This window comes from Coenobita brevimanus, chromosome 43 (genome assembly GCF_032717465.1).
Source record: "Coenobita brevimanus isolate Jiangsu-jjx chromosome 43, ASM3271746v2, whole genome shotgun sequence".
Lineage (NCBI taxonomy): Eukaryota > Metazoa > Arthropoda > Malacostraca > Decapoda > Coenobitidae > Coenobita > Coenobita brevimanus.
Window position 1 is genome coordinate 32,123,158 of NC_136996.1, and position 105,000 is coordinate 32,228,157.

Here is a 105,000-nt window from a genome sequence, read left to right on the forward strand (position 1 = left end):
GAAAAATCGTCTGGAGTTTACTGAAATTCGTTACTAAAGCTGTTCCTACTATTAGCGGGTGAATTATGGTAATTATTAATTAGGGAAGTGAGCATGGAAGTGAAAAAGTTACTACATGACAGTATTGTGATACAATCTCTAACGTATGGAAGTGAAGCTTGGACGTTGTCGGAAGGACGCAAGTCAAGAGTGAGAGCAGTGGAAATGAGTTTTTTAAGAGGAGCCTGTGGAGTCACATGGAGAGACAGGCTGACAAATGAGGATATAAAGGAGCGTTGTGGTGTGGATGTGGATGTGATAGGAAGCATTAGGAGGAACACACTGAGGTGGTTTGGCCATGTGGACAGGATGGAGTGTGAGAGACTGACGAGGAGACTGTATGTGAGTGAGGTGGAGGGGGGGAGAGGGAGGGGGAGGCCGAGGATGAGATGGAGGGATGGGGTGGAGAGGTATATGAGAGAGGGGGCTGTGAGTTGGGAGCAGGGCAGTGAAATGGCGGGATACAGGGCGACGTGGAGGCAATTTGTTTGTGGCCACCCCGTACGGGATTGAGGCGTCTGGCAATATATAGATAGATAGATTAATTTAGTAACTATTTACACTCAGGATTCCTATGACACAGCTGAATAAAATCGTCTGGGGTTAGCTAGAATATATAGCTTACTAGAGCTGCCCTGACCATGAGGGGGCTAACAGGAACAGTGTGAACTCTGGGCTAACAGGGACTGTGAACTCTCAGGCTGCGCGGGTAAAAGTAGTGCAAATCTGTTTTTATGTCTACGATAGAAGAGATGAGGTTAGCTTAGACAAAATAAAGAATAAGTAAATAAATCAATCCTCATCAGTGATGTAAGCTCACAAAACACCAAATAAATTAGGTGAGATCTCAATAAATAAATCAATGAAAGCGAATCAACAAAACGAATTAAAAAAAAGTGTAAAAAAAAAAAAAAAAATAGTCCCCGGCCTTCTTAGAATGTCATTTAACGGCACTTATACTCGGTAAGGCACACAACTACCACCCTAAAACGCTACCTACTGATTAAAAAGAGAGAGAGAGAAAAAAAAACGAAAAACCAATGGAAAGACAAAAAGAAAAAAAGAAATTAAAAAAATGAATCGTTTCCCAGGCATCATGAATACCAGCGACAATGGACCAGCCACTGAGGGTACGAAACAGGAAGTCAGTATTATTATACACAATAGTAGGCATATCTAAATTCAGAGTGCTTTCAGACGCGTTGGATATGAACCAAAATGACCATTACATTGACAGAGAGGTTTGTAGGTAAGAATCTGAAGACGACAAAAAAAAGGAGAGACTGAAATGAGGAAAAAAAAAAAAAAAGTCACTTTTCGGAGTAGCCTAGGACACCTAAAGACAAATACTAATACTCGAGAAAAAATAAACCGTCACTGCGTTGTTTTCGGAGATAGTATTCGAAGTGGCTTTGAATTCGTAACCTCCTCCTAAGCGATTTATTCCGCAAAGTATACCTGAATATCCTCTAGTACGTTACTGATACAAACCATATCGATATTAGAAAGCTATAAATAACATACAAGGTAATGTATAAAAGGTTCAAGGTAATACGCAAAATAAATCAGGAAGAGGCGCTACGAAGCATCCCTCTTCACCTAAAACACGATCCTATGACACTTCAAGATCCTGCGAGTGGTCAAAGAGGAAACGAAAGCCGATCACGCGTAGTATTTTTTTTTTTTTTTCCACCTTGATTCGGCCCAGGTTTTCGTCCTATTGCAGCTTGATCGAGGCAGGAAAAGACGAGGTTGCAAGTCTAGTGCTTCTTAATGACTAGCATCATATTCAAGTGTTAATCTATTGCTACAGCTCTGCATCCATTACGAAGAGATGGCAGTCGTAAGCCAAATTAAGGTAAAAAAAAAAAAATGCATAAACGACTTTGGTCATGTCTGCTTGAATTACCGAGGTAGGTATAGACGTAGAAAAATACAACTAAATAAATCTGTGAATACCTATATACGGAAATAAAATTATAACGCTAATTAAAAGCTGCAACAACGATAACAAAGACAGGCCCGAACTAGAGACCAAAGACCAATAAGACTTGAGCAAGGCCAATTGTCTTATTGGCCTTGCTCGAAACGGGTTGGGAGGTGGGCTGGGCAGAGGGTAGATGCACGTTCCCACCTTTCCACTTTCATTTAACATCAAATGGTTATCAATTCGGCATAATATATGAAGTGAAAATAATAGGGATAAAGAGGTTGGGTTGGATTACATCTGTAGCACATATATAAAGGCGTTTTAAGCAAAGTTGTTATCAGTATTTGAGAGAGAGAGAGAGAGAGAGAGAGAGAGAGAGAGGACAAGACCGCATCATCGCCATTTAAATCCCCGCAACAGGCCTGCGTCGACACGATCTCTCTCCTTACCTTACCACCTCTGCCGGGCTGCTTTAGACGCCTCGTTGTCCCTCCTGCATTTTTAACACTTTAGCAATGCATACACACGCAAAGTAACACCGTAATTAGCAGCACGCAGAAGGACGCCACCCGCTTGAACAGCAAAACATGATCTGCGTTCCCTTGGTCACCGCACGTCTGAACATCACCCAGTTGGCCAATCTTAATTTTTGCGCTTGAGACTCATGAGATATCCAGCCTTTGTATCTACGAAAAATGTTTTCGCGGCATTTATATCCATACTACATATTAATGTATTTATATAGGCAGTAGTTTGTGTAGGTAGAGTTTATTTCTGCGTGTTTGATTAGTGAAGACGATTTAAAGGGCTGGCGTCAGTTTGAACTAACCTTGATGTTGTCACGTGATCACCCGTGGCGCATCACCATTTAAGGAAATGTTGCATCATCTCTTTATGTCGCTGTTGTTTTCTTACACATTATTTATACATCTTTAATGCTGAGGCTGTCTAGCACCTTTTCCCTGTATATTTATTATGTATGTAACACCTAATATCCTACTGTATATTGTCATTTAAATATGGTCATAGTATGGATTTTGATACTCGAGTACCTTGCCAGACACAGAAATAAATTGTTAAGGAAGGGGTGATGGGAAGCTTGCTAAATTGACAAGAAAATGAACTTTCAGTACTTAATTTGTTACTGAAGAAGTATTCTGAAACCTATATAAACAACACGCCCCTTCAGCTCACTCGTGCTGCAAAAATATTGGGTAAATCTAGACGAATTAAGTGAAATTTTTAGGGCATATGTTGTTGGAGGGGGGGGAGGAGGCATGATCTTTAGTACTGTAGTAGTTTGGAAGGAAGAGTGGACTGTCAGTGTTTTTGCGAGTCCCTGATTATTGTAATGGTGGCAAGCGATATTGTGAGGATTGTGGAAGGATAGGATATTTGTGGGGTAGAAAGGCTGTATCATTTCTTAATTTATTCCTTATTTTTTCTGAAAAGGAAGAGGCTACAAATGGTAGAAGGTAGTATATTAGGCTTCTCAGCTTCTGATTGTTTTAGTAACTTTACAAGATTTTTTAAACTGGAGGGGTTAGATATAACCTTCATTAACCTCATCAGTACAAGAATTCTCATGCTTAATAAAACTCTAATGGCAGAAAGAACAAGTGCAGCAGTTCAAACACCCATCATTATACCCAGTGGATGTGTTCCTTGGTATGATCTGGATATGTGCAGAGAATTAATTTTGAGGAACTGAGTAGGAAAGTATGAGAAGGATGGAAGGAGGGACTATGGACAAAATGTAGGGATGAGGTGGAGAGGTACGGTATAATGTGTATAAGTAAGCGCTGTGAGGGCAGCCTGATAGAGAATACAGGGTAACATGGTAGCAATTTTGTCTGTGGCCACCCCTTCCAGGATAAAAGTATCTGGCCATAGAGATATGTGCTTTATAAACAAAAAAGGCCAGATTGCACAAAATTATATATAAAAAAAAATGGTACAAGGGTTTTCACCAAAGGAGTGACAGTGGCTCTGTGAGCTGAATCATACCAGCTCACCGCTTCAGGGTAACTAGTCACAGGAAATTACTGCCAATATTTATTCAAGTTATTTTCATGCATCCTTTGTCCAATCTACTTTTGCCCCAGCAGAAGCACAGGGACCCAGGGCTAGGCTACGCAACCTAAACACTGAAGGCAGGATACCAGTTGCTCATTTCATAGCAGCAGTGCAAAGGCAGTAAACCCAAGCACTTCATACAGTATTCCCTTATGAGCTCTATCTGAATAGATTGCCTTCACTAACTAGACCACTGAGAATCCAAGAACATTTATGAGGGCAATGTGGTTAATGCACATCAGTACACAGCATGAAGTCCCATCCTTGATCTCTGTGCATGTGTGCCAGCCTACACATATCTTTATTGGTTAAGGGATTTATGAAGCCTTTATCTAAGTTCTCCAGTTGGAAAGTTCCCTCCCAAACTTAAAATAATAAGATGGTTGCAATAATAAAATATGAAAGATGTTACTGGATAAAGTGAGTTAAATACAAACGTTTGAACCATAAGCTACTGTAAACAGAATACAGTACAGTATGTAGTACTGAACAAAGGACTGGGATTGAAACAATGTTGATCAAATTATACTTTATCAAAGTTTGCACTGGTCATTGTAGCATACCTAATAAGTATTTATAACAATATCCATACAACCTTGGAAGCATCAAACATGCCATACAATAAAAATCTTACAGGTAATTTATTGTACTTAGTTGTTAGGGGAAAAAAAATAGAGAGAAAAAAAAAAATGTCATCTTCTACGGACACATTTACTTACTGTACTTTACTAGGGTGACATGGAGCCTAATATGGTGCTCCTTTAGACTGGGTCCACTCAGAAACAAAACCTCCACATTCTTCCCTATGCCTCACTCTGGCATGGCACTGCTGCACAAGAACACTGGTTCACTGCAGGCGATGGCCCTACAGAGGTAGTTGTTTGCCTGCAGATGATGGTTCTGCTTGGCCAAACAGACCTGGCTTGCTCAACAACAACAGCTAAGGATCCCATTTGACAGTTTTCTTCAGATGAGAGGATTCCTAGTTGCCACTGGGCCAATAACTGTCTCCATTAACCTTTGGATGCTTCAAAATTCCCTCAACTGAATAAAACAGTCTGAAAATGGCCTCAATAAAATACCCAGATGCATCAACAGTTCAGAACAGGTAATCATTCAACAGACATATGAAACACCTCTACCTCACCAGAGTTAATGATGTGGATTTTTATGGCTGGAATACCATGTGGGATGCAAGAGAAAACATTAAGAGCCCATATTCTAAGTGGTATTGATGGTCTTGTATCATCTCTTCTTTAGTGATATACTGTACTTTGCACACTACACCTTAATATACTCTTGTATGCTAATGATGTTATGTTAATAAATTATATACAGTATACAGTATAAATAGCATACAGGATATGTTAGTGTGTAATATGCAAAGTAAAAAGCTATGAAAGAGGTGCTACAAATCCTCCTACACCACCTAGAATATGGCCCAGTGACTTGAATGAATGAATGGATTATGGCTCACTTCACTGGGCACACTGGTGATAATTTCTGTTATCCTTTATCACTTCTACCAATTTCAGAGGTTTGGAGGATATGCTTGAAGGGTTGGGCAAACTCACCCAATATTTTTGGTCGGAGTAAGGGTTGTAATGATGATGATGACGACGACGACGATGACGATGATGATTGATGATGATGATGATGATGATGATGATGATGGATGATGATGATGATGAATGATGATGATGATGATGATGATGATGACTGATGATGATGTTGATGATGATGATGATGATGATTGATGATGATGATGATGATGATTTTTTTTTTTTATCCCACACACTCCACTCTCATGGGAGCTAATATAAGATAAAAATATGGTATTGACGGGACAATATGATAATGATGTTAATGACATTGTACTTATACTAAAACGTCTACTCCTATCTATATAAGAACATATCAGGAACCACATATATATCCTACTCTATAGCTAACACTGTTGACGGTGCAATGTCTGGCTAACAATTTCTGGTATGCATATGTGCAGACTTGGCATTAAAAAAAAAAAAAAAAAAAAAAAAAAAAGTACAGTACAGAAAACATCCTGCACACAGTAATGTCCTCATTCATCTTGCCTGCTAGAAGGACAGTATATTTTGCAAATACAGTACAGTAATAACTGCAATAGACAATGCACTCACCAAACAATCTACAAATGAAAATTTTTTTTAAACATAATTATTATAATGCCTTCACCAAGAAGGGTCTGTCCTCAGTAGAATAAAAGCATCTAGCATTAGCCAGAATAAAATATAATGTACATCCTCAGGCCAAGGAGGTTATCAAAAACAACAACACAGCCTGAAATTTTTGAAAGGGAAGGATGGAGTAACATACTAAACAACCAATATAACAGTATTTAAAAATGCATGTCATCAATTCAGAACAATGAACTAACCTAATTTAAATATACAGTATTATATTTTACTATCCAGCATATAACTTTGTGACTTGTGACCATATTAGTAGGCCTAACACTGAATATGCAAAGATATAGGCAAGCCCTAAATTTATGACAATTAACTTTAAAATACCTGGTAATGGTTAAATTGCATTCTACTTACCACACGACTATTACCATCATGGGAGAAAGGTCATGCTTCTTTCAAAGGTCAGGTTCTTTCATTTTCTATTATGAATTTCAATAATAATGTCAAAATTTGGGGGCTTGCTGTCCCCTTCTTGATATTTAATCTAATAAAGTGGCCATAAGTCTCATCATCTCCTTCAACAGGCTGTCATCAAAATAAGCAAGGAATCTATTGCAAAAAATCACACTTTCTTCCATGGCTACAACTTATACTGTATACTGGGATTTGCTGTCAGGTCAGCTTTGTATGTAATAATAAAATGGTAATGGGCAATTATTCTGTAACTTTCAGTGTGCATTATGACAAAAAATAAATACATAGAAAAATGCAACTTATAATAATGACTTCCTTACTTAAGTCACAATACTTGCCTTCAGCTCCATTTACAATCACCAGCGAGCTCTACGTCTCCTCATTTAATTCCTTTTAAATTCAACTTCATTTACAATCACCTCAGAGCTCTGACTCTACATTTCCTGCTACTTCTTTGCTGGAAAAGTAATATCTGCTTTCAATTTCAATCACAATCATCACAGCTCTCTAAGTTTATTTTTGTTATTTTGTTACCATACTTCATCAGAATAGTCATCCAGTCTATTACTTTCCTGCTACTTTTCAACACATTTGTATAACCTGGTTTCCGCTTCATTCATGTGCCATCAGAGCACTAAATCTTTAATTCTTCACTGGAGTCATATTAATTGTTTTCAACTTCAATAATACTAGTAACCACCATGGATTTCTCAGATGCTACTTTTCCTGCCACTTTCTAATCATATTCAATTACTTGCTTTCAACACTGGAGAAATCTCAGTTTATTTCTTACTTTTTTTTTTTTTTTTTTTTTTTTTAATGCAAGAAAGAAGGAACCAAAGGCAAGGAACCCACAAACTGTTCCTTCCAAGAAAAAACAAAAACAATACAAAAGACAGCCAACTTCAAGATCCGTTCATTTCGATATGACTGGAAACACTGCGTTTGAAAGATTGGAGATCATAGGAAGTAGGAAATACGACCAGAGGGAGACAGTTCCAGGGCTGACTTGCTTTCAACACCAGAGACCTCTGTTTCTTTATTTCTTACTTGCTTTCAACTTCAATAACAATAACCATGAAGCTCTTGGTTTGTATATTTTTTACTTGCTTTCTACTTCACTTACATTCTTTATTTCTTGCTTGCATTCAACTTCAATTACTTTCTTAATTTCTTACTTGTTTTCAACTTCATTTACAATCATCATGGAGCTCTCAGTCTCTTCATTTCCAGTCACTTCCTCATCTGAGTCATAGCGTGCTCCCGTATCAGGTGGCAGTTCCTGGGTGGTCATGGCACCGGGAGCATCACCCAAGCTGGCAATGGCTTGTATATTGGCGCAGATCTCAGAGTACAGCTGATGCACTAAGCTGCTCATCTGGGTTACATCCTTCACCTCTACTGGCTTCTCATGGGGAAGCTGAGTGTACAATCGCTCAGAGGGATAGTGTTCCCAAGGTGCCAAGTGAAGTTGTAGTGGTCTCTTTGTCAGAAGGGAAAATGCAGGCTGTAATTCATAGCAATTCTTAAATAATGAGACTCGGGCAAATATATAAAGGCCCAACCTGGCTCTTGACATTGCAACAACTAGACGCCTGACATCTCGCAAGTGTCCCACCGCTCGGGTCCTCACTAACGACAGCAATATATAATCATTCTGCTGTCCCTGATACTTGTCCACTGTGCTGATCTTATGAGGACGGCCAAACAGTGGGTTTCGGGCACACCTCTGCTCAACGACATCACGTAGTAGTTCCTTCTGGCCATTATATGTAGTCAGCAATGAGATCTTTGATGCAGGATAGCCAAGCAGCCTCATATACATATACATGTGGACAACATACTCTGCCTCAGCCAAGTTTTGATAAAAGTATTTTCGTGGCTCAGATTCACCACGTCCTTCAAGATCATCTACATTTATAAGCTGGTATTCATAAAATATCCCACCATTAGCAGTTTTGAATTCAGGCCAGGATATAACATGAGGTAAATCACCCAGATTATTATACCTCCAGTTGTACAAAGCACAGATGGATGGCCGAGCTCTCCCCTGGGCATCCAGCTCAACTGTTGGAACACCAAGACGTACAAATCTGGTAAACAAACTCTGCTCACAGTTACTATATTTTTGGAAAGCCATGTTCTTGATGACAGGAGGCAGCTGGTGGTGGTCTCCAATCATAACCCAGCGTTTTAACCGATTCCTGCCATCTTCTGGATTTTGAAGCAGCAATGGTATGAATGTTTCAATTTCCAGAATTTGAGCACTTTCTTCCATTAAGATGTTATCAAACTGAAAACCAAGGTCAACAAGTTCACGACGTTTGAGTGCTGCATGTGTACAAGTCATCGCAATGATCTTTGCCTCCTTGACAAGCAGGTACCTTGTTCGATCAAGACCACTCCTCAACATTTCAAAAGCACGAAATTCTTTCAGCTGTGTAAATATATTCTCCAGGTAACGGAAACACCCCTCAGCAATTTCCATATCCTCTTCATAACTTCTTTTCTTGAACAATGGCTGAGGTGCATTACTGAAGAATACATGGAAAGGAAACATGTCACTAACTTGCTCCACATTGACAGCTTTACCAGGGGTGGCACTCACTTGACTAATGTAGCGCTCCCATCTTGCCAACACATGCTGTAAGAAGAAATATCCAGCTGTTTCACATGACGCTCCCATTTCTCCAGCCACTCCAAGTGATTCTTTGAGCCTTGTGACCTCATCAAGCAACTCAAGTCGCTTACTGAGAACATAGTTGACTCTACCATATCGGCTAAAATCTTTCTCAGTTTCTAAAGCCTCTTCACCATGACCTAAACGAAGTAAATGCCTCTCATCAACATCCAGTGCAATGACTTTCTCAAACAGCTGATTGAGAGCTTGGTTGGAGTGGGTCACAACAAGTGTGCGTTCAGCTGGATTGTTGTGGTATATGTTGGAAATGATCTGTACAGCAACATCAGTTTTTCCCGTACCTGGAGGTCCAACTACCATAGTGAGACCTGGCTGCATTCCAGAACGAATTGCTTCCACTTGAGTCGGCGTAAACTGTACCCTATTCCTCCGTGGTACTGTGTAAGGGTAGGGACCTCGACTGGGCACTACGTAGGGCTCGACAAAAATAGCCTTTGATATCTTGGCATCTCCATCGGTCGGACGCTTGGATGATTTCTGATCCTCAAAAGTCAGCTTGAAAGGTGGCTGCATATCTGCTTTTGGATTGTGGTTTATGGTGTAACCTGGAAAGCTCTTCTGTAAATGAGCAAAATCAAGGAAGGTGTCATTAAAATCCAAAGTGGTAAGAGAATTCTCACGCTGAGAATAATGAGCTGCTCCCGGGTCACCATAACCTAAAATAATATCCAAAAGCCAGTCTGGTACCACACACTTAGTATTCATTAAGTCACGGATAGTTTCCAAAACTGCCTTAAAGTTGTTCTCTTTTGGTTTCCTCCTCATCAGAACATTGAAAGTTTCATAGACATCTTCACTACCATCACCTGATTTGATGTTATCCATGTCAATCTTATATTGGTTGCAGTCAAGCCAAACACGAAATGTCCTCGTCTCCCCTTTGAGTTCTGGTTTGGGCTCGGGTCCTTCTTCAATAACTCTGCCATTTTCATCCAGCATACCCTCAATCTCACAACCACGCACATGTCTGATTCCCCATTCATCTGGGAAATACCCCTCAGGGTTGGGTACTTCCTTAGGCCCAAATATAGACAGAAGCAAACAAACATCATGCTTCCTGAGAGCCTCCCATTCACTCTTAATCTGACTCTTAACACTCAAAGTAACAGTTATATCAGCTCTAACTCTTGAGGGTTTATCTTCTCCAACATTGGGTTTTGCTACTTCACACACAGCAAAGTTAGCAATTGGCTGTGCCATGCGAGCCCACCCTCTAAAGACAATACTCCCATTTTCTGCTGACCACGGATTTAATCTCATTACAACATCTTCAATATCTTGGCGAATTTCGTACGTAGACTCTAGTCTGAAGAGGTCAAAGTTTCTCAGCAAGTAATCATGTAAGGTCAAGAACTGGAGATTGAGCTTTGGCAAAGCAAGACAGGCATCACCAGAAAAGTACTCTGAAGGAACAATATTGTCATCCCAGATTATTTGTTCTATTGGATAAAGGGGCATTCTATTTATGGCTTCCAGTTGGGAAATACGTCGCTGATATTTCCAGAGAATTATTTCTATCAAATACTCCCTGTTTTCTTCATTTTCATCTCCTTTGGGGAGTAAGTGGAGTAGCTTACACAGTGTCTGGATGTCAACATTTTCCAAATGTTCAATATACTGTCTAAGTGAAGCAGTGTCATCAACTGCAGCAACACTGGAAAAGCTGAACTGAGCTAATTCTGGAAAATTCTTAAAAGTAATAAGCTGAAGTTCTTTCACCTGATTATAGTGAATTTTCATGACATCCAAGTCAGACAATGGCTGGCCTGTATTGTCATTGATCTCAAACTGTCCAAAAACCTTGAGAATATGAAGCAATTGTGAGAATAATTTCCCTTCTTCTCGACTGGCAAGTGCAGATAACTGACACTTCACAAGGAGATTGCAGGAATGTAAAAGGGTATTGAAAAACCTTCTAGTGGGTAGCTGAGATTCCAGATCAATCATCAGTTCAAGAAACCTCTCACAGTAATGAACAACATCTGGCATGACTTCCACTTCACCTGCTGGTATTGTTGACAGTTTCTCTAAAAACTGCTGCATAAGAGAATACAAAAACTTGGTATCAAAACTGAAATTTTCCAACTCTACACCACTCAGCTTTTTCCTATGACGTGCTGTTCTTTTCAAGGCTTTGGCCCAGTTTGGAAATTCCTTGAGAACATTTTGCAACTGACCTTCTGAAAGACATTCCAGTATGTTATACGACACAGTGTGGCTAATACCATTGCGTATGAGATCAGTTTCAATGCTATTGTACAAATGGTTTAAAAACACAATCATATGAGTCTGTTCCTTCACAGAAAACTTATTGGTTGTATCCAGACAAGCCTTCATGAGATGCCTCAGGAAGACTGGGAATGGATCAGGGTGCTTTACAAAGGAATCCCAAGCTGGAACTCTCTCCCGAAACTTTTCATTAACCAATATAACCACTGACATAAGATGAGCTGGTGTGGCATTTTCAGAGTAGTTAGGCCACACATAATTTTCCAAGTACTGACTCAACTCCAGGACCACAATGCGGCGGGTGCTGAAATCTGTCGCCCTCACTTCACTCTGGTAAACATCGTCAATGACCTGGGCATCGTAGGAAAGGTGGGAGTCTCGGGTGTCCGGTGACCAGTATTGCTGAGCCAGGAATGTCACACGATCAGCACTGATCTGCTCAACAGTCAGCCCCTTCATTCTTCTGATTCTGGACTACTGGTTGCCTGGAATTAAAAACAATGTGTCTTAATGTGATACACACTGCTGCAACAACATAAAAGATTTCACACAGCCAAGAAAGTCCATGTAGTCATTTGAGGATACATGCCCATGGCAAATTATACAAACAAAACAAATAAAGTGCTTGTTGGAGATATGTAAGAAGGCATGGATGAGTGAAACTGTGCCTGCAGAGTGGAAAAAGGCTGTGACTCTACCCCTGTATAAAAATAAAGGTGAGCAAAGTGAGTGCAAGAATTATTGTGGCATAAGTTTATTGAGTGTGGTAGGGAAGGTATATGGAAGAATTATTATAGAGTGATTTAAGAGAGATATCAGAAGTCCTAGTGAGTGATGAACAGGGTGGCTTTAGAAGTGGTAGAGGATGTGTGGATCAAGTATTTGCAGTGAGACAGATAGCAAAGAAGGCTTGTGAGAAGGACCATAAGGTGTTTATGGTATTCATGGATCTGGAAAAAGCATACGACAAAGCAGGCAGAGAGGGATTGTGGAAAATTTTGCGCATGTATGGCGTAGATGGTAAGCTGCTAAGTGCTGTCAAGAGTTTTTATGATGGTAGCGAAGTATGTGTAAAGGTTAATGGGGATCTAAGTGAATGGTTCACGATCAGTGTGGGCGTGCGACAAGGTTGTGTGATGTCTCCATGGTTGTTCAAAATACATATGGACGGGGTGATGAGAGAAGTAAAAACACGAGTAATGGAGAGGGGGATGACGACAGTAATGAATAAGTACAGAGTTTTGCTGATGTCTGTGAGCGTCGTGCCTTGAGAGTAAATGTAGAGAAGAGTAAAGTAATGGTTATTGAGAGAGAAGATGACTCCCAGCGTGATGTCGCAGTGAAAGCAGAGAGACTGGAATTGGTGAAAGAGTTCAAATACTTGGATACAATGATAGAAAAGAGAGGAAAATGTGCAAAAGAAGTTGAAAGTAGAGTGGCACAAGGAAGAAAAGTAGCTGGTGCAATGAAGGCCTTGATAAGAAACAGAGGCTTGAGTGTTGCAACTGCACGAGGCTTGCATGAGGGAGTGTTAGTACCAACTTTAAAATATGGGCGTGAGACTACAGGGTGGCATGAAAATGACAAGTCAAGAGTAAGAGCAGTGGAGATGGGACTGCTGAGGAATGTATGTGGAGTACAGAGGGTGGATAGGATACGAAATAATGTGATTCGTGAAAGGTGTGGAACGAATTTGGAGGAGGAAGGAGGCGAGGTAGGCCAAGGAGAAGGTGGAGAGATATGATGGATGAGTGTTTGAGGAAGAGAGGTTTGGAAGTCAGTGAGGCTAGGGAACTGACATTAGATCGAGCTGGCGGGATGAATGTTTTGAGGAGAAGTGCAAGATCAGGGATTTTGGCACCCCTTGTGAGCATGGCAGCAACAGGACTGACTCAATCGGATACATTTATGTGAAGCTGCAGAATGTGGTGAATGTTTCTGGCATATCCGGTGGAGCCACAGGATTCTGGGGGCTTGAATGATGAGTGAATGGAAGCGTGGCCTATTGGACTGGGCAAGTTTTGTGCTGTCTGGACATTGCTACTCCTAACCCTGCCCTTGGGTGGGAAAGGAGGTCTGGATGATGATGATGATGATGATGAACAAATGAAGAATGGAGATGGAATGTGCCTTATCATCAATTATCTGGAGGTCAGACACATGGTGGTCTTGTGAATTACAGTGCTTATAAATGGTACAGTAGGGTAAATTAGGGGAACTGGTAAATCAACTGTAAAGGTATTTACTGAGCTTTAATACCTGTAAGCAATTCTTCTTCTTTTTTTTTTTTTATGCATGTGTATGTGGACTACATACCCAGCAGTAAAGAAAAGAAAGAAAAAAGTGACAGAATTAACGAGAACTTACTGTGCAGTATATTTCAGTATCACCTACATTTACCTAAGATTATTCCATATCTTCACAACAGGTGTTGCCCTTGTTCTGTAAAGTGTTTGTCCTCTGGGTCTTCTAAGCAGTTATTACAGCCATACAAATCTGAAACGTCAAGGTAATAACGAAAATTACTGATGTTCCATAATAAAATGCTAGCCTGCTTATGCTAGGAATGAATACCGATAGCATCTCGTTTAACTTTGAAGAAAATCATTTTCATACATTTTATCCCACCAAAAAATGCAGTGGGACAGGACCCAGAAACAAAGAATGTAAATGCATGTAAGTGGAAGAACTATCAATGGCATGCCTGGTGTAAACAGCCAGGCAATCAATCACACACCATTACAGCTACCTCCTCTAAATAAATGAAAGCATTCTATTTCCCTGAAAACATTCCATAGCTACAGTGTACATCTGTTATCCCACTATTTCCCTCTGCAGTACAGTACCGTACCGGTACTGTATGTATATCTTTACAGACATATCGTCATCATTATCATCAACCTTGCTTTTTTTTTTTTTCCCATCTGCAGGTGGAGTGAAGCTGGGTCCAGAAGAAAGGCAAAAGGAAAATGCGTAACACTGGGAGAACTAATAAATATTATGTCCAATGAAATGGGTTTGCATTTTTAATTTTTGCACTTTTACTGGCTTTTTCAACTCAAAACTGTAAAAATATTTAAATATACAAATTACTACCTATCTATCTATCTTTCTATTGCCAGACACCTCAATCTCATAAGAGGTGGCCACACACAAATCGCATCCATGTTGCCCTGTCCCCTGCCATTTCACTGCCCTGTTCCCAGCTCACATCCCTATCTCTCATATACCTCTCCATTCCATCCCTCCATCTCATCCTTGGCCTCCCCCTCCCCCTCCCACCACCTCAATGACACGCTTTCCTTGTCAGTCTCTCACTCTCCATCCTCTCCATATGGCCAAACCACCTCAATATATTTCTCCTAACACTTTCTATCACATCCACATCACAACGGTCCTTCACTTCCTCATTTGTCAGTCTGTCTCTCCATGTGACTCCACATGCTCCTCTCAAATGACTCATTTCCATTGCTCTCAATCTTGACTTATGTCCCCCCAACAAGATCCAAGCTCCACTTCCACAAGTTAGAGATAGTATCACAATACTGTCATGCAGTGACTTTTTTTTACTTCCATGTTCCTTGTCACTGCTTTCAAAGAACCAGAACCTTTCTTCCTTGTTGTAGCTACCCTTTCAAGCACTTCACACTCTAAACTCATCACACTGCTTTACTCATCACACTGCCCAAGTACGGTACTTACACGCATTAACATTTTCCATTTCCTCCTCATCCAACCTCACAGTAGGCAACATTCAGTGACTTCATTTCTCTCAAAGACCATAACTTTACTCTTCCCTACATTCACCTATAGATTCCATTTCTTACACATTCTCCCAAACTCATCCACCAAGCCTTGCGGCTCCCTTCGACTTCCCTTAACAACACAGTATCATCTGCAAACAACAGAACAGGGAGTTTCCATCACTGCCCTCTCTCATTAGGGCCACTTCAACATCCACTGCCCTACCTTGTACAATATCTCTTTTATAACCCCATCCATATACAGATCAAACAACTATGGAGACATGTCACATCCCTGTTTCAATCCAACCTTCAAATAGAAAAATTCACTCAGTTCACTGTCCACATGCACTGCAGACTTAGCACCCCCATACATACTGTACTCTTCACGGCATTCAGCAACTTCCCATTTAGGCTACTCCATATATTCTTCATATATACTTTCCACATTCCTCGTCTATCCACCTTGTCCTATGCTTTCTCCAAATCCACAAAGACCACATACAACTTCTTTCCCTTCTCTAGAAACTTTTCCACGAAAGACACGAAAGACATAACCACACATATCTGGTCTACACAACCTCTTCCCTTCCTAAAACCTCCCCGTTCTTCTCCAACTAATTCTTCTGTTATTTCCCTAACTCTGTCAGTAAGTATCCTACCATATAATTTATACTCTTCCTATTACACTATGAAGACAAATGTTCCTTTGATTACCACACACTTCTTTTTCCCCTTCTCCTTTGTACAGGTGACTTTTATACTATATATACTCTTTTTATTACTGTACAGGAGCAAACAAGTTTCTTCATAGCCCTTCTCTAAAAAGGAATTTGAAAACAATGAATCTTTCTTTTTTAAAGTGAAACATGAGCAGAATATGACAAAAGACATTTGCACACTCAAGAATATTAAATGAGAATGGTGGAATAGATTCAGTGCCACAATGAGACAAAACAATGAGTGGGGATCTAAGAGGATGACTAGGCACCAAAACTGACAATATCATATTTATTTTACTCTAAATGGGCCTAAAATTGCCATCTCTCCATCAAAAATACTGAGTTAAAGCAATACATTTACTCCGGAATATGCCAACTTAGTCATAAAGAATTGGTATAGAAGGAGTGTACAGCCATATCATAATCTTTTTCTGCCACTGAGTTTTGTGTAATATGCTGTAAATAATGAAAATCTGGGCCAAGTTATTTAAAAGAACCATAATAAAGTGATGCACACACGAGAGCTAAGGCAGTCTGGATATGCAGTAAGAATGTGTGAGAATAACTGGATGAAGCATTGTAAAACATGGGATAATTTTTACAGAGTCATAACACTGCATTAAAAACCGACTAATGCATGTGGATGGGATCGTACCTGCCAGGAGACCATGGAAAACATGGCTAAGACCTGAAACGGTACCTCTGAGTTAGGAACATAAATGCTATGCTGCAAAAGTCTGTGCTGCTTGAAACGCTGCTGCTAAAGGGATAACCAACTGAAGCATCCAATTAAAACTAAAAAACTATATGCAAGAACTTTCTGGTGACGTTTTTAATGGCATCTTTACTCAAATTGGATGCCCCTGATGTCTAAAGTTCCCAATGAGTAATATCAGAATTCACCTGCTACTGGATATGTTGGTAAGCTAGTCTACTTACCATATAACCACGAGCAGGAGATAATATGAATATGCAGAACTCCCTGAAAACCACAAAAATATCCACACTCCGGCAAGCACTCAACACAAACGTCCTCCAGACTTTGTTTACCACTTGTCCGTTTACAGAGAGCAATAATATGTTTTTCATAGCCACAATGCAAAAAGATTCGCACACAATATAGTACTGCTAGATTTATGAGATAGATAATGTTCTCATTTTCTGGCAAAATTTCAATAATAAAAATATTACCCAATCGTGGCAATTCACAGTCCCAGCCGGGCAGCCGCTGGGCAATTTTACATCATCCGAACACCATTTCATAAAAGAAGTGCTTACATTAGCACCTTTTGTTAGCAATTAGCACAAACTGAAAATTTGGGGGCGAATTTTACACAAAAAGTTAGTCTTACGTAGCTAAATGGGTAACCATAACTATCCCTTCATTCATCTGATCTCAGCATCGAAATCATGCAAGAAGTTGCAGACATACCCGAGATGTCGCCCACTTTGCAATGCATCTTGTAGCTATCATGCACGTGATTGCATGGGCAGATGTGGTCTAATTTGTCACCTTCTTTCCTTTCTCTCTTTCTAACACTTCAAGACACTTGCTTCCCACAATTGGTTACCGGATATACGGTTTCCTTAACTTACATCACCTATATTTTTCTATTACAACAATAAATAATTCAGTTCTTCTCTCTGGCTTTCATATCCTTTATTATATTTTTTCCCCTTTTGATTTGCCTTTGTGGGTACTTGCTTCTTCACTTTTCTGCTGTTAGAGGCTAGGTGAAATCTCTGGACTTAACTTTGATTAATACTTCTTTAAGTATGGTGGACTGTTATAAAAAGGAAATTCCAGATTCAGTTTTACTGATCTAAACCTTAAACAGAGGCTTGGTGACCACAAAGAACTTAACATTTGCTACTCTAATGCAGATGCCTCATGTCCTGGCCTGGGTCCTTGTCAGCATTATAGTTCAGCAGCATGTCTTTGGCCACAGTGTCCTAGTCCTATTCCTCCACATCCTCTGAGTGTGTGTTGTAGTAGTAGCCAAGCCCTAGGGCTCAATTGGACATAAAAAGGTGGATTGATGGATAGGCAAGTGGAGGGGGGTGTTTCCTTACTTCATAATTTAAGGCTGAAGCCAAAATGCTGCTGTCTCTTGGCCATAAGTATTCTCCTCCTTGACACACACTCCCAGTGCTTTGTTCCATTTGCAGGGATCCCTTCTGCCTTTCCATCCTGGCCAATTAGGGGTCCTCTCTGCCTGTCCATCCTGGCCAATCAGGGGTCCTCTCTGTGTGTCCATCCTGGCCAATCAGGGGTCCTCTCTGCCTGTCCATCCTGGCCAATAAGGGGTCCTCTCTGTCTGTCCATCTTAGCCAATCAGGGACCCTTTCACCAGAATTAACATACATGATCGCTTCCCTTTCCTCAAAACTAGCCACAACTTCAGTCCCTAGTATTCCTAAGAGTGCCCTCATCTCTGGTTTCCCTGTACCTTCTGGATAATTTCCAAAAAACCTGAGACTATCATCTCACCCCTGACTCAAATGATGGTAATTACCACCTATGCTGAATTTTTTGGGGTCTTCTTGGATGTCTTCCATACCAAAGCTCCTGCTGCTGCAATATCTTGAAAACCTCTCTCTCAGATTCACTACCAGACTTGATGGCTGGATGTCCTCCACAATAATGTTGCAGAACTCTTTGCTGTCTTCAAGGTCCTGCAGTTCTTCCAGTCTCAATTAGTCCCAAAAGATGGTTCTCTGCATAGATGCTTGGAGGCTCTTCATCTATTCTCTCTTAGGTCCTGATCAGCAAGATATCTGACTTAAGACATCTAAGTCCTTCTCAAGCACTTCATACAAGATGGCTGGGTATGTCACCTTCAGTGAATCCCAACACCAGGAACCAAAACTGCAAGAAACTAGTCATTTCATCAAGGCACTCAGAGTCTAGATAGATCAACACAAAAGGGTTTGTGAATAATCATTTAAAAGTCTTAGTTAGTTTAGAATTCTTCTACTCAGTTTGACAAATATAAGTGAACCATCAAAGGCAAACCCACAGTATGGTACAGAAGCATGTTAGACTAAGATGTATAAAGATTTCGTGACTGTCTCTTGCAAAGGAAAAGTACTAACTTAAATATATCTAGATTGAGTCATATCCAGGCTGAAATGATGCACTGATAATGCTGCTTGAGCCATCCTAGAAACACAAAAGAAACTGACCAGTGCAGTGGAACAGTAGCATTACTGTATACAGTACAGTATTGTATATGGACCACCCTGTATTTTTCTGTTTATTGTTGGACACTCCAGATTATTTTACACAGGTCAGGGGAGAGTTTTCACATTGATGAGTTTGATACAGCCACCATTAGGCCTTTAATTATAAGGGGTTCCCTCAGCAGCATAAAATCAACTGATGGCAGCAAGAAATGGAATGAACAGATCTTGAATTTGGCTCACCGTTATTTTGCTTTTGTTTTTTTTCTTGGAGGGAACAGTTTGCGGATTCCTGGCCTTTGGTTCCTTCTTCCTTGCATTAAAAAATTAATAAAAAAATATATATATATATACAGTATATTACATCATCACACAAACTGGAAATAAGCATACACCAGAACTTAGTGTAACTGTCTACTATGTTCATCATCCATTTTTCTGCTCCAAATTTACAGCCCTTGGCACCTCTTTTTAACATGACAGCGTTCGGACTGACTCTATCGGATAGGTATATATGAAGCTACAGCACATGGTAAAACCTTTTGGCCTATCAAATGAGGCCAGGATTCTGTGAGCTTGAACGATGAGTGAATGGAAGCGAGGCCCATTGAACTGGGCAAACTTTGGCCGTCTGGACGCTGCTATTCCTAACCCCGCCCTAGGGTGGGAAAGGAGGTCTGGATGGTGGTGATGATGATGATGATGATGATAAATTTACAGCCACATTGAAACATAATATTAATTACACAAGGTAAAACAAATTCATCTAATAAAAAATGACATTTAATGATTCACCTTACATAATAAATAGATATAATAAGTATAGGGTTAGGATGAATGTGTTAGCGGGCATCAAATACAATGAGTCGTGTTGTACGTTTCTTGTATAGGATGCGGTAGCCACAACTGCGACACCTTACAGGATCTCGGGGGCGCATCTCATTTTCAGCATGGCACTCTGGGGAAGGATTGAAATATGTACATTAACTCATTATGTTCTTTTTACTCTAACTACTTAAAATTACCATCTTGAATGCTGACCCGTAACACAAGTACAGTACAGTACAGTCTCGATTATACAAAATTCATGGGACTTTCAAAACTTCGATCAATCAATTTTTATGTATAAGAATATACAGTAATAATATACAGTACGGTACTGTACATACCTGTACTTACGAAAATACACCCCCATCATCACAGAAGTTGTACATGTAATATCACATAATGTACATATACTGTATCACATAAAATACAAGAGAACAGTACTGTATTCACCAATCACACATTTCTGGTGTTCAGAGGAGATTCCATGGTAAAATCCAGTGACAAACCAGTAACGTAATCAAGGCATTCGACCACCACCAGCCCACCAAACACCACTCAACCTTCACCATAAAAGCACTTAATGCAAGTTACATATTTCTATTTTCTGTTTCAAAGTAAGTACAACTCTTTTCCTCTTGTTTCCACCACTCTGGTTTACTTTGGGAGGAGACATCGCAATACACTTAATCCTCGTAAATTGCGTGTTCATAAATCACGGATTCGTAAATCATGGCTAGGTGGCCGTCAGACTGCCGGCAACCTTAAATCACTGTTAAGTCACGAAAATCACGGATCTAGGCACCCAAGTGGGCCTTTTCTGAGGAGAACTGTCAACTGCGGCATTCAAATTGAAAATCGCGACCCAACAACCTATCACCGCGCGTCCCTGGTGGCATATGTGCATACTAATGCCGCCATGTTGTTGTTGTTCTTGTCCCGCCAGTCCGCACACTACAGACCGTCGCCGTAGAGTACGAGAATTACCTGCCTTTTTTGTGCAACTTCCCCCCGCCTCCTACCTGCCATGGCCCCTCCTGACCCCCCAATGAAGCGCTCTAAGCAGTATGGCGTCAAGAAGCTGCCACAGTTGTTGTACAGTCAATGTTTGGAGCTCATTCGTCGTGTTCAGAGGGGAGAAGTTTTCAAAGCTGATGAAAGAGTTTGGGAAGAACAAGTGCTGAGAGGTTCTAAGTTCTTCCCAACACCACCCCACTCCTTCACTTAAGCAATTTCGTCATAGGATTAATGTGAGATCCCTTAACATGGCTTATTTCTATTTAATACATGCACTGAATATTCCTAAATTCGTATGTTTGTGTTTGATGGTGCCTAGATAGGTGTGGGTAGGGTGCTGTGGGGGCAGGATGGCCAAAGTCCAGACCCAACTTAATTTTTCACATAAGAGTTATTATTCATAAATCATGGAATTTGTAAATCACGGCAGTGGTCCAGACCCAAATTGCCGCGATTTACGAGGACTGAGTGTATATACAAGACAGGGCAGGGCACATCCAGACACAATGTAAATATGGCAGGTAGCCCGGCACTCACCTTAGCTGAAGCATCGTAAACTATCATGGATGGTGCCAAAAGAGCCTGCCAAGTTTGAAATTTCAGTAGGATCTCAGATTTCTTTGGTAAATTGAAGATTTATTAGCAAAACTTTCAGTTAATCGTAATTTCCGGTTCAAAGATTGTCATATACTCGAGACTCTACTGCACAACACTATGATAAAAGATGGTCAAAAATAAATAAACACTAAAATATGATGCCAGTCACAAAGATGCGCTATGTAAATGATGTAGGGCTAAAGCACTGCCTTTTTGTTACTAAATATTATGAAATATGCTGCAAAGTACAAAAATCTGTGCCAAATTAAGATTAAAGAACTACAGTAAATATATGAGATGAATTCCAAAATACAGTGCACTCACTAGTTTCGCGCAAATTATACGTTCGCGAATAGCAGCTTTGCGACGCAAAGGAATGTTCCTTTGCAAGAGTCTTGCGATTTTACTGGGAGTTTCATGAGCACCGGTGGCAAGTGACTGCACGACTATGCATCTCCTCAGTCACTTGTTCACAGCCACAGCCCTCATGTTTGTAACGTCACATCCTTCAACACTTTGTACTGCTGTGATCTCATGCTTACAGGACTTTCTCTCTTGATTCTCTAGTTCGCGTGTTGTGTAACATGTCTCACAATTACACAATGAGCAACCAAGGCGCTGGGAGTTCAAGGAAGGGCAAGGATACCCGGGAGTACCATAAGGGTACAGTGGTGGCGGGAAGCAGTGAGGGTGCAGGTAGTAACTAACCACCTCTCCTAGCCTCGACCTCATATTCAAATTTCATCAAGCAGTTCAGCCTATGTGTCAATGTTAGTAAAGTCTTTAGTATTACGGTTCTGTAATATAATATGTCTGATTAATTGTATGTAATTTATAGTAGGGGTATTGTGTCATTAAAGGGTAGCTAAGGGGGTATGAGGATGCTGACCCCAGAACCAATTACGCCTTATCATATGTAAAGTATACGCATAAGTTGAGTGAGTTTTAGTTTCGCAATGCGATTGCAGTACCAATTAGACATAAAATTAGTGAGTGTGCTGTACCATAATTTTTTCAAACAATTACTACAGTACCTAGGTCTATGTTATACAAAATTTTATTTGTCATTCTTTGTCTCCAGATGTCCACAGCTGTTGATGATGTTGATCAACCCCAGTCTGCCTGGCAGAGTAGACCCATCAACCACAAATAAGTAAATGTCCCAGAAGGGCTGTCCTGTGCTCTTACCCTTACTCAGGAGGTCTATCTACTGCCAGATGCCTCAATCCTGTATGGGGTGGCCACAAGCAAATCGCCTCCATGTCACCCTGTCCAAGGCCATTTCACTGCCCTGCTCCCAGCTCACACACCCCTCTCTTATATACCTCTCCACTCCATCCCTCCACCGCATTCTCAACCTCAACCTCCCTCTCCCCCTCACTCGCATACATTCTCCTCATCAGTTTCTCGCTCTCCATCCTTTCCACATGGCCAAACCACCACAATGTATTTCCCCTAATGCTTTTTATCACATCCACATCCACACCACAATGCTACTTCACTTGATTTGCTAGTCTGTCTCTCCACGTAACTCCACAAGTTCCTCTCATATAACTCAAGATGTATTACTGATACACAAAAAGGTATATTTAAAGACTAAACTAACCTCAGTTAACTGAACCTATAGATATATGATAAGCTATTACAAGAGAATGGGACGTTTTGGCTGGGGATGTACAATCAAAGATACAACTATCTTCCCAGTTATGTCTAGAGAAAACTTACACCTGGAAAAATACAATGAAAACCCAATCTCTACTAGTGCATGTTTCCAGTGGTTCTATTTTTCTGCTATATACCGGGTATTCATCAAACTTTGGGAACATAGTTGTGTCTTAGACTGAACAATGACACTGCTGTTGCACATGGCAAAGTAGATATCTACAGTAAGAGTTAGGTTAGATGAGTTTTGGTTAGGGTTTTAAAACAAATTTCCACATATCTGTAAGGACCCTTGAGAAGGGTGAACGCACAAAATCACCAAAGATATAAAGTGAACGCAATTAAACCAACAGAAAAATACTTTTCATTATGACCCACATCCATGACTTCAGATGAAACTTACTTAAACACACACACACACATATCCCATACACAAGCATATCTCATGCACATAAACACAAACCCTTACCTCCACACACATACACCATGGCCACAACCTTGGGTGCCTCTGGTTTCTCCGGTTTCTCCATCACGACCTGAACTGACACTCTGAAAAATGAAAATTGTATATGTATCAGAGTACCATACAGTACACAGAAATCTTATACAAGAGAAGGACCACCACTGAACAAACCAAGGCACAGAAATACCATGTGCAACAACTTTTATGATGCGAGAACTGTTAACAAATGGATTAGTCTGCCTAAACATGAAGTGGGCAGCCCAAGTGTTAATGCACTCAAGAATAGGTATGATTAACACATGAAAAAATCCCTGGGAAGAGGCAATCCCTATGAGCTCTAGCTCCTTAGCCTCTTAACCATCACTAAGGTAGGCTAACACTGCCAAAGAATTAGCTACGCACAATCATTCGTTCTTAGCCTATGAGTCAGCTCGAAGAGCTTGCCGTACAGAATTAACGATAATGGGATACCTCATACAAATCCATAGCACCTACCTTGCTGGGACAGTACAACACTCGTGTTCTCTCAATCTCGTGCAATTCTGCAGCTGCAGACACACTCGAAGAGGCACTGCTGAGGCAACAGTGTTGTTTTCTTGAGCAGTACGATCCTAAAAATAAAATTGTTTACTTGGCAAAACTGTTAATGTATCACTTATAGTTGCATAAAAAAATAAAATCTTATAATGTAAACTAAAATATATCCTTAACCATATTTATATTTTTTCCCTCGCTAAGCATTCAAAGAAATCGAATTGCTTTGAAGGGTAACGCAATCGCTTTCAGGTGACTCTCGCTCAATGCAAATCACTCCACGCAAACTCCCCTCATACAAACTCGTCTTACATAAGCTAGCCCCGTTACAAACTAGTCCTCATACAAATTCTCCCTCTTACTGTTAATGAACAGTGAATAAAATTCATTTTAGTGTAGGTGATCCCGTTTATGTCTGTGGGCGTAGTCAGGATTCAGTCTGAATGGTGAGAATGAATGTGTAGAGAATAAAAGAGAAATGATCATTGGCGTAGCCAGGTCTCGATGGATGGGGGAGCCAAGGTGGGGCAAAGCACTACCTTAGGAAGAGGGACACAATGGAACACAATGTACTCACATTAAATAATCGAAATGTCAAACAGGGATGTCAATAGGAAGGAGGAGGGCTGAGAGTCTGGCTGGGGGTGCTCAAACCCCTCCTCCCCTCTCTCCAGCTACACCACTGGGTACAAGGGGATAAGGAGTACCCCTCCGTATTAATAGGGGATACGGCTTACCCCCATTATTTTAATAGGAGGTATCACCTAACCCCAATATTTTCATGGGGGTACGACTCACCCCATAATTTCAACAAAGAAAAAAATATTGTTACAATTTTGTGGGATGTCAGATAGATCCTGCTCGACCCCTACCCAGGGGAGTAGTTGACTCTGTGTGTGTGTGTGTGTGTGTGTGTGTGTGTGTGTGTTAACAGAAGATACTGGATGCGACCCTGGAGACAGGTGGTGCATAGGCTACAGATGGCCGTGATTCCGTCCTGAGAGACAGACCTAGTTTAGCCGGTATATCGTCTAAGACAAGGTTATTATGAAAGAGTGTGGCCTGAAATGTTGGAGATCAGCTGCTATTTGTAATTAACACAAGTTTTATGAAAATGTAGAGACAGTTTGTGCATAGGCTCTTTGACGTGATTAGGGCTCTGCCGCGATTTACCCTGCTCATTGGGAGAAAGACCCGTTTTTGCTGTTATACGAGTCTAAAACAAGGCTGTGGAAGACAGACCTGAAAAGTTGAAAGGTAGGCTGTTCTTTGTGAATTAGGCAAGTATTGTGAAAATCTAGAGGAGATTGGGCATGGATCTAGGGGGGGGGGGATGTGGGGGCCGTACGTTCCTCCTATTTTCAGCGAACAGATGATTACTTAAGAGAACTGCGTAATTTATCAAAATATATACAGTAAATATATAAATGTTATCACAGAATCATTTCAGTACAGAGGGATTTGGTGATAATTTTGAGGAATTTGGTACTGTGCATGAGTTCCGAATACTGATAATTCGGCCATGAGTCACGCCCCCTTCTCTCCTCTTTCTAAAGTGCTGGATCTGGCCCTGTGTCTGTAAATTATGTAATACACGCCATGACGACCATCACTTATCAAACGACTGCCTCTGCTCTCTCGGTTTTCGTGCATTTTCACAATTGTTGATCGTTTCATGAAGCAGTGCCATTACAACATCCAGCATCATTTATTCGTTTTCTACTCCCGCTGCCACGCCCACACCAGCAGACTGAGCCATTCCTTCACCACTTAAAATACCACCAGGTGAGTTTCTAGTGGAGCTGTTTGTGCATGGACCATCCTGTATATTTCTTCACTGTTTGGTTTTAAAAAGTTATGAAACGCTTGTATAGTGTCCTAAATATATGGCTGGGTGCCGATTTCCGTATCACTGAGTTTCCCTGGTTTATATTGAAACTCTCTCTCTCTCTCATAGATAATTGGATATAGACAGACATAGATGTGCGTCCTACTATACATGAATCTGCATCAGTCTATCTATTTGTTTGTCTCTGAGTATCTGTCTATTCATTAGTCTATCATCTATCAATCTATCTTTTTTTTTTGTGTGTGTGTGTGTGTGTGTGTCCGACTTCGGGCATAGGCTTCACAGCTTGCTCCCAAGGCCCAGTAGCCCTCCTACATTCCATACACCTCCACATGCCACCACTTCGGCGCTAACACCCACCGTCCATATCGAATACCAGCTTGGGCTGTCTCATACAGGACTAGTTTATTGGTATTAGCGGGGGTAATTTTACGACATGTCGGCGGGTCTTCTGGTAGATCAGTAAAGTCTGATTTTAATGAAATTCAAATCCTTAAACTGTTCCCTGCCCCAGCGGGGATTTGAACCTGGGTCCGGCAGAACTGCAGGCCACCTCTCTACCGATTACATCCAGGTATCAAGAAAAGGGGATATTCCTAAACAGTATTTATTAAACAAACATAATTTACAACAAAGGCACAATTATGCATAGTAGAGTACACATGTAACAAAGCAAACAATAACAACAAACAAACAACTAATCAAACTGCTGTACTCAAACAAGATAAGTAATACACTAAACAAAAATAAAAACAAAAAACAATCCACGGATGGGCACAATAAAAACAATCAGGAACTATAAGGGAAATAAAGGAAAGAAGAGAAAAGAGAGGAGAAATAAAGATAAATGAAAGGAAGAAAAGAAAAAGATATGAGAAATAATGAAAAGAAATAAGAGGAAGAGGAGAAAAAAGAACTGAAATAAAAGAAAGAAGAGATGAAACGGAAATACTGAAACAAGAAGGATAAAATGACCTCTTAGATTTAGATTTTGTAACACGAAAATTTGTATTCTGGACAAGCAAGCAAGTTAAAAAAACAAAGGGATTTTAGGGGAACATGTATTTGAGAGAGGTGGTTGGAGTCTGAGAGAGAGAGAGAGAGAGAGAGAGAGAGAGAGAGAGAGAGAGAGAGAGAGAGAGAGAGAGAGAGAGAGAGAGGACAAGGTTAGCATAGAGAAACCTTTGTTAATTTTTTTTTAGTAAACCCGAAAAGGTAGTTGTGGAGTAAACGAAAAATCTTTTGTGAGAGGGAGAGGGGTTATTAGATTTAACAAGGAACCAAAGATGTAACATTAAAAACAGTCCTAAAGAGAGAGGCTAGGAAGGGATAGGGGAGTGGAAGAGTTGGAGGTTTTAACAAGGAATCAAGGTGCAATGTTGAAAATAGCCCTAAGAGAGAGAGAAAGGCTAGGGAGGGCTAGGAGAGGGGAGGGGTTGGAGAGATTTAACATGGTATCTGCGTGTATCGGAGAGAGAAGCCTTGGTTTTGGGATTCGTCGGTCTCCTCGGTGGAGTCGGTGTGGACGCGGATCTCAAACGGCTTGGAGTATGCTGTGGGCGGGAGGGGGAATTGCGTCAGTGGTGGGATATTCATGTATATTTACCATCTATCCTCATTCGTATCTCTGATATACATTTTGCAGGAAGAGTAAGACGTATGGGAAGAGTATACACTCTCTTTTCCTTGTTAATGCTGCACACAAAAAGTAAAAAAAGAAAAACGAAACAGAGAAACGACGAAAAACTGCCGCATCTCTATTTTGAATGTTGATCTGCAACAATAGATTAACTAGAATATGGTGCTAGTCACGAAGAAGTTTCATAAAAGGATGTTGAGTCATGGTATTGTCTTATACAGTACTGGCACTGACTTACTGGCAGTAATTCACAAAAGGACGAGAATCTCCGTTTGGTTAAAATGAATGAACTCTAGGACTTGCTCTTGCAGGACGAACACACACACATATATCTTGCCCTATATGAGCTCTCAGCTCCCTTCCGGGAGGGTAAAAAGATGACGATCACGACCATCAAGTGATCCTGACCGACCCGACCCGGTGAATTACACACACACACACATGTGCGTTCGGTGGACAGATTCTGCACTATCCTTGCCTCTCCTGGGAAAGCAAATATCGCTTACAAATCATTGATCATACATTCGTATGTGGTTTCTGGCACAGCAATTTGTTGGTACTGCCCTAAACTATATCCTCTTTACACTAACCTGGCCTAAATTTGCCCTCTCTCCATCTTGAGTGCTGAGTTGTGCCAATATGTAACACTAGAATATGATGATAGTCACGAAGCATAATAAAACGGTACTACGAAGTCTCCCATGACCCAGAACGGAAAGAATTACTCACCGCCCTAGCCTCTTCACTGTGCTGACGTCTTTTGTTACTTTTATTTTGTTATATAGTGAAAGAATGAACTATGTAATATATAATTTTTTCACTGTGATGTTTTATGTGCATTTTCAATCTATTTTAGCTACCACCAGACGATTTTATTCAGTTTGATTTGAGGCTTTTCGTACTGCAGGGGGGGGGGTATACTTTCATTAGCCCCGTCAGTTCGATGAGATGTATTTTGTTTCTCTCTCTCTCTCTCTCATAGACAAAGAAAATAATCGTGTGAAAATCTTTTCGTCTCAGATTGACCTAGATTTTCGTCTTTTTGCAGAATATTTCACCTAGTTCAGTAGGGGGAAAATACTATGGCCTTACATCCTTCCATTGCACTTCTTTGTGACTAGCATCATATTTTATTACAACTGTATTATCACAACATTCAAGAAGGACGGATGGCAATTTGAGTCCGTTAGAATAAAAAGAGTATAGAAGAAGGATTATTTGTCATTTCTTTTCCTCCTTTCTATCCCTTTTCTTATATCTTCCACCTTCTTTTTTCTTTTGTTTTTCCCTTTTTTCCGCTTTTTATTACTTTTTCGATTTTCTTTCCTAATTGTTTCTTTCTTTTTTGTTTTCCTTCATTTTTCTTTTTTTTTTGTTTTTTGTCTTTCATTTTTATACTTACTAACGAGGTCATTCAGTCTGCTGCCACAGTACCGATCCACGCCAGTCACTGATCCGTCTTTGGCCACCGTGGGGATCAACAAAAAGTCGTTCAAGCAATTCTGGTCTCCCGTCACAGGCTCTGAAGGGAAAGAGGGTAATGTTGAGGCGTAATATGCAGAAGAAATCGCTAAAGAGATGGTGATACGAAACCTCCCATATCACCTAAAATACAGTGATATATACAGACTCATTCACGAACGATTTTATTCAGCTTACGAGAAACTTACCAAACTAGAGATAAAAATATGAATGCAAAAGGTCTTTGTTGATCAGAATGAAAGTCTGCAGGTAAAGTTTAAAATGCAAAAGGTAGGGACAAGTGCCATGGGGCGCTTTCCGCTGTGCTCATTCCATAACTTGGCCTTTGAGTCTGTGGCAGGTTATTCACTCACGTATTGGAATAGACTGCATCTTCGTAGCTAGTAATACTAACCGCTCGCCTTGTAGAGCAGAAGAATATAATTATGATGAAAGAAGAAGAAAATGAAGAAAGAAAAAAAAAGAAAAGAAAACAGAAGAAAAAGATAAACATAGATTATTTTGTGTTACCACCAAAGAATTTTTATTTTTTAAGGCCACAGTTCACACTACATAAACAACCCTACCCCTGGCCATCGGAGGTAGTACCATGAGAGTGACGTGTATGACCACAAGCTTGCCAACTGTACCCTGTTTACTCTAACCTGACCCAAAATTACCCTCTCTTCATCTTAATTTTTGAGTGGCAGCAAGAGATTAACACTAGAATATGGTGCTAGTTACGAAGAAGTGCTAGTTGGGGAATATTACCCTCTCTCCATCCTGATTTTTTAAGTTGCAGCAAGAGATTTACACTAGAATACGGTGCTAATCACGAAGAAGTGCCATGGAAAGGATGCAGAGCTTGAGTATTATCTTGTTCTGCCACTGAGCTACGTGCGAAATAGGCAGGAGGGCAAAAAATCTGGGCCAAGTTAAAATAAAACAACTATAGCTACGTATGTATCAAGCTTAGACAGGACAAATTCCACTGCAAGTCAGAGTCCAAATGGAGACTTTCACATTGTAGCATATCTTTTAAAACATGTTACTTTGCCTCTCTCTCTCTCTCTTTTCAACGACTTGCAGCAATTTTTGAAACGTAATTAGCTTGTCTTTCTCTTTTTTTTTTTTTCTTTTTTTTAGCTTTCAGTCCACAAAAACTTCAAAAATATAATAGTCATCCCCCAAACGAACACTATGGAGGAAGAACCACGGCATAATTTCTGTGCATTTTCTAAGTTTGTCAATCTAGAAGTGACACCGTCTTTAGAAATGATTACTTTCCTTTATGTGTGTGTGTGTGTGTGTGTGTGTGTGTGTGTGTGTGTGTGTGTGTGTGTGTGTGTGTGTGAGTGACGCTAGAAGTGACACCATCTTCAAAAATAATTAAATTCTTTCCTGTGTATGTGATAATAATTCCTGTGTGTGTGTGTGTGTGTGTGTGTGTGTGTGTGTGTGTGTGTGTGTGTGTGTGTTTCGTCCATTTTACACACCCAGCTCTCCTCAGGGAATCCCCACGCACTTAACATGCAACTCAGGGACGACGAAAATAATAGCTAAGAGGTCCCTTGTCTGAGGACGTAGTGTGTGGCGGTGGTGGTGTTTGTTTAACCTTGGGAAAGCCCGCCAAACAACGTGACAGGAGGGGACTGTACTGTGGCTACCTTGACTCTATTTGTCTGCTTATCTAATACTACTACAACAACAACAACTACTACTACTACTACTACTACTACTACTGTTATTATTATTATTATTATTATTATTATTATTATCATCATCATCATCATCATAATAATCCTCATCATCAGTATTACATAAAATTATGATACTACGACAAACAGACAGAGACAGAGACAGAAGCAGAGCAGAAGCAGAAACACAAACCCCAATCAAGGTGTAATATGCAATAATAATAATAATATTAATAATAATGATATGACAAAAAGTAATCGATCTATCCTTGTCACATTCCTCACCTAATCCCGTGCCGTTCCTGGTAAGTGAGAAGTGGTCTGCCGCATATTTAATTCCGCAAAATCCTTCCCTCGTTCGTATGCAGGCTGTGTACTGCTGACCCCCTAGCTGGTGGAGGCCCGGGGTGCTCTGAAAGGGGCGGGAAGAGGGTGAAGATGGCATGGAAAAAGGAGAAATGGTCTGGAAAGAGGAAAAGACGCCGGAACAGGTCTGAAAAAGGGGAAAAGAGGCTAGAAAAGAGGAAAGAGGCTGGAAAAAGTCTGGAAAAAAGTAAAAAAAAAAAAAATCTGGAAAAGAGGAAAGAATTTGAGAGAAAATCTGGAGAAGGAAAGAGGCTGGAAGAAAATCTCGAATGTATCTAAAAGAGACTGGGAAAGATTTGGAAAAAGAGACAGATGCTGGAAAAGGTTTGGACAAGGGGAAAGGGGTTGAAGAAAGCCTGGAAAAGGGGAAAGAAGCTGGAAAAGATCTGGAAAAGGGGAAAGAAACTGGACAACGTCTGGAAAAGGGGGAAAGCGGCTGGAAAATGGGGAGAAAGGGGCTGGAAAGCAAGAGCTGGGTGATGTACGGCTTGATGAATAGACAGATAGATAGACAGACAGAGTTGGAGAGAGAGAGAGAGAGAGAGAGAGAGAGAGAGAGAGAGAGAAAGAGGAGGGGGGGAGTTATATCGGAGGTTCCATGTGCCTGGGATACTGAAAATAAACTAGGAAAGAGTAAAAAAAAGCAACTCAGAATCTAACCATGAGAGAGAGAGAGAGAGAGAGAGAGAGAGAGAGAGAGAGAGAGAGAGAGAGAGAGTCCGGGAAAGAAGTTGGCCTGAATAATATGGTATGGTTCGGACAAAGAAGGGGAAGGAAGTAGTTTCTTTCTTTTCTGTTCTATCTTTCTTTCCTTCTTTTTTCTTCTTTCTTTTTTTGCTGGGAAAGAATTTTGACCTTCATTAACTTCTTCACCACCAGAACTCTCCAACAGACTAATAGCATCATATGGAGACAGCAATAATTAACTAAACAATACGTTTCCGATTTCACCATATTAATTTACACAGCTAATGGGAAACTTCGATTTGGAGAGGTCGTGATTCTATGTGGCCTTTATTGCCTCTCCACCACAAGAATCTCCTCCAGAATAAGAGAATCGTGTAGAATCATAAATAATAAACTAAAAATGCATCACTACAACTCAGCAAACTGTTTAATTCAGCTGAAGGGAGACTTGATCTAGGCGGTTTGTGTATCGCCTTCATTAACTCCTTCTTCACTACACACCGCGTTAACTTTTGGCTCAGATGATGACCGTGTGTAGTCGGGCTGGATGGCTGATTTGACTAGTAACCAAGGAGACTCATTCTAACTCAAAGCTATGGCAGGTTGGATGGCTGATTTGACTAGTAACCAAGGAGACTCATTCTAACTCAAAGCTATGGCAGGTTGGATGGCTGTTTTTACTAGTAACCAAGGAGGCTCATTCTTAACTCAAAGCAAGTGAAGGTTGAATGGCTGATTTAACTAGTAACCAAGGAGACTCATTTTTAACTCACACTTACGGCTCATCCAAGTATCCAGGTTGTGAGAAAGGCCCGATTTTGACAAGATGAAAACAAGCTGACTATAAATATCTCCTACAGACTAATAGAAACGTACTGATATGACAAGCTTTTAAAAATATGTCACCGGATCTAGACATACGTTTTACCGAACCTAGAGTGATGTCGTATGAAACATTAAAAAGTGATGGAAAAGGATATTGGGGAGAGTAAATGACAGTGGGAGGAAGGGGTTCATTTTCGGCTTGTTTCCCACGTGATAAGAGAAAGAAAAAGAAAAGGTAGCCAAGGTGTTAGATAGAAAAATAAAAAAAGAGACAGGAAGGTTTGAGAATGAGGGGAAAAGGCCAGAGAGGGTAAGAAGAATGAGAGGAAAGACAGAGAAGCATGGCATAAAAAGGAAAATGATAGAGGAAGTTGGAGGATTAAAAAAAAAAAAAAGACAAAGAGGAAAAAGACAAAGAGAGACCATAAGAGAGATAAGACATATGACAAAGAAAAGTATAAGACAGAGGGGGGGCGGAGATGACAGAGATAGGAATACGACAGAGAAAGTGGAATAGGACAAAGGAACACAGAAAAGAAAATAAGAGAGAACAATGACAGAGGAGACTGACAGGAAGGGTTAATGACATACGAAGAGAAGAGAAAATGACGGAGAGAGGAAAATGACAAAGAGAAAATGGCAACGAGGAGAATACCAGGAAGAGGAACTGGCAAAGAGGAGAATACCAGCAAGAGGAAATGGCAAAGAGGAGAATAATAGCAAGAGGAAAGGACAAATACGAACATAATACAAAAAAAAAGACAAAACAGAAAAAGAAAAAAAAAATAAGAGGAATGGGTGACTATTTTATTTTCGTAACTTACCTGATAATTATAAGACTTGATGTTGCCAGAATATTCCGTGTAGTACTGAAGGCAATTGGGTGGAGCTGGGAGGGAAAACAAACTATATATAATGACATGTATAATAATGAACAATATTTAGTAGAAAGCGAGTGAAATTAAGTGAGACAGAGAGAGAATTGGGATAGAATAATGAGAGGTATCTGATGGAAAGTGGTAGATATTAGCTGAGAAAGAGGCGATAATTAGCTGTATAATAATGAACTGTAATGAACGATAAGTGGATGAAATTAGGTGGCTGAGAAGTGGGATATGACATTGAACATTATCTAGTGGAAAGTGATCGAAATAAAGAGATAAAAGTAGGTCGCGATATTGAATATAGAATGGAAAGTGGACGAAATTAGGTGAGAGAAAAGTTGATACAAGAAGGGATATAATAATGAGCAATACTGAAAGAAAAGTGAACGAAACTGAGAGAGAGAGAGAGAGAGAGAGAGAGAGAGAGAGAGAGAGAGAGAGAGAGAGAGAGAGAGAGAGAGAGAGAGAGAGAGAGAGAGAGAGAGAGAAATTCGATATAGTGGCCTGCGCAATAAGGAATAATATTTAGTGGAAAGTGGTTGAAACTGTACTATTTTTAGATTAACAACTCCCAGATTTTCGTCCTCCAGATTATTTCACACAGCTCAGTGAAAAAAAAAATACTATAACCTTTACATAGCGCTTCTTCATGACTAGCACTGTGTTGCGTTAATCTCTTGTTACAACTCAGCGTTCAAGACAGTGAGATGTCAGTTTTAGGCCAAGGTAAAAATAGGACAGTTGAAGGATGAGCGTGGATATAAGTAATATAATAATAATGAGTATTATGGAATGGATGGAGAGTGAGAGACTGACTAGGAAAATGTGAGTCAGGTGGAGGGGGAGAGGGAGACGAGGATGAGGTAGAGAGGTATATGAATAAACGAGAATGGTGTGGGATGGAGGGCAGCTTGATGGCGGAGGACAGGGCGACATGGAGGCAATTTGTTCATGGCGACCTCCTTCGGTATTAAAGCGTCTGGCTGCATATACTGTACATTAAATACAGGGTGTGATCGAAATTAGCTCGAAAGGCAAAGCACATGCAACATAAACATTTTTGTTAAAACCGGCCTACTGATAAATAAGAATAAACCACTGTATAAGAAAACAAGAAAGTTAAAATGAACCCGGATGATTCTATCTATCTATCTATCGCCAGACGCCATAATCCCGTAAGGGGTGGCCATTTGACTCTGAGTTATTTGTTTTACGGGGAGAGGCACTAACCCTCCACCAACCCACTTGTTGACACGTAGGGAACACGTATGGTTTGGTTATATGGTTACCACCCAGCGCTGTAAATGGTTTCTTGGCTTACAGGAAACCATTTGGCTTGTCACTCAATGTAAAGCCACCTGTAATGGAAAGAAAAGCAATAAGAAGTGACAGGAAAGATGGGAGAAATAGGAAGAGAGGAGGACAGGCACAGAAAAAGAATGATAAAGGCTAAGGAAGAAGTAGGCAGCACTACATGAAGTGAGTGATTGAACTAAAAAAAGTGCATAAACCTCGTATCACCGACGAAATGTGACTGCACGTTTTCCGTAAAATTATATCAAAAGAAAAAGGAAGTGCTGTTCAGTGATGGATACTCAATGTGGATACTATATTAGGACTGAGGCAATATATAAAATAAATAATTAGTTCCTGTACTGTGGTTGTACGTCGCTTATCTACAGGAGAGGATGCGTGTGTAAACAACCGCTTTGGAGATTTCCTAACACTTTACAGTTTTTATACAGGCTATATACTAAAGTTAACCATTCTCTTTTTTCAGTATATACACCTTTTTAATACGAACATATTTTGTATTAATTACATACAAGGGGAAAGTCTGGGATAATTGGCAAAATTGATCGCCAAGGGAGAGTTGCCACGAAGTCTCCAATGCTAACGAAATACAGCTCTTGGATAAGCACATCCGGGGGTGATGACGCAGACAGAGTGGTGACTCTCTCTCTCTCTCTCCCTCAAGAAACAAAACACAGGAAGCCCAAAAATAGCCAACATCCCGACTGAAACGCAACACACTCAACGCACCTCCAGTCCAATCACACGCATCCCTATAAGTTTTTTCTGCTTCCTCCTCACCAGCTCCAGCACATCACCACAACCCCGCTAAATCTCTGCACATACATAACACCCCTGCACCTACCTCGCCACACCACTAACCCCACCATACCCCCCACAGACCTAGCTATCCCCCACCACACACACATCCCCACGACCACACCCCCAACCACATACCTGGGTGACTTGAAACTGATCTGTGTGACATCTAACCTCTCCAACACAGCTGTACCCTTCCCATCACATCTTCCTTAACCTCCAAACAAATTCCTATCATCTACACCCTCTCTACACATTCCCATCACATCCTAACCAACCTCTACACACATTCCACCACACTTGCATCCTCCTACCAAATTCCTCTTAATTTCTACATCTTCACTACCACATCCGTACCCTCTCCACTACACATGCTTTCCCTACCATACTTTAACTAACCTCTACGCCAGTCACAAATGTTCTAACTACTTACACCTCCATACACCTTTACACACCTTAGTCACACCTACACACATTTAAAGACACCCTCACACACATCCACACACTACTTCCACACACCCTCACACACATCCACACACTACTTCCACACACCCTCACACACATCCACACACTACTTCCACACACCCTCACACACATCCACACACTACTTCCACACACCCTCACACACCTCCACACACTCCAAACACCTACACACACCTCCACACGCCCCATCACACACACACTTTAATCATTACACCATTACACCTCCTTCACGCACCTGTTCTAACCTCTCCATCACACTTTCTCTGTAACCTAACCTAACCTAAGCAACCCTAATCTACCTAACCTAACCTAATCCAACCTAACCTGTTCTAACCACGTACCTCTGCTTGGTGAGCTGCAAGGGATCTGCGTCACCTTAATCCGCCAGGACCTGGAGAAGTTGGTGGTGGTGGTGGCGATATTTACACGAGCCCCGCCGTTACCTGCACCCAGATCCAGGTACACTGATGGGAGGGGCAACGTGGTTATTAGTAGTAGTAGTAGTAGTAGTAGTAGTAGTAGTAGTACTATTACTATTATTATTATTATCACACAATATCCTGTTTTACTGCCTGGGCTTTCACAGTGGCTTCAGCACCGTCAGCTAGGTGACGCATTTCCTCTACTTTATTCTTGCTATCTCCAGACAATTTTATTTAGCTTAGGAGACTTTTTTCGAACTGGAGGGGTTGGGTATGGCTTTCATTAACCCTTCTAAAGCAAGCGATCCTCCAAAAATTAATAAAATCGTCTGGTGATGTCAAAATGTAACGAAAAATACGTCAACGAATTTATAAAGTCAGCTTTCTCTCTTCCCGTTTCCTCAACACCAGACGAGGAAGAATGCTGACAGGACTGAGTGGAGAAAGTCGAGTAGAGGCTTTTGTCTTGCGAATAATTAAGAGTGAGGAAGATTATGATCATGATGGTGATGCTAATGAGGGGTTCCGTCAACAGTCTCCAGCTCTTGTCCCCTTTACTAGTAGGACGTCATCTTACATACATGGAGTCCACTAAACAGCGCACTTCTAGAAACTCACTTGGCAGTATCTTATGTGCTGGGAGGACGGCTCAGTCGGCTGGTGTGGGCGTGGTTCAGTGGAGTAGGGAAGGAATAAATGATGCAGGGTAGATACTGATAACACTGACAGAGCCGTCCCCTCAACACACGAGAAATTCCTTGGTGGAGTGTAAGTGGAGCGTTACATATGGACCACCTTGTATTATTCATAGCATCCAGGCGATTTCACTCAGATTAGGAAAGACCTCTTGCGCTGAAGGGGTTGATGAAGGCTATATCTAACGAAAAGCCTCCCCTGAGCTGAATAAAATGGAACGGTATATACACAGGAAGAAGAAAATGGAAATTAGCTCATCGGATTGTTCTTGTTATTACTCTTCCCTGCTGCAGTTCCAACCCAGTAGTCCACGTTTCCCTCACTGTACTGCAGCCCCTGACACCATAACGCACTTACCTACGCCTTGCACCTCAGTATCACAACCCAGAAAATCCCTCAACAAAACCTCAACAAAAGTTCTCTGGAAGTGTCCGGCTGAAGTTGCTGGCTCCTTCATTCCAGATAAGATGGATGGGAAAAATAATAATAAATAATCCCTACGTATTATGCAGCTTAGTGTTTCGTGCACATATAACGATGGGGTTGACTCCAGCTGTGCCCACGAAGTTAAATACGTCTTGTGTGTAGGAAGTCGTGTTGCACAGACCATGCACACTTTCCACCTCCCCTACACCCACCAGTCCCACTCTCCAACCCCTTTGCCATCTTTAGATCCTTTATCCATCCACTACTAACCCTTTCCACCTCACAGTCACAGTCCTTCACCTCTAACAGCTCTTCCCAGCAGCTTTCTAGCCGTTTCTAACCTTCTTCACCCGCTTTGACAGTTCACATACAAAGTTCCCACCATTCAAATCCTTTCCACCAGCCTTCTAACCCTTTCTAACCCTCTCATTACAAACCTCTCATCTCTTAAATCCCTCTTCACCAGTCTCCTACCCTCTAAAGTCTCCTAACTCCTTTCCTAGCCTTCTAAATCCCTCTCTACTAGTCTCCCAATCCCTCTCCTGGCCTTCTACACCTCTCTCAACCCCACCACAACCCGCCACTTACTATGTTGTCCACTGTTATCGCCACATATAACGGTGGGGTTGGCTCCAGCTGTGCCCACGAAGCTGAAGGTGTCGTATGTGCAGGAGGACGTGTTGTCAGGGCCCTGGAGGCGAAGGGTATCAAAATCCAGGCGAAGTTGACACACCTCGTTGCTGATCTGGGGCGTGGCGGAGTTAGATGAAGTCAAGGTAGGTTAGGGGTGCTTAGAAATTACATGAGGTTCGTTTGGTTAGGTTAGGTTAGGGCAGGGTAGGTTAGGGATGATTAGTAATTACGATAGGTCAGGTTAGGTTAGGTGAAATGCAGTGGAAAGGATGAGGTGGCAAGTATTCTCCAAACCAAACAAGAAAATGATAGCCAATAACAAGGAAAGACCCGCCGGAAAAGCCTGAGTCCGTGTTGCAATCAGTCGGGTGATGTGAGGTGCAATTGCAACACGCCCTCCTGCAAACGTACTTAACCTCTTCAACGCTGTGGGCAACTCTTGTGTTATACTGGGGGTTTAACTACATCTTGAACTGTTCTCTTTTAATATTATTGTTTATGAAGATTACAATTATTCAAAGTCAGTGTATGTATTAGCAGAGAGAGAGAGAGAGAGAGGAAGGGGAGTGGGAAGAAGTATCGACGGAGGGGGAGAAAGGGGAAGAGAAAATACCAGCAAAAGAAGGGAGGATGTGGACAAATAGACAGAGAGACAGACAGACAAATAGATAGATAGACAGACAGACAGATAGATAGATAGACAGACAGATAGATAGATAGACAGATAAATAGATAGTGTTACACAGATCACACAGACGCAGAGCACCAACCTTGTGAATGGTGTACTGGCAGTTGTCTATGGCGTTAACGCTGTCGGGGTAGTCATCGTTGATCAAATAGGTGTTGTTGGTTCGCACTGTTCCACCGCACTTCCTATCGTCTGTAGGGGGTTAGAGAGAGGGAGAGGGTTAAAGAAAGATATAAGAGGTTAGAGAGAGAGAGAGAGAGAGAGAGGAAGGGGGTTAGAGAGAGAGGAAGGGGGTCAGGGAGAGAGGTGGAGGTAAGGGAGAGAGAGGAAGGCGTTAGGGAGAGAGATAGGGGGTTAGAGAGAGAGGAAGAGAGTAAGGCAATGAGATAGGGAGTTAGACAGAGAGGAAGGGGGTCAGAGAGAGAGGTACGAGGTTAGGGAGAGAGATAGGGGGTTAGAGAGAGAGGAATAGAGTGTGGAAGACAGATAGGGGTTAGAGAGAAACGTAGAGTGTTAGAGAGAGATAGGGGTTAGAGAGAAACGTAGAGTGTTAGAGAGAGATAGGGGTTAGAGAGAGTGGAATAGAGTAAAGGAGAGAGATAGGGGTTAGAGAGAGAGGAATAGAGTAAGGGAGAGAGATATGGGTTAGAGAGAAAGGAATAGAGTAAGGAAGAGAGATAGGGGTTAGAGAGAAATGTAGGGTGTTAGAGAGAGAGAGATAGGGGGTTAGAGAGAGTGGAATAGAGTAAGGGAGAGAGATAAGGGGTTAGAGAGAGAGGAATAGAGTAAGGGAGAGAGACAGGGGGTTAGAGAGAGAGGTAGAGAGTAAGGAATAGTGAAATAACTGTTAAAGGGAGAGGAAGAGAGCAGGGGAGAAGGGAATAAGGTGTTAGAGAGGGAGAGGAAGAGAGTAAAGGAAAGAGACAGAGGATCAGAGAGAAAGATAGGGGTTAGGGAGGGACAGTGGTTTAGAGAGAGAATTAAGTAGTCACGAGGAAAGTAGAGAAAGGAAGGAAAGAAGTAGAAATAAAGACAGATTATTTTTTTTGGGGGGATGGGTGGGGGGTGTCTCTTCAGTTCTTGTCTTCTGTAGAGGGTAAGGGAGAGATATACAGGGTGAGGGAGGGAGGCAGGATGGGCAAATAAGAAGGGAGGGAGGACGGAGAGATACAGGCAGAGGATGAGGTACAAGTGTCTTAAGAGGTAACTAGTCCACCTTATTCCTGCTTTGCTATCCTTGTCTTTAACGCATAGGATAATTTTGTTTGTTATAGATGTGTGTGTGTGTGTGTGTGTGTGTGTGTGTGTGTGTGTGTGTGTGTGTGTGTGTGTGTGTGTGTGTGTGTGTGTGTGTGTGTGTGTGTGTGTGTGTGTAATATATATAATGTGGGTGTGGGTGTGGGGGGGTGTTTTTTGCTTTCCTTTGCACTCCTTTGTACTCTTTCGACATCTCCAAGTCTTTCGGGGGTTAGGAAGGGAAGTAGGGAGTTGGGGTGAAAGGTAGGGGCTTAGGGAGGAAGATAGGGAGATATTTAGGGGTGGGGCGAGAAAAGGGAGGAAAATAAAGGGAGTTAGAAAAATAAGGAAGACCGACCAGTTATAAAATATCCAGGAGAGTTAAGGGAGAAGGTCAGGGAGAGAGAGACTGAGAGAGAGAGAAAGGGAGGGAGTGAGGGAGGGATCAGAGGACGGCAAGGGAGGAAAATAGAGAACACAGGGAGGGAAGCAGGAGGTGAGGGAGAGACAGGGAGATGAGGGAGGGGTAAGGGAGGGAAGAGGTGGGAGAGAGAGGGAAGTGTTATTTTGTATTTATTTATTTTTGTTCTTACTGTACCCTCTTATTCCCTCTAATCTGAGAGAGAGAGAGAGAGAGAGAGAGAGAGAGAGAGAGAGAGAGAGAGAGAGAGAGAGAGAGAGAGAGAATAGGTGAGTAGAGGGTGAGAGAGGTTGGAGAAGGGACAAAGGAGTTACTGTGAGGATGACGAAAACGTAGTGGACAGGAAGTATCACACACACACACACACACACACACACACACACACACGCATACATAACCGTGATGCAACAACGAAAACGCAACACACACACACACACACACACATACATAACCGTGATGCAACAAGGAAAGCGCAAAACACACACACACACACACACACACACACACACACACACACACACACATACATAACCGTGATGCAACAAGGAAAGCGCAAAACACACACACACACACACACACACACACACACACACACACACACACGGGTCCATGATGAAAATGTCTCTCTCTTGCAACATCTTCCTTTTCTTTTTCCTTTTTTCCTGTTTTCTTTTTCGTTTGTATTGCCTACTCAGATTGTCACTTTCCTTTGCCTTTCCTGTCGTGGGGAAAATTAAAGACGATATATTTATTGCATGGCCAGGAAAACCCAGAAGGAAAACTGATAGACAAGGACAAATTCTAGTTAATTATTAATCTATTTATCTATCTACCTGCTTATATGTCTGTCTGTCTGCCTGTCTATCTGTCTATATGTCTACGTCTCCGTCTGTCTGTCTATCTATCTATTTTTCTATCCGTCTCCTTAGTCCAAACACTTAAGAGTTCCCATTGGCGACATAGATGAGTAAATTGATAGGTAGACAGATAGATAGACAGAGATAGATAGACAGAGATAGATAGACAGAGATAGATAGATAGATAGATAGATAGAGAGAGAGAGAGAGAGAGTCACCCTCACCCTGGGCCCCAACAAGGAAAACATTTGCTAATATGTCTTTATGGCCTTCAACCAGTTTCAGGCTAGCCTGTGTGTGTGTGTGTGTGTGTGTGTGTGTGTGTGTGTGTGTGTGTGTGTGTGTGTGTGTGTGTGTGTGTGTTTTACTGTGCGTGGCTGCCTAAAGTTCTTTATGCTACACGTGTATTGATGTGTACATGAATATATTCCATGTGTGCGTGTGTGTGTGTGTGTGTGTGTGTGTGAGAGAGAGAGAGAGAGAGAGAGAGAGAGAGAGAGAGAGAGAGAGAGAGGGGGGGAGAGTACTGAGAAGCGAGTTAAGAGGGTGTTTGGGTGTAGTGAAGGACACACTCAGGCTCCTATACCCACTCTAGGCGGATCTACCCGGTTGAAATGGTGCCACCGCGTGAAGGCGTCCCTCTCCTGTACCGAATCTGGTATATAGCATCTCACAAAACATGCAAATGGAGTGGGAAATTTAAACCCATTGGACTGCGGGCTGAATTCTCCCTTCTGCAGTCCACCATCTTCCTCTTGGGGAATAAGATAGTAGTGGAGGGAGTTTTTTTTTTTTTGTATAGCCAGGCAGTGCAGATGTCAGGTTATATCAGTGCCACCACATGAAGGCGTCTCTCTCCTCTGCCGCCTTGCTTTTATTTTAGGAGCACAACTATACTACGTTCACTCTAAGCTGACACAGATCCCTAAGCTATTTTATCCCGGTTGATGGTCTAGATTAATTAGACTGGAAAGTAAATCTGACTGGAAACCAAGGAGACTCATTCCCACCTCGTATCATGCAACCTCGACCTAGAATTCAAGTTACAGAAATGGCCCCGTTCCCTCAGATGAAGACAGACTACAATAAATATAAATACATGAAGAGTACAGAGAGTAAGTAGAAGAGAAATACAATGCATGAGAAATACGAATAATATTATGTGCGTGAAGTACACAAAGTACAAGAGGGTTGGAAGTACAAGGTATAATACATGAGAAATACGAATAATATTATATGCATGAAGTACAGAGTAAGTACAAGAGGGTAAGAAGTACAGTACGTGAGAATACGAATATTATAAAGCACAGAGAGCAAATACAAGAGGGGAAAAGGACAGTAGATGAGAAATACAGGTACTACTAACAGACGCAACAGACGCCAAATCCGTTGAAGCAGGAACCGTCCCCCTTGCCGCCCTGGTTGGTACAGTCTTGGGACGAGGTGCACACCCCGGTACCGTTGGTATTGGTGGTACACGAGTCCGGACGTACCTGCACCGACACGAACGGCAGCAGCTGCAGGTTCAGGACTGGAGGGGAAGAAAAAGGAAAGTGAAATATCCAGACAGCATTTGGGAAGGATATACAAGGGGAAGAGAGCGAAAAAGAAAAAAATCCTGAAAGCCAGAAACTATGTTGTACGTGTTCAGGAAAATGAAGGATTGTTGTTTTGTTGTTGTTGTTGTTGTTGCTGCTGCTGTTGTTGTTTCTGTTGTTGTTCCATAACCCCATTCTGTCTGGTCGAGCAAACCCGTCGATCACAGGTAAGCAGCTACTTCTATGGGGCCGTCCTACAGGTACAGTACAGTATATGACCTACGCCATGCAGCGACTCGGCGCCTCCTTGTGGTAAACAACTCCTCACCAAGATCGGACCAGGTCCTTCCTACGGTGATGTGTAGGGAAATATAAGGAAGTTTGGCTCCAGGGTGGACACCGCAGCTATTCCACCTAGGGTCACAGCACCTAGAGCTCTGTTTCAGTGCCAGAAAGACGGAAGAAGGGGGTCGGGGAGAATGCTATTAATGTTCAAATAGCCACAAAATGATTAAATAAAAAAAAAAAAAAAAAAAGGTTGCCATAACTGTGTTAAAATATAAAAGGAAATCCTGATAGTATTTAAAGACCTTTTAACATGATGATTCACACACACACACACACACACACACACACACACACACACACACACACACACACACACACACACACAAATGATGTAAACGGAAGTATGAATGTCCAGGATGCTGCTGAGGATATGACAGTAATAAACACTGACTCTGGAAAGAAGAGGAAAATAGTTGAACGTCAAGGAGAAAATCTGAGGTGATGTTTTATACAAAAATTTGAAGGTGATGGAAGAAAAAAAATTGCTCCAGGAAACATACAGAGATGATGATGAAAATAAAAAACACTGAAAGAGGGTTGGAAGGATATGGAAAGCAGGAGAGGGGATGAAATGTAAGGAGTCGCATTTTTTTGCATGTAAAATGGAATACTGTGCACTTTTGCTTAAGCGGTTTATTGTTTCACTTGACCTCATAATATCCTCTAGTATACTGGCCTACTATTCCTCTGCGTTTGCCTCACCTGTCCGTTATATTCCTTCCTGATGCGTCATATCAGAGAGAAGTATCTAAGGACGGGGAACCATATCGCCTCTCTCATCTAAGAAATGTTAGCCACTACAGGGAAGTGAAAAATAAAGTGAAATATTAGGCGAATTTTTGTATCTATGGGCAGTGAAGCATACCAAGACTCTCTCCGTATATCAGCCAGCAGACGAAAGTGGCAAGAAGACTTATAGGCAAAATATTAGACGAAAAATGTCCCCCGTCATACATCAGGATCACTGGCACACTCAGCACTGATAGACAACACGAATGGCGAGCGATAGACCCTTTCAGTGTGATGAAGACCCGTGTTCTTGTCGGTTAAGGAAGAGCCTAAAGGGTTCTAAAGGGACCCCTCGAACCAGAAACCCAGGATGAAGTCAAGTGAGGACACCGAGGCTCCTATGACTCTCTGCCATCTTCATAAAATCGTCTGTTGTTAGCTGGAACAGAAGAGTTCGCTCGGCCGGGAAAGGGTTACTGGCGGCTGTATCAACACTCTTAGGTTCCTATGACTCACCCTCAACAGAATGAAATCGTGTAGAGTTGGCTGAAGCACAGTACAAGAGCTGTCCAAGCATGTGTGGTTTAAGTTGGTTGGTGGAATTCCCATGCACTAGCGTCATCATTTTAAGGTGTATTCTTGATAGCTGGGAAATTTCGTACAAACTCCTCCTCCTCCTCGGCGATTTACTTTGACTGGCACCTCAATGTCCTCTCGTATGTTACTGAGACAGATATTGATATGAGAAAAACACACAAGAGGTTCATGAGGCGCAATACTCAAAACAAATAGCTGAAGAGGAAGTACTACGAAGTCTCCCAGTCCAACGACAATATGGCGCTGTGTTCTCGTTGTCATAGCAGACTTCGTAGCATCTCTTGAATTGAATTGAAATATTTATTGTCGTAAAAGGTACAGAGTGGTAACACAACAAAAGAAGGTAGTTCGTAAGCGATTTGTTTTGCCGGTTGCACCTTAATATTCTCTTGTTTGTTATTAATGCAAACTCTGACGATCTTAGAGTGGCATAAGCAACAAACAAGAGGATGATAAGGTGTAATACTCAAAAGAAATCGCCGAGGAATAAGTGCTACGAAGTCTGCCATGCCAAGGATACCATGGCTCTGAGGCCCTTGTTCGTAGTGGCATTATGGCTCCGTAGCACCTCATCCTTGGCGATTCATTCTGCGCATCACACCTCAACATCTTCTTGTATGCAACTGATGCAGACTATGTCGATACTGAACGTTCTAAATAAATAACTCGCTAAGGTAAAGATGCTACGAAGCCTTTGATGCCACAAGAGCAGTCTCGGTGGCATAGGAGGTTACGTAGCACCTTCTCAGCGATTTGTTTTGCGTATCACACCTTCATATCCTCCCCTTCGTTACTGATGCAAACTATCGATATTCAGAAGTTATCAAGGCTGTGTGAAGGACTGACTCAAAACAAATCGCTTAGGAAGAGGTGCTGCGAAGTTAGGAGGCCTTCACGGGTTAGCATCCATATAGCCAAGCTTCCGGGATATACAAATGTTCCTCAGCTCCCTCCCTATCCCCCGAAAGTAAGATGGCGGACCGCAGTGGAAAGACAACCTCAACCAGCAGTCCACCGGGTCCACTTTTTGAGCCATGGGCGGGGGAAGAAAAAACGGGAAAAAATAAAAATAAAAAGATAAATCTAAATGATTAGGTTTCGATGTTAATAATAACATAATTGAAAGCATTATGAAAAATACTCTGAGATGGTTTGGTAATATGGAGAGGATGGAGGAGTGCCTGATTGGAAGTTTATGTGAGTGGGGTACAGACGGGGGAGAGGGAGGCGGATACCGGGAATGAGATGGAGGGATGGAGTGGAGAGACATACAGACGAATGAGGAAGTGAGGGAACGTTGTGGTGTTGATGCGGATGTGACTGAAAGCGTTAGGAGAAATAATTTGAGATAGTTTGGTCATGTGAAGTGACAATGGAGAATGAGAGACTGACTAGAAGAGTGTATGTGAGTGGAATAGAGGGGGGAGGGGGAGACCGAGGATGAGACGGAGGGATGGTATGGAGAGATACATGGGAGAGGGGAATCAAGGACGAGGTGGAGGGATGGTGTGAAGAGATATATGAGAGGGAGGGGGACCAAGAATGAGATGGAAGAATGAGTGAGGTGGTGTGAGCTGGAGTGAGGTCACCCTAGTGGAAGAAGACAGGGTGACATGGAGGCGATTTGTTTGTAGCCACTCCTTTCGGGACTATGAGTAAGACGTCTGGCTATACACAGACTTTTTTCATCAACCCATGAAGATGTGTCCCACTGATCATGAATTCTGACACTACTGCCTGCGTTAATTACATCATCATCTTCAATATCATCACCATCATCATCATCCAACTATTTCAGCTGAGAGATTCTTAACACCCTTTCCTTAACGATTTATTTTGCATATAACAGCTCAGTATCCTCTTGTCTGGCTACAGAGAGACAGATAGATCCTCCTGCACGAGTATATTAGTGATCATGTAGATATTATAATGTAGCAGACAACAGAAAAATCAAGGACTGATGTGCAGAGTAAATCGTACAGGGAGAGGTATTACGAACTCTCGTGCTCCAACGAAAATACGGTTCCAAATATTCTGTATTAATGTGCTTACATTTGCTGTCCCTGGTGCTGTCGCTGCTGTTTTGGGTATAGCCAGATGGGGTTGCCATGGCATTGTCCGTCCTCACCAGAATCGCCATTACCAGTGACGTCAGCACCGCCATCTTTCCACTCCAACTGCACGGCATCCCTTCTTCACTCTTTGGCCAAAAACACTTATAAAAATCCAAATGCTCAAGAAAACGTAAATAAGTATATTAAATTTAAAACGGTCCTGACGCTACAACGTTTCTTGTTTGTCTCTCTGAAATAACAAGACGCAATAACAGCCCTTTTTTCAAATCTGAACCAAAACTCCAAACGTGAAAGAGAAGTGCACTGACGGCGTTTTCCGGTATGCCAGTCCATATATACCCCTGGACTGTGAAGGCACGCGGATGTTGCTGATTACGGCGCCATTAAGAGGGAGGAGGGGAAGGAAGGGAAAGGGAGCGGAGAGCTAATTGGAGATAATGAAGAAAGTTCCGAGATGTTTGGCGTGGATCCGTTCTGAGATCTGCATATTCGCAAAACTTTCTTGAACTTAGGTCGTTTTTAGCAGACTTGTACAAATATTATTATTATTATTATTATTATTATTATTTCCACTCTAATAGCCACCAAACACTTCGCATGTATGCTAGAATGGTTACAGAGGTGAAATACGAGGAAAACAAAATTATTTCTGATATTCTTTTTTTATATCTCCATTTTCGCAATCTCCATTTTCACTTTACTACCAAATGCATCACAAATGAAGGATAAGGCGAAACAAAATTATTTCTGTTATTGATTTACCTCCATTGATTTTTTTTTTTCTTATCAGGGGCGTCCGCAGGATTTTCTGTTAGAAGGGGGGGCAAAATAAAAGAAATTATACGTATATGTGCGGTTATAATGTATCAAAATACACACACTCCAAACAGGGATAGGCATACACTTACATGAGTTACATGATTTACATCAAATGCATAGTGACAGAATGCATGAATCGACTCATATCACTCAATCATCCTTGACCAAGAACTGAAGCCGTCGATTTCCAAGGGAGGGGGGCAACTGCCTCCTTTGTCCCCCCCCCTCCGGACGCCCATGTTTCTTATGGTAATTATAGGATGGTAAAGGAATAACTGTATGTCTCCCCATGTGTTTAACAGTCGGTGTTACAAATTAATAGCTTAATGACAGGGTGCTTTGTGCTAGGGGAATGTCTTCCTGTGATTTACTTGGTAGATGATGATTAAGGCAACAACAACAGCAATAATAATAATAATAATAATAATAATAATAATAATAGCAGTAGTAGTAGTAGTAGTAGTAGTAGTTGTTGTTGTTGTAGTAGTAGTAGTAGTAATTCTAATACTAATACTAATAATAATAATCATCATCATCATCATAACAATGAACACAGCAACGAAAGTACACCTTTTCCCATTTTCCCCATACAATGGCGTAGAGGCCCGGGACTAGGCTACACAGTCACGACATTTAAGGATATGGTAACCAGCCTCACTAACCTCTGAGTGGCATTACGTGAGCAATAATCCCCAATCACTTTCAGATGCAGACCATACAGGTTCCATTCTTCTGGTGCGCCTTAACTCACCAAACCACCATTTACTAGTAGCAGAAGTAGTAGTAGTAGTAGCAGCAGCAGTAGTAGTAGTAGGATGCAAGATAAATCACTGGGTATAAGGTGCTGCGAAGCCTGCAAACTGCCACCAAAAATACATCTCATAGGAGGCTTCGTAACATCTCTTCCTAATCTATTTATTTGACAATTTACGCCACATTTTAGCATTCTCTTGTATGCTATTTATATCGCTTTCATACCGACGTATTGTGCATTTATAACACGCAAGTGAATATTGGGCAAGAATATGTTGAATAGATCGCTTAGGAAGAGGTGTTACGAAGTTTGCAACATCACTTGGAATTCAGCCCTCGTTCTCCATGAAATAAAAGAATGAATAAATTAATAAATATATAAATAAAAACTTGATCATGAGAGGAGAAGCTTGCAGTATCACTTGGAATAAAGCCCTTGGTCTCCATGAAACAGTTAGATAGAGGGGTTGATATATATAAATGAATACATACAAAACTTGGTCATGAGAGGAGGATTATGGTCATCTGTTTTATATATCTCAGACGCTGTGTTTTAGATTTTCATTGTTTGTGTCTAACTTTGGTCTTGGTTTGGTTCTGTGTGTTTCCAGGCTGGTGCATTCCCCCTCTGTGGGCAGTAGATTCAAAGGCAGCCTACAAGTTCACCTGTAAAATCTATAGCTGCAGTTTTAACAGAGTTGTATAGGGTAATAACACAGGCAAGGGATGCGTTGATAGGAAAGCCACAGGTACTTCTATGGCCTAGTGAGTCGTGGGTTTTTCTGTCTGGCAGCAGGACAGGCCTTCCAGCAGCCCACCACCGACTCCTTCAGTCCAGTTACATATTTTTGCCTGAGTTCCAGTGGCGTGGCTGGGGGGAAGGGGGTTGGAGGAGCTCAGACCCATGGCCCCCACTGCCTTACCCTCATTTTAAATTTCTGATTATTCAATATATGGACAAGAGGCAGCATTGTGCTCCCCCATCCAATAAAAGGAGGAGGGGGGGAGGGCTTAGCCCAACCTTAGCCCCCATCCATCGAGACTGGCTGCTCCACTGCTCGTACCCTCTGCACAACGGCGCTGCCAAGGCTGCATAAAATCGTTTGCAGATAGAATGAATTAACTAAAACAAGATGGAGCATTCAGAAATTGCAACACCCGCGTCCCCATCTGGTCTCAGGACCGGATATCTGAAGTTGCATGTGACCTTGACCTGCAACAAGTAACCCTTAAAACTGAAATACTGTGTTCTTACCCTTAACTCTTGCACCAGCCTTGGTTCAGATTGGATCATGTGGCTGGAGTCAACATTGCCCACTGTCCCTGATAACTGACCATTCCCTGTGACCTTCACCTTCGACTGATCTTTCTCGGTGTTCAGTCTCTTTATCCTTACTTTAACTTGAACCTTTCGGCAACTTTTGCCACGTGACTTTTCCTTTGACATATATATATATATATATATATATATATATATATATATATATATATATATATATATATATATATATACCTGTATATATATATATATATATATATATATATATATATATATATATATATATATATATATATATATATATATATATATATATATATATATATATATATATATATATATATATATATATATATATATATATTTTAAGCCTCTTACGTGATCTTAACTTCAGCCACCAAGTCTGATCCTAAGTAGGTCAAAGCTCCTTTATTTGTTTATACACACACACACACACACACACACACACACACACACACACACACACATATATGTCGAACTCTGGCCTCCTCGCCCTGAAGACGTCATGGAGAGAGAGAGAGAGAGAGAGAGAGAGAGAGAGAGAGAGAGAGAGAGAGAGAATCTAGAACAGACTTCCGCTTGCTCTAAAAAATCTCACTTTCACCACAGTTAACTGACTGACTGACTGATGTGTTGACTAATTTTTTGACTAACTTTTGAGCTGAATAAACTCGTGCGGATATGGTAAAATAAGATTATATACAAATGACGCCATCGCCCTGGCACAAAAAAAAAAAAAAAAAAAAAAAACTACTATAACGACTGAAATACTTTTTTTTTTTCTGCTTCAAAAACATAATAGGGTGGTTGATGGTGATGGATGATGGTGATGCTAATGATGGTGATAGTGATTAGCGGTGTTGGTGGTGAAGATGACTTAAGGCCCTATCACACAGCACTTCATACGAGGTTTGCCGAGGATACGATGGTAAATCGGAACGGTACGGTGATATATTGATGAGGGCAGTGGTTGTGAGGGTGAGTGGCGCTGATGGTGATACCGGTGTTGATGAAAATCACTACAATGGTACCAATGATGATAGCAGTGATGATGGTAGTCATAATGGTAAGTGGTGTTGATGATGTACATGATTGGTGATGGTGTTGAAGGCGGCAGTGGTGTCCATCAGTGGCGTCACAAGGGGTCAGATTTTGGGGGGGCTGTAGCCCTGGTGTAGGTAGAAGGGGGGGGGGGCGAGCGAAGCGAGCCTATGCCGCTGGGGGGTACGGGGGGGAGCTGTAAGCCTCCCCTGAAAAATTTTCGGAAAGTGAGCAGTTTTAGGGGCATTTTTGAGGCCTCTAGATGAAGAAAAAGTAAAATAAGGTCTCACAGGCTAATAATATGAAACTTATAGGACACATGAATATTGATGGGCCTACAGTAATACCAGGTATCAGTAAGCCTTATGATATAATGTGTACAAGGTAATTGTATACAGCTTTTTTGCAGATAATAGTTTTTCTTCAATTGCTAGTATTATGTGGTATCATAACGGTTTCTTAGTCTTACCATATTAAATTTGATAATTCAAAAAAGCTCTTTATTTAATGTATACAGATATAATTGCCAAGATTTATCTTCCATTACCGGTACTGTGATAGGAAAACAAAGCCATTCACAAAAAAACAAAAATTATAAAATAGATCTCGTGCCGGTTCTTCAGCAGGTATATCAAGGTTATCACTTGTGCTGGGCGGTGGCTAAAAAAATTATGAGAAAATATAATTAGAGAGAGAGAGAGAGAGAGAGAGAGAGAGTTTTAGCCTACTTTCCCACTCTGTACGTTTAGGACAATATATTTGCAACAATGAGAAATAGCCTAGGCCTAGTCAATTTAAAAATAAATCAATAAAACAAAATCCTGGCCTAAGCTTCATAAAATGACTACTGAAATAGTTTGATATAGGGCTACTTACACATGTCTGAATGGGTTCAGCTTTGGGGTTATCTGGGGTTGCTTCTGGCACCTCATTCCCAATAACAGCCACTTTTTCTTGGCTTTCATCTGAGTCATCTTTGGAGGTGCGGGTGAGAAGAATTTCCTTATGTCACCCTGTCCCTGAGGATTTTTAAATGACCTTTTCATCACTTGAGTGGCTGCTGGCTGATATCCGCAAATGTATTAATGCAGAATAGCCTATAAAAGGGAAATGACATTCAGTTCTGACAGTCGTGTCGATTGAACCAAGTACTGCTGACTATACTGTAGAGTATAGGCTAGATCTCATATTTGTAAAAACAAAAATGAACACGTAAAGTGAGGTGGCTAGCAATATACCGGAACGTAGTAACGTCTATACAGCCACTGAAACCAATACATTCAAATAAAACCGAAAACAACACAGGATTTAGCCACAGTTCACAAACACTTCTCAATGTAAACAAACATTCCGAGTTCCGATACTCTTAACATTCGAATTTGTGAAAAATTGCCTAGATCAGATATTTTAGACTGCGTAATCCAATTTTAAAGCTTCGTAATTAATATATACCATATTATATATTGTAAATATATAATAAGTTTGATAAATGTAATACAATCCTGCTTTCTTTGTGCAATAAATATATTTCAAAGAAAACCAAGCTTGGAAAAAGTATGGAAAACTATATCTATTATGATTTGAGTCATAGGTTTACGTAAATTGTGAATAACTGATCACATTATATAGCTATAAATAATATTGTATTAAACTAATATGGATGCACGAATAAAAGTGGATTGGCGGTAGGGGGTTGGGGGAAAGCTAGGTGGGTCAATGCGGAGCTGCAAGCACACTATGTAAGCTGGTGATTTTTTATTATTATTATTTTGGGGGGCTGCAATTTTGGGGGGGCTGAGTCCTTGATTTGGGGGGGCTAAGCCCCCCCTAGCACCCCCCTGGTACTGGCGTCGATGGCAAGCGATGGTGATGGTAACAGAGATCATTCATTCATTATTCATCATCCAATCCTACATTGCCCCATGAGGAGAGTAGGAGCCCGGGGCTAGGCAGTTGGTCCTGACATTTAAGATGAGAGTGACCAGCCTCACTCATCCCTGAGTGGCATTACGTGAGCAGTAAACCCCAACTACCCCTTGGATATAAACCTTCACCTGCTTAATCCGATTGGAGGGCTGTATTTACTCACTAAACCACCAGCCGCCAAAATCTGGTTATATGGTTATCACCCAGCGTAGTAAATGGTTTGGTTTGTCACTCAGTGTAGGGTCACCCACAGGCAGAAGGAAGAGGAAAGAATGAAGGGAAGAAAGACAGAAGAGGGAGTGTAAAGTCACCCGTAGGCAGAAGGACGAGGAAAGAATGAAGGAAGGAAAGACAGAAGAGAATGGAAGGAAAGAAGGATGGAGGAGAGGAAAGGGCAGACACCCGAGAACAGCACTACATCGAGTGAATGGATGGTGAGCGCCCCCACCTACCACAGAGATAAGTGATGTTAATGCAGGTGAGGAGGATGACAGTTATGTGATGGTGATGCTGGGCAATGATGACTGTAGATGGGTTAAAAGACTCACCACCTCCTTTTTATGGTATAATTATGTACTCTGGATATCTTTACAGCATTAAATATCCCAATCAAGCAATCAATCAAGTAGTGTTTCCTACTACGTGCTTGATGCGCGAGACTATACAAGGCTTGACACTGAGAGGCAGGAGGTTGGTTCCATACTTGCCTAGCTTTGGCTTAGATTTATTTTTTCCATGAGTCATTTTTTTATGAGCAAAAATATTTCTGTAGGAACAGTCAAATGGCATTTTAATGTTTGTCTTCCTATCAAGACCATAAGTATCCCAACATTCATATCACTCTTATGAATGAAAACAATAAACACAAGTTACTCGTTCATAGATCCGAACAGAGCATTATTACCAGAGCAAGTTAACAAAAACACTTTATGTATTACTTGTACGTTATGTTATCTGAAACGCTAGAGATACGTAATGATGATTGAGGTAATAAAAAGTTGTATACCATTATTTGTCTGGCAGTTTATGGAGTGGTGAAATAAATGAGTTTGGAAACTGAGGGCGAATGAGTCTGGCATCAATTAGGAGGATAAACTTGCGATAACTACTGTGGGAAGTGGCGCAATCAGTTAGTACCTCTTGTTCTTGTGCATTTTTCACACGTGTGGTTGTAGCACTGGCTGAAAGGTATATTTAATGCAAACTATTTTATTCTTGAGCCTTTTTCCATTATTGCACTAGTGATTTGTTGAGCTCTGGCCGTGTAAAGTTTCTCGACTGATTGCATTATCTCCAGGCGACAATGCAGTGAAATGAGGAAAAAGATGCATTAATATTATTTAGAGGCTAGAGACTCACCATTCTTTGCTTAAATATTAGTATTTAGTAGCTTAACCACAGTTCCCTACGTCCCTGGTGGAGCAATAAAGAATTAACAAAGTAAAACAGGAAAATAGTGTAATTTATTAATCCACTGTAATGCTATGTTCCCCGTTTGAAAAAATTACTGTGACATACATAGCTTATCATTAGTAAGAGCCACTAATTTAATTTTATGAGAGTGTTGTGGGTGTATGACACTGGAAAATCACTTTAGTGGATCAAACTTCCATCCATCCATTAGTAAGAGCCACTAATTTAATTTTATGAGAGTGCTGTGGGTGTATGACACTGGAAAATCACTTTAGTGGATCAAACTTAAATTTACTAATATACTGTACTGTATAGCCTGATATGACCATTAGCATGTTTCATTTTCTGGCCCTTCATATTTTTTTCTTTCTGAGCCTGTTTTTAAAGTTATGTAATATTAGCAGTGTGACTACATTTACCAGTATCTGTAGGGTGCTTAGGTTAGCTCTGTATGGAAGGATGTCAAGAGTAATTCTGTAGAACATTAGCATTCTGTGTTAACTTGATAACACTGCAGTTATTTAACAGAAGCAAGTGCAAGTATTTTGAAGTGTGTTTTGTGTTTATTACAATATGCTTACATTTTACGCCCAGAGAGGCTACAGCAGATTTCAGGTGGTGATATCTGCATAAACAGTGAACCTGTTGATTAACCCATTCTTAACAAAGTACCCACAAGTCCATATTATAATTGCTGGGAACCTTATTTGACATTCTTGCTAATAAGGCCCCAGTTAATTGAACAAGATTTGCCAGTTACAGTTCCAGTGCTATCTACAAAGTTAATATGGTAGGGGCCACATTTCCTGCAGTCCACTGGATTCAAATCCATTTAAGCCCAGGGTAACAACAACAAAAATTTGCCAGTCCACCTCAGTTTAAAGTATTGTATCTGTGAAAAAGTTATAGTATTTTGGAACACAGTCCAGTGTTAGCACCCCTATTGGTGTCAGAGGAGATAGCAAATGATGTTTTTGATGGTTGTATTTATAAAGGCTCTAGCTTGCTTACATACTTTACATCACCCCTGGTCATCTAATAGTGTCTGCGCACAGCTTGATCTCTGACAGCCTCCCTATTCAGTCCCCTAACCCTGAGACCATATTTTATGACCTTGCTCCAGGTGTTTTGGATTTTTTGCTTTGGTAAGTGGTAGGTGGGGGCACTCACCATCCACTCACTCAATGTAGCGCTGCTCTTGGGAGCCTGTCCTTTCCTTTCCTCCTGCCTTCATTCTTTCCTTCCTGTTCTGTCATTCTTTACTTCATTCTTTCCTCATCCTTCTGCTTATGGGTGACTCTACTTTCCTGTAAACCAGGAACTATATAACAAAATTATGGCATTGGTGGTTTAGTGGGTAATTACTGCACTCCAATTGGATTGAACCGGTGAAGGTTTACATCCAAGGGATGGTTGGAGTGTACTGCTTACGTAATGCCACTCAGGGATAAGTGAGGCTGGTCACTCTCATCTTAAATGTCAGGACCAACTTGCCCAGCCCCAGCCTCCTACACTCCTCGTGGGGCAACATAGGATTGGATGATGGATGGATGGATGGCTCAGAAATGCCCAACAGTTTTTCTAGTGCATTTCTTAGTGGCAGCCTGGATGGTTTATGTCATGAAGGGGTCTGAGGCCCCAGTTAGTTACCCCATTTTGGTGTGGCCTTTGTTTTTGTCGGTTTTCATGTGTTTGGATCAATTTTTTAAAATCAGCCTTTTTGTTGAATGCTTTTCTTTCGCTGTGGGAGGGGGGGGCAAAAACAGCAAAATACCATAAGGCATGTCCAATAAAAATTACCATTAAAATCATTCAAATCAGATGGAAATCTTTCATTTAAAAAAAAAAAAAAAAAAAACTGGGATGAGATAATATAAAAAATTCCTTTTTGGATCTGCCTCCCGCAGCCCTACCCATGATGTTCACACCCCTCACCTTCTGCACCCAGTTGCCATCTTCCAAACCTTCAGTTTGCTCAAACCCCTCGGTGATGTCAACCCTAGACCAACTGCACTGCCGTAGATACAGGTGGACGATAGAGTGCACTTGCAAAAATGCTAACTTTGCAAGCTACACTTGCAGAAAACAGTATCAGCAAATTTGTTCATGTAGGTTTCCAACTTACATTCAGTCACATACAACTAACTGAATAATTATGTATAGAAATACAGTACAAAGTATATAATACATGTTACACCAGACTTAAAGTAATGAGGACTGTCTATCTCGAGTATAGATATAAACAGTTATGGTGGATCCAGAACAGAAACCAGATGAACATTAGAGCAACATCGATGAATTGCATGTAGTAGCATTCAGTTGCCATCAGTAAATATACCGTAATATGGCCCAGGTAGCTACCCAGCAGTGTAGCTACTTTTTTTTCTTGGTATAGCCACCTGTGGTGTAAACCCAACTTTGTAGCATCAACATATCTAAAACTGATACCAGTAGTGCACTCTTAGCGTTATACTGTGACCACTTTAACTTGGTCTAAAATTGCCATCTCTCCATCATGAATGCTGAGCTTTAACAAGAGACTAACTTTTGAAACGTCTTGTACTGTTGGGACTTGCGTATCTTCACTTTAGAGCAACTCGTTTGAATCATCTGATACTGTACTGTATTTTTTTTTCTTTGAATCATTAAGGACCCAAGATAAATCCATCCTTTATCGAGCTGTCCCAAATCTAACCTGATACAATCTAATCTAACCTAACCAGAATGACTTAGATGTGGATTGGTTTTGGGGTGGGATCAACCTTTTACAGTGTACTAGCCACTCACGCTCACCTTGTGTCTACAGGTTACACGATGGGGCCCAGGAATCCCAGTCCCGACCCTAAGAAGGATGAGGGAGTGGCTGGTCTCTCAGCCTCCCTCAGTCACCTCTCTTTCCACTCTTCCTCGGTGGATAGAAACATACCTGATCTGGAACTCTCCCTGGCACAAATTTCTCTGAACAATGAAGAGAAGGAAGAAAGAGGGGAGATCAAAGATGAGGAGAATAAAATCCATGAAGAGGGAGACAAGGAATATGAGGAGACAGGAAATGAAGAGCGAGAGAAGAAAAAAAAGGTGGAAGAAGATGAAGAAGAAAAGTCAGATGATGAAGTTCAGCCTAAAGATGAAAAACAGGCACAGGTGTGGTACCTATGTACTGTTTTTAGTAATTGTGCTATTATATCTGTAATTACACTTCTCACCAGAGGTAAGGATGGCCAGTTGGATGAATAGTGTTTCCCTAATGACATACAGTAGCTGCAGATGACAGAATTGTGAGTGAGTATCTGATAGATGGACTAGAAACAAACACTGGTGGTATGCTGTGTATTGGGAGATTGAGATGGTTTGGAGTTTAGGACATTAGAGAGAAGGGAAGATAAAAATGTATGAAGAGATTTAAGAGTGTGAGTGTAGAGGACAGAGAACCAAGAGGTAGACTTAAGGATGCTTGGTATGAGATTCTGCAAAATGACTTCAGGATTAAGGAATGAAGAGTTGCCATCAAGTGAACAAGGGTGATACGTGCAAGCTTGTAAAAAATCATTAGAAATTAATCATATGGAGAGAATGGAGGAGAGTTTTTTTTTTTTTTTTTTTTTTTTTGTACGACTCTGGGCATAGGCTTCACAGCCTGCTATCAAGGCCCAACAGTCCTCCTACATGCCACTTATGTACAGTACTTTCTCATTCTTTTTTCTCTGAATACAGTACTTAGGTGGGAAAAGAGGTGGTGGTGGTGATGATGGTGAGGATGATGATTTTAAGCATTGCTTGCTAATAAACATTCTTTTTTTTTTTTTTTTTTCCAGAATATAAGTGCAGAATGCAAGGAGATAGAGAAATATGAAGTTAAAGAAAGAGAAGAAAATAAGACAGAGGAAAAGGAAAAAGAACTATGTCCTACTGAAGTCAAACAAGAAGATGTAGTTGTTAAAGATAAAGATGATCATTATACAAAAATACAGGAGGAACTAGAGGAGGACAAAAACAAGAAGGTAGAAACCGTGAAGAAAATAATAGTTGAAGAGGCAAGTGAGGAAGAGGAGGAGGAGCAAGAAGAAGAACAAGAGGAGGAGGAGGAGGAAGAAGAAGAACAAGAGGAGGAGGAAGAAACCTCAGATGATGAAAACCCACCTGATGATGAGGAAGAGGAAGAGCAAAGAAAGAAGGTAAAGAGTATACCAAAGAAACTACCAAGGGAGAGAAAAACAGAATCATCATCAGAAGAGAGGAAACCGAGGGCACCGATGAAACTTACTTCACGAGGATTATCAGTAAGATTATTGTTTTGTGTCTTTCCTAACACTTTTAATCTAGTAATGTATATTGTTGGTTATTTATTGCTAAATCATAGTGGAGGTCAGTCTTGTTATACAATTGGTTTAAGTTCATGGAAAGCAGTTCAGACAACAACTGATCATGTATCAAGTGTAGGGATGCTAATAATTGTACAGGTGAAATTGGTAATTGTATATAGAGAAGAATGCGGTATCACAAGGGGTCATAATGATCGTCTAACTGAAAATAATGATCGTATTCCAAATAAGAGAGCCAGAATGTTAAGATCATATAAGAGAATGATGGCATAATGATTATGGTCAGTCATAAAATGAGAGTAACCTGTAGTTATGTTTAGCTTTATTCTTGCGGTTGTGGACCAGTGAAGGCTATATCTCGCCCCTCTGGCTCAGAAAATCTGTCCTGTGGTAAATAAAAGTCAAGAGATGGCAAGAATACCTCTACGGCAAAAATTAAGCTCCCAGATTGAAGATTATTTCAACACAGTCTTGACTGTACATCAGGGGAACTGGCTGATCAATTTTACAAATGGCATTGGAATTTTTGACAAGTACCTTTTCCCAATAGATTTATAATAAGGCTGGTATTTAACAGAGTACAGAACATAATTACCTCTGCTAGCAAAGTTGGGAGGAGGTTATGTGGTCACCCGTGTCTGTCTATCCACAAAATATCTCAAAATGTTACTGTTGAATTTTGATTAATTTTTTGGAGGGGTAGCCCATTGGCCAAGGAAAAGTTGTTTAGCTTTTGAGGTGGATCCTCATCCAAATACAGGTCCCCCCCCCCTCCCTTTTTTTTTTTTTTTTTAAATGTGAGGTAGGGCATTTTTGTAAGTTTTTAAAATGTCTATAAAACTAATGCCCTGAACTTCATGTAATGATGAAAAACTAGTACAGTTATGCTTTCTGTCATGGCATAGCATGAAAACTACAGTCTGATTTTTAAAATTTTGGTGAAAATGGCATTGGGGAAGGTATGTGCTCTCTGGGTGCCTTCAATTAAATCTTGTCTTGCACAGAATGTGGTTGAGATTGATTTTTAACTGGGAGTTTACTGTAATTCTCTACACTCTTTACACTCTTAATAGCAAAAATGAAGACATAAATGGTGAGTTTAATTACCAGGTGGAGCCAGGATTCCCAGGGCTTGAATGGTGAGTGAAAGGTAGTGTAGCTCATTCTGTTAGGCAAACTCTAGTTAGCATCTCTCTATCAATTTTTTTTTTTACCTCTACCTCTACGATGACAATGACAACGACTTTCCTCTTCACTTATTTACTATTCTCCCAATTGTTTTGCCTTCATAAATAATAAATATATTTGCTCCTTTCACAGCAAGAAGCAAGTGGGTATAACTACACAAGCCCTTATGATACCTATGATGACATATCCACTTCTGCTTTCTCAACTCCCTTCATGCACCAAAATGAGGTTGGTACAGTATATGTTTGTTTTGTAAGGTGAAAATATGTTTTTGTAATTTCTTTCATTTTTCATATACTTTTCTTATTAGTTCTTTGAGTACTGTAAGATGTGCTAAATACAGTTCTTACACTATTTCTGTACTCTCTTGATTTCTCCTCCGTTTCACCATAGCTGTTTATTTTCGTTTATATCTTTTTCACAGTTCTTAGTGTGTACTCTTGATTTCCCATTCTTTTCACAGTAGCTACTTGTTTTCATTATCATTGTTTTCACAGTACTCAATATAATCTGAGCATGTAGTCTTGATTTCTCACTTTTTCACAGAACTTATTTTTAATTGTGTATGACACTCTTTTGATTTCCCATATTTTTCACAGTGCAGTACTTATTTTTTGTGTAGTCTCTTCATTTCTCATTTTTTCCTCAGAAGACTGCTTTGAATTCACTGTTTTGTATTTTTGCAGGATTTCCTTCGGAGTATATTCAAATTTATGACTGAGATAACTTTTTTATTTTATTCTGGCTAAGGTTAGATGATATAATTACCCTGAGATAGGTCATTGGACCCTGAGGCTGAGGAAGCTTTCTGGCACCTCATCTGTATTGGTTCATTTTCCATATTACAGCTTATACTTTTTTTTCCCCCCATCCATCCATCCATCATCCAATCCTACATTGCCGCATGAGGAGAATTGGAGCCCGGGGCTAGGCAAGTTGGTCCTGACATTTAAGATGAGAGTGGCCAGCCTCACTCATCCCTGAGTGGCAATTACGCGAGCAATAACCCCAACCACCCCTTGGATATAAACCTACACTGGCTCAATTCGATAGGAGCACCGTCATTACTCACTAAACTACCAGGCGCCATAATTTGTTTATATGGTTACCACCCAGCATAGTAAATGGTTTCCTGGTGTACAGGAAACCATTTGGCTTGTCATTCAGTGTAGAGTCACCCACAGGCAGAAGGAAGAGGAAAGAATGAAGGAAAGATAGACAGAAGAGGGAGTGTAAAGTCACTCGTAGGCAGAAGGACATGGAAAGAATGAAGGAAAGGAAGACAGAAGAGGAAGGAAGTAATGGAGGGAGGAGAGGAAAGGGCAGACACCCGAGAGAAGCACTACATTGAGTGAGTGGATGGTGAGTGCCCTCACCTGATTATTTGTGGTAGGTGGGGGTGCTCACCATCCACTCACTCAATATAATGCTGCTTTGGGTGTCGCCCTTTCCTCTCTTCCTTCTTTCCTTCCTCGTCTGTCTTTCTTTCCTTCATTCTTTCTTCTTCCTTCTGCATACAGGTGACTTAACACTCCCTCTTCTGTCTTTCTTTCCTTCATTCTTTCCTCTTCTTTCTGCCTATGGGTGATCCTACACTGAGTGAAAAGTACACAGGGAAACCATTTACCGGTACTACGCTGGGTGGCAACCATATAACCAAATTATGGTGCTTGGTGGTTTAGTGAGTAATTAAGGCACTTTAGTTGGATTGAGCTGGTGCAGGTTTATATCCAAGGTGTGGTTGGGGTTTCTTGCTCACGCACTGCCACTTAGGGATGAGTGAAGCTGGTCACTGTCATTTTAAATGTCAGGACCAACTTGCCTAGCCCCGGGCTCCAACGCTCCTAATGGATTGGATCATGGATGGATGGATGGATAAGGATGATGTAAATAATGTACAGCCATGAGCAAAAGTTCACAGACACCTACCTCCTGACTGTGGTAATGAAGGTTGTCACAATCCTGCAGTATACGATTGCAATAAGAAGCACACAGCAAAAGAATATGAGAAAGATGGATATTCTGTTGTTTGGGTAGTAAGAAATATGAAGGCAGGATGCAGTGCTGTCAGAGAATTGTTGACAAACTTGCTCATAGGTTTCTGTCTCTCTATTGTGAGACACCTTAAACCCATAAGGGATGGCCACAAACAAATCGTCTCCATGTCACCTGGTCCCTCTCCATTTGACTGCCCTGCTTCCAGCTCACACCCCTCTCTCTCATATACCTCTCTATTCTGTCTCTGCATTTCATCTTTGGCCTTCCCCTTCCTCTCTCCCCATCCACCTCACTCACATATTCTCTCCTTGTTAGTTTCTCACTCTCCATCCTCTCCACATGGCCAGAGCATCTCAGTTTATTTTTCCTAATGCTTTCTATCACATTCACATCCACACCACAGTGCTCTTCATTTCCTCATTTGTCAATCTGTCTCTCCATATAACTCCACATGCTCCTCTCATAGCTTTACAAGAATACATTAGCTTAGCTGTTAGATACAAAAATTATGTTAGTAAGAAAGAGATGCCAGAGAACCTCCTTGGTTGGTGAGAATATGAACCTGAGAGTATTAAATGAATCTTGTTTCTGTTTTCCCTGTCAGTTTTTGGGTATTGGACAGCCTGCTCAGACTACGAACTACATAGACATGTCCCCACATCATCCTGCAGCTGGTGATCAGTACATGGTGAGTAGAGTCCTTGTCTTGTATCCCCAGGCTCATTGGAACATGAACCCAGTGGACCCCAGGCTGAAGTTATCTATCTCCTGTATTCCACCATCCTCTTGGGGGATAGGGATGGAGGTGAAGGATGTTTGTATAACCGGGAAGCAGAGCTGTGTGGTTATATCTGTGCCACCACATGAAGGCATCCTTGTCTAGCTCAGATCCTTACTTTTGGTGTGTGGAAAAGGTATGGATGGACCTCAGCCTTTCCTTTCTTCTTCCTTCCTCTTCTGTCTTTCTTTCCTTCTTACTTTTCTCTTCCTTCTTTCTGTGGGTGACTCTACACTGAGTGAGAAGCCAAATGGTTTCCTGCACACCAGGAAACCATTTACTACACTGGGTAGCAACCATATACTGTAACCAGATTATGGCACCTGGTGGTTTAGTGGGTAATTAAGGTGCTCCAATGGGATTGAATGTGTAGATTTACATCCAAGGGGTGGTTAGGGTTTATTGCTCATGTAATGCCACTCAGGTATGAGTGAAGCTGGTCACTCTCATCTTATATGTCAGGACCAACTTGCCTAGCCTCAGGCTTTTATTCTCCTCATGAGGCAACACAGAATTAGATGATGATGATGATTACTGGTACCTCACTGTAGAGGGTAGCCTGTATATAACTCTCTTCTTCCACACTGCTGGGTGATTTCTCGTGTGTCGCAGGGATGTCTCGGTCATTGTTATCAGCGTATATCCTGCATCATATTTTTATTTTCTACTTCACTGCCACACCCACACCCACTCCAGCATACTTAGCCATCCCCACAACACACAAGATACTGCTAGATGAGTTTCTGGTGGAATGCTGTTTACAGATCATTCTGTATGGTGACAACCAGGTACAGTAACTCTGTGCTTGGTGTTAGGGCAAATAATTTTTTGTAACCCAGGGAGCCATTTACTGTACTTCATTGGGTGATAGCATACAGTATCACTAAGTGAACACCATGTGGTGTAGTGGGGTAAGGTGCTTCAGCTGGTTGTGGCTTGTAATCTGGGTTTATTGAAGACATAATGCTATTAAAGCTGAGTAACTACTGTATATTCATTTTACTGTAACTTGTCCCAGATTTATGTCCTTTTGCAATATATTTTGCATGATTTAATCGCAGGAAATGACAGTACGGCAGCACTGTATACTTTCCATAGCACTTTGTGACTGAAATTCATTTTACAACTCAGCATTGAAGATATCAACTTGACAGTTTTAGGCAAGATTAAAGTAAAATGATTATAGTTAATGTTGCCTTAATGTCTAAACTGATTATCTTGGTATTTGTCCTGTAGGTCCTGATGAAGCACTAAAGAATTGGATGATAAATAAATTTGTCAGACAAGTATTTATGCTTTCAAACAGTAAGTGTTCCGTAAGCTTTCATTACACTTGGCAGCAACAATTTGGCCTCATTTGAAGGTGTTTCATCATTAGGTTCATGATGAATTAACGCATTCTTATAATTGCATGTAATTCATTGTAAAAATGCTTCAGAGTCAGAAATCAACTTTCTCTCTCTCTCCTTTCATTAAAGTCTCATTAAAGTTGTATTTTACCTGCACTAATTCCAAACTTTATGTGCAGACTGGCTGAATAATTATATGATGCTTTTTCATTCATGGATTAAGCAATGTTATCTCTCTAATTTGTTGAGATATTAATGTAAGTTTTTGCCTTGTCAGTATGGAGGCAGCCCACAGCATGGCCAGACACCCAGTTATTGCGGCTTGTCGCCTCAGCATGTTGGTAACGCAGTGCAGTATCTGGTGAGTCATATCAAAACAATACACAACCTATCAATCTGTCTACAAAATAGCCCAGCTTGTGTCATCCAACCCACATGTACTTAACAAACACTCCAGATGCTTTCTACACCTGTTTGAATATTGGGTAGGGGCAAATCACTTCTCCAGAGTCAAGTGGTATTCCTCAGCCCTACAAAGCAGTTGCCCTTGAGGAGCCTGTAAAACACTACTAAAACATGTATATTTTACTTGCCCTACCATGTCATGTGTGTTCAAGTTGGCTGCTGCATTACATGTGTATACTGTATATTCACTGTTGTGTGAAGTTAACATTGCTTTGTGGTGAACCATTCGTGTAGTAGAATAAGGAGTAAACTGATATTCTTAAAAGAAGATTGATAAGAATTGAGAAGTGCAGTATAGTGCTAGAAGCAGTAATTAAATGTGTCTAAGGGGTGACAACCCATTTTATTTTCAGCTTTGCCAATTTTTAACCTCAGTGGAGTTCGTTAGTTCAGATATCCTCACATGATGACTATCTGCATCCTAATCCAGTTTTCCAACTACTTCATGGTACTGTGTTTAGAGTTTTGTACAGTGAATTGTTACTTCCTATTAGGTTTATATTCAGGTTATTGCCAGGCAGTTTTATTCAGCAAAGAGAAGTGCCTCACTAGTCTTTGGCAGCCTCTTAATGATGACAGGTACACTTGGATTTTTTCTTGCCCTGAAGAGATGAGTTTATGTAGCTGAAGTAAGCATATCATCTTTGTAGGGTTAACCAAGAACTGTTTTGTTATTCATCTTCTAAAGTTGGCCTCAAGATGAAGGGTTTTAAGAACAGTTTCATTCAACCTTTCAACCCTTTCAACCTAAAGATTTCTTAGGGTTGGCATCTACTGATCCATGTTTTCTCTTATTTTTCCAGGACTCTCCCCACCCATGGATGCCAGAAAGTCCCACCGTGTCTTTACCGGTAAGCTACTCTTAGCTCTAAACAATTCATTTTTCCAGTCCCATCCTACCTCTCAACTCTTCCATCGTAAACCCAGCCTCCCCAGACCTTGTACACAGGGACGCACTACACATCCACCTAATCATTGTCATTTCTGTACATCTGAGCCGGTGAATATCCTCCTCCTTTACTGCCCAGGTCTCACTACCATATAGCATTACACTCCTAACACATGCTGCATACAAAGACCCCTTAGCATGTAGGGAGAGTCCTCCCATTGTCAGAAGAGGCAAGAGCTCCCTGAACTTCTTCCAACCACTTCTCACCCTAGCCACAGAGCTAGCTCCAGCCCCACCTCCAGCACACAACATGTCTCCCAAATAACAAAACTCTTCCACACACTCAAGAGATTCACCAGCAAGTTCAATCCTTTCACACCTGACAATCTCCACCTGCTCTCCCCGACACGCCGTACACATAAAATCAGCATTATCTCGCAGTCTACCTCTGATACCACTACATCTCTTGTGCACCCATTTATCACAAACACCGCACAAGATGGAATTACTTCCCACGCCCTTGTAGCAAACAGCACATGGCCACTCTTCCTTGTCTTTGACAGTACTGCCACCAACCCTAGATATCATCACTTTCGTTTTATTTTGCATTTACCCTTAAGCCCTTGTGCCCCATACCATCTCTCCACTTCCTAAACCTTTCCTCTGCCTCCCTTTCACTCTCTGCAATCAACACCAAATCATCAGCATGCAACATCTCCCATGGGAGTCCGTTTGTAAAGTCACATGAGAGGGCTTCAAGTACCATGATAAACAACATGGGAACACTAAACAGTACACCCATCACAAACATCAACACTGCTGTCCACACTTTCAATACAATTATACAAAACACAGACAAAAGACACATCCCTAGAGGCAACAGAAAGAGACACAACCCCAACTTCACACTAGAATTCAAGGCCTCATCAGACAACAGGACACACTGTGACACTCCCCAACACCCCATACACAAGATACCATACAACAAATATAAGAACTCAACACTCAAATAAACAGTAAAATATCAGAACAGCAAACACTAAACTGGAAAAATTACCTCCAAACACTAGACCACAAAACAAACATCAGCAAACTCTATGAAACACTAAACAGCATCACACTTTCCAACAGCAACACCACACAATCACACGCTGCCATCACAACAACAGACACCATACCCTCAAACAAACAACAAGCAAACACTCTCACCAGTCACTTTTCACAAGTCAGCCATCTAAACCCCCATCCTGAAGACCAACGTATCATCCGACGTAAGAGACAGTTCCCCACAGACCCAGACTACGCACCTTTCACTTACAACCAGACGAAGCACATCATTAACAACCTCAAGCACTCATCTGCCTGTGGACCAGACAACATAAGCAACATTCACCTTAAACACCTAGGACCACAAGGCATACAAGCACTCACCAACATATCAAACTACAGCTACTCACACAACATAATACCCAACATCTGGAAGCATGGCAACATCATCACTATCCCTAAACCCATCAAAGACCCCACGTTACCCTCCTCACATCGCCCCATCACACTCCTCTGCACCCCCTCCAAAGTCACTGAATGACTGGTACTACAACTAGTCACACCTCACATTCCCCTAGCCCAGTCACAACATGGCTTTAGGTCACTACACTCCACAAACACCCTTCTTACAGACCTTACACAGAGAGTTTTCGTTGGCATAAATTCAACTAGGCCACCACCACACAGAACACTCCTAATCACACTAGACATTAGCAAAGCTTTTGATGCCATCCCCCACCACAGCCTCACAAACAAAATATTCAACACAAACATGCACAATAACACAAAAAGATGGCTGGCAAACTACTGTACTTAGCAGGCAGATGTGCACACGTAACATTTGCCGGTCAGTGTTCTAAATCAGAAACTTTACAAACAGCGTCCCCCAAGGATCTGTTTTGTCCCCTACACTCTTTAACCTATACATGCACGATGTACCCACACCCCACACACCACAGATACACATAGCTTCCTATGCAGATGGTATAACACTTACATGTACGCAATAAAACACAAACACAGCTGCACACATCATTCAACCTTACCTCAACACACTACACGAATGGTTCACCACAAACAGGCTCAAAATAGCCCCAGCCAAATCTACAGTGACTCTTCTCACAAACTGGACAGCAGAACACAGTCACATCCCACACCTCACCATAAACAACACTCCTCTACCACACACACACACCCAAAATCCTTGGTGTAACATACAATACATCAATGTCATTTAAACAACACATCACAAACATTAAAAATAAAATAACACCAAGACTCAGTGCTTTGAGGTCACTTGCCCATACAACATTCGGACACAACAAAGAAACCACCACCACAGTATACAAACAATACATACGTTCAGTGATGAATTATGCAAGCCCTGCCTGGGCTTCTAACCTCACCAAAACACACTACAACACTCTACAGACCATACAGAACAAGGCCCTAAAAATAATCACAGGCTGCACAGCTACTACACCCATAGACCACCTACATCAAGAAACCAAAGTCCTCAAAGTCAAGGATCACCTAGACATGAGAGGCACCCAGTTTCTTGCTGCAGCCTCCACAAACCCACAACATCCACTACAGTACATGGCAGCACATCCACCCACACCAAGGAACATCAAAACAACACCCAGCACACGATACCATACACAAATACTGTCATCTCTCCCCCCTCGCCCACCTCAGACCAGCTTCCAGAAGCATATCCACACTCAGATCACTCACCGCTCCATTCAGTCACTTAAAGACAACACACAGCTGCATGCACAGCCTCCTGACATCCACCCTTCTGAATCCTATCTTCCTCTTGAGGACAGGGTCCACCTGGCCAGGCTGAGATGTGGGCACCATCCAGCCCTCTTAAGCTACCAGAAGAGGCTGGATGACTCCGTCACTGATGCCTGTTCAGGATGCAACACAGCACCCCATACTATTAAGCACATTATGGAAGACTGTATTGCACACAATCACATATGCCAACAACACAACATACACTCTTTGAGAGCTTTGTGGGAAAGCCCGGTCTCGGCCATGGCCTTCCTAAGGGACTCGGGGCTGTTCGGCCAGACTGCCTAGGGAACAACTACTACTACTACTACAACATGTGACTCAAAACTGACCCCTGATGCACACCAACATTCACGGAAAACTAATCACTCAAATCTCCATTCACTCTTACCTGGGTGCGAGCACCCACATACATAGCCATAACCACCCTAACCAGCCACTCCTCCAAGCCAAGCTTTTTCATTGCCCACTTCACCACCTCTCATGGGACTCTATCAAAGGCCTTTTCCAAATCAACAAAAACAAAATACAGATCCTTTCTCCTACCAATATATTTTTCCTGAAGCTGTCGAACAATGAATATGGCATCATTGGTCCCCCTACCTGGCACAAACCCAGACTGCATCTCATAAATATTCACTCTTTCTCTAATCATACCTTCTAAAACTCTCCATTACCTTCATTATCTGATCTAAAAGCTTTCTCCAAATCCATGAAGGCTACATACAACTTCTTTCCCTTCTCTGGAAACTTTTCCGCTAAAGATCTAAGAATGAATATCTGATCTACACAGCCTCTTCCCTTGCTAAAGCCTCCTTGTTCTTCTCCAACTAATTTCTCTGTTCTTTCTCTAATTCTGTCAATAAGTATCCTACCATACACTTTTCCTATTATACCAAGAAGACAAATGCCCCTATGATTACCACACACTTCTTTTTCCCCTTTTCCTTTGTACAAGGGAATAATTATACCTGACCTCCAATCCTCCGGGACTTTATCTTCCTCCCAGGCCAATCTGCACATCTTCCACATCCATTCTACTACTATCTCTCCCCCATGCTTCAGCATTTCACCACACACTCCATCAATTCCTGGGGCTTTTCTCAATTTGACTTTCTTCATTGCTTCCACAACTTCTATCCTACTGATTTCTTCCTGTCGTCTCACCTCTCTCCTTCTCTCAGCCATTCCCCAGCCACTTATACTCGCATTACTTCCATCCTCTATGTTCAACAATTCCTTAAAGTGTTCTCTTCATCTGCTCACTTTTTCTTCCTTCTCCACTAGTAATCTACCATTTTTATCTTTCACTCCCCTGCTAACTTCACTGCCACCCTGTCTTACTCTCTTCACCTCATTCCAGAACATATTCTTACAGTCCCTCCACTTTACATCATATTATGGAGTTTCATCTGTACAGTATGCTGTGTAGCTAGAAAAGCAGGCTTAGACATAAGTTATGGAGGGTATTTTCAGTGTTTTGTCCATTATTTGCATTTTAATCACAGTTGTAGTTTCTTTCTTGCTGCTTGGGGGCAGTGACCTTTTGTATTATACCAACAGGATTGGGAGTTACAGCCACTCATGGCCAGCTTGCAAAAACAGAATGAAAGTGTAAGCAAGCCCTAATTTATGACAGTCATTCACGGAACACTATGCTGATTTTACTTGTACTTGGCCTAGATTTTCATTCCTTTGCAGCTTATTTCATGTTGTCCAGTAGCAGAAAAAGACAATACTGTGGCACTACATCCTTTCCGTGGCACTTCTTTGTGACAACATTATATTTTATGGTTAATCTATTGTTATAACTCAGCATTCAAGAGGAAGAGATGGCAATTTTTGGCCAAGTTATAGAAAAAGAGTATAGTAATTGTTAGATGTGATGAGTCTTCATCCCGTATTTCAGGTTGTAGTCAGCAATAATACAGAAAAGTCAGACATATTGTACCATCTATTTTGCTTCAAAAATCATAATAATTTGGTGCTTGTCCACACCTTTACACTCCACTTTAAACAATACAGCTGTGTATTCTCTGACTCTTCCAGGAGGAGAGTGAGTTTTATCCCTCTTATGGTCCACCTCAAGTTTCACATCAGCAGCAACAGTTTCAGATGGGTAATCTGCGTGGCTACCAGAATCAGGATCAGTTTCAGCAGCAACATCAGGGTTTGTCATACTCTTTTAATCACCAACAAGATTTGGCCCATCATGAACAGCAAAATCAGCAACAGGGGATACCATGCAGCCCTGAGATGCCACAGCCTTATGCACCATGCACGCCTAGGGACTCTCCTCAGCCAAACCATTTGGGGGGCATTGAAGATGTGAGTTTCTACTGTTTTTCCTTTTTTCTGTAATTATTTTTTTCTCTGTGTGGCTGAGCATAGGCTTTCTGTTTTCCTTTTTTCTATTATTTTTCTTATCAGTGTGACCGAGCATAGACTTGACTGTTCATTCCTTGAGGCGCAGCAGACCACCTATGTGCCACACACCTCCACAACTAATATTTAACACTTGGCAGGGCTGTCTCACTGAGACTGGTATGATGGTATTAGTATTGGTGTTTTTATAACCTGTCAGTGTATCCAGTGGAATTTTTTATAATTTTTATTATGGGGAAATGAATTCCTCAGGCTAGGCCTTGATAGATTATACAGCCCCGCTAGGTGACAGGAGAACACTACCATACCTCTTCCAGCAGGGCAGCTAGCTACCTGGACGGGGCGTGAACTCTTGACTCATTGGTTTTGAGCCAGGCACTCTACCACTAAGCCACCCCAGGACTCTTGCTAACTGCCGATGGTTGCGAGCCATTTGGCTCCTAAGGTTTTAGATTTACGAGCCAAATAAATTTTTAGTAGCCAAACTGACTACGAGACGAAATATTTTACGAGTGATAGTTATATTTATTTATTTACACATTGTGATGATTAGAATCATATAATGAGGTTTTAAACATTCACAATGGCAACAAGGAAAGACTTAATAATCAGTCACAACGTTTTGAAGTGGATGTATTTTCTCTTTGCCAAAAGGTGACTTGCATGTAAAATTTATTTGCCGAAAGGAATAAATACTCGCATTTGCGAGCTGTGGCTCGCCAAACAAGAACCCTGCACCATGCCCCCCAAATCCACTGGTAGATAAGGCCTTTTAGACAAAATTTGAATCCATTGGAATATAAGGCCTTTTTGACTATCTATCTATTGCCAGATGCCTCAATCCCGTTTGGGGTGGCCACAAACAAATCGCCTCCAAGTCACCCTGTCCCCCGCCATTTCACTGCCCTGCTCCCAACTCACACCCCCCTCTCTCATATATCTCTCCACCCCATCCCTCCATCTCATCCTCGGCCTACCCCTCCCTCTTCCCCCTCCACCTCACTCACATACACTTTCTTCGTCAGTCTTTCACCCTCCATCCTCTCCACGTGGCCAAACCACCTCAGTGTGTTCCTCATAACGTAACCCCCTGGGGGTAGGGGGGTTTTTCAAGAATACTCCCCCAGTATCCCTGTTTGTCATTATAGGCGACTAAAAGGGTTGGCGGAGGGTTAGTGCCCCTCCCCGGAAAACAACTAACTAAAAAAAAAACAATAAGCCTTTTTGACAAAACTTGAATTGTCATACTTCCCTGGCCCAGTCTAGGATTAAAGTTGCATCCATTCAGACAGCAGGCCATTTTTCTAACCATTTTACCATCACCATCACCACCACCACCACCCAAGTTATTGGGTAGCACCAAAGTAAGTTCTCATTGTAAGTCACCTTTTTTTTTTTAATGAATTGTAAAGAAAATTGCCTGGTAAGGTTCTGTTGCTACCTGCAGAAGTAAAAGTCTTGGTATTGCTTATCACTAAGTTCAGGCTGGCTGACGTCTTCAGTTTGAAGTATTGCTTAGCACTAAGTTCAGGCTGGCTGACATCTTCAGTTTGAAGTATTGCTTATCACTAAGTTCAGGCTGGCTGACGTCTTCAGTTTGAAGTATTGCTTAGCACTAAGTTCAGGCTGGCTGACGTCTTCAGTTTGAAAAGTGTCTCGAAAGCTGTATATAATGGCCAGGAGATAGCAAGAATAAAATGAAAAATGTCATTTGACTCAAGAGCTTAACACTGGCTGGCTGGTGATGTTTTTGTCATCCAAATATTTACCATTTTCATTCATCATTCATCATCCGATCCTACATTGCCCCACGAGGAGCATAGGAGCTTGGGGCTAGGCAAGTTGGTCTTGACATTTAAAATGAGAGTGACCAGCCTCATTCATCCCTGAGTCGCATTATGTAAATTAGAATATAACCGTCCAACTTTTATCATGTAAATTGGAATAGAAATGGCTTGGCATCATGCAGAGTGCAGTCCCCAAGTGGCACAGAACTCTGCAAGTGTCTTATGGTTATTCTTTTCATGCACTATATTTGTTTCTTTAAGTATAATGAAACTTTGACATTATTCAGCATACCCTTTGCTGTACAGTTCTGTAATGCATATGAATAAGTTAACTAATGCTCTTGGTCTTTTTTCATGTACAGGGTATGCATGAGATCTTCTTCATTCAGTCTCCCACTGTCTTTGACTTCCAGATCCCTGTTTTAAGTGGCATAGGACTCTTCATAGCACTTCTTCCTTGGCATTTAATTTTGCATATTTCACCTTAACTTTGTCATTTTGTTATTTCTATAATTTTAATATTGATACAGCTTGCAACAATGACATGCAGGAGGATACTGAGGTGTAAAGAGCTGCCTAAATCATTATAGAAGAGGTGTTATGAAATCTGAGCCACTAGAAATTCAACCCCTAGTCTTAACATAATGTGCCCAGTCATCCCACAATGAGTGGATCTTGAATTTGGCCTTCTCTTTTATTAGTTTTCTTGGAAAGGTTATGTATTATTTACTCAGACTTCAGTTCTTTATTTCTGCCTGTCATAATTGGCATTCTTTATTTCTACATGTTATAACGGGCATTCTTTACTTCTGCATATTATAACTGACATTTTTTATTTCTGCATGTCGTGATTAGCATTCTTTATAACTAGGCATTCTTTTTTTCCACATATAATTGGCATCATTATTGCTAGTCATTCTTTATTCCACATATCATAATTGGCCCAGAGTTTTGAAAGGGTCTTATGGGCATTCTGTTTTCCTTTTTCCCTGCCAGGTGCTTGAAGTGATAAAGAGAGAGACACTGCATCCAAGTCAGACACCAGTTCCAAAGGAGGAGTATGCTGTTGTTAGGAAAATCCAGGAAGACCTTGAGAATCTTCAGACACAGGTAAGCATCAGGGTAGTGTGTTCCCATGTTAACCACTTTGGCCCAATGATGTACTGTATTTTAAATTTTATTCTTAATATTTCCAGTCAGTTTCATTCAGCTTTGGAGTGACTTTAATAGTCTGCCAGGATAGGTATACTTTCTGTTTGCCCCAACACGGGAAGTATGTTGAGAATATGGCCATGTGTTTATTTGATGGAGGGTGCACATTCCACAGAGCATGGTAGTTATGCTGAGAACATGGCCAGTTCTTTTTCTGATGATGGATTTGCAATCCACAGAACATGGTAGATATGCTAAGAGTATGGCCAGGTCAACACAGACCATGGCTGATGTGATGAGAACATGGCCCGTTCTTTTGCTAATAGTGGGTTTGCATTCTGCAGAACATGCTGAGAACATGACCAGCTGTTTTTCTAATAGTGGGTTTCCATTCCACAGAACACGATGCACATGGCGAGAACCTGGCCGAATAATGCACACCAGTTGTCCTGGAAGATGAAGTACGATGAGGAGCTGGTTCTTGATATGATGGGGTTAGTGACCACATTCATAAAGGGTTTTAGCTAATTTCTGCAATAAGCAAGTCACTGTAGTAGTTAATTATTATTATCAGGAATAATTTCTTTATGTTGGCCCACTGAACTGGGCAGACTTTGGCTGTCTGGACACAGTTACTCCTCACCCCACCCAAAGGTGGGAAAGGAGGTACGGATGGTGATGGTGATGTATTTTTCTCATAATAGATCTTGTCTGCTGATGGGTGTGATCAGAAAAATGTAAAAAAATAAATAAAATAAAAAAGATAAAAAGGGCAGCTACATGAAGAGGACTTTACTGTTTCCCATAATGTTGGAGAGGAGGGTCTTAATGCAGTGGCCACTTGGGTTGTACTGTACACTGGGAGGAGGGGGGGGGGGAGGATTCAGACACATGGTTTTGGAAATATGCAGTGTGGCCCATGTAGATGTGTTAGGATTGATATGGTTGAGTGACACGTGTATTTGCTCTAAATATGACCACAGTGGCTTAAATTTTGGAAATGAAATAGACATCAACTCAAAAACACGTTATATCACAGCTGTGTTAAAACAATGTTAGTATGTTAGTATGGTGTTGAATTACAAAATTATTATGTGTCTTTACCTCAATCACTGGGTTATCGTATGAGAATCCTTTACATGCAGTGATTGTTAGGAACTCCAATGATGCTCTGAAGTGTCATATTTGCATGGTTTGAGTGTATTTCATGTAGCTAATTGGAATTTGTCTTAATCGATGTTGTTATATCTTGACATGGAAATTCATTAGCCATTCATTTGTAATATATGGCTTCATTTTTTACAGAACCCTGACTAAGTGGAGTGATCAGGAGGTTGTGGAGAAAGATAAAGAAGGTGACACGTAAGTGTTATACCCTGCTTGAGGAGAGGGTGCATGCTGGCCAGGGATAGGGTGCCCATAAGTCTGTCTCTCTGTCTCTTATGATACTTATGAAAATGATCAGGAAAATCAAACATCAAACTTATCAATGTAAAAAATAATTTGACTGAATTTGACTATGAATACAAACAAATGCAGATTTTTAAAGCTATTGAACTTACCTATGAAGGTAATGAAAATGTCTGTATACAGTATACTGTATATATCAAGAAGAGGATGTATAGACCCCAGTGAGCTGTGTGTGTGTGAGTGTGTGTGTGTGCTTACAAACATCATAATTATTAGAAGATAAGCTAATTGTATCTAGGGTATGGTGGGCATGCCATGTTGAGTACACCGCTTCCCGTCCGATCAGCGAAGTTAAGCAACGTTGGGTCTGGTTAGTACTTGGATGGGTGACCGCCTGGGAACACCAAATGCTGTTGGCATAACGTTCTCCCTACGTGTCAAGTGGGGTTGGTGGAGGATTAGTGCCCCTCCCTGTAAAACAATTAACTCTAAGCCCTTGGCCACCCAGTTTGGGATACATGGCATTTGGCAATGAATGAAAAAAAATAAGCTACACGTAATTGTACCTAGGGTATGGTTGTATCATAGTAGATGAGGTAAGGAAGGGCATGGTGTAGACCGTAGACTGTGACACTGTGTAGTAGTGGTGGGAAAAACATTCGAGCCTTCACAGGACCTCGGAACCACCTTGCTCCAAACGTCTGAATTCCCTCCACAGTCGCTAACTGTGTCCGTATGCGTCCAGTTGAGACTTTACTTAGTTTTGTTATGAATATCGTTCAGGTTTATCATTAACAGTTTAAAAGGCACATATTTATTATTAAAGGTATCACTGCATTAATTTGTAGCTGTAAAATCCAGTATCTTACAAATAAATGAGGGGCTGATAGGAATAAGAAGTCAGTTTGGAGCACGTTCAAACACAACGGGAATTGACCAATCACCAGCCGAGAGCATCACGCAGTGTTACCGATTCCACTTGTCCTCAGCTGGCAAAATCAGTGCGTCAGACTCTCTGGATGGCTGGATGAATCACTCTTGCGTGATTATCAAAGACAGTAAATAAAACCCACACTTGTAGATGAAGAATATAATTACCAAACAGTTTCAGTGGACACTGCCACCAACTTCAATGGTCAAGATAGAGAGAGGGAGTGACATATTGACAATACAAAGGTTCCTTTTTGTATGTGTGTGTGTGTGGAAGGGTGAGGTAAAGGTGAGGTGGGGTGGGGTGGATTGTAAGCGGGGATTAACCCAAGGGGGAAAGGGGGGGGACATTACCAGACAGGTCAGGTGTAATTCCTATCTGACCTCCCCTGTGTCGGTGCAGGAAGGAACATTTCCACTAGGGGCCTCATTATAGGATCTAGCTTGTACATGCCTTCACTAAGGTTGAAATTCTCGTATTTTTGGATACACATGGCTTCAATAATCTTTCGTTTCCGAAAGTCATGACTTTTGTACAGTAGATGGCTACCTTGCCAGTCAGTTCTGTGGTTGGCTTCACAAACATGGTTAAATATTGCATTATTTAAATTACATGTTTTTATGGCATACTTGTGTTCCTTAATCCGTGTTTGCAAACTGTGACCTGTTTTCCAATGTAAACTAGATCACAATCTTTGCAAGGAATTTTATATATGTCTGTTTCTGAATATGCTGTACATTTGTTCTTTACTAACATTGATCTGACGGTGGAGGTATACCTAAATGCTATATTTACATCACTACTGGAACCTATTAACTCTTACCATATTCAAGTCTGCAACATAAGGCAAAGTGGGAAAGTGTTAACTTTTCTGTGGTGGGGTCTTTAGGTACAGTACGTAGTAAGATTGCCTAGCTTTAAGGTATGCTTTTTTAATGAACCATTTGGTATACCTTAAGTTTTGGAAGATTTCCCAAATGAGATTATTTTCTTCTTGTATATGTTCTGGACTGCAAATTTACCCCACCCTTCCACACACCATCCATCCATCCATCATCCATTCCTACATTGCTCCATGAGGAGTGTAGGAGCCCGGGGCTAGGCAGTTGGTCTCGACATTTAAGATGAGAGTGACCAGCCTCACTCATCCCTGAGTGGCATTACATGAGCAGTCAACCCCAACCACTCCTTGGATATAAACCCTCACCGGCTCAATCCGACTGGAGCACAATAATTACCCACTAAACCACCAGGTGCCAAAATTTGGTTATATGGTTACCACCCGGCGTAGTAAATGGTTTCCTGGTGTACAGGAAACCATTTGGCTTGTCATTCAGTGTAGAGTCACCCACAGGAAGAAGGAAAAGGAAAGAATGAAGGAAAGAAAGACAGAAGAGGAAGTGTAAAGTCACCCATAGGCAGAAGGACAAGGAAAGAAAGACAGAAGAGGATGGAAGAGAGGAAAGGGCAGACACCCAAGAGCAGCACTACATTGAGTGAGTGGATGGTGAGTGCCCCCACCTACCACAATCCACACACACACACACACACACACACACATAAAAAGGAACCCTTGTATTGTCAATATGTCACTCCCTGTCTTTATCTTGACCACTGAAGATGGTGGCAGTGTCCACCGAAACTGTTTGGTAGTTATATTCTTCGTCTACAAGTGTGGGTTTTATTTACAGACTCCCTGGAACTGACCATAGTATTTGTTTTAGATTCCTTCCCCAGGTTTTGCGTGATAGCAGTCCAGTATTGTTTTTTGACCACCCCATCCTTAGTTGGGAAGAAATAGGTCGTAAAGATAATGATGGTGGTACAGTAGATCCTCGTTTTACAATGTACAGGTATACAATTGTTTTAAGCACTTCCCCCCCCCCCTGTAAAACCCAATTTTTTGTAAGAACCCAGTTGTAAAGCAAGTTAAGTGCACTCAGAAAGCATTTACCTCTGCCAGTGCCTATACCAGACAACTCAGATTACCTCCAAATTGTAATCAACCCTTCCATAGCCAATGACCCACATGTTTACAAACTTTCAGTGAAATCCATCAGTAATTTATTGAAATATCTTGTGGATTAACAAACAAAGACAAACAGGAGTGAGTACATAACCTACTCCAACTTCATTGACATAGGTAATGAGGGTGTGCAGTATTCATTCTCCAATTGTAGCATTATAACAACTTAATATAGGTTTTACATACCCTGCACTTCCTTAATAAATGTTTTATATTCCCTCCCCAGGAAGTGCATGATAGCAGCCTGCAACAACTTAAGTAACCCTGACTACAGTGAGACCTTGATGGCGATGGTGAGGCGTCAGGAGGACATTAACATTTGTTGTGATAGGCTCGTTGATAAAGATTTAATGGTGTGTTCGGTGTGTGGCAACGCAGACCGCAGCAGGTTTTACTCTTCTCTGGGCATGAAAAATCACCAGGTAAGCAGAGAGGTCAGATTACTGTTCCTAGAAAAGAGGCATGTGGTAGTGTAGATAAAGGGCTGATAGCCATATTATTAACCCTTTGAGCCAGGGGATGTCTTTTGCATTTAATTTTTGCCACCTGATGATTTTATTTAGTTGAGGGTAGACTTTTCGAGCTGGCTGGGTAAGATACAATCTTATTATACCCCTTCAGTATGAGAGTCCTCTCCTAGGTTTAATAACAATATTCTGGTAGAAGTAAGAATATACCCTCAACAGAAAAAAGTCACCTCAGTTCATAGGGTTAAATTTGAGTGCACAGAAGTGTAAGTGAGCTAATTTTGTATAATAATTGGCTGAACACTACGGTATATTCATTTTGCATTAACTTGGCTAAAACTTATCGTCTCTCCATTGGCTTACTGAGTTGTAAGATTACATTCATACTAGAATGTGATTAGAATGTGATGCTTATCATGAAAAGAAAAGAAAAAAAATGCCATGGAAACAACACAGGTCCATAGTAATGTGTTTCTGGTATTGAACAATATGAAAGAAGCTGTAAAAGGACTGAAGTCTGGGCCAAAGTAGAGTAAAAGCCGTATAGTAATATAGTATCCCAAGCTACAAGGTAGTCAGTAATGATACTGGAAGATCACATACAGTTATACCTCAATATACGATACCCCTAGATGCGATACCCCAGCTTAGTGATGGGGGTAGAAATACACCATACACTGCCAAACGATGGCCAAACCCCGGTTTAACGATGGGTTTTGATTTTTTTACCAATTTTGATGATATTTAAGACTAAAATCGAGTATTTAGGTTGATTTATAAACTGTTTTTAGACTTAGATTCAGGTGTTTTAGCCATAGGTGGGGTGAACATTGTCATTTTGGGGTACAGTTTACTTAGCTTGATTTTTTTCAGACATATTTGATGATTTTCAGATTTTATTTGTTGGTTCTAATGAGTTATTTACAGGTGTTAGGCCTAGGGTTAGCGTCTTTTACAGGTGTTAGGCCATTAAGATTGGCTTTAAACTTGTTGTGGGGCTCGTTTGGGAGTTGGTTGGGGAGAAACCCAAGGCTGAAAAATGCATCCCATTACTTTGCATGTTAAATCTACCCCAATATACGGTACCCTACCTAACAATGGGTTTTTACCTAACCAATTGCATCATTAAACCAGGGTATACCTGAATGTTATTTCATGACATGCCTCAGAAATCATCATCGAAAACTGGAGATATGCCCACACCTTTGCATTCTCAGTTTTTCATTTTTTTGAGAACATCTGGGAGACCAAAATGGCCAGAAAATGTCAAAATGCAAAAAGAAAGCCAATATGTGTTCAAAGGCTTTTCGTCTCATTAACTCTCCTCCTCTTACTGACTCCCTTCAACCTCTGTCTCTTCGCCGCACTGTTGCATCTTTATCTCTTTTCTATCGCTACTTTAATGGTCACTGCTCCTCTGAACTGTCTGCTTGCATTCCTCCACCTCTACGACGGGCGCGTAGCACCCGTCTGGCAGCAAACTCTCATCCCTTTTCTGTCCAACTCTCTAATGCAAGAGTTAACCGTTACTCCCAGTCTTTCATTCATGCAACAGGTCAGCTCTGGAACTGTCTCCCTCTGTCTGTATTTCCTCCTGCCTATGATCTCCAGTCTTTCAAACGCAGTGTGTCCAGGCATCTCAAAATGATCGGATCTTGAATTTGGCTCTCTATTGTATTTTGTTTTTCTCTTGGAGGGAACTGTTACTGCGGGCTCATGGCCTTTGGTTCCTTCTTCCTCGCATTAAAAAAAAAAAAAAAAAAAAAAAAAAAAAAAAAAAAAATTCCTACTCTAAATTTGCCGCATGGTGATGAACAGCTGTGTTTTGGTGTGTAATTCCTCCGACATCCACTAGAGCACCCTTGCGTCCTCCCGACTTCCTACCTACCTACCGTCGTGACTGCACGTTCACTGCCATGGCTGCCCACATGCTCGTTTTTGTGGTGGTGCCCTACCTCTGTGGCTCAGACAGTGAATAAACAGCAATAACTCACCACTAGACCACATGGGAATTTACAGTGTTGTGCATTGTTAAGAAATTAGAAATCAGAGTGCATAGGATTAAGTGCAGAGTGCAACACTGGCGTGTTGCAACTGGCATGGCGCAAGTAAGAACAGAATGTGCAGTGTTAAAAATTATAATTCACAGTACAAAGGATTAAGTGCAGCGCAACACAGGATTACTGTACGTGCTTCAAGCGCACCTTCACCACTGTCAGAGCCATAGAGGAGGCAGGTTAATCTTCGCGTTGGCCACGGATGTGTCGTAAGTACCCTGTACAATGTAAATATTTTCCTTACTCACTTCTCATTCTCTGGTTCCTTTTCATTTATTTTATGGTTTATGTCCTTTATTTGTGTGAATAGGGTTTTAAATAGGTCGTGTGCATGTCCAGTAGGGAGTTATTTAGGTGGCTTTCAAAGTTAGGTTCGGTTGGGTTCTATAAGTACCTGTCCAGGGGCATTTTGCCCAAGTCCCAGACAAGACCAAGTCCCGAACGTTACTTGGGCTCTATTACGTCTGATCTTGGAGGGGTTACTGTATACTGTATATATATACAGTAATCCCTCCAATATCCAATGTAATAGAGCCATAGGCAGGTCCAGATAGTGGTCCTGTCCGGATATTGGGCCCCAGCTTCTGGACTTGTACTTATGGACCCTAACTCAGAAAAACACCTATGCTACTCCCTCTGGACATGCATAGCACCTATTTAAGACCCAAATCACACCAATGAGGGACATAAAAGACTGAAATAAATGCAAAAGAAGCATAAAATGAGATTTTTGAGGTAGGTTCATACAATATTCAACATTCTGGGTACTTACAAGTCCCTGGCTCCTGGACTGGTAGTTATGGACCCTAACCTAGCGTAACTCAGAAAAACACCTCCCTACTGCACATGCATAGCACCTAAGACACAGCATATTCACACCAATAAGGGACATAAAAGAGTGAAATGAGGTGTTTGAGGTAAGTATAGTATGGAAAATACAGTAGAGTACAGTATGAAACATTCTTCCTACTTACAGCAAGTCCATGGCCATCCTGATGAATAACTGCCTCCTTTCAGACTCTGACAGTAAGAAGGATTTCCTGAAGCACTTGCAGTACACTGTTCATGAAGTCTTGCACTGAACTTAGTCATTCGCACTTAGAAGTCCATTCTCTTCACAGTGCGCACTCTTGTCTAACATATGCTCCATTGTAACTTAATAAGTGTTGCACCCTGCACACTTTCCACTCTTATAACCATTTTCTAAAGCAAAAACACACAAGTTTATTTATGTTAAATTTAGTCCAAAAATTGTTTGTCATTTCACTGACAACTGTAAATCCTTAACACAATGCACTGTTTTTTTCACTGCACAACACTGTAAATTCCCGTGTGGTCTAGTGGAGAAGTTCTTGGCGTCTATTCGCTGTCAGAGTCCGAGAGTATCGCTGGCAGGTGACCTAGGGGTGCGTCGCTGGGTCGTGGTGATGGCATACCCACTGCAGACGACTCTGAAGACAGACACAAACTCACGTTGAGCGGTGACTCCACTGTGGCTGATGTGCTGGGCTGTGGCTCAGAGCATGAGGGCCTGTCTTGGGGAGGCAACGGAGTGGAGCCAGGGCTGGGCACAGTGGGGGTCACGGGCCTGAAAAAACTGTCAATCGTTGATTGACGCAAGGAACGACGATACTGACGATTAATGATGCGCTGCCTGAAAGCACGCACTTCCTCCACAAGTCCCAAGGGCCCCATCTCCCTGTTGCAGTCCGGGTGTTCCAGGTAGTCCAGAACGAACTCTAGGTGTTCCTGGAGTGCGCTCAGCTTGGGGATGGCTGGAGTTGTGTCGTGCTGAGAGGAGTCCGCATCATTGTCACCGTCCTCGTCGGAATCTTCAAGCTGGGTACTGACACCTGCAACTGAAGATGCGATCTCGATATAAGACGGGGTCTGATACCCAGGATCTCCCTCGTCGTCATCCAACCACTCACGCACGTCGTCCACATCAACATCGTCGCCATGCATACGTAGACGTGCATGGAAGTCATCCACGTCAAAACCTAGGAAATCGTACTCCACATCTGTTCCGAGAAGCAGACGAGACCAACCATTTTCTAGAGTCTTGACAGGGATATCCTTCCATGCACTGGCCCAGTTGTAGATTGCAGACTTGATGTTGTAGCGGCAAAGGTTTTCCAAAGTACGCTGGCCTCGCGTGTCCTGTCCCTCCCTGTGCTCGTCCTCGTCCTCGAGAACAACCATCACCTTGTCCAGGAACTTCCCTCGGTACAGCCTCTTCGTTGCCACGATCACTCCTTGGTCCATTGGTTGGATGAGAGCAGTCGTATGAGGTGGCAGAAACATGCACCTAATGCGGCCATTCTCAGCCACCAAGTTCTTGTCGCATGGGTGGGCAAGTGCATTGTCGAGGAGAAGGAGGGCCTTTACCTGGTCGCGTGGGATTCCCAGTTTCTCTGTCTGGTAATGTATGACCTGCTTGACGAAATGGCGGTGGAACCAGTCTTTGAAGATCTGGGCTGTGAACCATGCCTTCAAAGAATGGTACCAGACGACAGGAAGGACATCCATCACCCCACGAAGACACCGAGGCTGCTTTGCGCGGCCAACAATAACGGGCTTAAGCCGGTGCATGCCGTTAGCATTGGCACAACTCATAGCAGATATCTGTTGCTTGGAGAGCTTGCGGCCAGGTACACGTTTCTGCATCTCCTCGGCTAGAGTGTTCATTGGCAAAGAGCGATAAAATAAACCAGTTTCGTCAGCATTGTAGACTTGACCGAGAGTGAGGCCCTCCATGTCGATCAAGCCCTTCACCTTGTGCCGAAACTCGTCAACTCCATCCTTGTTAGCGCCCAAAGCTTCGCCATGAGCCTTACGGTTGGTAAGGCCATGCCGTAACTTAAACGTGAAGAGCCAACCCTCGGATACCTTGAAGTCTAGGGCGTCGTGAAGCCTGGCGAACTTCTCAGCAGCAGCCTTCAGCTCCGTTCCACGTACCATCACACCAGCAGCATGTTGCTGTCAATACCAAATCAGCTGACTTCTCGATGAGAAGTCAGCTGTGTACTGCATGAGTTTGTCTCGGGATCTCTTAATATCAAAGCAGATCAGGCCAGGTTAGACTCGCGGAGGATGCGTGAAGAAGACCACCCCGCATCTACTTTCTCCAGTATCTCCCGCTTCTTCTCCAGAGTCAACACCACTCTCTTCCTCTTCTCAGGCAGTGGGGCCATCATCACACACACGAAGGAGAGGCACGAGAGCAGCAGGAGTGCCTGCAGCAGGTAAGGCACCACCACAAAAGCGAACACATGGAGAGCCATGACGATGAGCGTTCACTCGCAACGAGAGACAGGCGGAAAGTGGGGAGGATGCAGGGGCGCCCTAGCGAACGTCGGAGGAATGACGCTCCACAACAAAGCTGTCCCGCGCCCTGCGCGCCAAGTTCAAATTACGGGAGGGTGTTTGGTTTTTTTTTTTTTTTTTTTTTTGTTTTTTTTTGGGGGGGGGGGGGGGGGATATTGGATCCCGGGACGATTATGTCCAGTTAGTGGGGATGTTCGGATATTAGAGGGATTACTTTCGATGTAGTGCTGCTCTCGGGTGGCTGCCCTATCCTCTCATCCTTCCATCGTTCCTCTTCTGTCTTTCTTTCCTTCATTCTTTCCTCTTCCATCTGTCTACGGATGACTCTACACTGAGCGACAAGCCAAATGGTTTCCTGTACACCAGGAAACCATTTATTATGCTGGGTGGTAACCATATGACCAAGTTATGGCACCTAGTGGTTTAGTGGGCTGTTAAGGTGCTCTAGCCAGATTGAGCCTGTGTAGATTTATATCCATGGGGTGGTTGGGGTTTATTGCTCACGTAATGTCACTCAGGGATGAGTGAGGCTTTGTTCCTATGCTCCTCATGGGGCGACATAGGATTCGATGATGGATGGATGGATGTGTATATAATTAATTTAGAAAGTGGAGGTTATGTTTGTGGTAGGAGGAGGCACCCATCATCAGTTCACTGGATGTAATGCTGCTTTCAGATGGCTGCACTGAGTGACAAGCCAAATTGCATACTGTAGCCTAGGAACCATGTACTATGCTGGGTGGTGACCATATAAGCAGATGACTTGTGACAGTCTATTGAGTGAAGATGTTCCAGCCCGATGGGTCCTACAGGGGTTTACATCATAGGGGTGGTTGGGCATTATTGATCACATAATATCCCTCGGGGAAGTGAAGACATTCACAAATCTTAATGTCAGGACTGAATAGCCCAGCCCCAGGTCCCTATTTTCCTCATGAGATAGAAGTGGATGGGTGATGGATGGCTGTATGGAGATTTTCAGATTTTCATATTTTGAGTGTTTGTAGTGTATGCTGTACAGAAGTTTGCACATTATGCTTCAGGGCCACACCATCATCAGCACTGTGGTGAGTCTGGAGTATCCGCCAGCAGTAGTCAGTTACCTGTTGAAAAAACTCCGCCCCTTTGACAAAGCACGCATCTTCACCCCAGAGAGATGTCGAGAGTATGCATACTACGTTGGACTGTACCCAGAGCTTAGGAGGTAAGTGTGGAAAATAAAAAATGAGTGGGAAAGTTTATGAGAACTAAATATCCTGTCCCATACCAGGAGTTTTCTTGTTCTGTGGATCATACTTCTGCCCATCCTTGGTTTGAAAAAGAGGTCTGGATGTTGATGATAAGCCTTTCGTTTAGTTTATAAAGGCTCCAACATGCATGCATGCATCAGCCTTGGTCAACTAATGGTGGTGTTCCATGCTGCTTGCTCTCTGACAGCCTCCATGTTCAGTCCCTTATCCCTTAGGTCACATTCTGTGACTTCGTCCCAGGTCTTTTTTGGTCTGCCTCTTGCAGCCTTACCCCCAACATTCACACTTATCACTTTCTGCACCCAGTTGTCGTCCCCCATCCTCTCCACATGCCCAGACCATCTCAATCTGCCTCTCCTTATCACAACACCAATACAAGCCAGTCCCATCCTTCCTCTCAACTCTTCCATTGTAAACCTAACCCCTCCCAGGCCTTGCATTCAAGGATGCACAGCACATCCACTTAATCACTGTCATTTCTGTACATTTGAGCCTGCGAATATCCTCTTCCTTTACTGCCCGGGTCTCATTACCATACAGCATTACACTCCTAACATGCTGCACACAAAAATCCCTTAGCAAGGAGGGAGAGCCCTCTCAATGTCAGGAGAGGCAACAGTTCCCAGAACTTCATCCAGCCACTCATCACTCTAGCCACAAATGTTGAAGATATTAATGAAATGTCTTAAGGAGGAGGTAACAATTACACTAGGTGGATGGATATTGCATTGCCAACACTTTCACTACATCTTTATAGGTGTTTTGATGGATGATTACAGAGTTTTGTTTTCACTTCTGCAGATGAAGTTAGCTGTGTATATAAATATTGACACAATTTTTATCATTTGAAAGGTACAAATGTGTTTTAAGTACGGGTGAATTTCTTTGGAAGAACTGGTGCTTTTTAGAAACAGAAAACTGGTTTAATATTAAAATAAATACCAGTACTAATAGTAATGATAATAGTCTATCTATCTATTGCTAGACACCTCAATAATAATAGTATTAATAATAATGCAGTAATATTATTATTATTATTATTTTGCCGTAGGGGGGGGCAATCACCATCCACTTACTCGACATAGTGCTGCTTTGGGTGTCTGCCCTTTCCTCTCTTCCTTCCTTAGTTTTCTGTTTTTCTTTCCTTCATTCCGTCCTCTTCCTTCTGCCCACAAGTGACTTTACACTCCCCCTTCTGTCTGTCTTTCCTTCATTCTTTCCCCTTCCTTCTGCCTAAGGGTGACTCTACACTAAGTGATAAGCCAAGTGGTTTACTGTACACCAGGAAACCATTTACCATGTTGGGTAGTAACCATATAACCAAATTATGGCACCTGGTGGTTTAGTGAGTAATTAAGGCACTCTGATCATATTGAGGTGTTGAGGGCTTATATCCAAGGGATGGTTGGGGTTTATTGCTCATGTAATGCCACGCAGGGATGGGTGAGGCTGGTCACCTCATCTTTGTCTGGACCAGCTTGCCTAGCCCCTAGCTCCTACACTCCTCCTGGGGCAACATAGGATTGGATGATGGATGGATTATTATTATTATCATGTGGAGAGGATGGAGAGTGAGAGGCTAACGAGGAGAGTGTATGCAAGTGAGGTGGAGGGGGGGGAGAGGGAGGGGGAGGTCAAGGATGAGATGGAGGGATGGAGTGGAGAGAGATATATGAGAGGGAGGTGTGAGCTAGGAGCAAGGCAGTGAAGTGGCATTGGACAAGGCGACATGGAGGCAGTTTGTTTGTGGCCACCCCTTATGGGATTGAGGTGTCAGGCAATAGATAGATTTTTATTATTATTATTATTATTAGTGGTAGGTGAGGGTACTCACCATCCACTCGTTCAATATAGTGCTGCTTTGGGTGTCTGCTCTTTCCTCTCTTCCTTCCTTCCTCTTCTTTCTTTCTTTCATTCATTCTTTCCTCTTCCTTCTGCCCTACATGTGACTTTACACTCCCTCTTCTGTCTTTCTTTCCTTCATTCTTTCCTCTTCCTTTTGCCTGTGGGTGACTCTACACTGAGTAACAAGCCAAATGGTTTCATGTACACCAGGAAACCATTTACTACGCTGGGTGTTAACCATATAACCAAATTATGGCGCCTGATTGTGTAGTGGATAAATAAGGTGCTCTGGTCGGATTGAGCCTGTGTAGGTTTATATCCAAGGGATGGTTGGGGTTTATTGCTCACATCATGCCACTCAGGGATGAGTGAGGCTGATCACTCTCATCATAAATGTCAGGACCAACCTGCCTAACCCCGGGCTTCTACGCTTCTCATGGGACAACATAGGATTGGATGATGGATGGATAGATTATTATTATTATCATTATCCATCTATCCATCCATCATCCAATCGTATGCCACCCCAAGAGGAGCGTAGGAGCCCAGGGCTAGGCAAGTTGGTCCTGACATTTAAGATGAGAGTGACCAGCTTTACTCATCCCTGAGTGGCATAACGTGAACAATAAACCCCAACCACCTCTTGGATATAAACCTACACAGGCTCAGTCCTATTGGAGCACCTTAATTACCCACTAAACCACCAGGCGCCATAATTTGGTTATATGGTTACCACCCAGCATAATAAATGGTTTCCTGGTGTAAAGGAAACCATTTGGCTTGTCACTCAGTGTAGAGTCACCCATAGGCAGAAGGAAGAGGAAAGAGTCTAGGAAAGAAAGACAGATGAGGGAGTGTAAAGTTACCCATAGTGCAGAAGGAAGAGGAAAGAAAGACAGGGAGAGGAAGGAAAGAAGGAAGAGAGGAAAAGACAGACTTCCAAAGCAGCAGTACAGTGAGTGTGTGGATGGTGAGAGTCCTCATTATTATTATTATTATTATTAGAACCTCTCATCTTGAAAGTAATAGAGGACAAGGAAGTAATTAATGACTGTGGCTCAATGCTCTTTCAGATACCTGCACTTCAGCAATGGTTTGTATTAAAGTTGCCCCCGTGGACCAGAGCATTGACAACAGAGATGAGCCATCACGTCTGTGGTACCTGGCTGTGTGTCCACTAATATGGTTCTTTATATTCAGTTAATTTTCACTGTCTTTAGCAGCTGTACATCATAAAAAATTGGTAACTTGGCCAAAGGGCAGTGATTAGCATAGCACTGGTAGTTACAGTACCTTTATATTACCAGTATTGTTCTTTCTTGCCCACCATCCACTCACTTGACATTGCTTTCTTGCCCACCATCCACTCACTTGGTGTTGCTTTCTTTTCCACCATCCACTCACTTGGTGTTGCTTTCTTATCCACCATCCATTCACTAGGTGCAGTTTTACCTTAATGTGATTATGCAGAGTGTCAAGCCAAATGGTTTCCTGTAATCCAGAAAATCATTTATTACAGAGGGTGGTAACCATGTAACCAACAGATAAATTCTTCTCAGTCTAGTGGATTATGATATTTCAGCTGGATGTGGCCCTTAAAAGGCTTAAATCCAATGGGTATTAGGGGTTTATTGCTCACATCGCATTCAAGGGTAAACAATTGGTCACTAGTCTTAAATGTCTAGACCAAGTAGCCTAGTTTCAGGGCTGTAAGCTTCTGATAGGGCTCTAATAGATGGGTTACTAGACAGAACTCAGTAGAATACAGTACAGTACTACCATTCCAGTTGAGATCTTTGTGTGGTACATGTAAGTCTTTTGTCATTACAAATGACATAGCCAGTTGAAAATTGAATTAATGTTTATAAAATGATAAAATTGATGAAACATTGGAAGCCAAAACAATGTTCCTTTTACTCTAAACTTGGTCTTAAATTGCCATCTCTCCATCTTGAATTTGGAATTGTGGCAATGGATTAGCACTAGAATAGAGTGCTAGTAATGAAGAAGGGCAATGAAAAAGATGCAGAGCTGTAATACAGTATTGTCTTTATCTGCCACTGCACTTCAGGAAATAACGTGCAAAAGGACAAAAATTTAGGCCAGACTAAAATGAAAAGAGTATAGCTAAGGTAAGCTTAAGATTATTCGCCACCAACAGGGTAAATATTTTGGTAAGAGATGTGACTTTCCAAAACAGCTGCTGCAATAAGTATATGATCAACTCACACACACGAACAAAACAAAAACGTGAGAAGGGTTCGTTGGCTGTTGTCTGTGGTATAATGAACATTCTGGATCTATTAGTTCCCTGAGGAACGCATTTGCTTATTGTGCAGAGGTTGAATTGAACCCTGGTATAACGTGCGCCATAACAGAAGTTAGTTATATGTAGCACTGGCGGGTACAGCAGACAAAAGTTTGCATAATATTTCACCTCTTCTGTGTCTCACATTCCCACTGCTAGCTATATTCCAAAGCTGAAAGAGGCTTGAAATGTTGCTTTGGCCATAGATGATTCACAGTATGATCTGTCGTGGAGGTACACCCACTAAAACTTTATTGAGCACCTTTGCAGTGTGATACAGTTTGGCACATGTACTAAGCATTCCAAATTACCAGCACTGCCAGATGAACACTTCCATGATTCATTTCAATAGCTCATCGTACACACAGGTGCTGAATAAGTTTTTAATGGGTGTATATGCCCTAAGTATAAGTAGGCACAGTTGAATAGTAAGTAGACATTTTTCCATCACTGTATGCAGGGCTATTTAAAATTTTCTCCATCATTGTCAACCTGAATGAGGTTGGGTACGGGAACAAGGAAGGAGATACCATGGAAATGTGAGAACTAACAGCTGCATCCCCAATGAAATGGGTCACACTGTCATTTACACATCAATCACGCCCGCAGAATCCCTGTTCCACCTCACTAGTCTAATGCCTGCTTCATTATACTCTATTCACTTTAAATTGGCCTAAAATTGCCATTTCTCAGTCTTGAATGCTGAGCTGTAAGAAGAGATTATCAGTAAAATATGTTATTAGTCACAGAGAAGTGCTGTGGAAGAATGTAGAACCATAGTGTTGTCCTAGTGTGGCTTTGAGCTTTAACCCGCGCCGTCCCGAGGACGTACTTCCACGTCCTCACGTTTTGTCACAGCTAATCCCGAGGACGTACTTCAACGTCCTGCAATTGCAAGGTTCATAATTTCCACAATTTTCAATTTTCGCGAGTCATTTTTGGTACGTATACACGGGACACCTGCCTCAACAAGATGCCAGGCAGAGACAATGCCTTACCCAGCATGACCTCCTCCCCCCCTCTGCATGCCCTTTTCTCAGCAATTCACCTGTTATCAGTGACCTGGCCAGTATAGCCATGTCATGCCACGGTACGAAATTCAGGGCCAGAGTGATTCCCCAATCAATGACAATGTGGAGGACAAACTTTACATAGCATTAGAAGAAGAAACAGTTAGAAATGATGATCAGGTAATGTGGCAAAAAAGGTCAGGTATTAGTGAGTGAAACAATGCTTATAATGCCTATATTACTGCTTGAAAACCAATATACTTTTGTACTACATATAAATTCGTAACAGTAAATAAATAAATACCGTTTATGAGTGGTGTGAAATAGTTATCCTCCCATAGAACTCGTTTTCTTTGGTGCCAGCCTGATAGAAAACCCAGTAAAGTAAGGAGGCTCTCCTACCTGTAATGAGTATTTTAAACCTCAGGTGAGCGATTTCTCTATGAATTTTCGATGTTTCTCACCAAAAGCGAAAGTTTTAGCAAAAAAAAAAAAAGGTCGAAAATTGCCCGGGATTGGGGGGTACCAGTGGTCGAAAAGTGGCCGGGACGGGGCGGGTTAACAAGAGATCAACACCAGAATACAGTACAGTTCTAGTCACAAAGAAGTGGTATGGGAAGGATGTAGAGCTGTAGCATTATCTTATATCATTAAAATGCTTGATGGGCTCACTATAGAATCATATCTACCAGTCTTATGCATTGCTAAATTTCCTCATCATCATTTTCATCATCGTCATCATCATCATCATCATCATCTCCAGTGCCTTGCTCCCTCCTGCTTCCTAGGAACCCCTGGACAGGATATGGCTGTGACAGAAGTGCCTCCAGGCAACCCTATCCTTGCACACCTTTCTTACTTTTTCAGACACTCCTCTTCCCACTCTTTCTTCAGTGCACTCTTCCACACCTCATAAATTTATTGGTAAATAGATTGGCAGGTTATCCCTGCTGTCTGCTGATTTTTCAAGGCAGTGTTTGGTAGTGTCCTTAATCTGATGGGAGTACAGGCCTTCGTATATTTTGTATTATATTGACTTTTAATATGCTTGCAACTTTTATTACATTTGTCTGCCTTTTTCTCATATCTCATTTCTGTTCCTTTGCATGTCATGTCACATTTCATTTCTGCACCATTGCTTGTCATGTCACTTTGCTTTGAATTAGTGCTATATGGTCTTTCTTACCTGACACTAGGAGTTCATTATTCAGTTCAGTTACATTTGTGTTATAGTATGGCACCTTTACATTTTCTCTGAGTTTGCAGTTTTATTGCAGTTGTTTTAGTCAGCTCCTTGTATATCTCTGGTTTTTCATAGTCACTGTTGTCTTTAATGTTGGCAACAAAGTTGAAGTAAACTAGCCCTGGTTCCCAGTGTTCCTAATAAAGGAGTACAGGTTTAGATGATAGATAGATATAATTTCAGATTTAGTAGAGAGTTAAATTTTTTTCATATATGGTTGGAGTTTTCATTGTTTCAGAGTTGTATAGAAGGTTATAGTGACTTCTTATATGCTTGCAACTATGATTATATTTGTTTTGCAGTTAATTTGCAAAGTATTTCAAGGATGTTGATGAATTGTATGAAGAAAAATTGAATGATTTCTTTTGACCAGTGGCCAGCTGGGTGGTAATAGTATTTTTAAATATTTCTAGACCCCATTTTTCTTGGATATTCATATTTTTTCTTAATTTCTTATATAATACAATATTTGTCATCATAATCATCATCATCATCATCATCATCATCAAACTGTTCTTATATTTTATTTAGCTTAGTAAAGAACCCTGTGTGCTATATACCAAGATTATCAGGAAGTATTTGTTGAAAATTGATAAATGCTGTATGTCCTGTTATGTTTATGTAGTTTGTAGTGTCTGTGCAGTATATATTTTTCATATGTTTATTAGTATACTTACCAGTAGTGGTTTTACGTTTTTTATGATATTTTGGCTGGATATCATTTACAGTTGTGCTAAAGTTTCAAGATCGTTTATGTCTCTAAGTTGTTACTGTTCTTTACATATATATGTGTATTCTTTATGTATATGCAGTATATATATATAGTTTAATTTACAAGAGCTTCAGTTCTAGCTTAAGGTATTGAGGTTTAAAGCCATTTACTGTACTTATAGGTTATTTTGTTGGTGCTGGGTGAACAGTCAGCCATTCCATAGCACTGGGAAGACATGCAGACCTTCATGGATTGAAACTAGTCTTAACACCTTCAGTACATTATGTAGTTTATTCTTTCTACCTTCATTTAATTTTCCTCAACTTTGGGAGTATCTCTAGCAGTGACGAGGTAAATCAAGGTTATATAAAACCTCTTTTGTTTGAAATGCCTCCCATTAAAGGAATAAAATGCAGTACAAAGGACATCATTATACAATAGACAAAGAAAGTGTGAGTTGTAATGTAGAAATGTGTGTCCTGGATCTCTTAAGGTGGTGTCACTCAAGTGATTTTTCTGACAACTTTTCCCACGCAGCTCTGTCTTGGTTGCAGTTGTTGTGGATTACTGGCAACTGTAAAGGCCCATGTTATGTATTTCTTTAAAAATTGCCAAGGGAATGTCACCATGATAGACTTGCAAGGGAAAAGTTATTAGATAAAACAATCATGTGGCACTGCTCTAAATCATTCCATCCAGTTTAATGAGTCATGTTTTAGATAGATCAACAGAACTACACTTTCTTAATGTTGCATTAGCTTGAATTACAGTAATATGTAAGCATTAACCCTTTTTACACAAATTTTCTTGCTTTGTCAGTTTTTTGTGTCTGCATGGATGTGGCATGCTCACACCTTTCAAAACTCTCCTCAGTTTACCAGCAGCAAGTTTTCATTTAGGATGAAAATTGCTTGAAAAGATTCATGAATGTGGATGTGGAGGGTAGAGCACAAAGAGGTGGGCCTAAGAAAACTTGGGATGAGGTCATGCAAAATAAACTCAGGGTTAAGGGATTGACCAGAAATGTTGACAGAGGTTGTGGTGTGGGAAGAGCCACCATCAGGTAAGGAAGATTGACATATGCAGACATGTACAAAATCTTTCGAAACAAGATGAAACCAATGTTTGTGATAATTTTGTGATTGATTGTTGGATGTCAAGCTTGTTATACGTATAGTAGATTCATGCTAGTGGAAAGATTGCTGTTGACAATCTATACAATATGGATTGCAGCACAAGTTATAGTTTGTCCATTTTAACCTGGGTTAAAATTTCTCTCTCTCCATCTTGAATCCCGAACTGTGACAAGAGATTAACATACTTATATAGAATGTTTGAGTATGGTGCTAATCACAAGAAAGTTTTATGGAATGGATGTAGAGTTATAGTAATGTCTTATTCTGCCATTGAGTTACAGGAAGCATCCTAACATAATCTCTGCAAAGTTAAGGTGGATGAACTATAATTATTGGGACCAAAATACAAGACTATTCACCCATTGGCAGATACTGTATTGTCAGTCATGCATTTTGACAAAGGATATTTTTTCCTGTTTTATAAGTATGTATACACAGTAACTAGAAAAGGAAGAAGCCAAATTGAAGGAGGGGATTTAGATTCTAGATGAGTACAGATATGCTTTTTAGTTTAGCATCATAATATACTGTATAAACAGTTGGTGGGTGGATGTAGGTGGGTGACTGCCATTGACCCTGGGAGATACTGCCATGAGAGTGGAATGTGGCTGTAAGCTTGGTAACAAGCCACACAATCACCACCCAGGCAGGGAACTCTCAGCACATAAGTAGTCACATGGTGATCATCTTCTGACTGTACATTAGTCAAAGTCCAAGCTGAGACTCTCATTTGTTACGGCTCATATTAAACATTTTTTTTTTTTTTTTCCCCAACAACTTCCAGCAACTAATGGGAAATAAGAAGCTGGTTTTGGCATTTGGTTTAGCTTCCAGTCCATAGAAAATATCAGTTGTACCCTGACCAACCCCAATACAGAGATTCATAAAGAGAAAACATGGTTTCATTTTTAGATTAGATTATTACAGTAAATCCTTATTATGTCACCCTGCTTTATGTTTGTTTTTTCTATTTAGTCCATGATAACTTACAGAAATTTGCCTATTAAAGTTTCATTACTACCTATGGTGTAAATTTGCCAGGTTTCCTCCAGTTTTACTCTTTGAATTTAGGTGATGTCTTGTTTGGTATAGTCTTCCTGCCACCAGGCGATTTTACTCAACTTAGGAAAGAGCTGTCATAATGAAAGGGTTTATTAAGGCTGTATTGTAACTAGTTTGAAAAATCTGCCCTAAGCTGAATAAAATCATCAGGAGGTGGCAAAAATAATATTGAAAAGGCATCCCCGGGTTTAGTGGGCTGAAGTACCAGTTGAAAGGAAAATGTTGTAATTTTTTAAAACACATCCATGCAGAGGACTTACTAATACAATACTGGATGAATGAAAAAATGCTTCGTAGTTTCGCATAATCACATTAGTATAAGTAGTGTATATATATATATACACACACACACACACACACACACACACACACACACAATATATATATACACACACACACACACACACACACAATATATAGAGTATATTTGCAGTGCTTTTTACCAATTTTATATTCTTGTTTTATATTACCATATTACTATACTGCCATTTTCTACACATTAAACTTTATGTGCATGGTGAATGTGTGTGTGTGTGTGTGTGTGTGTGTGATTTAAGCAAAGTGTCATGGCTTAAACTGTAAAGTTATTTTACTGTGGAATTAAGAATCGTGTTGCCATAAATTTAATGGGTGCCCACCATCCACTCACCTAATGTAGTGATAACTTAAAGTGACAACACTGAGTGTTAAGCTGAATGGTTTCCTGTAACTCAGGAAACCACTTACTACATTGGGTGTGAAACATATAACCAAGAAACAGATACATGATGGTCTAAAGGGTCAAGGCTAACAAACCATGTTTGGCTCTTACAAATCTAAGTCCAGGGAGTTGTTGGGATATAATAATTACATAGTAGCGTAGCCTCTGGCCCGAACATTCCTGGTGGAGCAATAAAGGCATTAATAATAGATGGAGTATCTGTTATGTTCCTTCATTTTTATAGCCCCTGATGACCTACAGTACAGTACAGTACAAACTCCCCCATTGGAATATCTGATTTCCACCGTCCTCCAGATTCCAAAATATTTTTTCATACTGTACAGGGGTGTTGATTTCATGTTATCACACAGTCTGTGCATATTTGAAGACAATTCTTTTGTAGCCATGTGTAAGAGATGATCGATTGCTAAAGCATGGTACTTATTTGTACTATTATTCACTTTACTCCCCATAGCTATTATGACAATTCCACATTCCAAAATATTCTTTTTCTTTTTTTTTCCAAAGTCATTGGAGGCAAGCATTTTGGGTTTGAGAGTTTGTACAGTAATGTTTAGAATGCCTCAAGAACTATCTTGAGGTTTTCCAGTTGTGTAATGCAACCAAGGGGAATAAGCTGGTCATTAACCCTTTAATCTACATTATTGTGGTAACCTGTTGGTAGGTGGTGGCAAACATCATCACTTGATGTAGTGCTACCTATTTCTTCCTTTATCTTAATCATTCTTTTTTGTCTTCCATCCACTCTTCCTATTTCTCCCATCCTTCTTCGTATCATATCATTTATAAAGTCTCCAACATTCTTGCATGCGTCGGCCTTGGTCACCAAATAGTGGCACTCCATACTACTTGATCTCTGACAGTCTCCCTTTCAATCCCTTATCCCTGAGGTCACATTCTATGACCTCATTTCAGGTCTTTTTCGATCTGCCTCTTGCAGCCTTACCCCTGACGTTTACACTTATCACATTCTGCACCCTATTGTCATCCTTTCTTCTCAACATGCCCAGACCATCTCAGTCTACCCCTCTTCATCACAGCACCAATACACTCCAGTCCCATCCTACTTCTCAACTCTTCAGTCATAAACCTAGCCCCCCAAGGACTCACATTCAAGGATGCACAACACATCCATCTGACACGGTCTTTGCTATACATTTGAGCTTATGAATATCATCTTCCTCTACTGCCCACGTCTCGCCACCATTCAGTATTGCACTCCTAACATGCTGTGTACAAAGATTTCTTAGCACAGAGGGAGCTGGCTCCAGCCCCACCTGCCGGACATAACATGTACCCCAAATAAAAAAATTCTTCCTTATACTCGAGAGTCACCAGCCAGATCAATCCTTTCATACCTAACAAACTCTACATGCAGTGCCCAGCACACCGCACATATGGAATCTGCATTAGCTCATAGTTTACCTCTAATACCACTACATTTCTCATGCACCCACTTGTCACAAGATGGAGTTACCCTTGTGGCAACCACATGTGGCCACTGCTTTGACAGCAACACCACCAGGCCTAGATATCATCACTTGTTTTAATTGCATTTACTCACCATTGTGCCCCATTCTGTCTCTCTACCTTCTAAATTTTTCCTCTGCCCTCTTTACATTCTCTGCAATCAACACCAAGTCGTCCACATACAACAGCTCCCATTGGAGTCCATTTTTGAAGTCATTTGAGGGGGCTGCAATCACCATGACAAACAAGAAGGGGCTAAAGACTGACCACTGATGCATGCTAACAATCACTGAAGACTCATCACTCAAATCTCCATTCACTCTCACCTGGGATGTAAACACCCACGTACATTGCCATGACCACTCAAACCAGTCACTCCTTGATCCCAGGTTTTCTCATTGCCCACTTCACCACCTCCCTAGGAACTCTGTCAAAGGCCTTCTCCAACTCAACACAAAGTACAACTCCCTTTCCTTTACTTTCATATATATTTTTCCTGAGGTCAAACAATGAATATGACATCAGTGGTCCCTTTTTCTGGTATAAACTGAAACTGCATCTCATCATTATTCACTCTTTCCCTAACCATATCTTCTAGGACTCTCCATTTCCTTCATAACCTGGTCCAAAAGTTTTATGTCTCTATAATTTCCCTAATCCATGGCATCACCCTTCCTCTTGTACACATTTACAGTTGCACTCTTCAGCTCGTCATCTGGGACAACGTACTCATATATAATCATATTTATCAATCAGTAACTAAACCCACTCCTATATCTCCTAAGGCCTTTAGCATTTCAGCAGTCAATCCAGACACACCTGCCGCTTTCCCCAGCTGCATCCTTCCTATTGCCCAGTTCATAGTAGCAACATCAATAATACGACAAGGACCAAACACTGGATCTGCTGACTACAAACCTTCCCTGTTCCAGTCAAACTCATTCAGCAACTGGCTGCAGTGTTGTCTCCAGGCATCTTTAATATCCTAACTATCTACCACTACCTTTTCTTCATGATTCTTCACACACTAGTCTGTGTATCTATTGCCAGACCCCTCAATCCCGTAAGGTGTGGCCACAAACAAATCATCTTCATGTCGCTCTGTCTCCGGCCATTTCATTGCACTCCCTCCAGCTCACACACCCCTCTCTCATATACATCACCATTCCATCCTTTCATCTCTTCCTCAGCCTCCCCCTACCTCTCCCTCCCTCCACCTTACTCACATACACTTTTCTCGTTAGTCTCTCATGCTCCATCCTCCCCACATGGCCAAACTACATCAGTGTATTTCCCCTAACGCTTTCTATCACATCCTCATCCACACCACAACGATCCTTCGCTTCCTCATTTGTCAGTCTGTCTCTCCATGTAACTCCACAGGCTCCCCTTAAATAACTCGTTTCCACTGCCCTCACTCTTGACTTGTGTCCTTCCAACGAGGTCCAAGTTTCACTTCTGTACGTTAGAGTTAGTATCACAATACTGTCGTGCAGTGACTCTTTTACTCCCATGCATACTTCCCTATATTTTATGAATACTATCAAAGAACCAGCAACCTTTCTTCCTTGTTGCACCCTTTCAAGTCACCTATGAATATTCCCTTATAATCAGTAATGCCTCCTTAGTCGCTTTTTTATTACCTTTTTTTTTTTTTTTTTTTTTTTTCCCCACTTACAGGTGACAAGCCAAATGGCTTCCTGTAACCCAGGAAACTGTTTACAATGTTGGGTTGTAACCATATAACCAAATAATGGGGTGATATGGAGCATACTATAGTGCCCATGTTAACTGCCATACGGTGCTTCACTGTAGCTTCGTAAGGATTTTTGCATGCAAGGTGCTTCACTAGCAAAGCCTCATATGATACCTAGTGGAGCCCCATATGGTCCTACATCTGGCTAGTACTTCTGTGCTTGTTTATTTTACTCTTGCTACCACCAGATTATTTCATGCAACTTTAGACGGATCTCTAGTTGTGGTGGGGTAATGATGGTTAAATTTAATTTTCCACTTCGAAACGTCTCTCCAAAGTTAAATACAGTCTCATGAAGGAAGCTCTTCTTGACACTGAGAGGGCTATCCTTCCATGCAAAGGGGTCCGAGTATGCAGCATGTGTTAGGAGTGTAATGCTGTACGTAGTGTTACTTGGACAGTAAAGGAGGAGGATCTTTGTAGGCTCAAATATACACAGATGATGATTATAGTCTGACAGATCGAAACGTAGGGTTTTGGTGGAGTCACCCCCTCCCTGCACTGTTGCCACGTTTCCGAGCTGACCTCTCCATCAGCGATGACCTTGACACTGTTTCCCTCTTGTGATCTCCGTTTTTCTAATACCCCCTATACCCCTGCCACCAACACCCCCTATACCCCTACCCCCAACAACACCCCCATCAACAACACCCGCTATACCTCCACCACCAACACCTCCTATAAATATAGACCCCCACCATCAACACCTGTATAATAATTAGCCGTTGATAATTGCTATACTTTTATTGAGAGCATACATTCTACCCTATTGCTCAAACTCCCTAATCTTACAATCCCATCTGTCTTAATCCTTCCCACTGCCTTCGTTCCTAAATCCCTTAATTGATCTATTTTTAACCTAAGTGTCCCCACACCTTTTAAACCATTTACCTCTCTGTCACTATTCTCCACCATATGTATCAACTTGTATTATATTGTGTATAGAACTTTCATACTGTATGCTGTACTACTGTATAATGTATAAGAATACCCACTGTTTAGTGGAAATAAAGTTTTATTATTATTATTATTATTATTATTATTTCTCTCTCTCTCTCTCTCTCTCTCTCTCTCTCTCTCTCGCTAGATTTTGTTATGTGTCATCCATGGTTTTTTACTTCCATTTTTATGTATGGATTATAATTTTGACTTTATTTCCGCACCACCCTTGAGGTAAAAGTCACGGCGCGTTTTTTTTATAGAGGTTTCCCCAATAGGCCTAAATCCTGTAGGGGTTGGTGACCTCCCACAGCGTACACACAAACACGTGTCGCGTGAGTGCTGCCACCCCAGAGCTGTTTGATATATTTATTTTAATTATGAAAGGATCGCCTCTTCCCACTTTTATCCCTTCAAATTTTCTTGCAATTATACTTGCTAAATTAATTAGCAATGTTAGAAGTGTTGGGGAAGTAAATAATAATTAGAATATTTTTAGAGCAACACTGCCAAATTTTTATGCCACGTTTCTCTATTATCGTATAATATAGTATGTAGAATAGTTTTATTCTTCCTTGATACATGTCAGCACTTTCATTACAGTTATATTAGTATGAGTTATGTTTATGTATCATTCCTACTACACAAACCACAGGCGTTATACATCGTAGGGTTAGGAAACATGGCAATAGTGTAGGGAGGGGGTGACTCCACCCAAACCCTATGTTACGAGGAGGAACACTATAGATGTGTAGCGCGTACTTGAATGACAGGCCTGGGGGAGTTCGGAAAGCGAATGAAGAGCTGAGAGGATGGCGGGGACTTTAATGCATTAGTGTTGTAATGAAAAAGGGTAGATTGAGATGGTTTGGGCATGAAGAAAGGATGGAGAATGACAACTGGATGTGGTGGGTGAGAAGTGTGAATACTAAGGACAGAGTTCCGAGAGGAAAACCAACACAAATCTAGGACAAGGTCATAGAGCGACCTCAGAGATAAAGGACCGAATACAGAGGCTGCTAGAAATCGAGCAGTGTGAAGAGCCACCTTTAGATGACCAAGGCCAACGCCTGCAAGCATGTTGGAGCCTTATAAATGAATGAAGTCACTAGAGTGGAGGGGTTAAGTGTCATGTGTGCATTGATCTAAATCCCTAAGAGGTGACTGGAGGCTCTAGAGTCTATAACCACATACAGAGTGGTCTGCAAATAGCTCTCCACTGAAAACTCATCTGGTGGTATGTTGAAGATGGCTCAATGTGCTGGTGTGAGCGTATGTGAGGCAGTAGGAGTTGTAGGAAATGAATAAATGATGCAAGATAGACTTTGATAACGCTGACTGAGCTGTCCCTACAACACACGAGAAATCATCTAGTGGAATGGGAGAGTAGTGTTATATATGGACCACCTTGTACTGTAGTCTAAAGTATAGCACCATGGATACAGGCCTGTCACCTTCTCATAACGTCCTCAATGAAGTGATGCTGGAGAGCGATGCCTTCATGTGGTGGCACTGATATAATGGAGTGGCTCTGCTGCCCGTATCTATAAACGTCCCTCAACGCCTTCCCTATACCGCAGAAAGAAGGATGGTGAACTGCCGGAGAAGGGCAGCTTTAGCTTGCTGCGCACTGGGTTTACGTCCAAGTCTTGGGGCCACAAGTACGAGTGTAACTTAAAATCCCGGGTGACATCATTTTTCGTATATTTTCCACGGCATGAACGAATCCCAGTCCTTTTCTGTTGATCGACAGTTTAATGTTAGCTCGTATTTTTTTCTGTGATATATAGTTTGTACTTTTTTGTCTTTCATTGCTTGGCTATATATTAACTTGTCATATAATCGTGTCTTGCCTTTGTTTGTGTGTGTGTGTGTGTGTGTGTGTGTGTGTGTGTGTGTGTGTGTGTGTGTGTGTGTGTGTGTGGTGTACGTTTGTTTTCTTCTTGTTTCCTATTCATTTTTTACCGTTTCCGAACCCTTTTCTGCAATGCATCCTTGTCTTTAATTAGTATCATACGGTCTTCGATACTTAGTGCCAGAAAATCCGTTGTTTAATTCAATTTTCCATGGCGGTTATGTACTGTATAATCATGAATAATTTTGTTGTCATTTTTCACGTTATTTTTTACTATAGGTTGTTTGTCAAGTCTTGGGTTGCTGAGTGAAGATGATAGTACATACAAGTGACCTTATAAAAGTCAGAAAGCGGAGACAGAGAGAGAGAGAGAGAGAGAGAGAGAGAGAGAGGGTTGCTGTGTGAGTGAAGAAGATAGTACATACAAGTGATCTTATATGTCAGAGAGAGAGAGAGAGAGAGAGAGAGAGAGAGAGAGAGAGAGGGTTGCTGTGTGAGTGAAGAAGATAGTACATACAAGTGATCTTATATGTCAGAGAGAGAGAGAGAGAGAGAGAGAGAGAGAGAGAGAGAGAGAGAGAGGGTTGCTGTGTGAGTGAAGAAGATAGTACATACAAGTGATCTTATGTCAGAAAGTGAGAGAGAGAGAGAGAGAGAGAGAGAGAGAGAGAGAGAGAGAGAGAGAGAGAGAGATTAAAAACACACACACACACACACACACACACACACACACACACACACACACACACAAACACACAGTATGAATGTGTGTGTGTGTGTGTGTGTGTGTGTGTGTGTGTGTGTGTGTGTGTGTGTGTGTGTGTGTGTGTGTGTGTGTGTGTGTGTGTGTGTGTGTGTGTGTGCTGGGGTGAAACAAGTAGGACTGTGCACTGCCTCTCAGAGGTTACTGACCCCCACCGTTGACTGCCAGACACAGGGAAAAATGCTGCCACAACCGAGCCGTGATAGATAAACAGACTGATAGATATATTGATTAACTGAAGATAGGTAGGAAGATAGGTTGATTGACAGGTAGATAGGTTGATTGATAGGTAAGCTGATTGACTGATTGACAGGGGGGTTCACTGACTGATAGGCAAGCTGATTGATTGGTAGATAGGTTGATTGAGTGGTAGGTAGATTGAAAGATAAGTTGATTGATTAATTGATTGATAGGTAGATAAAATGATAGGTAGACTGACTGATAGGTAAGCTCACTGGCAGATTGATAGATGGGTGGGTAGAGACTGATTGATAGATAGGTAGGTACGTAGACTGACAGAGAGATGGGCAGGTAGGAAGATAGACAGGTAGAGAGAGAGAGAGAGAGAGAGAGAGAGAGAGAGAGAGTAGACAACTATGGAATGATGAAAATCCTTGTAAGGTTTGGCAAAAGACAAGTCCAAAATTAAATACATTTCGACTACACGAAAGTATTAAGCATTCGATTTTTTTTTCAAAGTCCCAACCATCCCTTAGAATGTACAGATTTTACTTTAACTTGGTCTAGATTTTCGTCCTTTTGCAGTTTATTTCACGTAGCTCAGTGGCAGAATAAGAAGACAATTCGACGCCTCTACTGTATATCTTTTTCAGTGCGCTTCTTCGTGACAAGTACTGTACTCGAGTGCTAATCCACTGCTACTACTCTGCATTGATGATGAAGAGATGGCAATTTTAGGCTACCTTATAGCAAAAATCGTAATTCTCGTAACCTTCTCTACAAAGCTATGAGACGAATGATGCTATTTGGTAGGAGCAAAAGTGAGATAAAATTGTTTGATAAGGACAAGATTAAGATGAAAAAGAATGCACCGAATAGACAGCAATTCTGTCATTTAAAACTGTTCAGAAGGAACGAGGATATTTGTGAAAAGTTACTGACATGGTAACTAGTTAGTTATTCGTTAATTTAAAACTTTTTGACTGAAGCAGGGGCAAGAAAAAAAAAAGTAGTGTATTGAAATAGTTACCAGGCAATGATTCTGTAATTTACACTGGACTTAAATGCAAAAAAGTTACGCAAAAAAAAGGCATCTGATGACGAGGACTGACTGGTACTTTCACCGCCATGGCCACCGCTTCCCCCGCCAGAGTATGCATAGTGCCGGAAGTAATGCTGTCTGGAACCTCTTACCTGTGGTGGGGTCCGGTGGTGCAGTGGTTAACACATCTTGGTCGAAACTGCAAGAGCCAGAGTTCGATTTTTTAGCTGATCATCTACTGTTGGACGATTCCGATTTTTTGGTCGATATACTTTTGGACGATTTCGATTTTGGTGTTGGTCGTCTACTATTGGACAATTTCGATTTTGGGTTGATTAATATTGGACGATTTCAATTTTGGGTTGATTAATATTGGACGATTTCGATTTTGGGTTGATTAATATTGGACGATTTCGATTTTGGGTTGATTAATATTGGACGATTTCGATTTTGGGTTGATTAATATTGGACGATTTCAATTTTGGGTTGATTAATATTGGACGATTTCGATTCTGGGTTGATTAATATTGGACGATTTCGATTCTGGGTTGATTAATATTGGACGATTTCGATTCTGGGTTGATTAATATTGGACGATTTCGATTCTGGGTTGATTAATATTGGACGATTTCGATTCTGGGTTGATTAATACTGGACAATTTCGATTTTGGGTTGATCATTTATTACTGAATGATTTCGATTTTGGAGTCGATCATCTACTATCGGACGATTTCGATTTCGGGGTCATCTACTGTTGAACGATTCCGATTTTAGGTTGATCATTTACTACTGGACGACTTCAATTTAGGGTTGATCATCTGCTGTTGGACGACTTTGATTCTTGGCCCGGTCAGACTGTTTGGATAAGTTGGTTTCCCCCGTTGTCCTTGTTCATCCTGCAGAAAAAAATGATGACCTGGATGTAATAGTACAGTTCTTACACATTAACTTGGCCCATATTTTCATCCTTTTGCAGCTTATTTCTCGTACCTCAGTGGCAGAAAAAGGCAGTACCATGGCTCTACATTCTTTCCGGAGCACTTCCTCGTGACCAGCATCAGATTCTAGCTTTAATATGTAGTTACAGCTCAACATCAACACAGAGATGGCAAATTTAGGCCAAGTATGCGAGTTTGGACGTTACAACTCATTTTTCTCTTGTCTGTTATTGAGGTAAACTTAGGATGATAATTTTTAAAACTATATAAATATCATAAAAAAATGTTATGGTATAATATGCAAAATAAATCGCTTAAGAAGAGGTGCTGCGAAGCCTCTGATGCCACTTATACAGACCTCAAAGCCCTCAAGCTGAAAGACAAGACAGAAGTCCGTGTTTCTTTCCACTTGACCTCTCCAAGTTTTTCCTCCTCCCTCCCTCCGAACTTTTTCTTCTCTCCATTCCTGCCTCCCTCCCTCCGATCTCCTTCCTTCTTGCCAACGACCTTGCCACGTCTGCCGTCTCCACCCGGGTAACTCTCTCCAAACTCCCGGATGCGTCAGACGGAGGGAAAGGGAGGCACGCCGGGAATATTTTTATCTCTGGTTCAACTCACACTAACTATTCCTAACCACTACCCCCATCCTAGCCTTGCCCCCTTACTCCTCCTACAGCAATTTTTTCCTCATGACTTCCTCGAATGCATCTAGTTTCTTCTGGAACTCTTCAGACCGAAATATTCTGCCGCCAATAGAAACTGTCTGAAAGCCAGAGAAAAGCCCCGAACAGGATGCGTCTCGCCGAACTCAACTTTCGCTTTCGCTCTCCCCCGCTCGAGTTATTTTCGGACGCTGGCTGGCTATTTTCGTTGGTTGTTTTATTCCATCCTCGTTCCGTAATTTTTAGGATGATTTTCAGTGATTTATGACCAGTTGGGGGTGATGATGGTTATGGTAATGGTGAGGGTCGAGGTACTGCTGTTTATGAAGCTCATGGAAGTCGAAGCTTGGAGGCGATAATGGTGGTGATGATCGTGATTTTTTTCGGCGGTGTTGACCCTCCTAAGCTGGATAAAATAGTGTGTTTGTGGCAAGAAGAGAATAGTC

At 41.4% G+C, this 105,000-nt stretch overlaps 4 protein-coding genes and 1 pseudogene across 4 annotated transcripts; 2 read left to right on the forward strand and 3 right to left on the reverse strand.

Moving 5' to 3' along the window:
- Positions 1-7,480: 7,480 nt before the first annotated feature.
- Positions 7,481-12,076, reverse strand: LOC145397764 (RNA helicase aquarius). Its single transcript, XM_080270791.1, has one exon. It carries the CDS (start codon positions 12,074-12,076, stop codon positions 7,862-7,864), a length of 4,215 nt encoding a protein of 1,404 aa, XP_080126917.1. The 3' UTR covers positions 7,481-7,861.
- Positions 12,077-20,049: 7,973 nt separating this feature from the next.
- On the reverse strand, positions 20,050-24,430 carry Polr2K (DNA-directed RNA polymerases I, II, and III subunit Rpb12). The gene is made up of 3 exons (XM_080270792.1): positions 24,325-24,430; positions 23,836-23,915; positions 20,050-20,223 (listed from the first exon to the last, which is right to left on the reverse strand). The coding sequence occupies exons 2-3, from the start codon at positions 23,894-23,896 to the stop codon at positions 20,108-20,110; spliced, it is 177 nt and encodes a 58-aa protein (XP_080126918.1). The 5' UTR covers positions 23,897-23,915; positions 24,325-24,430; the 3' UTR covers positions 20,050-20,107.
- A 3,228-nt stretch (positions 24,431-27,658) lies between these two features.
- On the reverse strand, positions 27,659-47,121 carry LOC145397766 (uncharacterized). Its single transcript, XM_080270793.1, has 9 exons — positions 47,010-47,121; positions 43,112-43,276; positions 39,314-39,423; positions 38,499-38,655; positions 36,708-36,830; positions 33,712-33,776; positions 31,295-31,421; positions 29,254-29,373; positions 27,659-27,765 (listed from the first exon to the last, which is right to left on the reverse strand). Exons 1-9 carry the CDS (start codon positions 47,119-47,121, stop codon positions 27,659-27,661), a joined length of 1,086 nt encoding a protein of 361 aa, XP_080126919.1.
- A 3,740-nt stretch (positions 47,122-50,861) lies between these two features.
- On the forward strand, positions 50,862-88,377 carry LOC145397876 (uncharacterized). The gene is made up of 14 exons (XM_080270910.1): positions 50,862-50,970; positions 57,091-57,428; positions 58,100-58,564; positions 59,927-60,022; positions 62,397-62,480; positions 64,197-64,280; positions 65,188-65,235; positions 70,170-70,448; positions 73,289-73,402; positions 73,844-73,938; positions 74,750-74,806; positions 78,038-78,233; positions 84,706-84,866; positions 87,831-88,377. Exons 1-14 carry the CDS (start codon positions 50,862-50,864, stop codon positions 87,859-87,861), a joined length of 2,157 nt encoding a protein of 718 aa, XP_080127036.1. The 3' UTR covers positions 87,862-88,377.
- LOC145397946 (5S ribosomal RNA) lies at positions 75,155-75,273 on the forward strand (annotated as a pseudogene).
- Positions 88,378-105,000: the final 16,623 nt, after the last annotated feature.

Coding starts and splice junctions, on each gene's coding strand:
- LOC145397764 (XM_080270791.1), bottom strand. CDS start 12,076: ATGAAGGGGCTGACTGTTGAGCAGATCAGTGCTGATCGTGTGACATTC.
- Polr2K (XM_080270792.1), bottom strand. CDS start 23,896: ATGGAGAAACCGGAGAAACCAGAGGCACCCAAGGTTGTGGCCATGGTG. Junction 20,224..23,835: donor CATGGTGTATGTGTGTGGAG/GTAAGGGTTTGT, acceptor ATCCTTCCCCAG/AGTGCCATGCTGAAAATGAG.
- LOC145397876 (XM_080270910.1), top strand. CDS start 50,862: ATGAGGGCAGTGGTTGTGAGGGTGAGTGGCGCTGATGGTGATACCGGT. Junction 64,281..65,187: donor GTAACGCAGTGCAGTATCTG/GTGAGTCATATC, acceptor TTATTTTTCCAG/GACTCTCCCCACCCATGGAT. Junction 73,403..73,843: donor TTGAGAATCTTCAGACACAG/GTAAGCATCAGG, acceptor TCCATTCCACAG/AACACGATGCACATGGCGAG.
- LOC145397766 (XM_080270793.1), bottom strand. CDS start 47,121: ATGGCGGTGCTGACGTCACTGGTAATGGCGATTCTGGTGAGGACGGAC. Junction 39,424..43,111: donor ATTTGGCGTCTGTTGCGTCT/GTTAGTAGTACC, acceptor AACCCCCTACAG/ACGATAGGAAGTGCGGTGGA. Junction 29,374..31,294: donor CAGGAACGGCACGGGATTAG/GTGAGGAATGTG, acceptor CTTTCCCTTCAG/AGCCTGTGACGGGAGACCAG.